Source organism: Danio rerio, chromosome 3 (genome assembly GCF_052040795.2).
Source record: "Danio rerio strain M-AB ecotype USA chromosome 3, GRCz13ab, whole genome shotgun sequence".
Taxonomy (NCBI): domain Eukaryota; kingdom Metazoa; phylum Chordata; class Actinopteri; order Cypriniformes; family Danionidae; genus Danio; species Danio rerio.
The window spans coordinates 40,016,344-40,160,522 of NC_141023.1; the positions used below are offsets into that span (position 1 = coordinate 40,016,344).

A 144,179-nucleotide genomic window follows, 5' to 3' on the forward strand; every position below is an offset into this window, starting at 1 on the left:
GTGCCTGATTGATGACATGAAGCAAAATGAGAGCAAATGAGCAAGACTGATGGAGTCCAGCAACAAAGCAGAAAATTACTGTCATTTGTCCCTCTTCTATAGATCAATAGACACACAATGAATTCTGAAAATGTCATAAGGAGGGTTTTGTTCCACTGCTTGTTTGTCACGGCTTTTGTAACGCAAGTAAATCTTTTTTTGACTGCTTGCAGACAATGAACACTTTTATTGCTTGCTTCTCGTGCATTTTTGGGGGATTCTCTTATAAACAAACTACAAGCATGGATAAATGCAACAAAGCAAAGATTCAAGTCAAATAAGCAGGGCAAGCTTTATGGTTTTGTATATGTAAATGTAAACATTAAACTGCAAAGTCAACTCAGCATCGCATATCTATGCGATGTGACTATTGTGGATGCACACATTACGATATCGATGCTGATACAATATATTGTGCTGCCCTAGTGATAATTATTAGTCAATAGTTTTATTCACTGGCAATATATACCTTTAAATGATCAACAAAGCATGCTCCACCATTCTCAATACCTATAAAGAGGTATTTGGAGATACATAAAAAATTTCTCATGACATTAAATTGCAGATTCATCCCTCAGATGATATTCTGTTTATTTCAAAGCCGTCTGCATGACTTAAACTCCACCATCCATGAGCAGCTGAGATGAACCGTGATGTTTTTCTTCAGAACTGCGTGTGTCTATTTACTGTTCCCATGACTTTTTAATAGCAACTTTTCATCCATCGCTCTCCTCTGAACACAGCGCCAGCTTTGTGCTATTTAAAGACGGTGGGCGTAGCAGTGTGTGTGTACATTCTGATTCTGTGTACTTTTCATCATATTCTCTTTGTACCCAGCAGCTGTTTAAAAGCAACAAGATCTGCACACTTTTTTCCCTCCCATCACCACAGATAAAGCAAATAATTTGCCCATATCACGGAAACACGCGGTCCAGGCGTTCAAAGATCCAATAACATGAAAGAGATTGAAATCAGAAGCACTAGGAACATAAATATGTGCTGATTATATTCTACAATCTCATCTATAATCCACACAGGCAAGCGTGTAATCAGACAGTCTTTCTGTGGAGTTTGTTAAATAAATAAAGAAATGACTTTAAAATGATATTATTCTCAACTCCGAAAGCCCTAAAGAACTGATTCGATATTAAGGTTTAATTGCGGCTTGGATCAGAGAGTTATTTGCATATAACAAAACACAATCTTGCGTAAACAAAGCCATTAAGGCAACAGTACATTTAATCTGACTATTAAACATCACAACACAAGCACACTTGAGGGAAAATGGCTTAAAATGTCAAACTTTCATGATATATTTGTGATCACAGAGCTTAAATCAAAGCACGTCAAGGGACTACGAATGCTTTATTCTGTGTATAGCAGACATGCCCAAACTAGGGCCCGTGGGCCAAAGTTGGCCCTTGGTAACCTTTAATTTGGCCCTGCTATCCAGTCTTAGAAGAGAGGTAGGGTTTTTTTTGGTAGTTTGTTTTATTGTTAAGCCACAAAACAGCAAACTGGAATTAAATGTTTTAACTAATGTTGCAAATTAATCTGATTTTTTTTTTTTTTGAGTAGACCGCCACTGATGGATAGAAGACAATGCAGATAACATTGATCTCCTTTCTGTTAAAAAAGGATTTATGTTTTTATTGTAATAAGTTCATTATAAAATGTAAAAAAAAAAAATCTATAGAATTATTTGATTTGATTAAATCTATATATTAATAAAATGAAATAAATTAAGAAATTACCAATGGCAACTCTAATGTAATAAACACTAAAAAATAGTTTGCTGCTTTTTCAATCTATTTATGCAAAATGAGCTTAAACAACACAAATCTTGAGATTTTTTTGGCACAACTTCATTGTTTTATGTTTAGTCCACTTAAATGTGTTAAATAAATTGATTTGGTTTGGGACTACCTGAATTAATTGTGTGGAACCCTGCATTTTTACAGTGCAGTTTGGTTTTTCATAAAAAAAAAAGGTTTGAGCACTCCTGCTTTAAAGGTTACTGGGGATTGTTTGGGGAGGTTTTACAATACCGGTGCCAAATCAATACCTTTTTAAAATGACGTCTTAACAGTGCCTAAAGCTGATTGTTTTATTAGCATAAAATAATAGAATAAAAAGCCACAAAATTAAAGTGAATGGCCTTATTTGATAATTTGTTATTTATTTTGATTTGTACATTTTTTTTTTACAATTTTGACATTTAGAAAACACAACATATTCATAATAAAATTCATATAATCCCCCCACAAGTAATGCAAAAAAAAAAAAAAAACAACAACAACAGCATAATAAGAGCAAAGTAGTCAGTGTTTTTGCTATGCTAAAAACCAGCTTCAAAATTCAACAATTTGCAGGAAACAAAAATGAGAAATCAAATATGACTGGTAAAATCTTCTCAAAAAGATGCCCTTGTCCTGGTAAATGATTTCTAAACTGTATTGGAAATGCATGTGGAGAGAATTCCTAAAGTGTGTAGGGCATTTGTTCAGAAAGATCATGGAACTTCCATTTCATGTTCAGTACCTACATATTTCAGAGCATCTGCCTAACTGTATCTTTAATCGAAGCCCAACAAGAAGCGAATTTCCAATTTGTTCAAACTTAAATATACTGAAATCTGCATTAATTTTAGTATCCAAAACCAATTGCAAATATGAGTGGTCGTGTCAGTCATGAAGCCAGAAAAGTTGATGCAGACCTCAACCAAATATAAGTAAACCATATATAGGTCAAATATATTTATTATATATTTATTTATTCATTCATTCATTTTCTTTTCGTCTTAGTCTCTTTATTAATCTGGGGTCGACACAGGGGAATGAACTGCCAACATTTGTACGCAGCGGTTGCCCTTCCAGCTGCAATCCATCACTGGGAAATATTAAATATTTATATATCATTATATTTATATATCAATCGTAGATCAAATATATTCATTTGCAGCAGGTGCTCTCATAATCGTACACATAGACTTTGAGATGATGCTTGTAGAGTTCATTGTAAAAATTAATAAGCTTTACTTAAAAAATTGCGTAAACCCAATGCTTTAATAGCGTCTAGTTGACTTTACTTCAAAATGTAACTGTTGGGACTTTAAAGTTGACTTAATCTTTATAATTATGCACACGCTTCATTTACTTCATAATATTAGGTCAAGTACTCATGTAAAAGTACTTGTATAACCTGTCTCATGTGTATAGTTAAGTACTTTATAGGATATGTTAGTTATGCTTAACTCTTATTTCCAGTGTTGTGTTTGTATGATTCATTTATGTAGCACTGTTGTCCTGCGAGACACAACAATTTGTTTCTCAGTATGTCCACACATGTAGGGGAATGACAATAAAGCTTAGCTTGACTTCACTTAGGGTTTACTCACTTTTTTTAATCAACTAATCGTTTTTATACAATGTGGCATTATTAACTCAGGGTGTCCGCGAGGTCTTAAAAAGTCTTACATTTCAAAAACAATAGCTTATAGGCCTTAAAAAGTCTTAAATTCACTTAAATATTGTGTATTGCAGGTCTTTAATCATTTTAAACAGGTCTTTATGTTCCTATGTCTATGTAAAGCTATACTGTAAGACCCAATTGTCAACTTTATCAAATGAAATGAGTGTAGTTAACTCAAAATTTACTTAAAGTTAATTCTACTCATTTGAAAAGAGTTTTGAACTCTGTGTTGAAGGTAATGAGTTAATTAAATACTCATTACTTCAGCTTAAATGGATTAATTTCACAGTACTCATATAGATTAGTTTTTGTTTAACTCAAATGGTTTGTAGCAATCGGTTTCCTCAAACGGTTTGAGTTGCTTTTACTTATTGGGTTTAACAGTACACAGTTGGTTTGAGTTCTCTTCATTTACTGGGTTTTACTGTGCTCAAATTGCTTTGTTTACTCAAATGGAGTAAGTTCACAGTACTTATTCGGATTCATTTTTGATTCCTCAAATGGTTGAGTTACCTTAACCTATTGGGTTTTACAGTGTCCCCAATCAGGCCAGCACCCATCCAATCACCAACAATCCAACTCAGTAAAACTTTTAACAAAACTTGTATTCATTGACTCAATTCGCCAAATATTGTTTAATAATCTTCCTTACAATAACATTTGTTAAAAGTTGTGTTTATAGCTACCGGGTGAGGACATTTAGCTTATTATTGTTTTTCAAATTTGTAAATTTGTTTTTAATAAACTATTTGTGTGTAATGAACTAGAGTTTGCTTGTTTTTACACATTATTTAAAGTATATGTTAAATAAATTAGATTTAGATGGGGTGGATAAAATCCTTAGTATTTAGCCCTGAAGTCTGAAATTTAATTCCTAATGCTCTTAACAAGGTCTTTAAAAAGTCCTAAAGTCTGTGTGAACTATAATTTGCTGAGACTTTTATTTCAGTATGCTGATGTACTTCCAACTGAAACGGAATATTGAGTAGGGGCATTCTTTCGCGCATCATTCCCTTATAGCAAACTAATGGTATAAGAGGTGATATTATTAATATACAGTTGCTATGGAAGTTCTCATGTTGACATTAACAAATGGCCGCTTCAAACACAGAAGAAAATGAACAGACTTTCATTGATGACTACCAAAAAAAGCACATTTTTTGAGTGGATTAACTTGCATGGATTCAATATTCACCTTAAGAATAACAATGTGAGCAAGCAAAATAAACATTGTAAATTCTAATTTCACTCAAACTTTAAATTTGTCTTGGTGAAACCTGCAGAAACCCTTTTGCTGCTTTGCTATAAATGTATAAACATTGGAATGTTCAACCAATACAATCTTTATCTCAGGTATGGATCACAGATCTGAACTTATCCTCCACAATATAAATACTTTTTACGCATTCCATACATGTTTACTATATGCAGATATTTTTCACGGACCAGCAAGCCATTGTCGCCCTGTACAGCCTTGACACATAGTCATGTAAGTCTCAGCCTTTTAAAATAACAAGGGGGGTTGAACATTTTGACCGTAGTGCAGCACGAAGGCTTGATTTCCCCATGCTGAGGATGGAGTGTCATGTGTGCGCGAACTCAGCCAAAGCTCAAGAGGAGAAGATGGACTTAAATTCTGCTCTGGCAACAAAATTGTATTCAGACTGACACTTGATGACCAGAAGTCAGGAGAAGCTGGCAGGAAGAAAGAGCGGGAAGGTCAGGAGGGGTTATTGGGGAAGAGCTCATGATATCTCGGCATGTGCGTCCGTTCGTCCTTTGGAAAGTCTGCATTTCTCCACTGCTGAGGTGCACTGCTGGTTTGTGATGAACCCTGGGCTACTACAAAGCCCGAGTTAATTAAAAATGTCAAACGCTCTCCCACCCGCATTGAGGGCCTGATTTGAACTGCGTTTAATTTTTCATTGAAATAAGTTTAATTTCCTGAAAGCTCTCTCTCTCTTTCTCTCTCCCCTCAGAGTCTGATAGTCGCTTTGTGTTAAGTCCCTGATTGGATTTCACTGGAAATGTTTAAGCCACAACATCATTCTTATTCACAAGGTTTCTTTCCAGAGGAAGATTAAGGTTTTACCAACGGATTTGCTGTAGTTTTTGTATTAAAAAATGAAAAGTAAGAAATGTTTTGAAGAATGACTCTGACCTGCGGATGAATATCTTTTTATTAATATAGACAGTAGGTTATGTATGCTTTTCTTTCTTCTTTCTACGAAGAGGATTCTGTTGTTTAAAGACATGAAAAGTCATGAAAGTGAATGTTGACACTTATTTAACATACAGAAAAGTTTTCTTTTTCTTGCATTAGAGAAGAATTAAAACGTACATTGCTGATGACTTCTCTAATGACATATACTTGCCTTTTTAATCATTAAATTACCATTTAACATGTCAATATGATATTAGTATAATAGCTATTGACAATGACTACACTAATTTAAAAACAGAAACTGTCTATTTTTAAATAGAAATTATATATATAAATGATAAAATACAACAGCCACAAAATTAATCAAAATAAAATGGTGTATTTTCAAAAATACTACAAAATACTTTTAAAAAGGATCATGATGTCATTCCCTTTACCATTAAACTGACTCTTCAATACTCAATATAAATGAGTATGAGTATAAATGAGACATGATTTCTAGGAAACTTTCTGAAAAATTGTCATCTATTTTTGCAAATAATCTCTTCATATACATTGTGAAGCCTAAAAAGTTAGGGTAACTCAAACCATTTGAGGAAACCGATTGCAACAAACCATTTAAGCTGAAAAACTAATCCTAATGAGTACTGTGATCTTAATCCATTTGAGTAAATGAAGCAATTTGAGCACAGCAAAACCCAATAAATGAAGAGAACTCAAAGCAATTGAGTACTGTAAAACCCAATAAATTTAGTCAACTCAAACTGCTACAAACCAGTTAAGTTAAAAATTAATCGATGATTACTGTGAACTCACTTCCTTTAGGCTGAAGTAATGAGATATTTAATTAACTTTTTAAATATGGCCCATCCCTATATATAAATATATATCTAAATAATAATATACATCCTAAAATATCTGGAAAAATAAATTATAAGGAGGAAACTACTGTTTAATTTAAAAAACAGTGCTGTTATTGTTAGTATTCAGGTAAATTGAATCAGCAAATGTAAAATAACACTATAGTCTTTATCATACTAATAATTCTAGCAAATTAGTCTTTATTAATGTTACAAATAAAACAGTTTCTTCTGTCTTAATTCTTTAAGCTCTTTTGAAATTCTCACACACTCACAGTCCTTAACACTCTATATATACAGTTGAAGTCAGAATTATTATATGATTTTTTTCTCTCTTTTAAATATTTCCCAAATGATGTTTAACAGAGCAAGGAAATTCAAGATTTTCTTCTTGAGAAAGTCTTATTTGTTTTATTTCAGCTAGAATAAAAGCAGTTTTGGGCGACGCGGCGACGCTGTCACCTTACAGGAAGAAGGTCTCTGGTTTGAGCCTCGGCTGGGTCAGTTGGCGTTTCTGTGTGGAGTTTATATGTTCTCCCTGTAGGCTAAATTGACTATAGTGTATGAGTGTGAATGAGTGTGTATGGATGTTTCCCAGAGATGAGTTGCAGCTGGAAGGGTATCCGCTGCGTAAAACATATGCTGGAAAAGTTTGCGGTTCATTCCGCTGTGGCGACCCCAGATTAATAAAGGGACTAAGCTGAAAAGAAAATGAATGAATAAATAAAAGCAGTTTTTAATTTAAAAAACATTTTGGGGTCATAATTATTAGCCGCTTTAAGCTATATATATTTTGATTGTCTACAGAACAAAACATCATTATACAATAACTTGCCTAATTACCGTAACCTGCTTAATTAACCTAATTAACCTAGTTAAGCCTTTACATGTCACTTTAAGCTTTATAGAAGTGTCTTGAAAAATATCTAGTCAAATATTATTTACTGTCATCATGGAAGATAAAATAAATCAGTTATTAGAAATTAGTTATTAAAACTATTATATTTGGAATATGCTGAAAAAAATCTTCTCTCCGTTAAAAAGAAAATGGGATAAAAAAATAAACGGGGGCTAATAATTTAGGGGGGCTTATAATTCTGACATTAACTGTATATAACAATTTTTTTTACTAAAATTAACTCTATGCTGCCACTAAAATAAAATACCTAAATATATAAATACATATGATTTCTTTTCATTGTTATTGAGCATAACTGAATTTGATAACACTGTAATCAATTGCAATTTCAACACTTAATCAAACTATTAATTAATAAACTCAATGACACTAAATTTAATACTAAAATAACAGATTACACCACAAAAAAAGCTAAAAAAAATAAAATAAAATAAAGAACGCTCACAAATATTCAAATGTAAAATGATGTTTTCATTCTAATAAATTCACACAATCATGATGTGTACTCCTCTTTTCCTCATGCATTTACATCTACTATGATCAGTCTGGCCAGACGGCCGCTGTCTTGTCACTCACAGACAGTCTAACAAAAGGCGAGCAAACTCATGAATAAAAAAGAGAGCCATGAATATATGTGACGGTGTAAAGTGGGCTGGGACACATCGGCTGGAATGCCAGTATCCCGGGGTACATTTGATCCAGCGCCCATAGCAGACAGTGCATGATGAATGTTGCCCAGAGAGAATTAAAAGCTGTCATAAGAGCGTCCCGCCACACTGAGATTAAGCCCCAGAAAGGCCTCGACATCCTGGGAAGGTCTCTGAGCTCCGTGGCAGGTTGTCTCATTCGCCTGTCAAGCGCTGAGTTGTCACTGCCTATAAGACCGAAAGCACAGGAAAGCAGAAAGCTAAATTCCCGGAGGATTTCTAGGATACCTCAGAAAAGCAAGTCTGTAAAACCCAATAAATTCAGTATCCAAACACATAATATTGCTGTTTAAATGTCTGTGAGATTTTCTGTTGTTTAGGGAAGTGTAGTTTAGGTGGAGATCTTTAAGCTGGTTTTTCAGTTTTGATACATAGAGGTATTTTGCCAGTAAGCAGTTGTGTCTCTCAGTAAACTGCAGATAAAGCAGTAAAGTAGATTACATCTGGCCCTGGGGACCAATGTACGGCATTTGTGTGACTGAAATCGCAGGTATAGTAAAAGCATTGGAATAAAATAGGCAGCGTTGAAGTTGAGGTGGTTTTCTTATTGTGTGTGTCAGTTTAGGTGGTCAAACCACTATAGAATAAATAAAAATGCTCTGGAAATATCAGACTGGCATTTTTCTTGCCCTACCTGTCTGTGCTTAAATGTACAGAATTCACTGTTTAAGATTTCCTGTAGAATCCACCTTAACTTCCTGGCAGCAAATCACAAGTAACTTACTGTAAATCAATTACGACAATAATACTGTATTTACACTACCATTTATCTAGCTGTACATGTATTTACAGTTTTGTGTAGCTTTACTATAAAAAGAATTGTATTTTTTACAGTGCAACTTTAAAATACAGTAACTGTCCTACAGTAAAATACAGTTCATATTACAGTAAAATACTGTGTAAGCAAAATAGGTAAGCAAAATAATCTTACGTCAAAAGAAAAAACAAGATTATTTTGCTTACCCCATTGGCAGATTATTTTGCTTGTTTTAAGGAAAAACTCACTTGATATTGGCATATTATTTCTCAAAACAAGACAATATGTTTTGCTTGTTTAGAAAATGCTTCTTGCTATAAGAAATTTTAGATATTTAGACAAGAAACAAGACAAAAAATCTAAGCAAGAAAAGCATTTTTTGCAGTGTATAGTTAAGCAAGATTGTCAGATCTGTCTAGTATTATAGAACTATAAAAATTAAACTATACTGTATTTACTATAGTACATTTTCATAATCATCATAATAAAATAGTATTCGAAATATTAAATTCTTTTAAAGTGCAGCTCCTGATTTCTGAGGGTACATATACATTTTAAAATGTCATTTAGGAGAAAACGCGACAGATCCATATTGCTGTTTTTAATAAAAACAATCTTCTATCCACACTACAGCAAAAAGGGACCTTTCACACTTACTGGGCATATGCAAATTTTCTGTAATCCAAACTAGCAGTCTGCTAGTAATGGTCATGTGTGGACAAATCGGGGAACGATACAAAATAGTACAGGACACCAGTCAGAGAATAGTTGTGGATTGCCATGCCTCTGTTTTTAAAAGTCTCCATTTCAGTCCATCTATACTGAAATACAGCATTTCCAAACTACAATGGGGTAACTTACTGTTTTTCGGGTCAGAGATGAAGTAGTGTAGACGCCAAGCATAACCGTAACAAAACGAATACATTTTAACACAAAAACGCACTAGAATAAACTGCATCTGAGGATATGAATTAATTTCATAATATTTCTGAAATTATGAATATATTTGGTTAATTTAGAAAAGTAAAAAAATTTTTCAATGTTTGAAAAATGTATGAGTCAATGTTTAAAGTAAAAAAAAAACATTTTTTGAGAGAAATTAAAGAATCAAAGCTATTCTCACACTTAACTTTGAACATGCTAAATTTGTTACCTCATGATCCGCAATGTCTTTTTAAACTAAATTAAATATTATTAAACTAAAGCAAACAACAATAACTTAAAAATATGAAAACATAAAGTATACTGTACATTCCACCTTACTGCATATTTACATTTTTTTTATTAAGCTATGAGGCCACACTATGACATGTTCATCTTTTATTGGTCACTCGACTTTAACATGCTGTAAATACACAGGTTAAACTTTTTAAGCACAATTATGAATTTTGAATTAAAAACATGAATTTTGCTTTTTCACTTTCCTGCATTAATACTGTATGTGTATAAATGAAAGGTGTGACTGATATATACAGGGCTTGCTAGATTACTTAAGAAATTGTGCAAAATGTTTAAACTTGTACTCTATGAATTATATTCAAAAATTATACTTAGTATAATATATATTACTTATTTAAAGTGATGTATTGGGAGTGATTATTTTTGGATTACATTTAGATTACTTTTTATTCAACATATTAAATCTTAGAGGAACTTCAAATAAGTGTTTTTGAACAAGGTGGATTGGCTGACAAAAAATGAACATTTAACACTTAATCATTTTTGATTGGGACAGGATGTAATGAAGAAAATGTTATAGCTATTCTTAAGTTTTTAGCAATTTGCATAACTATTAATTTCATGGTCTAACTGATTGAGAAGTATTTTTATCTCTAAATTAAGAAACATGGATTACAGGTTAATTTACATAACATCCTTGAACATCCCACCCACCTTACTTTTCAGGAGACACAGCAATTCTAAATTGAAAGTGTCAATCAATTACAGCTATTATTAACCATACAAAACTTACACTGATTGATATCACAAAGAGCATTTTCTTGCATATTTAATATTTGAACATATTTATCTTATACACATTATCCCACTCCATTTGGACCATGATGAAATGTATTTTATTTAAATAATTGTTTTAAGTGTATGATTTTTTGTTGTTGTTTGAAATAAAAAATCATATCAAATCAAACATATTAATTTAATACTGAAACATTCTTGGATTTAAAAACAATGTTTCTCATTCTTTAAGGTATTTAAGTAACCAATGAATAAGACGTATCGCACATTTTATGCATTCAAATATAAGGTGGACATTTTGAATCATCAAAGCTACACACACAATACAAAACACAATATTTTTTAGATTGATAATATAGAAAAATGGTGTGAATAATCAATTATGCTGTCATTTGTACCTCACTAAATACACTTTTTTCTTTTCTTTTTCAGAAATATACACATCTTAGAAGAGTTTTGACACTGTAATGAGTGTTTATGTGGCTAAGGTTGTTGCATAGTATTACACAGTTGTGTTTTGCTAAGCAGCCGCAGCTTTATCTTAAATAAAAAAACACATCTCTTGACCAATCAACTTCAGGAACAATGCCCTTTTTAATTAAAGATAAATGATTCAAGGTTGTCACAATACGTCTTCTATGCTACAAGCCATTACTTTGCCCTTGACTGTAAATTATATCTGTTGATAAACAGTAATCTTTATTGCTGATGGAGTAGGAAAGATTGTACTCTTGGCTAACATCCACAACATTGACCTTTTCTGTTCGTGTGCGTTAGTAACGTGAACTTAGTACACAAGTAGGTGCTTTGGTTTCTGTTGCACTTGTCATCGCGGTTTTATGAGAAGCAACCATAACTGAAACAGTGCGTTTTTATTTATTTGTTTGCATTTGCAATGCATTATAAAAATGAGCCTGGCCAGCTGTTAAAATATCAAGGTTAGATACAAGTATGCTGAATTGCGTAGTTTGCTGTGGTCAGCGCTCTTCCCTCCCAAGAAGATCTTGACATCCCTCGAGATGGCGCTGTTTTTCATGACACATTTTTGTTTGCGTTTAATCACGATCTTTAGCTTTCTTATGAAACTACACACTTCATTCTCTGTAACCAGTGTTACTGTAATAATTTAAAGAGACTACATTTATAATTAAATTTAATAAAATGGCAATATACTGCACAGTAAACAAGCCTAAACCTTCACGAGCCGGTGTTGTTTACAACTTCCACAAGCTCATGTTGCTAATCATTGTGGTTTTTGCTAAGCTATTTTAACGATGCTGTATACACACAGTTAGATATACACTTCCATTCTAAAAATAAACCTTTTAAACAAACCCTATTGTTCTCAAACCTAACCATGAGCATTTAAGAGAAAACATGGGCTGAATCTGGTTTGGGTTTGAGATTGCTAGGAAATGAAAGCCACAGCAATCTACATTTTTATCTTTTGGTTCTTTATCTCTGTCTCTGTCTCTCTCTCTCTCTCTCTCTCTCTCTCTCACACACACACACACACACACACACACACACACACACACACACACACACACACACACACACACACACACACACACACTAGTCATCTGATTTTCAAAAACAACAGAGTCTGTGGGAGGTAGATCATATCTTTATTTTATAGAATTGACCTTTTGCTAAACTGGCAGAGATATGCAGCTTTATACTATCATTTCTCAGATTACAATAACTACAGTCTTTTGTTACTTTTGGAAACTCTTTTGGTAAAAAAAAATGTGTCTGCCAGGAACTGTAAGGTTGAAAATTGTAACATTTAGAAATGTCAGAAGTTCACATGCTCTGAAAAATAGTCTACGTGCAAGCATTCCCTCATGATTGTTGCATATTTTCTCAGTGTGCTCAAGACAAAAAAAATTAAATAAATGTTTACCAAACATGCTCTTAGAATCGTGATAATATGCCATGTATATTTTTAACAGACTGGCCTGAAACAATCATTACCTATTCTTTTCATTATCATTAAATTTATACTCTCTGTCTGTACTGCTTTTACTTAGACATTAGGTTATTTTATGTATGTTCATGTTAGTTTTATGTATGAATGTTAGTATGTTCATATCTATCTGCATACTTCTGATTATTAATTTAATAGCACCCTGTACATTTGTTCATCTATTGTAAATCTATGTTCATAGCTAATACAACCTGTATATATTATTTATAGTACATACATCTGTAACTATTTCCCAGTTTTTCTATAATTGCACTTTATAACTTATACCTATATCATGCACTTGCTGCCATTGCACTTTTTTTTTAGACCGTTACGTTGCCTTGTACTTGTACATGTGTAATGATGATAAAGTTGAATCTAATCTAATCTAATTTTAGAGCACCGTTCATTTTTGAGGAACTGAGACTATTATATTTTTAAAGTATGATGCACATTCCTAAATATAAAGGTTCAAAAAAAGAGTTTGGGAGTGATATGTTATGAAATAAAATGTCAGAAAACTGTTCTTTAAATCAACACTTTTTATTCAGTTTGAAGAACACTTTAATAATCTAAAGTCTTTTGTGATAGTTCATGAAACCACTGATACAAACACAAACTGTAAAATAAAACATCAGTAATAAACAATAGAATAAATCAGCTGCCTGATACTAAAACTATATGTTTGCTTGTTTAACATCATTAAGAAATATATGTATGCAAGCATGTAAAGGGGAAAAGTAAGAGACGTAAAAGCCAACGAAACTGTTTCGCATGACAGTTAGTGTCAGTAACAACTGAGTTTCACCCCCCATTATACATTTTCTGTGCATTTGCATTATAATTACAAACATCCACCTTCACTTTTACAAGGGAAGTATTCACAGCAGTGTGTGACTTGCAAATTCTCTTTGGCCATTAGCTTGCTTATTTGCACGTTTCAGGAAAAAAGGCCTGTTACGCAAAGCATGCATGTGCGTGGGGGGTTTTCATGCAGCCCAATTTAATACTTATTTAGACGCTTTCTGGTCCAAATAAAGCAAGATGTGCGTTGTTCATGAAGTCCTACATTGGAGAAAGAAATGTGTACATTGTGTAAAAGGATTTTCTTTTAATGCACACTGATTCAGAAAACTGTACAATGAAACAAGCATAAATCACATCATTTTGCACTTTATTTAAATGAACCTACTTTTGATTGTTGCAGATGTGAAATGTTCAGGAGGCTCTAACATGTTGCTAATTTTTTTGGATCCATAATACTGCATGCTGTAGCATGTACGCACTTAAATGAGTGCATTTGTGGTACATCTTAAACACAAGACATTTATCTTTTTATTTTTGTTTTAATGTTTTGTTTGCATACACTGCACATTATAGCATAAATCCATGTAAACAAAATACAAAAAATATATGCAAAATAGGTAATATATAATAAAAAATTCATGTAGGGGTTTACATGTCTTGATTTCTTAAAACATTATATATATATATATATATATATATATATATATATATATATATATATACATATATACATACATACATACATATATATATATATATATATATATATATACACACACACACACACACACACACACACATTTTCTGTTTATATATTTATATATATATATATATATATATATATATATATATATATATATATATATATATATAAATAAATCTAGTTTCAAACGATATATATGTATCCTTGATAAAAATCAATATAAATATATAGATATGGTTAATGTTTTAATAAATTGCACAACAATATACTCAACAAAATCAAAACTTAGACATTACAATTATTGACAACTCTATATTCTCAAATTACATTTCCGTCGTAAATTCAGTATTTTTAAATATTCAGTAAAGATGTCCGTCCATGCTTAACCAAAATTGAACGCGACGACAAACATTTAAAGAATATTAATCATAAAACTCAAAACTATTAAAGTACTAGTTTTGGTATCGCTAAAATGTTGTTTTCTACGACATTCATTCGACATCAACACCCACCTTAGATAACCGAGAGTTACAGACAGACGGTGACAAAGGACGAGAGAAAGGATCCATAAAGCAACAATCCACGCTGATTTTTAGCCAGTTAAAATTGCCAACGTGATCAAAGCCGATAGCGTCTGCCATTTACCGCCGCTCCGCTGGCCGTTAACAACACACAAGCTCGGAGAGTCATGATGACCGCGCCTCGCTTTCCGCGGCGAATCAGCGCTATTGTTCCCGCGAGTCCATGGGAATAAGGCCTAGTCCCGAAGCTCGGCGTTTTAGCCGCAAGTGTTGTCATTTTAGCAAGAGTTGCAGTTGAGGTCTGCTCTTTCGAATCTGACAATTCACACAGGTCTTTTCCGCCTGTGTGACCCGCTTCCACTACCACCTTCACGAGGACGCCTTGAAACCGCCTCACAGTAGAGGCGCACGACAGGGGTGGTTAGAAACCGCACCAGGTTTTTTTTTCTAATCATCTTTTTTCTCTCCCAATGTGGAAAGGTCTCGTGAACCGATCGATTGATCGTCTAGAGTTTGTAGTTCAAGTTCAGATGAATTCGTGATGTCATGCTTCAATGACTGACTGTGAATGGTTGATTCAGAAAACTGGGAAAACACGCTTGTGTGTGTATTTTTGTTTGATCATGTAAATCATATGAAAGGATTTTAAACAGTTTTGAAAAAGTCTCCAAGCAACAGTGAATTCCTGTAGAGCCCTTTTTATTAATAGGACACAATTCTGTTTCTAAAAGTTTTTCATATTTTATATTCACACTGTACAATATGGGATACAGGGGTGCCCAAACTTTTTCATATGAAGGGCCAAAAATTTCTTGTGTATTGTTCTCTATCTTTGAGTGACAGTATTTACCTTTATAAAAATCTGATTCACGACATTTAATTAAAACGTTTCATTTCAGGTGACTTTTTTGTAGCTCAACAATTAAACAAACAAGCAAACAAAAGGTCACATTAAATAGAACTGACGATCTCTGTTGAATGCATTTGCTGCAACCTTCATTTTTATTTCTTCTCAGATGGGATGGTGGGCCAAATTAAAGATTACTATGGGCCAACTTTGGTCTGCAGGCTCTACTTTGGGCATCTCTGATATAGACCATTTCAAAGTGGTCATGTCACTGGCCCATGAACATTTCCTGCTTGTTATCAAACTATTTCATAACTGTATCAAGAGGCAATTAAATCATAATGTGAAAACAGCTGTCATAACATTACTCATAAATATGTGGCTCTTTTTGGATTCTCAGAAGATAGAAATTGAAAATATGAAACAGGAAATACCTTGGGACCATTGTTTTTGTTTACATCACTCAAAATGGTCTATATAGACAATTTATTTTGAGGGATGTAAAAAAAAAAAAGCAATGGCCCCAGCATATTTCCTGTTTCCCATTTTATATACACACACATAGATTCATGCATACACACATATACTCTAAATGCATGTGGCTAATTTAGATTTTATTCTGTTAAATAAGGCTGTGGTTTAAATAAAAACTAATGCAATCAAACAAATACACAGTTTTAAAGGTTTACATGACAAAAATGCACTTCAAAATGAAAACATTAGAAAAAACGAACGCTTTAAATTATGAGGCCTTTTTCTACATGTTACATGTATTTGATGTAATAACTAACAATGATGCTTAATTATAAGCAAATAATCTATTCCTCATTCTAACCAACTAGCAGGGCCAGATTTAGTGATTCGGGAGTTCTAAGTAATTCGAGCGATAGGATCTCAGAAGTTCTACAGTAATTTGCACACTTGTATTTATTTATTTATTTTTCTTATATCACTCAGTCTTGCTTTTTATATTTTATCTTAACACAATCTCTACTTTTTTTAAAAAAGATTTGTTTGCTTGAAATGAGTTCATAACTATAAATAATGAATTAACCTTTTTGTTTTTTAAAACAAAATTTTCATCTGATTTGACTGCTGGACAGATCCATATTTGGGGGTGGGGGAAACAGATTTTATAGATGTACTAATTAAGGTTAATTTGTATTTATTAGACTCTTGTTCTATAAAATATGATAGAACAATTACATTGTATATAATTTATAGAAACTCTATGGGCTAACAGACTTCCTGGGGTCCTATGCTGGGTCTGAGGTATACCGAGGCCAACCATATAGTAAATAGATTATCAATATTACTCCATATTTAAATCATGCATATATACTCTGTACCAAGGACACTATAAAAATTATTGAGACTAATTTTTGTTTTGTAAAGTTTCACGTACAGACTAAAGCATTCACTGTTCACACGAATCTACACAGATGTTTATAGAAATATTACACACCTGCAAAAACACTCCAAGAGAGTTTCCTTTTTTTTGGTTAATAACTGTTGTGTAAACATAACCTAAAAGATCAAGGACTGGGCATAATTAATATTAGAATTTCCCCCTTGACAGCATCTAAAACCCTTTTTAAACCACAAGCGCCCCCTTGCGGTTCCCGGACCCAATATCAAAAAGCTCTCGTCTTAGCTGCCGTTAGTCCTACAACTCATCCAATAAACGCTTTGGGCTCTTGTAGGGTGTTGCTTCATTGAGTTATAACCAAGTCCGCATCCGTCTTTTAATGAGTCGAGTTTGAGCGGCCTTGAAACTGCCCTCCAAAAATTCTTCGCTTGTTTTGATCATCGAAGTCTTGAAGGAAGGGGAGCTTGAAACAGTTCAACCTCCTTGTTCCATAATTGGTTTTATAGAGCTGGCGACGAGCCAAAGTGTTTACATGGAGTTGATTGACACCTCCATCGACCAATCACACGCTACGCCGTGGAACGTGTCGGGTGAGATTCGCGGAGGCGGAGCTTGTTAAACAATGCTTGTTTCATTGCAGAAGAGTTTACCGAGAGCTACAGTGGTTTGAACACAGGGCCTTCCCCCTGTATGTGCTTTCGCTCTGCGTAACTACGGATGGTTTGTAAATGGAGTCTAAGAAATTTTCCACCACACGTCTCACGGATTTTGCGAAGAAACTGGATTTTATAAACTGAGTCGCCATTTCAAGTAAGCCGTCGCCAGCTATCACTCCGCACATGATCCGTTACACAGTAACATGATGTTTATGAAGCAAAATCGGAAACACTTTGAAAAAGAGTGCGTTTTCGCGAAGTAAACGCGGGGGATAGTCTGACTAACGAGCTTTAGCCCTGCTTCATCTGCAACCTAGAACGTAAACACGGCGTTCGGACGATTAACGTTTGGGCGGAAAAGTTTCGTTGCTGGAAATGGAAACGGGAAAGTTTGAAACGTGGCTGTCGCTCGGGTTGGTGTTGCCATCGTGAAGCATGGCTGTATAACGCGCGCCTATCTCAACTTTGATTCGTCATTATTTATTTCATTCCTGCTCTCAGTTACTTAATCTTGACATTTGCAGTAGCATTCAAGCTAGTAACGTTAAAATTGGCCATGTGAAAAGGTCATTAGAAACAGCCATAATTCAAATAACTGTAATAATAACTTTGTAAAGTAAGGCGTTAACTTCGTATGAAAGGAAGAAGTGCAGTCGCCTGCGATTTATGCTTAAATGATAACTTAGTATAGTATCATTAACCATCTATTTAAATGTAATAACGCACTATATGACGATAAGAACTGTTCAGCGGGCCATAACATGATCCAAACTGCTCATATCTCCATGCAAATCTACATAATACCTTTTTTGCCAAAGTACCGTATTAATGTAAGTTTTTTAGATGTAAAATATACGTGTGTTCGCACGCATTAAGAGCCCGATTGCAGTGTATAAACCGGGCTTGTTTTCATTGAACCGCTCCTGCAGAGGTCAATAACACAGTCCGCTAATAGCATACGAGGGTAGAAAAATGTTAAGAAAACTGTCCTACAATCCTTAACCGGTTTACATCTCCAAATTCGACATCCGACATTCGCCCGTGGTGGTTGTTACCCGCGTCCGTTTTTTAAATATATTTGTGTTTTTTTACGATTTCCTCGTGTTTAAACACATTCTTGAAAGGTTGTTGTGTAAATATGTGCCCGCACAATTATAAATATGTCTGTAATCCGTTTGAATGAACCTATACGGCACTTATTACGCCAATGATCGGCCAAGTCTCCACCGAAAGGCTGGATTTTCGCCCAATTTACTGCCTGCAAGCAGATTAGGAGAGGCATTACCGTGTGTTTATCCTAAAACGGACTTTTCGCGAGTGATATTAAACGTTTTGATGTCTGTTTGCATCCTCACCACTCGCACTTGAGGAGATTACTCTCTTTTTCCAGTGATCTAGTTGAGATTAAAACTGCGTCATTATGTGACAGCACTGCTTGTCCTCATCTCCGTGTAAATTTGGATTTATTTTAGTAGTGATCCGCATCCTCCAAGACTATTTTATTCTTCTGTTTTGTTTTTGTAGGTCGGCAGGATGCCGGATAAGGACACTGATTTGCCTAGGAATCTAGGGACATTATAGCCTTTAAGACTGGCTCATTCGGATTTACCCGATCGGACTGTTTTTTTGATCAAGTTGGGTCATTGTGGATGATGGATGGCCGAGACTTCGGACCCCCCAGATCTGTTCACGTACCGCCGCCCATTCTCTCGGGGCTGCCCATGGAGTCACACCGACTCGGCGCGGCCGCTGCAGCCGGCAGAATACCACCGTCTCCCGGCCATCTGGGCGCGGGGCACCCGGCGGCTCTACACACTGGAAAATATCTTTCATCGGCGATGAACCTACATTCTCACCACAGTAAGTGCAGTTTTAATTTCCTCCCTTTAAAATGCGCTTTTAAAGAAGTGAGAAACACACAAAAAGCAAAGCGCTTTCCTTTTCTTTCAGACTTTTCTCTCCAGTGCTCGCTATTTCATATCGCTGGATATGGCTTTGGGTAAACATGGGAAAGGAAATGATCATGTTTAATAGGGTTAATAATGATGTAATGCGTCGTTTATTTAACTATATAAGGATGATGTTGTGTGTATAAAATCCGTGTAATGTTGGTTCACCTTAAACACTACAAGCAGAACTCGCGTTCATCTTCAGGTCGGCTACAAACGCTTATACTCGTGTAGTTGTAGTGAAACATTTCTGCGAGCAGTTGTTTTTAAAAGCAGTGTAGTTTCACCCCAGATCACCGTACAATCCTCCACTCGCCCGCGAACAGTTCTCAAGGAAAATGCTAAAACTGTGGAAAGTAATGCGTGTTGGCACACGTTAAATAATTCAGCTGCTGGAGTAAAGCACGAGGTGTGTTTTGGCCAAAAGACCTAATGTTTTAACTAGGAACCATTGAAAATCGACAGCATGGATTCATGACTGAAATTGCCCCATTTGTTTTCCATCACTCCCCCTCCACTGACTGGGGCAAACACTACAATTATTGCTCTTCTCGAGTGAACTATTGCTTTCCCTGTCACCTCAGCTCCGACCCTTGTGCTCAGAAATGTTCTTTAAAGTCCAGACTGCGTATTAAAGGAAAGTATGATTGCAGAGATGCAGCTTTAAATGTACGTTTAGATCTGCAAATGTTATGACCCAGTCTGAATACATGTAGTTGATTTTACAGTAACGTGTTGATATGTTCTATTGTCATGCGGTTTAGTCATTTATTTTGTATTTGTTACTTAATTTAAGAAACACAGATCTTTATATTGTGGTCATTATAAGATGACTAATGTGTTGCACAATCTATGTTGAAAAAGTCATACTTAATGAGCCTTTTCAGGAAAAGAATCCACTAATTTGTACTCCATATAGGCGTTGGGCCTTACTTTACTGTTTAATTGGAAGCTAATGAGAACATTGTGTTGTTATTTCTCTTCAAGAATGCAAAAAATGAGTTTAGAGAAAGTGTTATGTCTTTCTGCAGCTAATAGATTGGAGTTTCTGTTACTGTCTGGTGATTATTGTGAAACGGTTGTCTCTGTCATGTGCCATAATTAAAATGAATGTGCTGCTGTTAATATAATGCAGTAGTCACTGATGTTTATTGTTATAGTTGTTTAAAAGTCTAAACTGTAAGTCCTCATTAAACAAACAACTGTCGAACTGTGTTAATGATGCCATATAGAGTAACTGTCTGGTGTCTTGGGGCTGGATACAATGCAAATTATTTCAAACAAACCTCAAGCAAATAACAATCTATGTCAGTTTGTCATGAAACAGAATAATGCTTGAATTGTTTGTTAAATAATTAAAATCTGATGTTTCAATGTTGTCATTTTTAAAGTAATCGTATGGTATTAACAATATTTTGTAGATTTTTTTATGTATAGAGTCACAGACTTTTTTTTAATCCTCTTCAACAGATGCAACACTGCTGATCTCAGGAGAGAAAGCTTTTAGATCTCTGTGAAAAGGAGATTTGACTTTGTTTAGGAGTGTTTAAGATGTCAGCAGTTTACCATTCCTTTTTCTATCTGCCTAAGAGAGCTTTGTATTAGTAGTTGCCGCCCTTACTCTAACCCTCGATTATGACATTTTTACACCGTGTTGTTCGATGTTTTATACTGATAAGATTTGGCTAGTGTAATAAATAAATTGTTACTGCATCTGACAGTACCTTACCCTTATTGGATAATTATCATTCAAAGATGATTGTTTTATTTGTATTGCCTTTAGCTTTGATGAGTCATTCAGTTCTTTGAAGAATAACAAAAAAATACACTGTGTGTGTGTGTGTGTGTGTGTGTGTACACACACACATACATGCATATCTCTATCTTGCCATTTCTTGGGTGCACAATCAATAGAACCAAGACCTTCAAAGGGCATGTGGTGCGTTTGCTCATGAGCTCAAATAAGTGCTGTTGTTTTTTTCTTCTTAAAAATCTGTCAGTGTTAGTGCTAAAACATTGTTTGTGCCACAAACACACCACATAGTGAAGTAATTGTGATTCTGACAACATGATACAAGAGCAGTTATCTTAAAAATGTACTCCTTCCAAAGTGGTTTTGAGATTGCCTTTCTTATTGACATGTTTGTTTGTATTTTATGGCTTTTTTCATAAATGGTCTTCATGCGTAGTTGCAATAAGAAGCGGATGCATCATATGTTTATGGAATGACTCAGTTTCCTGGGAACTGCCTGAACATTCCATTCTTTCCAATAATAACTGTTCAATAGCCAAATTTCCTCTGTTTGAAAGCGAAAACAGATCTCAGACTCTTGTTCAGTCGGCTCACCAGATTCTATGGAATATGTTGTTTTTGTGTTTGTGGTTTTTGGAAGAGCGTCATCTAAGTGTGCTATAAAACAAAATTGTTCATCGTTCCGTGTAGGTGCACAATGTTGGGAAGTGAAGTTTTTAAACGATATTTTCAAGCACTTTGTACACATGCATGCTTAAGTTGTAAAGCAAGGCTGCGTTTGAACGCAAATTTTAGTACCAGGTTACGAGGCAGAGAGGCTTCTGCTTTGCTGGATCTAAACCAAGTCACAAGCGTGAAGACTTGAGGGGCATGTAAGCAAACTTCATGCCTGAAATTTCATGTGGGCTATATTAAAGTGTGCAATTTCAGTCCTAAATATACATGGCCTTGTACATGTTAGGTGGAAAGTAAGCGATTGTTATTTTGTTCCTTATGTGTGCTTTCCTGCTTGATTCAGAACTATTTTGCAGATATTACACTTACTGAACTCTAAGACTTTGTACAATTGTGAGGACGAAGGAATAAAGCAGTTGTTTTTGAGAGGTTGTAACCCTGTAATTGAGTAATTCAGTTTGTAATATTGTTTGTCTCTTACACTTGAGGAAAGTAGATGCTTGAGCAAGCTAAAATAAGTGTAACTGCGGCTCTGTTTTTGGAAAGGGGTGGGTGTACCTTTTGGAGTTTCTGCACCAGCTTGGGAAGCAAACATGTACAACATTGAACACTCGTTCCAAAAATTTCACGCATGAATCCAACTCACCAGATGGCTGTTATTCTTGGATTTCTAAGTGACAACATTCTGTCCCTCAACTTTAATGCTTTACATTACCGTTATGGAAAGCTTTTTACTGAAATGTGGTTGAGGACCATTTCTATAGGAAGTACATATTTTTTTCCACAGGGCTGTAATTCATCTTAATGGCAACCATTTTTTCCTGCAATTTGACAAGGGCTCTATGCTTGCACTTGTTTTATAAACTAAGTCCTCATAATAGATCTACAGTGTTCAAAGTAGAGTTAATATTTCAGTCTGCCTTTTGAGTAATTTTGTGTCATTTTTGTGTTTATTTGTTTTTTTTTTAAATGCACTTAAACATTAAATCTTGTGTTTTATGTTCACTTTTGTTCCCTAGCCAACGTGTGTTTCATCTGAGTGCTGGCTTTCTCATTTTGTACCATTTAGAACTTATTGCATTTATCTACTCATTTGATTTGCTTGTAAGGATCAACTGATTCAGATGTGTTTTGAGCACCTCTTGATATTTACAGTGCAGCAATTGAAAACAAACCTGTAAACACCGCTGAAATGATATGAATCATCACCCAAAGGGCTTCGATTTTTGGCGTCTAGTAGGAAATGCCAGCAGATGTTGAGCTTAAAGAAGTGCTTTGAGAAATGAGTCCAGGAGTGTTTTAAGTATATAAACTTACCCATATGCTTGTCTTAACTTTTAACACGGAGCACTCGCTGAAAGAGGAATTGCATAACAGTACATTTATACATTACATATGAATCTCCTTTGGTTTATAAAAAGCAAAAATTAAATGACTTGGTTAAACATTGGTAAATACATGTTTCATAATACTTACTGAAATCAATTTTTTCCAATTTTAGTGCCTAACGTGTTTATGACAAATCCGTTAGACGACAAATGCTGTAAACGCAGTGTGTACTTGACAGTGGTCACTCATTTTAAATACTTTGGAGACATTTTGTAAATTAAAATTGCGGTTTTCACAAAGTCTTGTAATCTTTCTGACTGGAGAATATTTCATATTAAAGTGGAGATCTACATTGCTCAGCATAATGGAGAACACCATATTTTGAAAATGAATATTTTTTTTATCCATTTCTCAGTGAATATAGGCAATGTATTTCGGTGCATTTAAACAAAACAGATTTATTAAACAGATATATTTATTAAAATAACCTTTTTGTCTCCAAATATTTAGAAATCGAAAGAAAATACAATTAAATTCAAGCTAAATATTGCAAAAAAAAAAAAAAAAAATTACAACCTACAAAATTTCAACAGAATCTTTACATTTTTTTTGTTTCTCTTAATTTTTCCTCTTTTTTTTTTTAAAAACGTGTATTTCATATTTTTCTATAACATAAATTTGGGTGCACTAGTTATCCGACTGTTAACGTAATTTATTTTGTTAGATAAGCTCCAGATTTGACTTTAGTACTGACTAATCTAATGTACACAAATATAATATTGTAAAGCTTCCTTATTTAAATATTAATTTCAAAGATTGATTTCTGAGGGGTGTACTTATATATGCTGAGCTCTGTATAAAGAGATCTTAATACCTAGCAGCCATCTTGAAATAACTGGCCCATGAGCTTCACTCAAAATTAAACGGTTCATAATTTTTTCTGTGTATTAAGAATCCTTTAAAATTGTTGTGGAGGATGTTATTTTCTTGCTCTTTTTCATTATTATTATTATGCATGAAAATTCAGTAAATAATTTGATCTGTCATGTTAAATAATCTATTAGAATTATTTGTTTTTATTCAAAGATTTTCATATATTATCTTGATTTAAATTACAGCATAACACACATGCATTCAGACATAGTCAGACACATTGAGGTGATGAGAATTTCAGTAGAAAATGCAATAAGATAAAATAATATTACTTGGTAGAGAACATTATTGTCTTTATTCTTATGTTTTTATATTACTTAATGACAGTTTTGTATTTAAAATCACAAGTATGTATTAATGCTTTCGTTCTGTGTTACACATCTAATTTAGGCCCTTATTACTGAATTTAATGAATCAGTTAAGATTTTCAGCATCATGGAAAATGCTAGTGCTTTCTGTTAATGTGGTTTATCTGTTGCTGGAAAGCTGGACAAGCTTTATTTGTGTAACTCGATTTGTAGGTAAAGACTGATATATTCAGAGATTAAGGATATTTATCTACCTAAAGATTATATGGCTTTCTGAACATCAGAGAATGATTCACCTGTGTTTTCTGATGGCTGTTTTTTTTGTTTGTCTATTGTTCAGGCTGAACAATCTATTATGTTTTCCGTCCTCATATTAGTAATTGTAATAATAGCCTTACTAGTAGGGAAATAATATTGTTTGGACTAATAAGAAACATGACACTTTACTCCGCAGTTAAACAGGCTTCCTGTGAAACTTTGAATTGCTAAGGCATCATGGGAAAAATGCAAATCTTCGCTTGATACGCCGCCTTTGAAGCGCGCTGCCTTGTGGAATGTACGATTGATCGATTTTCATATGGCGCATCAGAAGATCCCGGGGTTGCAGGCCTGCTGGTGGTTTATGAGCTGTTTTTAATAGAAGACCCTGGTGTTTAGCCTCAAGATAGGAATGACTGCCTCCACATGGTTCACTCCCCTCCAGATTTTGGGGTTTGTTTTATTGATTCCATTTGAGCACCCTCTTTTAGCGAAACCCCCAATTGGAAAGTATTTTCTATTTTTGAAAAACTATCTTCGCATTTTCCTGTTGTTACAGCAGCTTGTGGGTATCCAGAGCTGAGCATGAATGTTCCTGTTGTGGTACTTTTGTTATTACAGCCTTTTCCATTTAATAAGCAATACATTATATGGTCGTTTTGATGACTTCTCCAGAAATGCATGCGCTGCCTTAATCAGGAAGGGCACAAGCCCTCGTTTATACCCTGAAGGCTCTTTTTAGGGGGAAAACCACTTGTTAAAATGGCCTTTGCCGTCCAGGTGTTATCCTTTCCCACTGTGTATGCTGAGGTTTCAAGGTTACAGGAACCGTCCTATGAGGGGGGGAAGGAGCTAAACCAGTGATTTGTTGCCGTTTATTTAGCAACTGGATGCTATGAGAGTTGAGTGAATGTGTGGCTGTCCTCGATGCTGTCTCGTTCCATCACGGCAATGGGACTTACTCTGTGGTCGGCCTGCAGCGTGGGCCAGGAGCGGCCCGTTGTAGACAGTATGAGACCTGTCCCTTTATTGTGATCTACTGTGACAGGCGAGGAGCTTGACTCAAAGGGTGAATGGTAAAATCCAACCCCCTCTCGTCCCGAGTGGTATGGCAGAAGAGAAGGGACGGATGGAAGGAGAGCAAGAGGGGGAGGATGTGTGTAAACGTCCTGCAGCCTTGACTTTCCTCTGAATTAAACATAAAGTGTTTAGTGTCCTGCCACGCAGACCCCATTTGCTCATCCTACATGCGCACATTGGAAATAAAATGCCCCGGCTGTTAGACATGCTCACGTGAATGTGCTTTTATGAGGAGTGCCGAGGTCTCACTGGAGGCTGTTTGCTGCTTTATTTCTTTCTCTTTAAAGTGTTTGCTTGATTCTAAGGTTTCTTACTTGCTTGTTTTCAGTATTTAAAAGCTTTCTTTCTCTAATTTAAAGGGATATTTCACCAGAAAATGAAAATTCTGCCATTAGTTACTACTTGACTTTTTCCGATCCAATTTGAGTTTTTTTTTATTTTTCAGTTGAACACGAAAGAAGATATTTTGAAGAATGTTGGAAACCTTGACATCCTTGGTATCAAATACTATGAAAGCCAATGGCTAGATTTCAAGTTTATATATATATATACACACACACACACACACACACACACACACACACACACACACACACACACATATTGGTATTAAAATATAAAAAGGTTAAAACAAATGGAGATTAAGTAAGTGACAATTTTAATTTTTAGGTGAACTATTCCTTTAGCACTGCTCAAATTAATGGGAGTGCCAGGAACTGATGAGAATTTCCCTTTAGGATGATCCCATTGTACAGCAAGAGTGGGAAATGGGACATTCTTGATTTAACATCTGCAAGAAGTGGCAATTGGGGAAAAATGCTATTAAAATGTAATTTGACTGTAAGTGATTGGAAGGCTGATTAGATCAGGTTTCTGTGTTGCAGAACAACCTCTTGGCCTAGAAAAACTTACAGCATGCCTATTTTGCTGAAGGCCAAAGCAGAAATAGCTTACTGGTTTGTTTGGCATTTGCGATTGCTCACTCTTTAATTATTAGGGTTGTTAAAATTGGTTTGTTTTGCATCATTGTAAGTGCAATAATAGTGCTTTTGTATATTATTATATTGATTAGGCTTGTATATATTATTTTTGCATCCATTTTAAGGAGAAATAACTGCATTTTGAATTATTATTAGTTGATTTTTTATTTATTTTTCTGTAATATAATCCATGTTTTGTTTCTTTATCTGAAATGTTCTGCATTATTGATTATTATTAATATAAATATTGATTGGGTTTCTATATATTATAATTGTATCCATTTTAAGGAGAAATAACTGCATTTGAATCATTATGTTAATTTATTGTGTTTTCTTGAATATAATCCATGTTTCGTTTTTTCATCTGAAACGTTCTGCATTATTGATTATTACTAATGTAAATATTGATTAGGCTTGTATATATATTACGTTTGTATATATTTTATAGAGAAATAACTACATTATGAATCATCATGTTAGTTTATTTATTGTATTTTTTCATCTGAAAAATATATTGCGTTTATTTATTTATATATTCAGGGCTTCTGCATTTCCTAAACATAATTTTAGGAAGATAAATGACTTTCAAATGAATTTTGACAGCGTGTGATTGTAGTCTATTCTTATATTACATCATATTATGCTACATGTTTTTTTCCCCCTTTTTTGTGCAGTTTTGATTTCCTAACCTTTGTCCCAGTAAGTGCTTAGCTGGAAGTACATTTATAATTTGATATCTAGCCTAAAAAATATTTTATAGGCTGATAATGGCCTTTTACAGTACATTGAGTCACTTGCGGTAATAATTAGCGTTCTCATCTGAAGCTGCTGAGACTGCATGAGCGCACTGGTCTGAAACATGGGCCAAAGGGCAATGAGAGGGTGTTGTCAGGACCGTCCTGATTGAGGATGGGCCAGTGTGTGCCGGGGGAAGGGCCACACAGTGTAGCAGTGACCTGACCTAGGATTAGGCCATGCCTCTGAAAAGCTAACAAAGGATGTGAAACGAAAGCCAGCACTGCAGCCCTGTTCTCATATCACTGACTCCAGTTACAGTGACTGCAACAAAGTGCTGAAGATACTCACACTATTTTAGCTTGCCCAGCTGTGGCAACATGTACCAACAGCTTTACTGTTGTCTCCATCTTCCTTCATTTTGTTCTTTTAAATATGTGGATTTACCGTTTACTAATTTGCTTTATATACTTATGTTCTCGAATATTACAAGAGTTCTGAATAGCTACAATACATTTAGTGTAAAGAATCTTAATTGAATTTTGAGAAATTTAATAATGGAAAATGTTGAAGCAAAAACTTGGTTGGACATTTTTTAGTTTAATTTCTTTTAAGGCAAAATGATTAACTATTTATTTGTAGTTATTTATTATTCTGTGTAATAGGGCTCCACAATATATCGTTTCAGCATTGTGATAACAGGATGTGCGCATTTATAATAGTCACATTGCAGGATCTGCAACATTGCATTGTGATTGTATAATTTAGCATTTTATATACAGTTAAAGTCAAAATTATTAGCCCCCTTCAATTTTATTTTCTTCTTTTTTAAAATATTTTCCAAATGATGTTTAACAGAGCACGGAAATTTTCACAGTATGTCTGATAATATTTTTTTCTTCTGGAGAAAGTCTCATTTGTTTTATTTCGGCTAGAATAAAAGGAGTTTTGAAATTTTTTTTTAACCATTTTAAGAGACAAATTTATTAGCCCCTTTAAGCTATATTTTTTTTCTCCATAATCTACAGAACAAACCACTTTTATACAATAACTTGCCTAATTCCCCTAACCTGCTTAGTTAACTTAATTAACCTAGTTAATGTCAGCCTTTAAATGTCACTTTAAGCTGTAAAAAAGTGTCTTGAAAAATATCTAGTAAAATATTATTTACAGTCATGGTAAAGATAAAATAAATCAGTTATTAGAAATGAGTTATTAAAATTGTTATGTTTAGAAGTGTGCTGAAAAAAACTTCTCTACATTAAACAGAAATTGGGGAAAAAATAAACAAGCGGTTTAATAATTTAGGGGGCTAATAATTCTGACTTTGACTGTATATTATTATATAGCCCAAGTTCAAAATGCATGACATTTGTGGAGTTTACTGCAGAGCTGAACTATAATGGAGTAAAAGTTTATTGTTTGCACATGTTTTTAAGTGCTAAGGGCATTCGGATACAAGATTTAGCAGAAAACAATTTTTTTGAACTGCATAAACAGTAAAGTCTTTGCAGTGTTGTTTTAAGTTTGGCTTTTATTCAATTTCTGTACCTAAATATAATTTCACTATACCCAAAAACCATAAAGCAGTTTATTTCACTCTGCTTGTAATTTATTACATTTCATGCCAGATTTGTTCCCCTACAAAATCATGTTATAATGACATTTCGCAACATTAGTAATGATATAAAGAATGGCAATATCATTAATGTATACATATGAACGTATACATATTCAGTCAAGCCTGAATTTATTCATACCCCTGGCAAATTCTAACAAAGATTTTGTTCAAATGTATATGAAAGCTGAGATTTTACTTATTATTTTTCCACAATGATGCCTCTTGTCTTTTCTTTTGTGAAAAGTCTGTTATTCTTGGTCAAACAACAAAAACTTGTTGGTTGAATAAATGTAACAAAGTCAGAATTTGCCAGGGGTATGAATAATTTCAGGCTTGACTAGTTAAGGATTGACACTGAGCCTATCATCGGTGCAGCATAGTGTTATTTTTGCATTCTTTAGTATATAATATTTCAGGATTATTTAATTGCTCATATTTAAATAATTGTTATGAAATATGGATTATATTGTATTGAAAATACTATTCAATATTAATTTGAAAATAGTGATTGATTTGTATGATCAAAGCTTAAAGTAAGTGACATACTGGTGTCAGCCAACAGTTATAAACGCAGTTGAAGTCAGAATTATTATTAATATTATTATTTTTTAATATATTTCACAAATGATGTTTAACAGAGCAAGGAAATTTTTACAGTATGTCTGATAATTTTTTCTTCTAGAGAAAGTCTTATTCGTTTTATTTCAGCTAGAATAAAAACAGTTTTTAATTTTTTTAATGAGCATTTTAATGTCAAAACTATTAGCTCCTTTAAGCTTTATTTTTTACATTGTCTACTTAACAAATCATCAATATACAATGATTTGCCTAATTACCTTAACTGTAGTTAACCTAATTAACCTAGTTATCCCCTTAAATGTCATTTTAAGCTGTATGGAAGTGTCTTGAAAAATATCTAGTAAAATAGTATTTACTGTCATCATGGCAAAAATAAAATAAATCAGTTAATACAAATCAGTTATTAAAACTATTACGTTTAGAAATGTGTTGAAAAATCTTCTCTCCGTTAAACAGAAATTGGGGGGGAAATAATAATTAATAATAATTTTGACTTCAACTGTATATCATTGCCAGCAAAAAAGTAGCATAAAAATGTAATCAGTGCATCCCTATTTCATTTATTTTCCAAATGTGATTCTGATTTGCTACTTTCACATTTGTCTATTTTTTTGTTCATTTATTATTATGATGATTATTAATTATTCATTGCAGTAGCATTCCTCCCCTCTCCTGGGGCGTTTGTCATCATGTGCTAATTTGTCTGAGGAAAGATGAAAGGGTCAGGTGAAATCACAGCTCCCTGTGTAATATATCAGGAATGGTGGGATCTCCCATTTGGACACAAAGCCTTATTTTCCATGTCACTGATGTACAATGTTGTTCTTGTGTAATGAAAAGGTGATGAGCAGCTTTTCCTCGGCGCAGATATTAATGTTAGTAGGGCAGCACGTCACGTCACGCAGCTGTTTGAAGCAGATACGACGAGAAAGCCTCTGCATAAAACTGAGCCTCCTCTGTGTGTTTATTTCATGCTGCGTTTCAAGTAATTGCATAGAAATTGCAACGAGTTTCATCGCACACGCGCGTCGCTACTTAGCCACAAGGTCACGGCTCTGGTCGCTTGGCAGCACCTTAAAAAGACACGCTGTGAACAAATGCTACTTTTGTAACTTCAACAGCGCTCCGTCTTGAAAGGAAGGATTGAATGCTGACGGTCGCAAATGTGCTTGACCTTTCTATTGCTGGCTCATGTTTCTGCCTCTCATGGTAACCAATCAGGCTTTAGGTGGAGCTCAAAGGAAGACAGCAATAGAACAAACACCTTTTTTTTAGGCTATAGATTTACACGAAGCCTTTGTACTTGAAGTCTGCTTAAATAATAAAGGAAATCACCTTTTGTACTGAATCGCATTTAGTTCCCTTGTGCTTATTTTATTCTGCATGCAAAGCTAAACATTCACCATTGTGTACAACAAAGGGCCATGTATAATCCTAGCAGTTTTCCAGGATGAATTGCTGCCCAGACGCATTGTTTAACACAGTTGTAGGTTTGGTTGTTGAATAGGCAGTGACGCCTAAACTTGATGCTCAGAAGCTTGTTTATTAGACAAAGATTACCTCAGTATGTTGGATTCACCGCTATAGCAATTATTTTGTCACTCTTATCTTGTCAAAACATCTGAACAAAAGTTTCAGTTTGAGCCCTGCAGTGTGAAGGAATTCGGTGTATTGTATGAGATCCAGGTTGACTTGTTAGAACTGGTACATCTGACGTGTTTTTGTTTCTTTGCAGGTGATGCATTGAGCTGAGGTAGAATGCCAAATTACTCGTTTTCCATCAGCCCGTATAAACGCACCAAACGTGATGGATAGGAATCCGCACAAAAATAACTCTAAATCACTAAAAGGAGATTTGCCAAATAGAACTTGAGTTTTACGCTTTTCCCAGGTGAATGTTGCTTTGCTCAGTGAGGATGGTGTTTAATGTTTAATTATAGGCTAGTAGACAAGGTTGAACAGCTGTTTCCACTGTAATCATTGAATACCACTAAAAGGAACTGGCATGTAGACATTTTTTTTTTCTCTTTTTAAATAGCATAAGTGAGTACTTTGTAGCAGCCTTGATTTGATCTGTGCAGAAATGTTTGCTCTTCTGTTATGTAATTTGGTTAAAACAACTCCCTGTTGAAGTATACTAGAGTGGAACATCACATAAGATATTTTTTGTAGTGTAGTTAGTTACAAATATTGTGTATATTGGTTGGCAAACGGATGGTCCATCAGTTGAGAGTCAGGCTGCATGATTCTGGCTAATATGACAATCACAATTTTTTTGGCTTAAAGTCAGGATCTCAAAATCTCTCTTGATTCTAGATGTAAAATAAAGGTTCATATGAGTAGGCTATTATTATTGTTATTTTTCAAACATAGTAAGATAAACAATAATAATATTAGACGTATGTGTAGGTCTACCGTTGGTTAAACTGCTAAATTATGAAAAGACTTGGAACAGTGGACTTTAATCGACTTTAAATGTGTCCTAGTTTTCAATGCACAGTAAAGTGATTTAACTATTCATAATTCTAAAGTTGAATGACTATGTTCAGACCTATGCTTGCCATTTGTCATTGACAACATCATTAGGCCATTTTTTTCACTGGTGAAATGAAACATTTGTCATTATCAGGTTCCCTCCTGCATTATATTCAACGTTATGTAGGCTAGAGTAGTTATACAGACACTAAAACATTTATTTTCATGCACAACACTTTGATAACACTATTAAAGAAAAAAACATATCGAATGTTTGTTATAATCACATCTCTAAAATGTGATAAGATCATTTAAATGATGTTCGATTTCACTTTTACTGCCGAGTGCGCTCATGTCATGTCTGCCATCACTTTAAGAGTTAAAAAACACCATGCAAATCATACTTGCCACGCGGCTCCCAAACAATCACTCTGTGCAACAAACTGAACATTATAAATACAGAATGTGACACTTTTAACTCCATATGGAGGTATGTATTTAAAACAATGTGAAGACTTGTGAAACAGCCTTTATTCTTCTCCTGAACTTGAAAATATTATTTATAGAAATTAGTTATTTTTGTGCGGATTCCTATCCATCACCTTTATACGGGCTGATGGGCTGATTTATAGAAATGATGGATTAAGATCGTGTGGCGGTTCGAATCAAGATCGCAATCATTTTCTTTCGAATAATCGCGCAGCCCTAGTGGAGAGACCTTGTTTCTATCTTGGAATAGCCACATAATATCTTTGCGTTTCCCAAATTGCACTTAGGTTTTTTTTCCCCCCAAATTCTGATTCTCATTTTTCTGGACACGTTTTTCCCTTCTCATATTAAAGCAGAAAGTTTTCTAAATGGATTTCAGAGTAATTTATGCAATATTGAAACCTTAACAGTTACCTTTCAAGATTTGTTTTTTAAATTCTCAAATTACATTTAAATCCTGCTATCAGTAAAATATTGTTTTCTTGATTAAACTGTAAAAAAAATAAAATTATTATTAATTATGATTACTTGAATGTCAACCAGAAATTGGTTACTTTAAGATCAGCATTGGGTTTATATTCCTGTCAGAATTTCTTATAGTTGAATCAAACTTTTATTTTACCTGTGGAAAGGCTTCAGTTTCTGTGTACATTCTAAGACTTTTCTCAAATAAAACTGTACATAAATTTTATTAAAGTGATTGTTAGTGCAGCTGTTGTGAAGTTATTGTCCTTATGTAGTAAAACAGATGCTGAAAACACCACAAGTATCACTTGTCCTTAAATATGCGACCCAGATTTTTTTAAAACTATCCTTAGCCTACATTTTTGCAAAACATAAATTATGCTCAGCCAGGTACCTGATAGTGTGGGGTTTGGATGGAACTGGGGGGTTAAGTTGTTAATTGAAAGGGGCAGTTCACCAAAAAAATGTTGTCATTCCACCTATACAGTTGAAACAACTCATTAAAAGCTCTATTCCCAACAAATGGAACACAGCAATGTATTGTTGCACGTTTCAGATAACAAATCCACTAGAGGATGTTGTGTACGTTTTTGCAATCTGAGATGCGTTACTTTGTGTACATATTGTCGTTTCAGAAAGACCTTCCTCTTGGATGTGCAGTTTTTGGTTTGTGTATTTTTTCTCAGATTTTTCATTGCTTTTATTTTTTTGTGGAACAGTGTTTCACCGAATGAATGATCTACAACACTACAAAGTGAGCTACTGAGCAAACTGACCGTGCAGAAGAGCTGCATATAAAAACAGTTGTTTTAAGTTTTTTTGTAGTATTTATTTAGTGTTGTGCAGTCATTTTTGTCCATAAAACATACCTGAAATTATCATTAGAGTGAAAAGGAGCAAAATTTGTTGGCATCATAATGCCCCGTAGCATTAATTTTGTCTAGAAACTGCAGTCAAATGGGGGGTGGCGTACATATTTGCACCAAAATGTAATCTGAGGTGCGTATTTCCAATTTGCCTGTGTTGTTAGAATGTGTATAGTTTAACAAAACCATGCCATTTATTCACAGACTCACAAAACACATTCAAAAGGCTAATTGTATCTGCACATTTAAAATCAGCATGCAATGAAATATGCTATTGACTTCCATATTTCAGCAGTCCAGAGCAAAAGAAACACCTGCAGATGCCTTTTATAAGTAGGGACAATTTAGGTGTTATGTTGACATATGAGAAGTATTTTAAATTTAAATGTGCAATTTAGCAATGAAATGTTTCCTATTCACAATGTTTAGCAATTCCGTCATGGTCCTTGCTTTAAATAACACTAAATCCGGTTTCCCCTTGATGTGTGAATTGGTCGGCTGAGCATGCTTTACGTCTACAGCATTGTAATGTCTATCATAATGTCGTCTATTGTCGTGTGGGAGTGCTCTTTATGTTTTTCAGAGCAGGTGGTGGGCTTTGAAGGACCAGTTAAGAGTGGCTCTGAGTATTTTAATGGTCCCGTTTTTCTTTGCCTCAGTTTAAGACCTTATTCTAATTAGTGTCTCTCTTTTCTCTAATTTACAACAGTTCTTTCTGAATTGTTTTTAAGAGTCTGGCTTTAATTATAAGGGGTGTTGGTTAGGGAATTGCGAAAGCTCACCGCAAGGCTTGTTGGGTTGCAGTTGAGTTGAGCAACATAAGCAATTAGGAAATTCCAGTGTCCTATTCAACTGGTCCCAGACAGTGGCCATTTAGTTTGAAATAGTTCGTTTGAAAGACTGATGCTGAGGAACTGAACTATTTCTGACCTACTGAACTCCTTGTGTTTTTCGTCATGCAACTGAAATGTCGACTGAGCACCATAAAGCTGAGTGATTGGAAACAATTAACATGCCCTGCAAACTCTGGGTTCAGAGGGATTATATGGCACTCGGAAATGTTTGCAGATGGGATATGAATATTTCAGAGATAATGTGAAACAACTGACTTAGTAAATTCCCATCGAGACCTTCTTGGACGTACATCTAGGTAAACGATCTTGCAGCCCTGATCAGGGCAGCAGTTCTGTTGTGTTGTGGTTCTTGCACTGAGCTTGGAAACTGCACGCAGACACGTCTTGGCTTTAAGGTTTTGTTGTATTTATTTGACAGGAGCTGCTTGCTTATGTTACAGGCCACGTCACTGTGATTCTGGAATAAGTGGAGCTTTCACTCTCCAAAATCCTCTGCTTAGCCAAAACTTGATAACTAGCAAGAATGTTGACTCTCTGTGGCCAAAAGTCTGGACAAACTTAATATTCAGTCATTCCAGCCGCACCCAGTGAAGTAAACCCAGAGACAAGCACAAAGTAAAATGGACCATATTGAAAAGCTTTAAGACGTGACGTGGAGCTATCATAGGACACTTCACAGTACTCTTAATACAGATGTCACATGGAAAGGAAATGCAAAAATGTTTTAGACTTATTTACATTGTTTAGACAAAATCATTCTCTGTTTTAATAAGTCAATACATACATACACATCATTGCCAGTGCAGAAATGGTTGGTTCAAATGGGAATTAAATGATGTTATTGATTTATAGAGCATGAAAAAACCTGAAGGAACCTTTTAGATTGAGCTGAATGCCAGCTAGCATGATGGCCCAAAAACAGTACGTTACATTACATTAATGTTATGGAGGCTGAATGAAAACAAATCCCAGTGCAACATCTAATCGAAAACCCATTATACAAAAATGTGGACCAGGCATGTAAAAATGCATTGTGCATTGATCTCATGATATTTATTCTTTACTTTATTATAAAATGTTATACAGGCTTCCTAAATCTTTGATTATTACTATGTAGTTTTATAATGGTTATTGTTTTTATTAATCAAGTAAAATTAGTTCTGTGGGGAGTATAACGTGAAAACTGAACCCAAACATCTTTGGCTATTTACATGCATTTTGAAAAACATTACATCTACCAAATTAATATTTCCGATAAGTGTTTATTAAATTAACATTAAAGTTATTTTAGTTTTAAATTGTTATGAAGCTCTTTAACCCTTAGGGCAGAACCCACATTGAATTATACTAAAGATTTGAAATTATTCCTGTATTTTTATAGTTTATAATATAATATAATATAATATAATATAATATAATATAATATAATATAATATAATATAATATAATATAATATAATATCATATCATAATATGATGTAATGTAATAAATGTTTGTGTTTTGTGCAGGCTTGATAACTTTTTTTCTGGTTCTATAATAATTGCACTTTGAGTCTCTTATTGAATCTCAATAGATCGCTGTAAATGTATAGTCCAGTGTAACCTAATATGTTGTTAATATTCAACTGTAGTGCAAACAGTCTCATCACATTTAGGCCACATTTGCATTACATGGTTTAGGTGACCAATTCATATTTTTCTCATACGTTTTAAACACTGATCGAATGTGGCCCATAATTGTTTTAGCAAGAGAAAAGCACACTGATTCATATATTTTCAGCCAAAGCTTTTCCAAGTCAGATTTGTTTTTACAATATACATGTTGTAAATGCAGTTTTTTAAAGCTGATTATCCAGCCAGTCAAGATTTTTAAGGCTTGCTAAAAACTTCTAGGAGAGTGTTAGAGTTAAACTGCAGCTGTCTTTTTTTTATTATGCATAGTTCCAGTCCAGTCCTAAATCAATATCAAAACGTGTTATTTTAAAATAAGAAATGCGATCAACCTGCCTGCATTAGAAAATCCTTTAAGGTGTATTAACGTAGTGGTTATAGAGTAACCTTATTGAGTTTCTAAATTCAAACTGCATAAGGAGTGAACCATCAACTGGACCATTGCCGAGTTACCCAGTAACCTCTTGAGGGGAGGATGACCCTGTAGTTAAAAAAGAAAACGTCAATCGAGTAGTGCAAGTCTCCTACATGACCCTTCTCTCATTCTTTGCTTTATAGGACAGGACTCAAATGGTCAACATTGCTTTTATATCAGATATAGTGCAGAACATCTGTTTGTATGATAGTTTGTTTGAAGAAAAGACTTCTAATAGATTGAGATCCACAAGCCCAATGGTGTGCAATGTTCAAGTAATACACATCATTTTATTCCTCAAAGCAATGCAAATGCTGTAGATGTAGATCTAGGTGTTGGCTTGTCGCGATACTGCAGCGTAATCTCCCAAGTATGGATCTTCTCCTCTAACTCCTCTGTTTTCACCCCATCCAGAGGTTTAATCAGTCCTGTGGTTAATGTTTAGATGTAGTCCAAAGGGTTCACATCTGCTGTTAGCGATGTGCAATACAATGGCCCAACGGTTCATCAGCAGAGCACAACTGCTTCCCTCCTAGGTTAATCGCATGCTAACCTCAACTACAAAAGGCTCATGTTGCCGTCGATGCCTTGTTGTTCCTCCTCCTCTTGTCATGCTAATGCACTATTTACACATGCAAAAAATGGACCCTTTGTGCCAAGGTGTCTGTGGCACAGGAGGAAGTGATGTGTGTGTGTGTTTGTGTGTGTGTGTATCTGTGAAAGTGTGTTTGAGTCCATCTCTAGTTTGAGTAATAAGTGTGAAGTGCTCCTCCCATGCTGGGTTGAGGAAAAGCATGTGGGAACGAAGCACCGTCGCATCAGAGGAATTGGACAGGGGGAAGGGCTCATTAATTTCTACTGCCGTTCCTGTTTATACGTCATGCTTGAATAGATAGTGTGGGGTTTGGATGGACCTGGGGGTTAAGTTGTTAATTTAAAGAGGCAGTTCACCAAAAAAAATTTCACCTATACACTTGAAACCACTCATTAAAAGCTCTATTCCCAACAAATGGAACACATGATGGGATCAGAGTGCTTGAGTAATAAAGATTTCAGTTTCCAGGCTCAGTAGGAAGAAAATCAAACTATTCTTTCAACCCAGGACATGACGAGTTTATTTATTAAAGATGCTATATTGGACTCGCTCATGGACATGAGTTACTCCAAATGTCAATATCGCAATAGCAACCAAAAAATCAAACATATACTGTTGCAATGCCCTGGTCTTAATGGCTTTAATGTAATCAGGCAACGATTTTTTTTCTCTTGAGACATTAAAGAAATAATTTTTTATGTGAATCCTTCAAAAAGGTAGAATTTTCATAAAAAGTATTCAATTCATGTTTATTTCTATAGCGCTTTTACAATGTAGATTGTGTCAAAGCAGCTTAGAAGTTCTAGTAAATTTAAACTGTGTCCGTCCAGTTTTCAGAGTTAAAGTTCAGTTTAGTTCAGTGTGGTTTAATTTGCACTGCTGAAAATCCAAACACAACAATGAGCAGTTCCACAAGTCCCAAACCGAGCGAGCCAGGGGTGACAGTGGCAAGTAACTTCACCAATTGACGAAAGTGAAGGAAACAATCTTAAGCAAAGTGTTTTAGATCCTATTTTATGTATTATATATTGTTGTTAAGGTCTATTTATTGTTGTAAACCTATTTATTATAGAAAATTATAGAAAAAGTCATTTTTAAAATTTTGAAATATGATCTGTCATGAAATAGCTAGAGAAACTTTACCTCTCACTAAACTCAGAAGACATCAAGTTTTTAATAATATTTATAAATTTATAAATATTATAAATTTGTTAAAAATCAGAGAGTTTTTAGTTCTTTCTTTTGGAAAGTCTGGGTAACCCAAACTTTAAATATCTAAAATAAAAATAATTTAAAGAGATAGAATTACTTCAAATGATGAAGAAATCTTGTGTGGACTTTTGTTAAAACATCAGTTTAACACCTAAATTGATCAAATCTATCAGTTTAGATTCACCAAACCACCAAACTTGCATCAAACATCTTGATTTATGTGGATTTGCTTGGTATGGGCTGCTTTTGTAAGCTTTTCAGAGCTTTAAATCTTAATTTGTGTTTTGAAAATGAACCTGTGTGTTAAGGGTTTGAAAGAACATCACAAAGAGTAAATGATGGCGGTTATAAACAGGGTTCCGCTGCTTCTTGAAAGTACTTGAATTTCAGACATGTGGATTCAAGACCTGAAAAGTGCTTAAAAACAAACACAGGTCCTTGACAGTGATTGAATTAAATTTGAAACAAAATTCGTTTAAACAAATTAATTCTTCAATTTAAATCTTGTACAGTAATACTGATAAATAATGTACATTTTATCAATATGTTAGAAACCACTTCTGAATACTACCAGTATTAAATTCAACAATAGGTATTAAAGTTCTTTTAACATGTTTAAAACAGTATTTTTTTAACTACTCTGTCATTTTTAACATTTAGTACGTACAGTAAGGACTTTTCATGGCGCTACATATGCTGGGGTATTAATTACAGTGGTGCTTGATTTAAAATGAATGCTGCTTTCAGAAATCCTTGAATCTACTGTTCATGAAAGTGTGGGAACCCTGTATAAAAGATCTGCATGTTAAACTAAAGATTTCGCCCCCTATCCATGTGGAATTTTAGTGACTCGTCCAGATTAGTTCTGGACCTGAACAGCATTTGTAAATGTTTTCTGCAGATCTCAGGGGAGAATCAGCATGTGGTATCACTGTCGTTTTTATCTATTCGACTTTAAAAGCTCGGGGGAGGCAGCAGACCAAATACCATGCATGTCTGTGCGTCATCTCTCTCTCCGATGTCAAAAAGAGAAAACATGCTTTTATTTAGACGTTCTCCCTTTTGAAGCTGCACATCTGGTGGCTATTGTAATGACAGTTAACATAACATTTACAACGAGTAATAATTATTCGTGACATTTGTTTACAAGCAAAAGCAATTCGTGTTTGTGGTCTTTCTGTGCTTCTCAGTAAACACACTTCTTTTGAACAGAATTAAAAGGCCGTCCAGCAGGCAGAAACAGGTTTGCGAACTGCGGTTCCCCGAATTTCAAAAGAAACCGCAAAGCTCCACAGACTAATCATTCCACTTTTGCCTAGGCTATTCTCCTGAGTGGAATGTCATCATATCAAATGACGGTGCTTACGGTCTTTTTACGGCCTCATTTTCTTCTGTCACTTCATAAGCAAATGTTTGAACCTCTCTTTCGCAGGTGATGCCTTCCCAGGTGCCTCGAGCCCATTCCTCGGAGGATACGTCAGCGCCTCCAGTGCTCACGGGTCGTCAGATCCGGCCTTCCGAGCCCCCAACCAAGCCAGCCTGCAAATGGCCCAGCTTTGGGCCTCTCACTCTCACGAAGGTAGGAATTGCCGCCTTTTTTTGCACAAGGAAGGGGGAGAAAACGCCAGAGCATGTCAGCTCTTTAAATGAAGCTGGACCTGCATTTGCACGAGGCGGCATGCACGTATTGGGTTTAACGATTAGGTTTGTTGGCAGATCAGTGAACTCAGACAAAGGCAGTAGTCAGAGGTCTTGGTGACTGGCAGGACCGGGTGGACGGGCTAATGGAAAAAACACACCCTCTACTATGCGACCCACAGGGACTTTTAGGCGGCTTTATATTTGAAGTTAATGGAAATCGACTTGGTATTGGGAGTGCGAGCATGTGGCATGGACCGTGCTTGAGCAGATAGAGGTGCAGTATTGTTTTTGATAAGCGAATGTGGCTGGTTAAGGCTGTCGGCCGGTGATGTGTAATATGCAGTCATATCTGATGTTGACGATGGATTACCCTCTCTCTCCCTCTCCCTCTCCCTCTCTCTCTCTCTCTCTCTTTTGAAGTCAATAAACTAGATTTGTGTGAATGGTGTGCAACGACTGTAGAAAAGACAATAAAAAATCAATTTGGTCCCTGAAGTCCTGATGTAGAATAGGCCACATCTGACAGCCGCTCTGCTGCAATGTAATTGTAACCAATTCTTTTCTAGAAATAGCTGGTGTCGGTCAATAGTCAATGTCTAAGAGCTTTGACAGAACTTAAGATAGATATTAGTGAATGCAGTTCTGTGTAAGAACAGTATGTATATGACACTATTGCTGTCTTATAGATGCACCCAGCATTAGCTTGGTTAAAAGTTTCTGGCTGCTTGTAAGTTTAAATTATTAAATTTACGTTTTTTTTTTTTTATTAAAATTTTTAATTTTATTTTTTTTGACCCCTTGATTTATTTCAAGAAAGAAAAAAGTTTTTACTTGCAATTAAAGTTGAATTTCATGCATTTATGCTGCTCAACAAGGGTGCTTTTATTTGATCAAAATAGTTTTTGCCATTTAATATAGTTATTCGCTTATACATTTAAAAATAAAATACTGTATTTTAAAGGAGCAAAATTTTCATCAGTATTTTACCCATCTTTAGTCTAATATAATACTTCAGATCCATTTTAATTTCATTTTTTATGAAATATTTCTGATTTTTATCTGTTTTGCTTAATATTTTGGCATAACCTGTTTTTTTAATTGAATTGAATTTATTTGAAATGCAAGTATCCCGTACATTTTGAAATAAAACTGATAAGGATAAAAACACAAAGCCTTGGGCTTCTTTCCATTATGGTCCTCGCTCTTAAAAAAGAAAGTATGGCTGCAAAATACAGTTAATGCATAAAACTAACGGTACCTCCACATTTGAAAACAGGAACAAAATTATGCACAGTACAATAACATATAAAAACATCATCGTCCACCATGCAAACTAACTATCCTCATCAAACAACCATCTTTTTAAAAACTCTTTAAGCCCTTAAAATACTTGATCGATTTTGGTCATTTGTTCCACATGATTGCACTTGTATACATTTTTTCCCCGCTATACTTCTAAATTTAAATAAACAAATATTAAAATCCCAACCCCTAGTACTATATGAATGCTGTTGCTTCACCTTTAAAAAATAGTTCACCAAATAACCAGGAACCACATTATTTAACATTTTACGTATCGTAAAAAAAAAAAAAATTGTCTTTATTAACAAAAGCTTGCAGGATGCTTTAATGATTTAAATGTTTAAAGGACATCATTTGGAGTAAAATCAAGAAAAACTGTCACTTTGGCTTAATTGAATGTATCCTTTCTGAAAAAGATTGCAAAAGTGCAAAAAAGCAAGTAATACATAGTAATAAAGTCTGGCATTATGCAAGTATAATCTCTGGTGTAATTCTGTGGCTCTGATGAGACATGATTGATCTTTTTTATTTTATTTTACCAATGCTTCCAACCAAGGCTCTCACAAATCTTTCTTGCAGTTTTAATAGATCCTCATCTATAGCTACAGTCTCCATCTACGTAAAAATGCTAATATCTTAAAATCATAAATATAAATCCTACGAGGTAGTTTATGTGCATGCCATCTGAAATGAAAGATGAATGAATCAATCAACTTTTATATAAGTTCCTCCACCACAAACCAGACTTTATGCACTTTCGAGAATATATTCGTCTCTTGTTTTTATCCATCATGTCCTGAAATTACATAAAAAATGCAGATGAAAATCTTGCCACTATGTAACTTTTCCTTATAGATTTTTTGACTATGGTGTTCCTTTAGTTTCTTTTGCCCAGGATTATTGCTGAATCACATACTATTTGTCCTAAATTATATTTGAAAGTAGAGTTGGTATGTCCTAGTTTGTCATTTGTTGTTTGTAATATGTTTTGTCGTAAGTTACCTGGATGTTGGTTGAATATATCCGGTAGAAATTTGAAGTGCATATCCTTGCTTGCTTTAATAGTGCCCAAAATATATTATGCTTTGGATGTGTATTCAATTAGCACAACAAAGCCGAATGAAAAAGTGTTAGACTACAAACATGACAGATGGATGAGATCGACCATCAAGTGTTGAGGCTTTGGTAAAGATGTTTGAATAGCCCACCTGAAAATACATCAACGTAGAATCATGTTCTCCAGTTGTTGTATTTCATCTGCAACAACTATGAGAACTTTTATAAAGATGTATGTAGTCATTCTGGGTGCATAATTCTTCACATGGTCTTTTAAATGGCAAATTAATCCTGGTTGTACTTCTTCAAAATAAATCTGAAAGAAATGTGTAGAGATTATTAACAGGGCACGTAGCAACATAGCGGTCAATGAGGAAGTAGAATTTCCCAAAGCTTGTGTACTCTTCTGTTGAACACTCAGAAGTATTTTTTTTTTCCGCTCCACAAAAAAGTACATAGTTTTAGGAGGCGAATTACTGTAAGTGAAGCAATAGGCTTGAAGCATATTACAACAGGCCATCTTCATTGTTGAGCCCACTACACATTCTTTCCTCATCTCGGTCCAAAAAGTCAAGGCCTTATCTGTGCTTTAACTCGAAGCTTGCACGCTCGACCAAGATGATTCATTTGCCACTGAAGCCTTTCCAGCCCCTGCCATTTTGAAAAGATTGAGATTTTAGCTCTCAAAATGGTTCATGTGTGTACCAAACAAATGGAAAGAAAAGCAGCCTTAGCTCTGTAAAAGGGCGTGGGCGGATTATTAACGAGGTTTGTTGAAGGGCCTTGTACCCATAGGCCTTTGTTTCAAGTCCCCGCAGAGAAAGTACAGATGAATTGTCTAAAACCTTGGCACAGATCATAGCAAGCCTGCCTCGCACTGCCTGCCGTAGAAATGCAGTGAATAGCTGACATTGAAGTGTACTCTGTCTCTGCAGCCTGTGAAAATATTTGAACATGCCTGTTTATTCTGAAGGGTGCACCTGGCTCTTATTAACTGAAGGAAGTCGAAGTAGCAGCTGTGGAATTTGGCTATTTTTACACGAAACGTGTGAAACAATCAGGCACGCCGCAATGCCATCGCTGTTGGGGATTGCAGAAACTCTACAATCAGAGGGATATAACCACTGTCAGATTTAACTTTGAAGTTCAATTAATAAACATGAATCGCAGCCAACTGTGAAATGTTACCGTTTGTTTGGATGTGGAGCATGTATATGTACAGCAGTAACCCCTCGAGCTGTGGTTAACTTTAAAAAGCACAATCTCTGCAGATGCACTACCAGTCAAAGCTTTGCAATCAGGACAGTTTGAACACAATTCTGCTCTCCAAGGCTGCATTTATTGGATCAAAAATACAGTGAAAACAGTCAAATTGTGTAATTTTTAACAAATTCAAATTTTATTTATTCTTGTGATAAAAGATTAATTTTATTCATCATTAATCCAGTCATTAGTGTCTCATGATCCATCAGAAATAATATAATATAATATACGTTATCGTTGGTAGAAAATCGCTAATAATGATTCTTGCATGTAGGGCTGCATGATTTTGGAAAAATCTAACATTGTGCACTTTTTTATTTTATTTTGCTTAATACAGTTGAGGTCAGAATTAGTACCCCCCCTTTTTTTTTTCTTTTTTTTTTCTCTCTTTTTAAAATATTTTTTAAGTTATGTTGATCAGAGCAAGGACATTTTCACAGTATGTCTGATAATATTTTTCTTCAGGAGAAAGTCTTATTTGTTTCATTTCAGTAATTCTATTAATTCTGACTTCATCTGTATATTGTGACAGAATTACCATTTAACCAGATGACTTAATACCTCTATTTGGAAAGAATTTATAATGTTAGATTGATTGGGACGGTTCTGCAGTGGGAGCGCATCACCAAAGAATCTAATAAACAATCTATAAACTTTTTGGGTGCCCTGACATATTTTTTGCTGTGTTATTTGCTGAGCATTTCTATATTTGCAAATGTTTTGAGTATTTTCATACATAGCTAATCTAAAAATACTATAAAAAAAAAAGATACAACAAAAATAAAGTGTTTTATCGTCTCCTGAGTCTAAAAGTATTTAACAGTAAAGTAACTGAATGATAAAAATAATTTAGTAAAAGTAATTGTAGTTAAGGTCACAAATGGTACTTTTTGTAAATACCTGAATGCTTTTAAAATCATTATACTATCACAGGCATCAAATACACATGTGCACGACGTATGTGAAGAAGAGGAGGGGTGTGTGTGACATATTTGAAGACCGGGGGGAGGGGTTTGCGCAACATATTTTAAAAGAGGGGTGAGACGCACGATTTTCGGGAGATTATCATTTGTTTGCAGGCGTCTGGGAATCTCATATGCCGGAGACTCCCAGAACTTCCGGAGGACTTGGGGTGTCTGATAATGTCACCAAAACTAACTAATACATTTTAGCATTCATTTATAAAAAGTTAAAAATAATATATTTTATTGGTGATCTTTTTTTGAACAATGTATTGTGATTAGGGATGTAACGGTATTGTAAATACCGTCATACCGCAATATTAATTTTTTTCGATATTACCGAAGTCGCATGACTCGGTAAAACTATAGGTCTTCTGAGAAAATTTGCTCAGGCGAATGAAGCAAACGGGAGGTAACGAAAACTACAATTGCCATCAGCCCATGCTTGACCATCATCCCTTGCGGTCTGTTGTTGCTACAGATCCAGTAATGCGGAAATGGAGTGTGCTGCTAGAAGCGGGGATGAAAAGAGCTGGAAAACTCTAAAGCAGGTCGCACACCAGAAGCGCCGCTCGGCGCCGCGACACGGCGCGTACATGACAGATTAAAGTATCGCACACCAGACGCGCACATTCGAATGATATTTAACATGAAACTAATCAGATGGCGCTCTGTGGCGCGGCTGAAAAATGAACTGCGTCCTGAGCCGTCGCCGGGCGCCGCCGACAGCCGCCGACTTGCGGCGCCGGTGTGTGTATCCTGATAGAAACCTATGATTAGAATTCTAAAATACGTGGCGCTGCGTGGCGCTGCGCGGCGCGCTGCCGAGCGTCGCTTCTGGTGTGCGACCTGCTTTACACGCACAGTTCAGTCCTGCATTATCTCCGTGTAAGTTCAGACTTCGCAAGTTTGATCAAGGCTGCAGTCTCTTCTTCTCAGTTTGATATGGAAAAGCAGATTATACCGAGGACACGGGTAAATCTTCAAAGGGAACAGTGTACTTTATAACTTCATTCACATCACCCTGGCTTCGTTGTTTCACTTTCTCAACAATAAAATGTAAACATGATTTAAGGAACTGCCTATTATCATTTTAATATTAGCAACTTAGACAGCAGACATGTTGAGGCGTCGTGCTGCATAAGATGAGCGTCATCTTCACTGTGTGGATATTTATAACAAAACGGAGCCGATAACAACTGCCTCCTTTCAATTTCAGTGAAAATACGAAACACAGCCTCTCTTTTGCTGAGTATCAGTTTTAAGAATCAATAATGGCCATTTTAAAAGTATAACATACAATAAGTTTATACATTATAGGAAATAAAGGCAAGCGATCAGTCAATATACAGAATGTAGGCTACGTGGTTACATTAATCATTAACTTATCTTTGCGCTCAGCCAAAACACGTTACCTGAGAACAAGTAATAGATTCCAATGCCCAAAGTCAGGGAATATGTCGTTAGATAAAGACAACAAGATAAATGAAATATCCCGTTTAATAAATATAGTGAGATTAGATCCAGCGGGAGATGCTTGATGAGAAGTCCGACTAGCAGAGCTCTCATCTGGGTAGATGGGCTGTGTGTGATTAAATGTTGAATGTGATGAGTTTTCAACAATACTAAATTGAAACTTTATTTTTTTACATGGTTTAATAATTTTTTGTAATTAAAATTGAAGTTCCTGTTTCAAAGCTTACAGACAGATGGCTAATTTGTATGTCATTGACACTTTTGGCACTTTTTTGGAGTATTTTCATAAGTTTTGTTTTTTCCTGTAAATGATTCAATAAATACCGTACCGTGACATTCATACCGAGGTATTACCGTACCGTGAAATTCTGATACCGTTACATCCCTAATTGTGATGAATAATATTAAATAATATTTTTAGGAGGTTTGAACCTTTAATGGATAGAACAGTGCAGAGAATTGACTGGAAATAGTTGGGAGCAGAGAGAGGGAATGGGTCGACAAAGGACCTCAAGCTGGGAATGAAACTCGGGTCGCTGTGAGCACCATGGTGTTATATGTTGCCCACACTTAACCGCTAGGTTATTGGTACCGACAGTATATTTGAAGGATTATGTGATGATAATCATGCATATATTTCTACTTTAAACTTTAAGTAAATAATTTTTAAACTGCGTTTAATAGCATAACAGTCATTCAATATTGCAATAACTTTTCACAATTTCAAAGTTTTTACTGCAGCATTTGTGAGCAGAATAAGCTTATAATAAAACATTTTTAAAAAATGATACTGATTCCAGATGTTTGCATGGTAGTGTATACTAACAAGATTTTTGCTAGGACGAGGCGTTCCACAACAATGGAACCTTGTGTGGCTTGGGCGAGTGCAGATGAAGCTCATCTCTGTTTATATTAGACAAGAATCAGAGTATCCCTGGAATGTGTCCTCCCTGGTCCTAATTTGGCTTCTGCCAGTCTTTGGTTTGGTTTGGTTTGAGCGTGTGTCAGTCCATTATCTGCAGCAGCATGTGTGTGTGTGAGAGATCAGGTTGGTTTAACTTTGGACTGTGCAAGAGATGACTGAGGCTGGAGGCCGGCACGCTTTGATTGATGGAGCATCCAGTCCTGCTCTTCTGGTCACACGTTGGACTAGGCTCAGAAAGGAATGCCCCTCTTTGACTATGATGATGGATTTGCTGGCGCAGGTAGAGCTTTGATGTTGTGCTGCGCTTCCTGTGGCGTCCCTGGGGTCCAGATGACGGTTTTGAATACTGATGTGTTTGTGAAACTGGAGATGTATAATAAAGATAATGAAAAGAGGGAGAGCGGAGGCGGATGCGTGTTGGCAGAAACTCTGGAAGGTGCCTCTTTGTGGTGCACATGAATCTGGTGCAGCAGCTTCTGACCTTTGCAGCCCCTCTGTGCCTAAATACAGGTCTTGAACCGCCTCCTCTCCTTCAAAGCCATTTCCTATGACTTTTATATAGGCTGAACCTCAGGGAACAGTTTTTCTCTTTTATGTCAGCAAGGTTATGTCGAAGCATCTTTGCTTTTGAATGTTAATGGCCTGCTTTTTTTTTGACCGTTCCTTTCCGAGCTAAATTCCCCTCTCCACACGTAGCCCATTTACACGTAACCTTCCACTGTCCTTAGTAATAGATCCCTAAAGAACGAGCTAGGTTAAACGTTTCCTGTGCTCCAGAAACACACATTTTTCCATTTTACAGGCACTCATAACCAGGTTTTTGGGGGAATCTGCACACTATTGTATTACTATTAAATAATAATAATAATTGTTATCACTTACAAATATCACATAATTTTTAAATAGACTGGATAAAAAAAGAATGCAAGTAATAAAAATATCAAATTCATGATGCTAGTCTTGGGTAAGTTCCTTTAAAAAGTAATGGATTACAAACTACTGACTACTACTGGAAAATTGTAATCTAATTACATTAATAATTACTTCATGTAAAAAGTAATCCAATTACTAATTACTTTGATATGAAGTTACTTTTATAACATATAAAATATCCATATAAAAATATAAAATAAACTGCAGTTCTTTCAGTAATTTCATATGCATTATCATAGAAACGTCACAATGGATTGATCACAGCAGCTTGATATTCAAAAGACTTAGTTCACCCAAAACTTACAATTCTCTCATCATTCACTTTTTCCAAACCTGATTGTCTCTCAAATCTGTTTTTAACACAAAAGAAGACATGAAGAAACTGGATACCCGTAACCATTGTCATCCATAGTATGCAAAACTACAGCAGTGTATGTGTGTTCTGTGTTTTTCTGAGGTAATTAGTTCATCGAAACGTGTACATTCCATACAAAGCATGAAGCGGATTGGTCAGTTACTCTCATTTTCTAGGCGCACCAATTGTGTGCGCAATATGCACTCCCAATTTGTGTGCGCAGGCTGCGTGCCACCATTAAAAATGCATGTGCAAAAGACGCGATATGTGATCCTGCACAAAAATTACATTTAACCTCTTTAGACTGAATTGAACCGCCGTGATTTTGGTGCCTTGGTGAAGAAGATTGTCATTAAATACTTTCTATTCAAGAGCTTGAACAAGTTACTTGTCGAGATCTTTAGAGTCTGGCCATAGACTGCATTTCATATTATTGTTGAATATTTTGAATATCGAGTATTTTTGTTTTTACGCTTAATGAAATGAAAGTAATGTCTGTATTTCCACTTGAAAAAGCAACCACTCTTATCGGCAGCCATTTCAGCCTGTGTTTTCCAGCTATTTAAAAGTGCATGCTTATTAACTGACGTTGTAGTGAAAACTTAAAAGGAAAAACTTAAATTTAAAAGAAGCATTTTTTAACTATGTTTGTAACGCAAGTATTGCAATAGCATTGACTTTATTAACTAATCAAATTACACAAATTTAAAAATGTAATTCTTTACATTACTGCATTCCTCAAATGTAATTATAATACAGTAATGTGTTACACCCAACTCTGATAACATAATCATATAATTGTTATGGAAATTATTATTATTATAATTTTTTTTATCTGTATAATGATAAGTTTACTTGAAGTTTTTCCTAAAACTGCTCATACATTCCCACACCAATGGAAGAAACCTGTAAATGTCATGGAAAAGAACTGATCTTCAGTTTAGGCAGTAGCAAGCATATATATAAATACGATAAAAAAATACAACTCAAATAACAGTGCTTTATGGTTTTCTGGAGTATCTATCAGTATTCAAGTACAGAAATTGAACAATCAATCGTGAAATAACATGGGTACTGTAATTAAAAAAACAATTATATTTTACATTATCTTCATCTTTTAAGCTTTATGTAACCTGCGATCTGACTAAAGCAGATACAGACATTGATATCGATGCTCAAACGATATATTTTTCAGCCCTAATATATATATATATATATATATATATATATATATATATATATATATATATATATGTGTGTGTGTGTGTGTGTGTGTGTGTGTGTGTGTGTGTGTGTGTGTGTGTGTGTGTGTGTGTGTGTGTGTGTGTGTGTGTGTGTGTATGTTTAAATTAATATTTTCTATAGGAAGCTATACAACATTATATTTGTGCATATATATTAGATTAGTTAGTACTGAAGCCAAATCTAGAGCTTATCAAGCACATAACTTATGATAATGGTCCAAAATGAGTACACCCAAATTGGTATGTTAGAGAAAAATATTAAACAAAAATTGAGAGAGCGAAATTCAAGAAAAACAAATGTATAAAATTTTGTAGTTTGTAATTTTGTTTTTAATTGTTGATTAGAACGAAATTATATTATTATTGGCTGCAGTTTTGAGCAGCAGGGTCTTAAGAAAACTTGTATGTGAGCTTGCTATTTCACTGCAATAATTGAAAAGAATCAGATCTGTACACAAATTGATATTCTACCCATCAGCCCTTATAAAATAATTCATTAATTTCCCATGATGTAGAGAGCACAGAGAAGTCATGTAAACTTGAAATGTGTGGGAACCTTGTATCTAGCTTCCTGGCTTCTCAGGAAGTTTCTCTGCATTAGGCACATTGTGGTGCAGAACTGAAGGAAATGGCAGTGGCAATCAAAACTAATTAGTCTACTGATATTGGGTAGGCTGAGACTTTCTCTCTTTTCCACATTAGAGAAAGCGAGATTAACTGAGATTAGATGTGCTGTGCATTGAGAGCACGCTTGCCTTCACCACACCCCTCATGAGGCATGCAGAAGAACACCAAAATAAATGTGCCGCTGCAGTTCTAGCCCTGTTGCTAAGAGTAGGATGCCTTCAATCATCTCTCGGTATGGTGTGGGAATGGAATCAGTGGCATAGCACTACAGTCACTGGAGAAGTACTAAATAAAGTGACAGCCTTTGAACCACCGCTCTTACACGTAGTGCCATGAAGATGCACTTTGTGAGCGTTAGGCAAAGGTTGTATTTTTAGACTGTTTTGTATTTGGACTGTCGATAACACTTAATGTTCTCATGTCACTCTTATCACTAATTATCCAGACTTTGCTTTGACTGTAAGGCTGTGATCGTAGATAAGTGTTGAGTAACCCTGGTGTTTTATCGGCAGTGTTTTGTCTCTGGCGTCCAATTAGAATAAAAACGAACGCTGTCTTACTAGGCCAATGTAGCTTATTTAGACAGAAAGTCAGATGAATGTCTTTGCCATGCAAAAATAAACACCTCAACCACTGGCATTTTGGCATTTGCATGACGAAATACTACCACACTAGCTTTGTGGGCAAAGCCAGTCCTTTATTTAGCCTGCTGTTGACACTATGTGTCTTGGGAAACATCGCCTAGTTTGTCTGAGGAATTTAAGCAATGGCATCCAAAAAGAGAGTTAAAGAGGTAGTTTTGTTTTTTAAATCTTCCAGACTTTCATGTGCCCCCCAATAAGAGCTTCAGAGCTCGGGTTACACTAATTAAAATGGGCCAACCTTTGACCCCTCCCCACCAGGACCCTCTATCTGCTATCTCTCTAAACATTGCATTGGAGAACTGACTGCTCCAAGACGTACCCAAGTCAATCCATAATGGTTGATGTGGCCTGATTTAAATTGCATTGATGCTTAGAACTAATCTATTATACCTAAGACACTCCTGGTGTTGTTCATAAACCAGAGTTGTCGATATCCTTGTGCAGCGGAGGCTGTGTCGTTCACACTGTTTAAATGGCAAATTTGATCGCCAAGAATGAAGAGTTTGCAATGCAAGGGCGGACATACTGCAAATATTCCCTCTTAATCTGTGTTTATTTGGACATTAGTCCTAACCCCTGCCTTCTGTTGTTCTTCATTTGCTGCAGTTTGTTGTGAAACCTTAAAAGGTGCTTCAGCAGGCATGTGCCCCCTTAGCTTGGCTGTAAATCCAATAAAATGGCTTCTTGACCTTTCTCCAGCAAAGCCTCTCTGGTTGTGTTGCTATTTTGCCAGAGGGATGGGAGAAGCGCAAATTCCAGGCTCAATTCACTCCATTCATTTGCCGCAGAAGCTGCTCTTGCTTCATTTTTGCAGATAGCATTTAGCGCAAACACCTTGCTTACTATGCACTCTTTGATTTAGCGGTTACTCATCTCTTTGGGGTGTTCTTATGAGTCATTCCAGCACCACCTGACCTCTCCAAACTGCCAAGCCTGAATGACGCAGTCAGTGGTGTTCTGAGTAATTGCGTGCTTTAAGACGCGGCCGTCTGAAAACAAACATTTCATTTGCCTGTCCTCGTACAGAGTCGCTCATGGATCAGCGTGCACCCAGGGCAAGGGCGGTACGGGCCTGCCAAATCACTCCATAAAGGCAGCAACAGGTCTCGTATTTGCCTCAGGTCTTCTGGTTTTAAATGCAAGCTTGCCACACCTACAGGTTCTAACAGGTTCTGAGTGAAGGATGTGATCCGCCCCATTTGAATGTATTTTCTAAAGCCAGGAATGATAAATGCACTTACATGACCCTGTGTTTCAGAGGATTAGGCTCTAAACATTTTCGTCCTCTCCTTTTAATGTAGATCATTTCTATCTTTAGAGGACCATTTGTTCTTGGCCTTGACAGCCCTTTTGTCTTTCATTAAAGCTTATGTTTTTAAAGGAAGGAATAACGTCATGTGTCAGCACTATATGTGCATGCCTTTGTGCTTTTTGTTTATGACTGTTTGTAGTGTTTGAGGTTATAAATGTGCATTTGAGTGTTTTTGCCCTTGGTGAAATCTTGGAGGAAATTCATGACTTTGCATGTGTGAATGGCCGCTTCCCGGTTACCAGATGTCAGATGTGAGAAATATTCTCTCTCTTTGCTTTGGGTGGTAATACGTCAGTTTTACGATTGGGCTGAGGTAAGCTGTAGAAGCAGATTCATGAACTGATAAGATAAATCGTCAAGTCCATGTGTTTGTAAGTGTGCATGATTTGGCTTTGAATAATGATGCTAAAATTTCAGTTCTGCTGGAGAAAGGTCTTGTGAACCTTGTTCAACTCATTCAATAGAGATTGTACTGATGTTCTCTCTGCCTGAAGATGACCAGATACAGATGCATCATTAAATACTGGATGTAGAACTGACAGTTTCAGCCACTCCCTCTCGAATATAAAGAGCTAACATGTCTGTACTCTCTTTTCCAGGTTTTTCTCACCTGCCAAGTAGTTTGTACCCCAGCCCTTACATTCCCTTGGGCCACCTTGAGCACCCACAGCTCAGCCAACATGCACTCTTTGACTCCCAAAAAGGTCTGTATACTTTAAATTACATGTTTAACCATTATCACTGTGATTCAGTTGTGTGTATGAGGATCAATGAGAATTTCAGTAATTCATTTTATTCTCTTGATTTGATTTTGGGAATTAGTATTACCTGGGAGTTTCTTCATAAAAAAAACTTAATATATGTTTGGCTTTCTGAATGTTTAATGCTTGTTATTTTCTGAAATGCATTATCAGATAGAAATTAGGCATTAGAACTAAAGTGTGTATGGATGAGGGGTTTAATAGATTACTACCTATTATTTTAAACTGATGCTTAGAGCTTTTTTAAACCATGTATAGCCCTGTGGACATTACTGTAAAACATCAATATGTAAAGTGTATTACTTTAGGAAACTTTATTGGAAAGGCAACTTTATTTTTGTTAGCATTTACCAACTAGCACTTGAACTTTTGCAAGTTAAATAGTGCATGGTCAGTCTTTTATATGCATTCTGTACTGTAGGGCCTTTGAGCAGCCTTATCTTTTACACCACATGTCTTAAGCTCAGTTGTGCTAACTCTTTATTTTTTGTTCTCATTTTCTCAGAGGGTTTTTACCTGCCAGGTTCAGTGCACTCCCAGTCTGCAATGGCTAGAAGCCCAGTGGCTCACATGCCTGGCTCCTTCTCCAGGGAAAGGGAGTCCTTACCTCCTCACAAAAGCTCTAAAGAGTCGAGCAGAGATGTGGGAAAAGAAAAGCCCTGTAAGAGTGACCTAGCCCACTCCCTCCCAAGGAAAGAACGAGAAAAACCAAAAGAGGAGTCACGGCCTCACAGTGTGGTGGACCTCACCTTGGATGTCAAGGCGGAAGATGAGCGCAGGGTAGGCAACTTGGAGAGGCCTGCAAAAACTACAGAGCATGCTCGGCCTTTCTTTCACCAGCACTCGCCTGCTCTAAGTAACACGGACACTAAACCCAAACAAACTAACCATAGTTTACTTGGCAACTCCGGGACAAGCAGCGGCACGCCAACCCGACATCAGAGTACAGAACAGGACAGGAGGGACAGGGACGATGAAACCATCCGACCAGGGGGCCACCTTTCTAACGACAAACAGAAAAGATGCGATTCAGTTGCTACATCAGCTGGCACTCTGCATGTTTCGTATGCCAGTCCCTCTTCCCTGCAGCCCAGCCCATCCCATCTCCCGCCCAGGCTGGTGTCCTCTGGCACCTACCCTCCCCCTCACCACATGCCGCCCAGCATGTACCCACTCTACTCTACAACGAAAGAGCCAGGCAAAGAACACAGAGTGATAGCTCCTACTTATGTGCCTTCTGTCGAGGTTTACGATGAGCGAAAAGGGCCAATTCAAATTGCCTCCCAAGCTCGAGATAATAAAAATGACAAGAGCAGGGAGAGGGAATCGCACAGATCAGCCCTGCAGTTGGGAAATGAGAGAACACTTATGGACCATGGTCGATCCTCCGTTAGGAGCGAGTCGCCGCCTCACGGGGATGTCAAAAGAGACATTTTACGAGAGGAAGGCTCGATAATTAGGTCAAATGGTTTGGCCATGAAAAAGCCTTTGCATTTGGAAATGTGCACAAATAAATCTGGAAATAGCCCAGATGCCAGGGACTTGACTAACACTACATCAAAACACATGATCAGAACAGGACTCGAGACTGAATCCCGCAGCCAAGAGCGGGATAGGGTTCAAAGATCTACCCATTCCTTCTCTGGAATGGATCCAAGTTCGCTTCACACTGAGCAGCATTCGTTGAAGACCTTGGGTTCTGCTGAGCCCAAATGGAAGCCTTTCGAGATGGGCAATTATGCTACCAGTCACATGGCTGCATTGGCAGCCCAACACAACCACGGAGCCCGAGGTGAGGAAGAGGGCAAGCAAATGTACCTAGACACTACTAGCTTGCACAGACCAGTAGGCAGCAGTGGAAGTCCTGATGGACATGGGGAGGTTTCAGCTATGCAGAGCCTCATCAAATATAGTGGCAACTTCTCCAGTGAGTCTGGCTCTAGGCACGGATCCGATAGTCGTAGTCCATTTGGAGGTTTGGGCAGTTTAAAACTGGAGGCTGGTTATCCTGGAGTGTCCAGGGTTCAGCACCTTCCACCCCAGCAGCCTGGAAAGCAGCTGAAGAAGGAACCTGAGAGACCAGAGAGTGCTAAATCCTTTGGCAGGGATGGAAGCTCTTCTCAGGGGGAAGCAGAGGTTCGTCATCCTCCAGTAGGAATTGCAGTGGCTGTTGCCCGTCAGAGGGACAACAGCAGCAAACCCAGCTCAGCATCGGACAGAGACAGGCCACTTCTTGGAGGACCCATCAAAGGTGCGTTGCCTCTACTCTATGAATCAATTGTTCTTAAGCCATAGTTCCTTCAATAATGAAAAGTCCTTTATTATATGCTCACCTTCACATTGCTTCGAATCTGTATGACTGATTTTTTTTCTGTGGAACACATTTCCTGTCTGTGTAATTAGATATGCACTGATTGCAATTTTCTTGGCTGGTTTCTATTTTTTTGGTAAGAGTAACCTGTAGATAGTGACTTTTCAGATACTGATTTTCTGTATAAGAACTATAATTGATAGCATATACAAACAAACATTTATAAATGATAAATAAATATGCTCTGCAAGTTTAGTTACCTTCTTAAATAAGAGGCGCAGCATCTGCTTTATCTCCACATTCTCCATCAGGACTTGATGTATTGGATCAGCTTGAATCAAGTGTGTGGGTGTGTAAGGCCATAAGATTAAACATCTCTGCTGGTTATGGCAGAAAATCATAAACAATATAACATTCATTAAGGTGTAATGTTGTTCTGGAGATTGTATGGGCAGTGTTTGTTCTTGTCTTTGGTGTTCTGCAGACAAATGGAGTTACTCTTTGTGCTGTTATAAATAGTACATTTCTGGCCTCCCTTTGTATATGTTTTCACACCTTTAACATACTGCGGAACAACACACTGACCCACTGTTATTTTCTGTGGTTACAGCCCATTTATGTGGGCATGCTTTTCAGCAAGGTCGCTCCTTTCATTTCATTTCTTAAACAGCATGAACTTTGCTATTGCTTTGGCCCGCAGTGTTTCCTGTTAGCATAGAGAGTGTGTTAAACCTTTCACTAAGACACGGCATGCCCGCCTGCTTATAAACATAATTTACAGAGCTCCACTAAAGGTGGAAAACAAGCAGTGCATTCTAATATGACTTTAGGTTTGTTGCTTAGCAATCGAATCAGCTTTCGGAAAGGGACAGAAAGAGAGGTGGGGAGAAAGGCATTAATTTATGTCCTCTTCTGTGCAAGGAAATTGCAGTAATAACATTAGTCCCCACACTCTGAGAGAAGGTTTGAATTTACATTTAAAACAAGTGTTAGGGACAGAGCTTTGCTTGACTAATTTGCCCTCTTTTTGATGCAAACGGATAGCATGTCGGACAGGCTTTCGGTAACCTTGGAAACAGACTGAAACCTTTTCCCTGGAGCATGACAGAGATCTGTGTGCACTTTCGTCCCCCTCCTCGTTTTAGAAGAACACAATCTCTTCCCAGCCGCTGTCTGTCAGTACTGAAAGGTTCAATACACTCCTAACTAAATCCCACTCGGATGTTTTCTGCGCATTTATCTTTTGCAAGGATGTGTTGCTTTGGTATTTTGAACACAAACTTCAAAGTCTCTTTTAGTTTATGCTCCGATTGTGAAATGCTTCTAGTTTTGTCTAATGGTTCTCCAAATGGCTGCTTCTCCAATACCAGCAATTTGAACTGTATATGACGCCACAGTGGTGTTGAAACATTGATAAGTGATTGATGGACCTCGGTGGGTTCTTTTAAATGTGATATGTTACCCTGCATAGGTCCTATGTGTCGTTTTTCTCTATAGTCTGTCTGTAAGCTCATAGATGTGTAAGACACTGCTGATGACTGGTGCTGAGCGTTAGATCTGATAAACACCGTAAGAGTTTGAGCTATTTCTGGAGCGGTGTATTTATAAATGGAAAACTGTAACATTTAAGTCTTGCCACTGGCATACACTACTAAGGCTTGGCTTTGTTTTTAAGTTTTCTAAGAAGTCTCATATTTGGATCAAATTTATGAAGTAGTGGACAATGAGACTTGCAACACTAAGAATTTATCTAATTTAGCAAAAATATATTCAATTGATGTAATGTCCTAACTATCCAGGCCCAATCCATACAGAGGAAGAGCAAGGAGATGAGAGGCCGCGGCACCGTGATGAGCGCCTGCTGTCGGGACGTGTGGAGCGTGAGCAAGAGAAAGTGTTAAGGTAAGAAGAGAGTTTGTTACTGCGAGCGTTAAGAACCTTCAGTGCATGTTAAAGCGAGATCTCAAAAATGAACTAAGGATGTGTCTGTCTAGCTGCTAATTCAATCCTGCTTTTGGGATTTAATAAGAGCATTAGTTCTGCAGATCTGAAAACTGGAACCTTCCACTGTTTTTTAATGTCTCCTTTTATCACAAGGGATTTCTATGGTTCATTTTTATTACATTTTTTCCCTTTTCCACTGGTGTTGTGTGGAAGCTGGTGATATGGGCAGTGAATGGATAGATTTTTCTTTAGTACAGATCAGTGACACTTTGAATGTGTGGATCTTTAAAGAAATTCTCTCTGTTGCCTTAGTTGAAATGGCTTTAAAATCTCAGGAAACATTTTAGAAGAAATACTGAATTGTAATATTATTATAATTATATGTAGAAAATATATTTCTTTGCAATCTGGAGAAAAAAATTATATTGCTTAAATGTATGCCTTTATTGAAACCTTGTAGTAAGGACTAGGCATATCCAGCCAGTTCTTCTTGTTTCTTTGATTTCCCAAACTGGCTAAACGGAGCAACGTTTTGCTTTCATTGGTCACACTCTGTGTGGTTTTCTTTAGAGTGAACAAATTTATGGCAACAGTTCTGGGCAAATATGAGCCTATTTTCAAAGTGTGGCTCTCATTTCGAAGAGCATGAAAAAGTCAGTCTTCCCCACTGGGGAAATTGGTGCTTATAAAAGTGACTGGCTCTCACAGCAGGATTCTGCTCCCAGTGTCTGTCCTTAAGTGTACGGCAGAATAGAAGTCACAGACTGGGGAATTTGTATCTCAGTCATGTCTAAGGCCCCGTTTACACTAGTGCGTTTTAGTTTGAAAACGCATAAGTTTTGCTACGGTTACGCCATCCGTCCACACTACGCCGGAGTTCTCGGGCGCCGAAAACGGAGCGTTTCGAAAACGCTGGAGAGGCCGTTTTCATTCTAAAACGCAGCTACTCCGTCTCAGTGTGGATGGGGAAAGACGGAGACATCTGAAAACGGAGGCGGGGCTGCAAACGTTCGCCTATCTGATTGGGGCTTTTCCTCAATATTAAGTAGCCAACACACAGTTCAGTCTCGCATCCTCTTCTTGTAAGTTAAGACTTCGCAAGTTTGATCAAGGCTGCAGTCTCCCCCTTCTCAGTTTGATATGGAAAACATACCGAGGACACGGGTAAATCTTCAAAGGGAACAGTGTACTTTATAACTTCATTCACATCACCTTGGCTGCGTTGTTTCACTTTCTCAATAATAAAATGTAAACATGATTTAAGGAACTGCCTATTTTCTTTTTAATATTAGAAAACTTAACAGACAGCAGAAATGTTGAGGCGCCGTGCTGCATTTATGAGCGTAATCTTCACTGTGTGGATATTTATAACAAAACGGAGCCGATAACAACTGCCTCCTTTCAATTTCAGTGAAAATACGAAACGCACCCTCTCTTTTGCTGAATATCAGTTTTAATAATCGATAATTATAAAAGTATAACATACAATAAGTTTATACATTGTAGGAAATAAAGGCAAGCGATCGGTCATGGATTAATCATTAACTTATCTTTGCGCTTAACCAACATGTTACCCGTGAACAAGTAACTTAATAGATTCCAATGACCAAAGTCAGGGAATTGGCCTATGTCGTTAGATAAAGACAACAACATGAATGAAATATCACGTTTAGCAAATATAGTGAGATTAGATCCAGCGGGAGATGCTTGATGAGCAGTCCGACAAGCAGAGCTCTCATCTGGGTAGAAATGCTGGAGCGCTTGCCTGAGTGTGTGTGTGTGGTCACGTGATGTGCGTTTTCAGCGTTTTGGTGTGGACGGAGAGCTGTTCAGAAACGCTGGGTAAAACGCAAGTGTGGACGCGGATCGTTTTCATTCTACAACGCCGTTTTAAAACTAAAACGCACTAGTGTAAACGGGGCCTAAATGGCCACCAGTCCTCATGTTAGCCTTGAATAAGCTTGAATTTTGCAATGTAGAAGCACCTATGACAGATTTTTCAGGTCATGAAATGCTGGCCCCTGGATATTGGACATCTAGCAGTCTTATAAAAGAAAACAAAAGTTGAATTTTTAAGGGAATTTCCTGGTGACTAAGGTGAATATGATTTATGCAACAGGAAAACACTTTAAAAGCCCCTTTTATTATTTAAAGCCTTTAGCTCCACAGTGGTGCTTTTTCTCCTTCTCAGAAATCAGTTTTTGAAAACATGTAGTTATATTGTACGCTGAACATTTCAAGGCCAAACATCAAAACAAAATATTCTAGACATTGGCCTGTCATTTAAAAAAATATGTTTAATTTAGTCTTGTTAGGGATAACTAGACCAATTCTAAAATGCAGATCATAACATCGTTAACAGTTTTAAAATATTTAATACTATTTTTATATTTAAATTAGAAACCTAAAATTTAAGACATTAAATTTGTGAATGTTTCATTTTATGAGGAGTTGGCATTACTTGTAACTAGAGAATCTTTAATGGCTCTGTAGAATTTAATGTGCAGTTTGAAAATCAATCCAGGCTTTAGTCGACCGCTAATACTAATCTCATTCACAGAGAGAATAAAGAGCTGGCAGACTACACACAGTTGCATCCACCTATGGTGTCTGCTAGTGGCCTAAACCCTAACCTCATGGTAACTGGTGGACCTACTCTGGCTGGTGCGGGCCGCTGGCCTGCTGACCCCGCCTCCCACCTGGCCTCCCACCCGTGGCTGTCCCGCCCAGGAGCCCCATCCATGTGGCTGTCTGGCTCCCCATATGGTATCAACCTTTTTTTCTTTTTGTTGTGCCTGTGGTGAATGTATTATGTCATGTTACAACAAGCATTTACTATGCATTCATTATTATTTTAATGAGTAATAAATGATTATGGGTCATGGACTTTGGAATGCTGCAGAACTGTGTTGTGAATGGGATTTGGATGCTGAATTATTTCCTCGAGGCAGTCTGTTGCCCTGCCAGACGGCCCCGGCGTTTTGTCTAGGCTGAGTGTTTTAGACATTCTTAGAAACAATCAGTCTCACTCCACAACTTCCATCCAAGAATAACAGCGAACAGCACGGTCAGTTCACAGTTCTCTGACGTTCCAGTTTCTGTCTAGACTTTACTTTAAAAACAAAAAATGTCCCCTAAGAAAATAGCTGCGGTTAAAGTGCTGTGCCTTTTGGCAGGATTTCAAGAGGTCTGTGCTCCATGCACGGGGGTGAGATTATGGTGGGAATGGTGTTTCTCTCGGGAATTAACTCTTGAGTGTTCATGAGGCTGCCAGAAAGCAAGTGCAAATGGACCATCAACTACAAGTGCGGTGAACTCAACCATTTCTCGCCCTCTCTTGTCTCCAGGCCTGGGTCCTCCTTCCCTTCATCAGGCCCTTCCTCCTGGATATCCTCCTGCTCTGACAGGCTCAATTCCCCCACCTTACCAGTTTGCCCGAGATCCACAAACTGGACAGGTGGTGGTTATTCCAACAGAGCATCTGCCACACTATGGTACGTCCCAAGTAATTTTTCACAACATTCATATTTTACTGCATTTCCATTCACACATGCATAAGATGATGTACATTTATATGAGTGGGAGTGATATCCTTGATGTGTGAGGCTCAAGTATTCGTCCTGTTCTTTTAAAAGCTGAGATGTTAGAGCGAGGCCCCCCTCTGTGGTCAGCCATGTACCCACCGGCAGGAAGCTCTCTGCAGCATGCCCACCAGCTACAGCTTCTCTCCCATCAGCAGCTCCTGCGCCAACATGAGCTCTACATGATCCAGCACCAGACCGCACAGGTCATGGAACTGCAGAGGAACGCACAGTTAGTGGTACGAGACTCTTTCTGTCAATGTCATTATAATCGTGTCAAGGCACTGCTGTGTTTTCCATTTTGTAGCCCTTAAGCTCTATTTACACTAAATGTTCAGCATGGAAAAAAGACATAAATTCAAGTGAACTCTGTACATTGAGATTACAAAAAATGAATGGTTTAATGTGCTAAATAATTGTATTATTGTTAATGTCATTGATTTAGCTAATTTGCAAGAACCCTAACTTTTATAGTTGCATTGAAATGAAAAATGATTTGTTTTTTGCTGCAGGAGAGATTAAATGCAAGTCAACCACGGACCGATTTGGAAGAAAAACCAGACAAGAGAGCAGCTGAAGTCCACAAATCCAGTCTCTCCTGCATTCCTACAACAACCCTGCACTCACGCAAGCCTCCACCATGTTCCCCGATCCCCTCGACTTCATATAGCAAAGCTCTGACGCCGCTGCCTGTCCCACCGCTGCCTTCTCCTGTCACTGCACTGAAGTCTGAGGAAAGACCCAAAGTGGAGAAGTCCCTCCCTCAGCAGCCATACTCTCATCCGTCGTCTCCTGCCCCTCATTCAATCAGCCCTGCTTCAGCATCCCCCTCTCCTACCTCCTCAATCCGGACCAAAGAGGAGTCTGTGGAAGTGTCTGAGAAAGAACCTCTCAGTTTACAGAAGCAGCCCTCTACAACCTTCCCATCCATATACCGTGGTAAGTGGGAACATAGGCTTTACCAAATGAAATGCCCAAGATTCATTTGTCACAATCACCTCAACTCTAAATTTGCATTGTCAGATAAAGTAATTCTTGTTTATGTGCATGTTGCACTATACTGTATGAGAGAAACACTAATAAAAAACGGAAGGAAAGCTGTTTAATAATGCACAGCCATTAATCACCATAAAGCTATTTTTACGGAAACGTATTTGGGAGGGGACCGAGTATCCACACAGGACAGCAGTCAAAGGCGGTGTGCTATTCTTCGTGTCAGAATGTGCAGGGTAGTGCAGTCTTAATGAGTAGTCTGCAAATATCGCCACATATGGGATTACCAGCTGCCACTTCACTGGAATAGAGACTTCTTATGACAGCAGCCCTTTTGTACCCGCATCCCCTGGTGGTTTCCCTTTAAAAATGTTCAATGCTCAGAATAAATAGATTTTCTGCTCACGGTGCATTCTGAATGTATGAGCAGGCACGAGCTTGTTGGTCTGTGTGCATATAAGGGCTTTTGGGATGCTTGTGCTGAGGCCATTTGGTTCATGAAAGTTTCATAAAGCCCCTGTGCCATAGAACATGTGGGGTTATTAATCACTTTGTCACTCCGTTGCAGGAATCTAAAGCCCCTGTAGTCTTTGCCTAAGCACTCCAAGCCCCTCAAACAGCTTTCTCTTCTGTTTCTTTGGCAGAAATTCCTCCCGGCTACCCATACCAATCGATAACGGCACCTTTCGGCAGCCATTACCCCTATCTTCTCCAGCCGGCCGCTGCCGCAGATGCCGATGGCCTGGCACCAGATGTGCCATTGCCAGCTGAGACCTCCGAGCACTTGGCGATAGCCGCAGATGTCAAACCCCAGCACTTGTGTTCTCCAGTACTAGTGGAGCCACTTCAGACATCCAGAGAGCCAGAGCCCATGGAGGAGGAGGGCAGCACTGTTTTCAAAAAAGAGCCAAATCTAGAAGACCGTAAAGACGACAGCATAAGGCTTGCACCCATCATCACCCAAGACTCTAGCACCCCAACAGATCCCGAGGCCCATCCCAGAACAATAGCCACACCATCGCCAGAGGAAGACCCCGAACAGGAACATGGGGAGGACATTAAAATCAAACGAACCAGCCTCTACGAGACATCTAGGCTGGATGTTGAAAGAAGCGCCAGCACAGAAATCTCGGATGCCTCGACTGGTCTAGTGGACTACAAATCCTCATCAAGTTACTCTGACACACACCTTGTGGTTTGTGACGTCCAGCCAACAAAACAGCCCTTAGATCTTTCTGATAGCCTGAACCCAGCAGACCTCAGAGATGCTGTCCCTGACTCCTCTACACACCTGGAGTCCAAACTTGACAATCTTTTCCTGCCTAACAGCGGCCCTCCTCACCTTCCGCCCTCTTCCGCAGCGGTGGCCGTCCTGCCTGAAGACCCCATGGCAGGCATGTTCGCCCTGGTCACGGCCAGCGAGCTTCCGCAGGCCGGAGCAATGTCCATCCTGACAGATGCCTGTAGCTCCAGGTCTGAACTCTGCACAGACGTCAGTCCCCTGGAGTCCACTGCTCTAGAAGGCATGGCTCTGCTCAGCCAGATGGCAGAGCTGGAGATGCAGAGGCAACCCAGAGATGACACGCAGGGTGAGTCTCATTTTTAGAGAAAGGAAGTGAAATCTAAAGCAAGCAGGGCTTGAACTAGTGTGCTCCAGCAGTTTCCTGGGAAAGCAGAGTGATTGGGTGGGGGGAGATTTGCTCACTGATGTGTATGTTTGTAAAGTAAAATGCATTGAAACAAGCTCAGGAATTAGTGAATATCTCCAGAGTTTGCTGGCATGATGAACAGTGATGCCTGTTACAGAGTAAAGAGTAAGTGCAGTTGTTGTAAAGAATAGATAAATAAACGCAACTGTCTGGTCTTTTGGATGTATCTGGATGTCAAATCCATTAATGCACTCTGACACAAGAGACACCCATGTGCTGATGTATTGGAGAATGCAGGGTTGCCCTGTGCTCCCTAGAGGTAATTAATGTTGCTATCGATCGTGTGTTTGTGTGTGCAGCTGTAATATTCTGTGGACTGGAGAGTCTGCTGGAAGCTGGCAGGCAGGTCCTCCTGGAGGCCATCGAGTGTCAACCTCAGGTTATCGTCCGCCTCCCCCGAGAGCTCAACCCTAATAAGAAATACAGCTGGAGACAGAAGAAAGATGAACCTGTATGTTTGCCTTTTTATGATTTATTTTCTTCTCCCTTTTGTAGACCCCTGCTCAAGATGTCTGTTTTTGCTTTGAATTAGCAATTTTGGCTAGTTCAGGATCACAGTGTGTAGTTTAAAATGCAAACAGTAGTAACACTTTTAAAGTTTTTTCATGATTACAAATTCAAGCAGTGTTTAAACTTGCATTTCAAGTAGTTTTTGTTAACAGTTTTGAAATGTGAAATGAGTTTATTTAAAGCAGTTTTTAGATATTCCAACAGCACTAAATATATTTTAATAGTTTACAAGTAGTGATCAGTGCTTCCCACACTTAGGCTTTACTAGTTGGCAGGTAGCTCTCTGCAACATGTGAGAACATGGTCACCCACAAACCTAAGCAGGGCTGTGCCTGGTCATTACCTGGATGGGAGACCACATGGAAAAGCTAGGTTGCTACCAGAAGTGGTGTTAGTGAGGCCAGCAGGGGGTGCTCAACCTGCAGTCTGAGTGGGTCCTAACGCCCCAATGTATTTATGGGGACTCTATACTACTCAGTGAGCGCCGTCTTTCGGATAAGATGCTAAACCGAGGTCCAGACTCTCTGTGGTCATTAAAATTCCCAGGATGTCCTTCGAAAAATAGTAGGGGTTTAACCCCAGCATCCTGGCCAAATTTGCTCTCTGGCCTTTGTCTATCATGGCCTCCTAAGCATCCCTATATCATAATTGGCTTCATCACTCTCTCTCCTCTCTACCAATCAGCTGGTTTGTGGTGTGAGGTCTGGCACAGTAAGGCTGCTGTCACGTCATCCAGGTGGATGCTGCATACTGGTTGTGAACCCCCCAAAATGTGTGTAAAGTGCTTTGAGTGTCTAGAAAAGCATTATATAGATGTAAGGAATTATTATAATTCTTATTAATATTATTCTTGGGCGGGCCACCCAGGTATATTAACGGCTGCCCATTTATATTTAGTGACAATTTTTTTACTATTATTATTAACATCCTTTACATTTTTTTTGTATCCACCCAGTATAACTAAACAGCTGCGATCAATTAACTAGTGGAAAATCTTCTCTCATTTACCCGTTTAGTTGTGTGTGCGCAAGACCAGTTAGCACTCCCATAGACAGTCTCGCATGCTAAGACCTACAGATTGGGACTTGGGACAAAATTGTCTGGTCCAGGATTCTAAATTAAAAAAAAATCCGGGATTCAACTTTTACTTTTAATTTCTAAAGCTCGTACGCGTTTTTGCATTCCCTTTTACTTTAAGCCTACTTTCGCTGAGCTTCGCAGCTGACTGCAAGCACACAGTCACGAGAAAAACATTCATTCCTTCAATAATTCATTCTTTAATCGAAACAATTCAGAAAAATGTTACTATATACTCGGAGAACAAAATGACTGGTCTAAACTGGCTGCAAAATATATATAAACCATTAAGAATGGTTAATCAACGCATTTGCCTCATTTAAATAATGTAGACATTTTAAACTTGTAATAATTATATTTTTTAGAGAAATTGTCTGTTTTTATTGCCTTTTCTGTCATTCATTTCTCATTTGCTGATTATTTTATTAACTTGATGATATTAATATATTACATAAGCTATTTTATATACATATCTAAAATGCTTTGGCATTCAAGTTTGCTTTGAACTTGAGAGAGAGAGAGAAAAGCAGATTTTACTCGTCAATGGGTGCACATGGCTGCTGAATAGCATCAAAGAGAAATTGTGGGTGAAAAAATTAAATTAGGTTTTGTTTGTTGCATATAGCTAACTATTTATGTGATGTGGGTAAATGATGTGTTTCAATCCGGCTATCACCACAAGTATATTTCACTCCTGTGGGAAGCACTGAGCGATATTTAAATTACACTGAATCAGTTTATAGTTATACAGTGATATTAGTGTTTGTTTGAACTGTTTTCAGCCAGCAATGCTTACGTTTTTACATTTAAGCAATGTTTAGAAATCCCAGTGGCATTCTGGTTTTTGTTCTGCTTTGTTTATATTTAGTGACATTTGGTGTTTTTACTTCAAAGCTGTGTTTGAAAGTTCCAGTGGTGTTTGTTTTCCCCCGAAAAAAGAACAAAAGAAGTTTCTTCTTTTCAAAAGAAGTTTCTACGAATTAAAATGAGCTTTTTCAATTTCTCTTTTGGAAATGATAGTAGTGTTTTTTTATTTTTCCCTTGGAGTATGTTTGCAGTGATTGACAGTTGAGGTTTTTTCCAAATCAGTATCCACAAATTCCTGGGGCCCATTTTAACACTGTTTACTGCTATTCATGTTTGGCGTGTTTACATTTAAAGCCCACCAATTCCATCTGTGCTTGATTTCCTCACATTTTGTTTATAGCTAGCTAGTGACGTTTGTTTAAGCATTTAAAGCATTTCTACAAGTTCCAGTGGCATTTGAATTTATTTACATTTCAAGCAGTGTTTGACATTATGGAAAGGAAATATGTCTTACACCAAGCTTTTAGCTAATACTATCTTAGATTTCCAGCCTCTTAACGCTTGGGTACCTGGCAGTGGCTGCTCCAGGATTTTTGTTGTTGCTGGTGCTACTTGGGGGGTTTAATATTACAGAGGGGACCTAAAAACAAATTCAAATGAGAGAAAGTAATAAAAGAGTCATCAACATAATATGCAAACTCAGCCACATTTATATGCACAGAAGCTTCAAATTACTTCTGTAACATACCATACTATTATTAATAATATAGCCTAACTTATAATGCCAGCTGTGAAAATAAGATGCTTACAAATGATTTAAATTATTGAACACCAGTTGAAAAGTAATAACATTTTTTTTATTTATCATTTTACATTGTTCACAAATGTTTAACACCATCATGTGTTTGTCACACTCAATACCAATTAACTTGAGAATTTTTGCAAATTTTACTATTTCAGAGTTGCTACTCACCAGATGCATACAGTAGTAAATTTCATCTGATGATTAACAGCAGTTTAGATTTAAGATTCAGTGGTCGAGTTAGGATTCAGAGTCTGTTTGTATTTTCCAGGTAGTTTTCCACACATTTTATGCAAAAGCTGACTAATATGCCAGTAACAACTAGATGTTCCTCTTAAAGGCAGTTCTTCCTCTCCATCATAAATTTCAAACTGAGACAGTCTACTTATTATTATTAATATTATTATTATTATTATTATCATCTGATCTATTATAAAAGTATTGAGTAGTTTACTTCACAATAAAAATAAATGTATTAAATTAAAGCTGTTAATAAACTTCTACCACTGAAAAAGCACAATTCTGTTGAACACAAAAGAAGCTATGCTAAAGAATGTTGGAAACTAACAACCATTGACTTCCGTTGTTTTTGTTTGTCCTACTATGGATGTCAATGGAAGTCAAGAGTGAGTAAGGGTGTGCATGTCTACCGAAGTAGGGTTTTTTTTCTGATAAAATATATTATGTTAGTCACTTTTTCAAGGTTTTCAATATATATAAACTTTAATAAAAGTGACACTGAGAGGAAAATGGGAATATCATCAGGAAATAATTGCTTGAGCAAGTTTACGACTGGGCCAAAACCCCGTCAAATGCATTGTCTAGCACCACCACTGTTTCCCGGTCATTTGATTTCAGCTGGATGCCCATAACCAGTGTTAATAGCTGCTGTTTGGAGTCAAGCTACAGACATTAATCTTGCTTTTTCACTTAGATGTTCTCCAAATCCTCTTTGGAGGGAATGGATGCCGCAGAAGTAGACTACCGCGTGAGACTGGCTGAGCTGCAGCAGCGCTACAAAGAAAAGCAACGAGAGCTGGTCAAACTGCAGAGACGGAGAGACAAAGAGTGAGTCTTTACATTACCTCCCATTGCAGCACTTCATTAACGCCGCTAATTGCAAACTACCTCACTTAATCCCACTAACAGCCAGACAAACGGCAATTTATGATCTCTCTGATTCACAGAGAGAAACGGCAGCAGCAACAACAACATATCCAACAGCAGGAGAGGAACAGAAGTTTAGCCCGCAGGGGCCCAGGACGTCCCCGAAAGAGGAAACATGGCCTGTGTGCGCTGTCTCCACCCTCCAGCAAGTTGGATTCGAGATGTGCAAAGTGAGTATGGAGCTCGGGCACCGTTAAGGCCCAGCTGTGCTCCACACAGCCTGCCCTGCAGCTGAACACACTGTTGTTTTGCAGGTTGAGCAGAAGTGTGCTTTACTCAGAGGACTCGGAAAGCGGGGAGGTGCTGAGAAAGCGCTTTCGGGCCTCTAACAGAGATGAGGAGGAGGAGGAGGAAGACGGCAGCAGCGCGTTGAAATTGAAGAAGAAGAAAAAGAGCTGGGGCGAGCAGGAGGCATGTTCAAGCTTCTCTCATGAGGTTGGTCTCTTTTATACTGGAGTCATACTAAAGCAATTCTGGCTTCGAAACATTCGAGATTTTGTTGAACCAACATGTTGTTTCTAGTTAGAGCCATGGTGCTCCAAACATGAGCTTTGCTGTTCCTACAAGTGATGCAGGTTCAAGTTTTGCCAAGGCTGAATCATTTTCTTTTAGATAGCCCATTCAATACTCATTTGGTGCAATCTCTATTGACAGGTCCCAAAAATGGCTGTGAAGAAGAGCCGAGTAAGCGAGCAGGAGCAGTTGGCATCCAAACTCGACAAGGCCTTGTCCCTCACTAAGCTCAATAAATTCAGCAAGCCTTCTTGTAAGTTCATAGACGGTTCCTCAGGGAAGTCCAGGCCTAGCTCTGGAAGCAGAGTCCCAATGCTCACCGATTTAGATGTAAGAGTTAAGATGGGGAAATCAAGCCTGTCAAAAGATCTCGGCATCTTTCAGAAGACTTCCAAAGGAGGTAAAAGCAAAACGGCTGCCAAAACGAAGCCTTCTGAAGCGTGCCTTAAGGGAAAAGGCCAGAGGAAAGCACCTTATTCTCCAGTGAGGTCAGAAATCAGCAGCTATTCTAACAGTAAGTCTGTTTTGTTATTGTCAGTGTTGGATTTCTGATGTAAACATGTTACCACAAATGTTTTTTCTTCCATCTGTGTTTTGCTTTCTTTCATATTTTCCCTTTTATGATAATATCTGTTATTAAAAAGTGCTGTGGCACTGCATGTGTAACCAGTATTTAGTCAAAATAGGTTTAAATTACACTACCTGACAAAAGTCTTGTCGATGATCCCAGTTGTAACAGCAACAAATAATAACTTGACTTCTTGTTGATCATTTGGAAAAGTGGGAGAAGGTAGATTTTTCAGATGAATCATCTGTTGAACTGCATACCGATCATCACAAATACTGCAGAAGACCTATTGGAACCCGGATGGACCCAAGATTCTCATAGAAATCAGTCAAATTTAGTGAAGGGAAAATCGTGGTTTGGGGTTACATTTTAGTATGGAGGCTTGCGAAAGATCTGCAGAGTAAATGGCAACATCAACAGCCTGAGGTACCAAGACATTTATGCTGCCCATTACATTACAAACCACAGGAGAGGGCAAATTCTTTAGCAAGATAGCGCTCCTTCTCATACTTCAGCCGCCACATCAAAGTTCCTGAAAGCAAAGAAGGTCAAGGAGCTCCAGGATTAGCCGGCCCAGTCACCAGAGATGAACATTATTGAGCATTTCTGGGGTAAGATGGAGGAGGAGGAATTGAAGTTAAATGCAAAGATTCTTGATGAACTCTGGTAGTCCTGCAAAAAGGCCTTCTTTGACACTCTAGATGACTTTATGAATAAGTTATCTGAGTCATTGCAGAGATGTATGGATGCAGTCCTCCAAGCTCATGGGAGTCATACACAATATTAATGCTTTTCCACTGCAGCATGACTTTATATTCTATACTGTACATTATTTCTGTTAAGTGACTAGACTTTTGTCCGACCAAAGTCAGACCTTGCTGTCCTATTTAAATCAAAATCAAGGCATGATCATAGTTTATTTAGGTAAAATAAGCATAATCTAGACGCCTTTGCCTTTCATATAAGCCACTTCTGATACCAAATGATCAACTAGAAGTCAAGCTAATAATAATTAATAATATTATAGCTTTTTATTTAGTTGAACCTAAAAAGACCAATTGAACTAATCGAAAATTCGAAATGTTCAGTATTTGGTGTATAGTTATGTTTAAGCTAAATTTAACTTATTTTGTTGACTACTGATGCCATTTACCTCCATTTCTTTCTGACGGCATATCTATTTTTTTCAGGTATTTGCAAGATAGATTTATTTATCTTTTTTTACTACAATACCAACAATATAGTATTGATTCTGCATAACTGCTTTGAATCGGTTGTTAGTTCATGCTTTTGGATGTCCATCCTTAGTAAAGTTGTTTGTGATTTGCCCCAGACACAGATTCAGAAGAGGAGGATTCCCTGAAGGATGGCTGGCCTTCGAGCTCCATGTTGGGGAGAACAGGGTCACATCCGCAGCTCCCCGGCCTGTGCAGCACTCCATCCAAGAAAAAGCGCTCATCATCCAAGAGAGCCTCTTCGTCTTCATCTTCATCACTCAAGTCCAAGCAGGCGGCCAAAGAGAGGAAACATAAGCACTTTGCTTTATTGCTACAGGAGGCAGGAGTCAGCTCCTCTGAGGACTCATTTGACCAAGGTTAATAAAGCATACCTCACTATGCACAGAATCGAGATGGCAGCTGCTCGGTTTTAGCCTTTCTTTTTTATTTTTGGTCTGTCTTGTAATTTTAACCATGACCATTGGTCATGCTGACATTTTTCCTGAGAAGCCATTTTTAAGATGCTTGCGTCAGAATTTGCTACCTCACATCCTGTATATAATATAATCGGCTCTTGTTAGAGTCCTTTTAAATATGGTTGCTTTTATAGGAATGTCTTGCCATTGTGCATTAAAATGTGTGTGGCTTTGTGGAAAGTGTTCTTTATTGTATTGCAGTTTGGTACCCAAGCTTTATTAAACATGCTGATTTCATTTTTACTGAAAGCAAAGAAACGCAGTGTCCTCTGTCTCTTTCGCTACATCTCCTGCTGTAGAGTGTTAGATTGCAACGCTCCACACTCCTGATTTGCTCTGTTGTTCAAATATCCCTTTCATCAGTGAAGAGCTGTCACAAGGAGATCTCCACATAAATTCAGCGCTCATGATGAGATTCATTAGGCCAAATGACTTTGAGAAGCAAAACTAACTTGTTGCTAGGCTCTCCTGAGAGATTCCATATTTTACAGATGAGAAAGTGTTGAATTGGTTTTAAATGGATGTGGGCTAATGTTTCTCTGCAATTACAATATTGTAAGCCATATATTTTTAATTGGTTGCATAAACCAGTGTTGGTAGAAGATACTAAATAATCCAATACATTATAACAAATTCACTAAGTCCAGGCTTACACAACAACGATTTAGCCAAAATTGGAAAGTATTTTTGAAGTGCGTTTAAAAAAAATAAAAAAAAGAAGCGTGTGTGAGATGCGTCGCTTGTGGTTGTAACGTGAAGTAAATTCACACTTTGCTGATAAAGTGTTACCAAACATTTTAGTAACAACATCATGAAATACTCCGCCATTGTTGTGTGTGTGTTTGGGCTTGCCTTTTAAAGTCTGCATGAAATCAAAAATTACAATGTTTATTCTGCTAGCTCACATTGTTATTCTTAAAGTCCCCAAGACATCAAACTAACCATATTGATTTTGTTAGCTCACATTGCTAGTTTTGTGGTGAACAATTACTCTGCATGTCATTAAGAAAAAATTAAGAAAATTGTTTGCTCTTCTGATATTTAATTGAAATCTGAAAATGCACTTCAAATCTTAGCAAATGGGCGTGGCTAACATTTAACCATGCCTCTCCAACTGTTAGTTTTGACAACAAACAAAAATGGTGAGGAGTCTGTTAGGTTGTAATAACTCTTCTAAAACCCCTTTAACGATCATTTTGAATGAAATGCCTACTTTACTACATCCATTCCACTCCGTTTCTCTAGGAACTGTGTCACAATACGAAGAAAATAACAGTCGCTCCTTCTGGTTCATGCGGACTTAAGATAAATTATCTGTGCAAGTTTTTCCACTGTTTTACTAATCTTATATCAAAGTCTGACCATTTGCTTCTGCCTTTGTAGTGGCACTCGTTCTGTTCTGAAGGCTTCCATAGCAACTGTATAATAATATCCTTAGCCATTCTCCTCTAACTGTTAGTTTGCTATAAGGGAATGATGCACAAAAGAGCCCCGCACCCTTCTTAATATTCTATTTAAGCTGGAAGTACATCAACATACTGAAACAAAAGTGTCAGCAACTTGCGTTTCACCCAGACTTTAATCTAAACCATAGGTCTCAAACTTGATTCCTGGGGGGCCGCAGCTCTGCACAGTTTTGCTCCAATCCTGATCAAACACAGCTGATCCAACTAATCAAGGTGTTCAAGACTACTAGAGACTATTAAGCAGGTGTGATTTGGAGGTGGTAGAAGCTTAACTGTGCAGAGTTGCGGCCCTCGAGGAATTGAGTTTGAGACCATTGATCTACACTGGGGTGACCGACCTTGTTCCTGGAGATTTATCATCCTGCAGATTTCAGCTCCAATCCATTTCAAACAGGGCTGGAGCAGTTTGACCAGAGCTGGAGCTTAACAGGAAGGTAGAGCTCCAGGAACAGGGTTGACCACTTCTGATCTACACCTGTCTACTAGTATCACGCATGACATCATCATTTTAAGACTTCACATCAAGGCTTTAGTTTCCAAGCGTTAATACGGACAGAATGTTGGCGCTTTCAAAAACGTCCACATTTTCAAACTGCACAAAAACGCTATTGTCGTGTAAAAGAACAAGCAAAATGCATAATTTTCCTGTTTTGGCTAAAAACGTTGTTGTATAAACGGCCCCTAAATCAACCTGAATTTGAATAACGTGAAAGTCCTTGCTATCATAATCTTGGACAACTCCACAAATGTGTTTTCCACTATGGTACAAGTGTGAACAGGCAAAGCGTTTTTGGGATATTTGGAAAATAGGGAGTTCCCTTGTTTACTAAAAAAATGAATAACCTAGCTTCTCTAGACTGCTCGCTCTCTCCCTGCAGCTGCTTGGCCACCCCTCCACCTCTGACCCCTTCTCCTACCCATGATGCTTTTGAATGTCTATCGGTCTGTGCATTTGCTTGTCCTGCTGCAACAAAATAAGAAGCAAAGGGCTTGGCTGGGAGTAGGGCAGCCAGCTGTTCAGCGTGAGGTCACTATCCATGTCACCTGAGCCTTGAGCATTGTTCTGTAAGTAGGCCACCACCCTCTTTTGCTGTGACTTCTCAATAATTTCTACTAATTTGTGCTTACACTGTTACAGAACCAAAACACAAACCAAACAAAAAGACTGGATAACAGACGAGGTGTTGAAAATTCCTTTTTAACATGCTCACCTCCTGTTACATGCCTTCAAGCCATGGTTATGTTTGTATTTGGTGGAAAAAAGTAGGTTGTTATCAGTTTTGCTCGGTTCTACAGTGGCCTCTCATCTTCCTTCTCTTTTTACTCCTAATTCTTCTGCTCCACTTTACTTCCTTTGTGTTCTTCTCCTCCTTGTAGTCTTCATCTTGTTATTCTTCTCCATGTTCATGTTCTCCTTCTTTTCCTTGTTCGCCTTCACCTTGCTCTCCTGCTCCTCCTTGTTCTTTACCTCATTCTCCACCTTCTTATTCTTCTTCATCTTCTCCTCTTTTGCTTGTACTTGTTCTCCTCTTCCTTGTTCTTTCAACTCCTCATGTTATTTCAATCCTCATTTTTGTTTTTCTCCTGGTCCTCCTTGTTCTTTTCCTCCTTGTTCTTGCTTCTATGGCTTTATTTATTTGTTCTGCCCATTCTCCTTCTGCTCCACCTTGCTTTCTTCCTCCATGTTCTTCTCTCCCTCCTTGTAGTTTTACTTTATCTTGTTATTCTTCTCCATGTTCTTGTTCTCCTTCTCTTCAGCCTCCTTCTCGTTCTTCACTTCATTCTCCACCTCCTTACTCTTCTTCTTCTTCGTCTTCTCTTTTGCTTGTACTTGTTCTCCTTTACCTTTTTGTTCTTCTTCTATTTCAACTCATCCTCATTTTTGATGTTCTCCAGCTTTCTCTTGTTCTTTTTCTCCTTTGTGTTCTTGCTTTTATGGCTTTATTTTGTTGTTCTCCCCATTCTCTTTCTGCTCCACCTTGCTTTCTTCCTCCATGTTCTTCTCTCCCTCCTTGTAGTTTTCAATCAACCTTATCTTGTTATTCTTCTCCATGTTCTTGTTCTCCTCCTTTTCCTTGTTCTCCTTCACCTTGCTCTCCTCCTTCTCTTAAGCCTCCTCTTGTTCTTCACCTTATTCTCCACATCCTAATTCTTAATCTTAATTATCTTCTCAACCTCTATTGTTTGTACTTGTTCTCCTTTTACTTCTTGTTCTTCTATTTCAACCTGATTTTTGGATCTTCTCCTGCTCCTCCTTGTTCTTCTTGTTCCTGCTTTTATGGCTTTATTTTGTTGTTCTTCCCATTTTTCTTTTCAACCATTTAGATATCTTTGTTCAAACTAATGATTTAAGGTTTGCTTCATTGCTAGATTTCATATGGAACCTTACAATACAGTGTTTATTGTGGTTGTTAAAACTAGAGAAAACCAGATAAGACTTAAATGACTATATATACACACGATTGGTTATTTTAATTTTCTTGTTTATTTTGTCCTGAAACACATAGAAATAGGAATTGAATTTGAAATAGAGCATAACCATGGCTGAAGTGGTTGAAGGTCTGAGTTGTGTGTAGACCAGACCCAGAGTCTCAGGAGCCATGGAGGACTGTCCTCAGAGCCTGCTTTGTGTTTCTTCTTCCTGTACACATCCTTGCTTGCTGTCAGTTCATGTACTACATGCTTTAGGATTTAACGCTGTGGCATCTATAAACTTGTGTTCACATAACCAATCAAAGTCCTTGTCTCCTATAAAGTCCATGCTTTTAACAAACTCACCTCTGGCTTTGGCTACTCACAATCACATTGTTTGTCTGTTTCCATCACCAAATGTGTCAAATATGTTCCTCACCCTCCAGAGAATGGGCGAAAAAAGGGGGTGTTCTTAAAGTGGGTACCTACTGTCGTATTGTTAGTCCTCGTTTTTTTTTTTTTGTCCTTTATCAGTTTAGACAAGCTCCGAGCTGAAGAGACTGTTAATAATTGATGACTTTCTTAGTCAGGGATTCTGCCAGCAACCTTAGCTTTCTGCAGCGCTTGTGGCTTATTTCTTTTCCCATTTTTCCCTCAGTGATTCAGCTCATTCAGCACATTGGGCAAGGCCACTTTCACTGGCTTCTCTTATTTGGTTTGGGCTTTTGCATTCCCAGCCCCTCTCGATTTGGAGCAAGCCAGCGGCCATGCTGATTTTAAATCCTGCCCTAAAGCTCTGAAGGTTTTGAAAGCTGCGCTTGCAGGATCCTGCCTACCCAGCTTAGTATATGCTGCCCGCATGAAACCAGGCTTTGTCCCTCACCAGTAATCTTGTGTAGTAGTGGGTGGGCTGCAGTTTTTGAGCAAGAACACATTAATCTAAAGAAAGTCTGCTTCTGCCGTGCTAGATTACAATGGATACGCGAAAGTGAAAAGACCGCTACAGCTGGCAGAATGATGCATTAGGGCCAGACATCTCGTATTCATAGCTATGCAGATTGAATTCAATGGGTTTATTGTTCTACATGGAGCACTAGCTAGGGAAATGGCCTTTTTATATGTTGGATATTCATTTAATCGCATGGTATTGAGGTTTTGATTTGATGGGACATCATCGATAGGGATAGTTTAAGCCAAAATTAAAATGGTCACGTTTTGCTTGCCCTCACGTTCCAAACTTGCAGGACAGTAAATAATGTTTTTATTCATGCAAACAAATTCAGTGGGGTCTTATCATTGATTGGACCTCATCGACTTCCATTGTATGGACAAAAAAAGAAAGCAATCTGCCAAATATCTTAAGGCTAGAGGGTGGGTAAATGATGACGGTTATAATTTTTGTGTGAACTATACCCTTTAAACATGGGCTCTTTAACTCTAGTGTCAAGTAGACCTTAAAGACAGCCCCAATATCACTAAAATATAAGGGTTCTTGCAAATGATTTACATCCGATTCTGTTGTTCTTTCGCCCTTTGAATTGACTTTCAAACGTTCATTCCTATTATTAAAGTTTCTTTCTGAGTGTAATCTACTCTTTACATATTACAAATTTACAAATAACTCTTCCTTGTAAGCCAGTTCATGTGTTAAAGTCATTTGGACCCTCGTCTACCATGACCAGAATTGCAGAGCTCTTCTTTAAATGATGGGATGTGTGACGGGATTCATCTTCATTGATTTCTGAAGCTCATATGTTTGTCAAGCATCCTAAATGGCTTTCTTCCCATTCTCAACAGAGTACTCCACCGAGCGGGATGATTCCGAGGATGACGACGAGGATGAAGATGGGTATGATTATGAGCTTGATGAAAGTGATGGCCTGTGTTCGTCATCAGTAGAAGAGAGCGGGCTGGGTCTTCTGGCCCGCTTCGCTGCCAGTGCTATCCCAAGCCCCATTATCACCAATCCGCTCTCCCTTGTCCAACTGGAGGCCAAGCAGAAAGCCAAAAAGAAAGAGGAACGGCAGAGTCTTCTGGGTAAGAAAGCGTTTGGTTGTTTTTTTTCCCTGTACTCTTAGGTTCATCTGTAATCTCTCTAATGTTACATCAGCTGCTTTTCGAAGCCTGTGGGACTTGAATTCCCAGGTGACAAGGTGATGCATTGTTATTGGCTGTCTTTTGTAGCGCTCTGTCGTGCTTGTGCGCTGGCGAGTGAGGGAATTGAAAGGTGCTGGCAGATGAAAACACATTGTGCTTGGAGCAGTCACTCAGTAGGGGTGTTATTCAATATAGACACCCATCAGTTGTGCCCCACCTTGAGAATGGAGTGTCATTATCCCCTCGCCGCATATCAGTGTGTGTGTGTGTATGTGTGTTTGCTGCACCGCTTGCGCTTGCTCAGAATGCAATGCTGACAGGCCTTGCTTTGATGAGGTTGAGCTGTGATCCTGAGCGGGTATCCAGCAGAGCACGCGACAAGCCTGCCAGCGGAGACCAATAGCCCCCTTCATTAACTATTCCAAGACCCTGCAACAACATTCAGACTTAATTCTGCCACATCTGGCCCTGGTTATTTCTCAGATGTGCATGTTATATTGTCGTTCTGCATTTGCAAATGAGTTGACCATTTGTAGATGCTTTAAATGATAGCAGATGGCATTGTGTTTGAGTTGACAAATAGGCTTTAAAATGCTTTTTTGTAATACCTTTTTTCAGAACAAAAATTATATTTGTTGTTTGATGTTTGAGAAAAAAAAAGGTCATGTTAATGGTTTACAACATTTGTACTAGGGCTGCTCAATATATCGTTTCAGCATCGATATTGCAATGTACGCATTTGCAATAGTCACATCGCAAAAATATGCAATGTCCAGTCTGATTTATAGTTGACCAGGGGGTTGTTTCATAAAAGTTGCTTAGAAAAGCGGGGATAACAGTCAAATACCTGACTTAAATGAGCCGAACTAAACTTCCACGCTTAAATTGGTTCCAACAGCAAATTGAAGATCATTTGATCTAACTAATCTGAGTTCAGTTTAAATAATCTAGATAACTGCTCGTGCATGTTACTGTCGTGAAACCCTGAAGGTCGAGCATAGGTGCATCGATTATGTTGTATGCTATCATGGCCACTACAAGAACTGAAAGATCTCGGAAATGAGACACAGCTATGTTCACAGTGAGAGAGCAGCGTTTGTTTTTAGAGTTCAATCATATAATAATTTAAACAACGAGAGAGAGAGAGAGAGAATATGCGCTTACAGCCAATTGTGGTTTGCAAGAAAATGTTTGAATGGATTGCAGGCTCACTATATTTATTAAACCATGTTAATAAACATTAATAAACCTCGCTTACCAATATAAACCTGCCTTTTTGTCTTGCTTTATGGAACAGCCTCCTGGAGCTACATAATCATACTTAATTACTGTATTTGCATGGACTTGAAATTTATGTAAAAACATTTCTTACTTGGAATTTTTGTCTTTTTTTTCTAGTCCAAATATCTCAATTTCATTGTGAAAACAAGATTATTTCACTTACACTACTGGCAGATCATTTCCTTAACACAAGCAAAATCTCTTAATTTTCACTTATTTGTTCTGATGGCGATAACCAAACAATATTTTTACTTGCTCTAAGAATGTTTGTGATATTCGGACTAGAAACAAGTCAAAGTAAGAAAACCGTCAAATAGTGCTATTTAAACCATCTTCTGAAACTGTATTATTATTGCAATATTTATTGCAGAAAATTAAAATATAGCAATATCAGATTTTTCCAATATTGTGTTGCCCTAATTTGAACAGAATTTAAGATGATCCATTTTAGACTGCTTGTTACCAAAATATTTCTTAACTGTATTGAGGCAATTCAATCACAACTTAATCATTTATCAATATGTGGCTCTTTTTGGATTCTCGGAAGCTTTAGAAATTAACAATTTAAAATAGGAAATATGTTGGGACCATTGTTTTTGTTGACATCCCTTTAAATGGTTTATAGGGATGGTTTTGATAGGCACTCTATTTCCGTCTTAATAGACTGAAACTTGGGAGACCTAAAACTCGGGCCATGGGAGACATAATTATGTCCTATGGTGTGACATAGCAAAAATGATCAAGTAGCAACCCTTAATATTATCAACATTTTATAAAAGCAATTTATCTTCATTTTTGGACACTTATGAATTTTTTTTCCATGACTTGTCAAAATTGTTGGAGATTTTCAATTAATGAAAAATTAAACATTTTCATAGTGGTTGCAAAAAAATTCTGAGACAACTTAAAAGGTGTACAACCTGGATTTTAGCCATGTGATCTTGGATTGGAAACTTATTGCCCATAGAATTGCCTGATTAAAAATTAGCATATAGTGTCACACCAGAGGACATGGATTTCAGTGACAAATTGTATCAAGTTCCTGTTTTTTTTTTTTTAGAAATGTTTAGATGAAAAAAATATTGACTTTACTAAAATAGCCACGTGTACAGTTATGCCTGAGGTATTTCGTAAACATTTTACTATTTTCTTTTTATTTGCAAGAGATCTAATTGATTTAACCATGCTCGAGACAGTCACACCATAGGACACTTTTGTAAAAGAATGGAATAACAGTTTTTAAGTTAAGAGGTCCATTGGAGACAAAGAAATGTCACATGAAAGCGTATTGCGTGTTTGCTTTAAGTAATAATTAAATGTTATATCTTCTGGATTGTAGGTATGGAGTTTGAGTTTACCGATTCAGAGAGTGATGTCAAGACAAGAAAGAAGTTTCCGTCGCTGTTGCATGGCAAGAGATCCGCTCCCGAGCTTCCTCTCTTGCCTCCCGCGAGCGTGATGCGTGACGACTCCAGCCCCACCAAGCGTGGACGCAAACCCAAGAAACCCAAGTCTCCCCGGGAGTTCAGTTTTGACCTTACAGCGGATGGGAGTGAAGACGAACAGTGGACGCGGCGGAGGAGCGAACGCATCTTCCTCCATGATGCTGCTCAGTCCACCCCCATCTCCCCGTCTAGCAAAACTCCTCTTCCGCTCACTCCCAAACCTGCTCGCGGCCCCAAAACCTCCCCGCAGAGCCCCAAGGAACTGGTCAAAGCCAAGGAGGTGAAAGATCCCAGCAAGGTAAGCCATTGTTTTATTGATATATCTCAAATCTTGCTTGCCAGCCACAACCAAACGGTATGGGCGCTTGATACCACCAGCAGGTGTCCTGCTACATTTGTCGGACAAGGAAGCCTCCCGCTGTGAGTGTCATGTTGTTGGACACAAAAGGATGACTGCAGCTTGCCAAGCTACAATTACTAACCATCACCATTCCTCCCTCCGAGTCCTCCCGTGTTTTTCCTTTCTCTTAAGTGTTCAGTACACGGCTGCCTATTAATGTTTACTTGTCTATCCAGTGTTGTTGAATGGCTGTAATGTCTGGGAGAACTGAGCCCGATTGTGTCAAGCATTTGTATGAGGCTTTTCACTCTTGTTCATGCTGATGGTTTGTCTTTGTATCTGGTGTGAATGTTCCAGAAGAAGAGGATTAAGGAGACCCCCCTGTGTCTGCCCCCACCCCAGCTCTCCAGCACACCCTCAGAAACCAGCGGAGCTCTCCCTGTCAGCCCAGGACGCAAGAACAAGGTCCAAAAGCCCAAAGCCAGAGAGGTAAATATTACCGTGTTCAACAGACATTCAATGCCAAGTAGTATTAATAAGGTTGCATTATCGTGAATTTGTTTTATTTGTTTTGTATTAGTACATTATAATTCAGGAGCTAAGGTACGAATATATTAAAATTTAGTGGGGCTCAGTGGGGGATTTATAATTTTATTGATGGTATAGTTGACCCTTAAATTAACATCCCACCATCATATTTTCTCAGCCACCACATGTTCCAAACCAGTTTCAGTTTTTTTCTTTTGGTAAATGCCAAAAAATTGTAAACATGCTTTAAAATATTCTTTTGTAACCGAAAAAAATAAAGTCTTAAAATAACTTGAGGTGCCAGTAAGGATACTCATACTTTAGACACAAACATTTCTTGTTTTTTCTTAAAATATTAAGCTTTAAACTGATTTAAATCTTTCCATCATAGGAATAAATGACATTTAAAAATGTATTTAAATAGAGAATGATTGTTATAATAAGCTGTCATAGTGATATTATTGTAACAAATGTAAATAAACCAAATTAAACTAACTCCTTAAAAATCCTACTGACTCTTAAACTTTTTGGTATAAAGTATATTATACTCTAAAACACACACATCCCACTGTAGATTGTATTTTGTTGTCTGCTTTCACACTCTTACTCGATAAAATACATGATGCATTGTGTTAGCTCTCATTTTTAGCATGCCAGTAAAGAATTATTTGAAAGCTAGCTTAGAGCAGCCATTTTGTGCTATGCTGAAACACCGAAAGGGATTAGAATAATTTTACCTGGCAGGCCCGAGGCCCACTGGGAGAGAAGCCTTGCATTTAAATGAGCTGCCCCTTCCTGCTCCCCTGTCCTGGTCTGTATGGGCCTGCTCACGGAACCCACCGTGACCAAAGGAGAAGGAGAGAGAAAAGGGAAGAGCGCAGTAGAGCAGCAAGCCTAATTAGACTGCACACTCAGCGGGAAAGCAGCGAAATTAACCAAACGACATCTCGCTCCATTCATTTCTCCGCCCCTTCTGCACAATTTATTTATCTCTGCTCAAGATAAATCTCCACTGCATTTTAAAACTCTCCAGCGCTGCTATTTCTTTGGCCTTATGTATAAATCACATGTTATAATGCACGCGGCAGAAGCTCTGGAACTCCTCTGGGTATTTGCCGCATTCGAAATCAAGAAATCCTTCGTCTCCCGAGCCCAGCTTGTCACTCATCTAAATGGGTTTTACTGAATCAATTCTCCTCTAGTAAGCACATGGGTCTCATCCTTAGAACTGAACCAACAATGTCTCAGTGTTCAATATTTCATATTGTCATAGGAATTGGGGCAAAATGTACTTGAATTCCCCCAGCAGGCTCGAGGGAAGGGCGGCGCTGTCAGTAAACTGATGGAAAGTATGGCTGCTGATGAGGACTTTGAGCCCAACCAGGACAGCAGCTTCTCCGAGGACGAGAATCCCCCTGTGAGCGCTCAGCCCGAAAGACCCTGCACCCCCGGTGAGACTTTTTTTTTTCCACGTTCCCTCTTTTCAGCAAGGCTCTTTCCCTTCATTACACCCCCATTTTTAATTGCAGTTTTACGACTAAATCAGACTTCATTTTCCTGTCCGTGCACTCAATTAAAAGTGAATGTCTTTTGAATGACGTGGGGGAGAGATAATTTCACAGCCTATCTTATCTTAATCCAGCATTAAAAATCAGAAAATTGATTCGGCCTGATTGCATTCATACGTTAATGGGACGAGATGCGAGTTATTGCACGCATTAGGTTCATATCTAAACCCTGTGAGCTGCTTGTTACCTGCTTCATAACGCCATAAAACCTCATAAGTAACCAAATTAGAGCTGTGTTGACAAGTCTGTGCACTGACATGCAGTGCTCCCCATGAGAAAGATGCATTTCTAAAGGATTTGATGTAATCATTTTGCTAGGCCAACAGTGCAATCCTCAAGTATAAGGGGCAACAAATTCCCAAACAATATACTGTTTTTGTTTGTTTGCTAACACTATACAATAAGGTTGTGTTAGTTTGTGTTAGTTGATGTATTTACATGAACAAACAAGGAACAATACATTTATTACAGTATATATTCATCTGTAATTTCTGATTAGTTCTTGGGATCTAATCAGGTCAGCAAGTAAAGTAACAAATTACAAATACTCAAATTACTCTAACTGAGTAGTTTTTCTCAGAAATGTACCATGTAGTTTTAAAAATGTGTACTTTTGCTTTCCCTTGAGTACATTTTAGTGCTGTATTGGTATTTTACTCCACTACGTAAACGTAGAAAAATCAGTTCTGCGATTCCTGTCCAATTAAATTGCACTAATATCATACTGCAAAGACATGCAGCAAACTGTTTGGAAGCATTAAAAGTGTCCAAAATCTTTAAACGCAATGACCAAGAGACTGTTTAAACTGAATGTCACTGATGAGAAGACAGGTTTACTGTATGAGGCCCGAAATGGCCTTAAACAGTAACTAAATGCACTACAGAATGTTACGGTTTTAATGTGTGTTTAAATGAATGCATCAGCTTTTTACAGTGTAATACTCACTGCTCTTGAGTACTTTTAAAAGGGCTACTTTTTACTCATATTTTGAGTAGTATTTACAACAAATACTTTTGTTAGGCAGGTAATGGTACTTTTACTTGAGTATGATTTTTCAGTACTTTCTCTCTGATAATGCTTTAGTGAATGTTGAGCAATAAGTGCTGTAAGTAGGTATTGTCAATTTTTAGTTCCTGTTCTTAAATACATTAACTAATGAAAGCTTATTGTAAAGTATATTCTGTTTGTTTGTTGTAGTTTTTTGTTGCAGAGTGGTATTTACTTTCCTTCTGAGATTTAGTTGATCAAGTATATTTATCGTTGGCATTTAATCTGCCATATTGGATGCTTATATCTTCATTTTGTCGCAGTGCATTCAGGGATGTTTCCCACCATTAATACTTGTGTTGCTGTCTTTGAATTAGTCTAAACTGAGGTATATTTAGAAAGCTGCATGATTGTCACCTTTGGGAACAGTCTTCACATTAAAATGCTGCATCCACTAGCAGTCCCATGGGTTTTGGAGCACAGCTATTTTCTCAAACATTTGCAACTTTCAGGTGGTGTTTAGACTTTATTTAGTAGAGCGAGTTTTGACATGCCTCTCTCTCTCTGTAGCACTACTCATCCCCCCCTTTTGTTCTTCCCCCAGCCCCTCGGAACTGTGTCATTAACAAAGATGAACTGCAGGATGGATTACGGGTCCTCATCCCTATGGATGACAAGCTCCTGTATGCCGGCCACGTCAGCACAGTTCACTCGCCTGACATGTAAGAGACCTCCTGCCTGAGCTGTTTTCATTCTCTTTATAACCTCTGCTGCATCTTCCATATCATTTGCCTAATCAATAGTTGTCATAGGGTGCAAGATCTGGGTTTCTGTATAAAATTATATATATACATTTTCCAAATGTAGTGAAAATAGGTTTGCATAAACTGTATACAGAATTAATGTAGTGTATAAATTGATATCTTGGTATATAACTGGTCTCAAACTCAATTCCTGGAGGGCCACAGTTCTGCAGATTTTTGCTTAAACCACCTCTAAATCACACCTACTTAATAGTCTCTAGTAGTCTTGAACACATTGATTAGTGGAATCAGCTGTGTTTGATTAAGGTTGAAGCAAAACTGTGCGGAGATGCGGCCCTCCAGGAAATTAGGAACTATGGTATATAAGAAATGATAAGCCAAACCAATCAGTTACAAGGTGCATCACATCACAAAGCATTGTATGAAAATCACAAATTGTATGTATTTTAATATTTAAGTATTTTGGCAACATGGCGAACCTGACTTAGTTGGATAATCTGTGGTGCTTCATTGGAGTAGGTGGAGCTAAAGATCTCTCTCGGCACACTTGGCACACTCCAAATATGATTGACTTTTTTGTAAACATCATGGGTCATGTTTTTCTGCATGACTTCTGCTGTTAACCATCATTATTTTAAACATAAGTTGAATTTAGGGATGCACGGATATATCGTTTTTGGCCGATAACGATAACTCTTAAGATTTGGAGGCCGATAACCGATATATGAGCCGATAAATATATAAATACAGTGAACAACTGGTTTTATTTTGAAAAACTTCATAAAAGTTTGAACTGATCTTATAAACTGAATAGCCTACTCAAAACAAAAAATTAAAAATTGCAAGGTGATTATATCGACAGGTAGTATCGTACAATTACATAATCTATCAGCGTAAAGATATCTGCCTTATTTTCATATCAGAACGATAACATAATCGTTATATCAGCTGTGTTTGATTATCAAAGTTATATCAAATCAGCAAATATCAAAGTTGATTTTATATCCCTGTGCAGATAATGAATAGTTTTTACTTCCAGAAACGTACTGTCGTAGTTGTCTTTTCTTAGAGCTTGTTATTAAACTAGCCAGCTAAATTACCTAACTTTATAGTTACTTAAATTTATGATGTTTGAATTAAAGAACAAAATAGAGATGTTTTAGACTAGAAAACAAATCTGAAAGATTGCAAAATTTTGTTAAAAAACATTTCTAGGAAGGGAAAATTGTCTAGTTCCTTTTTAAGTGCTTTAAATCAAGTGTAGTGTGTTGACTTATTTTTGAGTTGGTTAGTTTGGTCCAAGGCTTCAAACCAAGGCCACGAAAAAGTTGGCAGTCATTCCAGCGCTCTATTTAGCTTTAGCTCCCTGGCCACATACAAATTCTTTTTACCGAACTGCTTGCCTGAGCCACTTAGTGTTACGGGGCTGAAATATTTGCCAAGTTTTTCCCATTGTAAGGTTCAGTTCAGAGTTCTCCGTGGAAAAATGTGGAAGTGCAACGTTCTGTTTGGTCAGGAAACAGAAGGGGTGTGAAGTGTCTTGAGGGAGGCGATGACAGAAACGGGCAGTTTTGTTTTGTTTGGACTTTGTATGCTTTCTGCGGTCTCCCATGGCCTATTATCCACTTGGATGAACAAGTTTTAGTCTATTGAGGGGCGAGAGAGTTCCTCTCAAAGTCATCCCTATAAAAGATAATCTCATTTGGTGAAAAATGTCAAACTGGTGCAGCATCTGGTCCGGGATCTTTAATGAGAGGGGCTCTGTACCATTTCTGCCCTCTGCGAAATGTGTTTTCCTCCATTTTAGTTTCATTAGAGCAAGTGTTTAGCATGCAGCACAGAAACACGTCTTCCTCTTATCAGTCCGAGAGCGAGGAGCAGCCATCATTCAAACCCCCATCACAATCCTTCTCCCAAATTCCAGTGAACTGTAAGCCAGAGGTCAGGCAACGCGCTGAAAATCTGGACGCTACTATGTGTGTACTATAGAAACAGTTTTCTCCCTGATGTAAGGGAGCTGAACGGTGGTGCTTTATCTGTTCATTTGCAGCTCATAATGAGATATGTTTGTCATGTTTTGGCAGTGAAATATCTCTCCTCTATTGCTCGATCTGCATGTGTCTCTTGTACTAAAAATAGCCCATTCCAGCCAGGGAAAGGGAAGGTGCCTTTGTGCAGGACTGTTACACCATAGCTCTTCAAAGCGGGTAGTTCAGTGTGACAGTGAAAGCTGGTTGTGAAAGCATTTAATATGACGTGAGCAGGCGCTAGTGCAGAGGGCTTGACTTCAACAGATCGCTTGTTGTCCACCCTGCCTCTCGGGAAATGTAATTTTGTGTCTGCTTGTGCTACACAACACCTTAAACCCATTCAAAGATTGAAAATGCACACCCGGGCACTCAGATGTTTATATGCCTCCACCGTCGCCACTGCTGTTTATAAGCCTCGCCTGTCTTCATTAACAGAGGCCGTTGTGGAGAGCCCAGGCTTCTCCAGGCATGAACATACTTGCAGTCCATGAGAGCAGACTGCTTAATTGTGCAGTCAATAACTCACACAGCCGGTGTTGAATTGGAACTGAAATCTGGGGTAAGGAAAAGTGTCTGTTCTCAGCCTGAGCCTCAGCTTTCATGAAGCCTGGTGTGTTCTGCTCAGAAAAGTCCTTTGGCAAAGGCATTGTCACACTTTCCGACGTGAAGACCATGCTAATGGCACAGGCCCATTATTTATGGGTAATGGCAAACTAATTGAAGCTTTCGCTCTATCCTTCACTGGCTTGCCATTTTTCTCTGTTGTATCTTTAATTATGTTTTAGAGATTTTTCACAGCTAAAATTCCTCCTCCACGTTTCAACACTAATCAAAGATTTCTGAATGTCATCATGTCATCTCAGTAAGAAATGTAATACGGCGAATTGCATATTGTGCCTCAATGCGTAACTACTTTCTCTTCTCTATTGATATGTAAATAACCATCTTATAAGTCTCAGATTTGTGCTCTTCTATTGAAAGTTTTAGGTTTTTATTTATATAAAGTGATATTTGGTTTAGTGTGTAGGTCATCAAGTACAGTTATGCCTAGTTCAGACTGCATGATTTTAACCCCGATTTTGGCCCAATCACGCGATCTGAGAGAATCGCCGATGCCTGTGAGATATTTGGCATGCTAAATATCTGGAGCTGTCGACGATTCAAATCATGCCATGTGAATTGAGTTTTGACTGAAAATAACATCAGCGATCACCTACAGCCAATGAGAGAGCAGCTTTCACTTGTGTGTGCGTGTGTGTATAACTGCTGCAGGCCAGCGGGAGGCTGGGGGAGAAGTTAAAAGTTTATTTGGACCCACGAAATGGAGGAAAAACTAGTGGAGATTTGACAGGACTCAGGAGCAACCGTGTCTGTTTGACGTTTCATACAGAAAGAAGTTAGTTTATTATCAACGTTGAGGAGAAATGGCTAATTCCCTTTAAACCCAGGTGAGCAAACATGTACATGTTCTACCCCATTAAAGGCTTCTTTCTCATTATGTAGTTAATAACAAAAGATATACTACATGTTTTTGGCTGTGAGACGTAGTTTGGACGAAGTTGTCGGCGATTCTCCCTATAGTAAAGTCATGCAATGTGAATGTCCATGTCGCCGAACCATCGTGCAGTGTAAACAAAGCAGCGACGAAACGCTAGCCCAGATAGTCATGCAGTGTGAAAACATCTGTGACACGACTAGTTTGAAAATCATGCAGTCTGAACTCGGCATTAGAAGATATAATAAATAAAATCAAACCAGTTGACCAGGGCGAGTGTAGTCTCAGCCTTTAGATGTTATGGACCGTTTACTGACACTAAATTGAAAACGCTTCAGGAGTTTCATTTTTATCTTCTAACTGGATAAAGGATTCTACAGGATTTCTGGGAGACAGGTTTTGCTTCCTGAAAAAAAAATGATGGAAAAAAGTGTCATCTTTAACTAAAAATTGGATTTTCAAGAGTGTTTATAGTTTACAGTAGTGGTTCCCACACTTTTAACTCATGGCCCAACGTGTATGTTTCTGTGGCCCATTGCCATTTTTAAATGAACCCTCTATTTGTGGCTGGTTGGTAACTTACTTAGAAGCAAGTCGGATAACTGAATAAACTGCTGATGATTTGATTAAACAAAAAATTTACATAACAAGCTACCAAGCTCAGAGAGACTCAGGCTGACATGGTTTAAGGAAACAAAAGAACCAAAATTCAGGCAAATTCCATAAGCACAGGACAATTTTTTTTGCAATATTTAGGTTTTGCTCAACTCCCACAGAACATCTAGGTTGGATTTGAGCACGTACAAATTTGTGAATTGTAGCTATGTAACAACATTGCAATTATTTCACCACAATCTAGACATATGCACATAAAAACAAGCACTCATGTGCTGCGATTCCATCTCTTGCTGCTTCCTGAGGGCCTTTAAATGCAGCCTTGTCCTGTCAGTTGAATAAATACCAGTTTATTTGCCTTTTAATTAATTCTTTCATTTATTCATTTTGTGGGAGACCCGCAGATAATTTTCTGCACCGGCACTCTGCACAAACATGAGTATCTTAACGCTTACACCAGCATTAGCAAATATTGTCCTGGTTGCATTGGGTTTTACGAGTGCAGCTCTCTAGGTCAAACAAGCAGTCAAAACCGGCATAGAACTGGAGCACTGGATTCGTTAAGAGCCATATTCATTCATTCATTCATTCATTCATTCATTTTCCTTCGGCTTAGTGTCTATTTCAGAGGTCGACACAGCAGAATGAACCAACTATACCAGCATATGTTTTACTCAGCAGATGCCCTTCCAGCCACAACGAGCACAGGGAAACACCCATACAATATTTTTAACATGCACTCATACACTGACCATTTTAGTTTATATAATTCACCTCAACAATTCACCTATAAATCATTCAGCAATGTTATTTCTAGAAATAACAACTGTCCGCCCCTCTGCAATACAATAACAGCCCACTGGGGGGCCACGACTCACAGGTTGAAAACCACTGTTAGTTTATAGCATAGAATCTTTAAAAAGCATTCAAGAATTTTTTACACAGCATTCTTATTATAGGGGCATGAGTGTTGCATTTTTAGGCACTGGATATGAACATTATTCTGATATTATTATGACTATATATATTTAGGAAACCAGTTTCTTTGTTTTCATTTTTTACGATTTATAAAAATGTTTAAAGAATAAAAGTTTCCCAAAGGGCTTTATTACAATTACAAATGACTTCACAGTGACCTTTAGTACGAAATACATTCCCCTCCACTTACAAACAAAAACATTTAAGTATGACCCTTCCCATGTCCCAAGCCCACATCAGGCGATCCATCCACATGACAGATATTTAACCCTGCTCGTCCGGTCAATCTTTCTACCCCCCTCCCCAAGGCAGCTGGTGTGAATTTATCCCTGGCTTTGCAGACAGAACCAATCAGCTTTGGCCAGCAGAGTCCTCCCCCTCAGGCCAGATCCAGGAGGAGGCTGTCCCACATCACCTCCCAGGTCCATGTCACAGTAATAAGGCTGCCACTCAGTGATGGACACCTCTGAAGCCTGGCTCTAAGTCCATGCTTGAACTGCAGGCACCCTCATGAATCCAAATGAAAAAGGCCAAACATCCAACTGTCAGTACTTTTTTTTTAAAAGCAGAAGCCCAATCTTGGACGTCATGCATGTAGCCGCGTGTACGCCCATGCTGATTTATAAGGCACATGCTAATAATAGAGAGTGACCTGCACTTTAAAAAGCTGGTCATTGTTATTCTTCTGTTTTTCCAACAAGCAATAAATCTCTGAAAGCTTCCTTTTTATTTCACGTCGTCAATGCATGTGCTAATTATTCTTGAGCTGAATGTAGGCGTTTTTTTCCCCCCGAGGTGAAACACTGCCATCTTCCAGAAATAATATTCCAATAATATTCCAGATCTGGAAGAAAAAAGCCTGTTTGGATTGTGCTCTGCCTACACACTGACTTAGCCTGGTCTGCCTCTCTTTATTCCTTTTTTTCCATTTGCGTCAGAGCCGATTTTGGCTCTCGCATGTGATATGTCAAGAAACTGACTTCTCTTGCCTTTCCCCACTGCTCTGACTTCTTGACAGTAAAGACAATAAAAGTGCCACAAAAGGATAAATTTATAGAGTAAGGAATTCTTTTTTTAAAAAAAAAGGCAAAGAACCTCCGAATTTCGTCCCTGAGGTTGAGCTTGAATAAGAAGGGGAGTGTAGTTGGAGGCAAAGCCAGTCCCTTTGGGCATAGTGAATAAAAGCCAGTTCAAAGCTCAGTGTGTTTCTCAATAGAGCCCTGTCTTCGTGCTCTTGGGCTGCTGAGACTTTCAGTTTTGCCCCTTTGCCCCCCTTGCATCTCCCCCTACAGCCTAATACTATGTATTTTTAGACTATCCATTATGTTCCGTATTACTAGTGAATGCTTACAGCAAATAACAGTGGTCTATTGAAGGTTTCATTGCATTGGTATTAGTTAATGTTAGCCAAAAACGGCAGCAAATGCAACAACTCCTCAAACTGTTATTGTGGTTTATACCCTTAAAATTTGCATTAAATAAAACAAATCTGTTTCTAGATGCATATTGCGAGTGATTTATCCATGTATTTTGGTATTACTTAATGTTTTCAAATGCATTGTTTAAAGTTGATTTCCTGTGTAATTTTTGGGTGACGTACTGCATACCAGACTGTTCATTTAGTCCTTTTAAACCTCTTTCTTACAGTCAACTGCAAGCTTGCATTTAGATCTGCCTTCAGTTACAAGCAGTGGACTGAACCAAATCCACACTCTATACCAGGGGTGTCCAAGCTCGGTCCTATAACGGAAGGCCGGTGTCCTGCATATTTTAGTTCCAACCCCAATTAAACACACCTGAACCAGCTAATCTAGGTATACTAGAAACCTCCAGGCAGGCGTGTAGTAGAAAGTTGAAGCGAAACCGTGGAGGACACCAGCCCTACAGGACCAAGTTTGGACTCCCCTGCCCTAGACATCAAAGTATAAAGGAAAATCCTATAATGCCATAAAAAGAAAAGGTCCTATAATGCTGTAATTTAATGCAGAATTGCATATAAAAATGCGGGCCCTGTTTGAGAACAATCATTTTCACCATATAATTTCCAAAGAATATGTCTAGATTCATTCTAAAGTCACCTCTGAAGTAAAATGAGTTACAAAACATGATGTCCAGGATTTTGATCTCATGACTTTGTCGTGTCTTACAGATACAGCGTTGTGGTGGAGGGCGAAAGGGGGAACAGGCCACATATCTACTGCCTGGAACAGCTGCTACAGGAGGCGGTCAGTATGTCACGCTGCCCTACACCGATCACTGACCCACATACACGTTACGGCTCACCACAACAGGCCTGTGTGTTTTTCTCCGGGCACACTCCACGGTTTCCTCTCTCCGCTAGCAGGCCCGGGGCATGCTGTAATATAGAAGCTGTTTAGCACCTTCCCCTGCTATTAAGCTAAGGGCATGTTTTGCTCCAGTACCTCTGTCTGTTGGTTTAGGCACACACGCTTTTGTGGCTACCGCCTTTCCTTCCTAATGTACCGTTGTAAGCAGACCACTGCCAAGAGCAACCTTAGCCATTACTGCTCCTCCAAGATGGATTGTATAAACAAAATATACATTTCCTCGGCCGAAAATCATTCATTAGCTATTCAGCTAGGAAGAACAATGACTGCGAAGTGTATGAATGCACAAAGGTGTTGATTTAATAATCCTCTGTGATCCACCCTGCCTCTGTCCTACAGATTATTGATGTGAAACCGCCCTCCGTCAGATACCTTCCCCAGGGGACCCGGATTGCAGCCTACTGGAGCCAGCAATACCGTTGCCTCTACCCTGGCACGGTCGTCAGAGGTACGGTTTCGCTGTTCCAGTTAATTGAGCACCTATCACTGGCTATTACGGACTATTAACCAATGCGTTTTACTGCTCGAATGGAAAAATATTCACAAATGTCCACTGTCCTCTGTACAGAGGCGCAGTATGAAAACCTTTCAGGGTTGTTTCATTTCCTTTAATCTAAATCTTTTAGCCAAGCCCATAAGCACTGCCAGATAAACCGAGCTAGGGAATGAGGGATGGTGTGGTTAGCTACATGCAGAGCGCTGCTCTATTATTATTTATTTTCCCTCCTGCTGAGAAAGGAGGGAGCTGGAGACTTGTCAAGAAACTCTTAAAGGGAGGTCTCTGCTACTGCTACTGTCAGCCAATGAGAATGAAAAGGCCCTGTATGAATCGTTGCTGCTGCTTCTACACCGCTGAGAAATATGTGGTCACTCTTTTTGCACAGCCGTATTTGCTGTTTCACTCAGTGGAAATGTAAATTGAGGTGATGCGTGTTCTTTTGCATCAGTCGCCAACCCTGTTACTTGTCCACAGGGAGCCCGGACATGGAAGACGTGGACGATTTGATTACAGTGGAGTTTGATGATGGAGACACCGGACGAATCCCACTCTCTCATATTCGATTGCTACCAGCAGACTACAAGATTCAGTGTGAGTATTCATCGAAGCAGAGGGTACAAGCTGAGGCTTTAAAGAGTGCATAAAATGCTACCTGAATGTCCAAGTTAGGTAAACAAGCCCATATGCACTCTGTTTGATTTGGAGTCCATGTGGCCAATGATTTTTGTTTGGTTTTGCTCTTGAAGCTTGATGATGGATTCAGTAAGATGTTTATCCACTAGTTGCCAGGGGGTTGCATGTGATTGAGGGTGAGACTGAGAGGTTTGAAGGTTTGTGTGTAATATTTAAGAGCACTGGGTAAATATTAATGAGTGTGTGTATGTGTTGGACTGTGGAAATGTTTATGTATGAACATTTTCAAAATATATGAAGCAGAGAAGCACTTGGAAATGTGCCAGCATTTCAGTATTTATTATGTTTGTATCAGTGTAGGGTCTTGTGCTGGTTTTCTAAACTGGATTTATCTGAACAGGTGCAGAACCATCCCCTGCCCTTCTTGTGGCCAGCACCAAAAGGCGAGGAAGGAAGTGCAGTAAGGATGTACCTGATGGCAAAGAGACACCACCTAAAATCACGGAAGAGTCTTCTCCAAAAAGCAAGGGAAGGGGAAGAAAACCCAAACCCAAGCCTGGTAATTTCCAAACGCTGACATTTTGGCTAGTACAGACGAGGCATATTTATCTAAAAGTGGTTATTGCTTTGGTTCAAGTTAAACATTAAGCAGTCACAAGTGGTGTTTCTGAAATGAGAAATGCAGTGATCTTACAAAAGTGGACCGGATTGGTGGTTTCATAGATAGTAAATCACCTTCTTGTGCTTGGAAAGAGCTTACTGTCAGAACAAGGAACAGCTTTTAGCCTCCCAGCATTTTTATAGCGGTAAGTGTGTTTTTGGTCTGGCATATTAAAACCTTCCCTCCTGTGCTGCTTTCCAGAGCCTGAAGCCACTCCAAAAGAGCATGAAAAGCCCGACACACCAACCCCAACGCAAGTCCCAGAGAGGCCCCTGTCCAGCCAGAAAAGCAGCCCACGGCCAGGTAGAAAAATTAAGCAAGTCGGTACAGCCAGCGTCTCCATCCCCGCATCTAATGAAAACCAGAAGAAAACCACAGGGATCAAGCCTCCAGCCAAAGTGCGTTCCCAGCCCCAGTCTGTCTACTCTCAGCCACTCTATGGAAAAGTTTTGTCTGTGGATCTCTATAATGAGCCCTCCACTTCTCTGGCCTCCTTTATATCCAACAATGAGACTGCTAGTCCCACGGGGAAAGGAAAGACAGTCAAACGCTTGCAAAAGCCCGAGGATGAGGCATCTGGATTTGGTGTGAAAACGCAACGCAAGCAACCTCAGACTGAGATTCTCATCAAGCTGGACCATGAGGGAGTCATGTCACCTAAAACCAAGAAGACCAAAGCCCTAATGATGATGGAGGGCCAGAACCTATCCAAAAGAGAGAATAAGTCTGTGATGGGTGTCAGCTACACTACTATATCCACTACTGAGAAAACGATAAAGGCTAAAAGCAAGCCGGTAGAAGCAGAGCCTCCAACAGCAGAAAGCGTGTCTACCTATAGTGTTCGTAAGCTTGGGAGCAGCAGTGAGGGTTTGACGAAGGTCAGCAATTCAGGCGAGAAGGAAAAGAAAGATCTGGAGTGCTCCAGCAGCAGTAGCAGCAGCAGCTCGGAGTCAGATGGAGAAGAGGAGCAAGGGGCCACGCAGGAGAAGAAGCCCAAACAAGACTCTGCCAGCTCTATCAGCTCACGGGCATCAAGTCCCACCTCTTCCAGCTCATCTACAAGCAGTTCTTCATCTGGTTCCCACTCCTCCTCCTCCTCATCATCCTCCACAACCAGCGACGAAGAATCTTCTTGTAGCTCAGACGAAGAGCAGGTCGCTGATTCTCAACCATCCCCTGCCGCAGAGCATGTAGCATCTCCAGAGGAGGAAGATGTAAAGGCAAAATCGGGGTCTGCGCCCAACATCCATAAGCTCCAGAAACAATCATCTACAACACAGCAACGGCACCAGCAGAAGACGCCCCAGAGGCAGCAGAAGGTGAAGCAGGGTGTCGGTCGCCCCAAAAGACGAGAGGGAATCCATCTTCCAACTACAAAGGAGCTGGCAAAAAGACAGAGACTACCCTCTGTTGAGAACAGACCCAAGATCTCAGCTTTCCTTCCTGCCAGACAGCTGTGGAAGTGGTTCGGAAAGCCTACTCAGGTGAGTTCATGGATTCAAGTTATTGTGTTTCCGACAGTTATGCTAGTGTCAATGGGCTATATGCAAAGCTAGTGTTTTTCAGCCAATGCTTCCAGTGAACGGTTTATGTGATTATTTTCAATTTTATAAGGTTGCTTTTACAGCATCAATGTTGTAAAGGAATTTAAATATGATTAATTAAATAAGCTTAAGTGTCTATTTGGTTGTTAAAGCATAAAAAGAGACAAGCGGTCATTTAATTGCAGGCGCCATCATTAGCAGCAAGCTAGCAGAGAAATTCTATTGACAATATTGGGGTAAATTTAATTTTCATATTTTAAAGACATAGCGCAGAAAAATAGAATGTAATGCAGTGCTTCTTGTTTGGTCTGATACCCAAGGCAAGGCAAGTTTATTTATTTAGAATTTCTAGTTTATATGATCCTAAAGATCTGAGTGATCTGTTAGGTTTGTAGTTTGTATTTAGTGATTTATAGACAAGTAATAGTCCTTTAAAATCTATTCTGAATATAACTGGGAGCCAGTATAAAGACCTGAGGACAGGTGTGATGTGCTCTGATTTCCTGGTTCTGATCCGAATCCTGGCCGCAGCATTCTGGATGAGCTGCAACTGTCTGACTTTCTTTTTAGGAAGGCCTGTTAGGAGATTGTTACAGTAATCCACCCTGCTGCTGATAAAAGCCTTAACAAGTTTCTCTAAATCTTCACTGAAAACAAGCATCTAATTCTTGCAATGTTTTTGAGGTGATAGTATGCTGATTTATTAACTGCTTTGACATGACTATTGAAACTCAGATCTGACTCCAGAGTCGCACCAAGATGACCTTATTTTTTGTTGTTTGACTCTTAGTGCCGAGGTATACTTTATATCGTATCTCAGCCAGGCAGTAAAGATCTTAAAAGCTGCGATTTTGTATGGGATGACAATTCACTGGAAGCCCTGGGGCTGGCTGACTAAAATTAAAAGTCCATGTGCATATAACCCACTGGAACTAAATCTCATATTCTGTCTGAAGACTTGCAGAAACTGAAGTCCTGCGCCACATTGCTTACATGCCAAATACATCCATAGTCATGCTGGTTGAATTGTGTAGACCATGTGCTTAGATCGTTAAAATAGAGCCCAGAACGTTTTATCCTTGACCAGTATTTGAGCTATTTTATTTCCTTTTACAGAATTATAAATATGATTTATAAAAACAATGTTTTTGTTTTAATTTATCTAGACAAAACCCATCATCAACTCTGGGTTCTATTGCTGTGTATTCAGTAGTTTTTTGTTATCCAGTCTCAGTATTTGTTAATGAATATGAAACTGCAGGGCTAGACCAATGGGCAAACTAATTAGTCCTAAAAAATACAAGTCTGTCAGCTAAGCATTGATATATTTTATTTCTTTTGAACGAATTCTCAACTTTATTAATTGCGTAAATGTTCAGAAATCACACCATGTGAGATCATAACGTATAAATATATTTTTTTCAATTAATAAAATGATTAATTCTTATTTCAGTCTTGTTATGTATGCGACTGTTACTTAATGTTTGTTTGTTTATTGATTGGTTGATTTATTGGATTACTTTAAAATATATATACCTTCATATAACAAAAGTGAAACGTTTCCATGAAAATTAACCTTTAGGACATAAAATGCCAGAAGAAACAACCATTTGCTTTTTCCTTAACTTTTGACAGAGACGGGGAATGAAAGGGAAGGCGAAGAAGCTTTTCTACAAAGCCATTATGCGTGGGAAGGAAATGATCCGTATTGGAGACTGTGCTGTATTCCTGTCCGCTGGCCGACCCAACCTCCCCTTCATCGGACACATCCAGAGCATGTGGGAGTCCTGGGGAAACAACATGGTGGTCCGTGTAAAATGGTTCTATCATCCTGAGGAAACCAACCCTGGAAAGAAACTTCATGACAAAAAGGTTACTTTCATCTCGCTTTGCTAAACAAGAATAATGGTTTGAGGGCATTTCAATGTGACGTTATTGCTGGAATTGCGCTTGAATTCGTCCCAGTCATTCCTCTCTATCTGGGTTTGTAACTAATCCAATTTTGTTTGCAGAACTGGGATCAAATGTCCGGCCAAAGTCTTCCCGCTGTTCTGCAAGCTTCAAACCAGAGGAAAGACTTCATGGAGGTAAGAAAACCAATCCAGTGAATGGTTTGATCATATTGGCCACGGTGGAAACAGACTGATAGATCTCTCTCTGCTTTCTCTTTTCAGCGGGCCCTGTACCAGTCCTCTCACATTGATGAGAACGACGTCCAAACCATTTCCCATAAATGTCTGGTGGTCAGCCTTGAGCAATATGAACAGATGATTAAAACGAAGAAGTATCAGGACAGCGAAGACCTCTACTACCTGGCTGGCACCTATGAACCCACCACTGGAATGATCTTTAACACTGATGGGGTTCCTGTAATCTGCTGAGGATCATCAAATGACACTTGTGAAATGTAACGGATGAGATACAAGGGCTAGACAAACGCATTGGCTTTACCAAATGTCCAACTGTAGAAAGCGTCCAGACAAAGACACAAGCATCATTGAGATTAGAGTCTACGTCAACAGATGTCATTTCTGCGCTTCATTTCAAACATGAAGTTGGTGTAGTAGATTTGTGCTAGCACAGATTCGAAGTCAAGTCTGTTATTGGAGCACCTTGTTTCGAACCAGTGATGTGATTGTGGATGATGTTCAGGAATCTGCAGTCAAATGTTTTAAAGATAGTGAAAACCTGACATAAACGTCTGAAAGGTCAGCTCCGTTTGTCTCTGCAATCACCAGTGGGGATGAAATGGAGGTGACACCACTTCTGCAGGACTTGTTCTCCGGGTGAAAAGGCCTGCTTGAAAGCAGCTTTCTTGGCTGTGGGACCAACAACGGAAAGAGTAATTAAAGCTGGCAGGCCATGTCACACTTCTGCCCAGAGAGCCGTCTTCACCACGCACTCCGCTGTCCAGTTACTACTGGTAAAACCCTGCCAGAACTTCAAGGGCTGGCTAATGAAATCGGACGGGTAAAATGATACCAGACGTGAAGCTGCAGCCCATGTGAGAAGCACTTAAAAGAAGGGACAGACCTGTGGTCTGCGAGCCTGCAAGGACTGTTTATTAATAGGAAAGTGTGAGTCACTTTTCCACTGAGCGGCCTAGAAGATCTATCAGAATATTTATATATGATCCTCGGCAAGAAGGTTTCTTTTTATGAGTCAAGGCCTCTACTGAGATGAAGACAGACGCAGATGACGCCCGTTTGTAAATACATGCATACAAGCTATATATATATATGATATGGACAAATATTTTATTTTCGTGTACCATAGATTTATGTGACAGTAATTTTTTTAAAGCAGCAAAAGATAAAAAAAAAAAGCTTTAATAAACTGTGAATAAAGTTTAAATGTTAACAGATATCAGGAACTAGTTTTAGAGTACAGGTCTTGTTAGTTGTTACTGGAATCTCAGATGCCCACTACATTGACGACGTAATGTAATCTTGATATCAAAACTACTATTACAGGACAGACGGTTTGTGGGATTTGACAGTGTTCGAAGCCAGTTGTCCCATAATGCAGTTTTACAACAGAAAGCACTTAAATTCTGCCCATGGTCTTACACGGGACAGACTTCCCTTGACAATCCCCTTTTGCAGGTGGACGTGAAAACTGTTCTAGTTCTCTCATTGCTTCTCAGGGTCAGTGAGAGATGGAGAACGACGGTTTAAAAGCACCATATAATCAAGCGGCGCTTGCTTATCATGTCTATTTTACTTGCTTTCCCTTTTTCTTGAATTATCCCCCACTGAAAGCAATTACATCTCATGCATGAAAGCACTTTCTTCGCGTAAACAAACAAGCAACGGCCCAGGTGACGTTATCTGTTAGCCCTGAAAGTTGAAAGCAGAGTTGTTTTCTGCCTTTCTCGCATCTACGTTTTTTTTTTTATTCTCCATCTCGCCTTTTTGCTCGCCGTTATTCCAAGCCGTTTTCTGGTTTGTTCTTAATAGCCTTAACCTTGCCTCCCTAAAAGCTGCCGTGTACCGGCAGAATCAAAGCCTGAATGTTGTCTTTGAAAATAGGTCCTACTGATTGATATTGTGCTGCGGAGAAAGTGCCATCCGTCATCAGAGGCTGTTAGGACCAGGCTATGTATTCGCTGCTTCTCTAATCAAGACCAGTCAAATGTATTTGATTTATGGCTTCCTCGCATGGATGAAGAGATTAGCGAACACCTTATTTGCTTAATTGTAATTACGGTTCTTATTTGTGCCTCATTTTTACGGTTCATAGAGGGAGATATGAATGTTGTTTTTCTTTCTTTTTAGAGTGAACACGTGCAGCATGTGTACTGTTCGATGCTGGAAGGAACAGTTTTGTTGAACGATCTGTATATCGTTTTAGTTTTTTTAATATCGAATCAAATACGACTCGTTGATCTGTGCTTTTCTTTTTGTACTCGTTACCAAGATATTTAGAAAGCATAAGAGGGTTAGAGGCTACTTTTTCCAGCAGGTGCCCTGCCAAACCTTTTTTTTTATTTTTTTTTTTTACTGTAATTCGTTCTACCTCCCACCTTGGTTTAACGTTTCATGTTTTGTCTTTGTTTTTTAACACTTGTTAAAGAAATCTCACTGCATGTGGGCTTTTAAAATATTGCCTGTTTTTAAATCAGTTTGCCATGATGTCTCCGTGAACGATGCTGATTTGATCCTTTGTATCATTGATTAATTTTCCCCAGTTTTTTGAGGGAGGACAGTGAGCTCAAGAAGGGTATGGACACTAGACACTTCCAATCTTTTGGATTGGAAAATATTTGGCCTACTCAGTATTTCTGAAATGTCTTTATATTATAGAAATGTTGACACTATTACGGTCTGAAATATATATATATATTTTTTGTCATGTATGTTTCATATTGCATTGCCCAGTCTCTCTTAAAGAGATATTATCTTGTTGATATTCAATAGGTTGTATTTCTTAACATGTTTTGTCATTGTATGTGTGCTCTTGAGGCTTAAAACAGATATTCAGCCTATTTCCGGACTCTCTTTTTTTCTTTTTCTTTCTCCAAGTCACCTAATTTGGTCGATGATTTTACACACACCCAAAGCTAATTCAAATGCCAAATGATCTTCGAATGCACAGTGAATCTGAAGCAACATTAAGCAAGCTCGTTTGCATTTGACACAGTCTTTGTAAATGCAGATCTGTGTTGAAGTGATATCTTTGCCTGTTTAGTGAGTTGTACAATTTAAGTGCCCCTCAATACAAAACGTTTACACGGAGCTTGAGTCAAACTGTAAAGCACTTTTTAGAGTATTTTTGTCTGCATGTATTAGAAATCGCATATATATGCTTCTAGGAATACTATTAGAGCAATCAAAAGTATATTTTGCTTATTGTGATGTAGTGTAACGTGAATAGAGGTCGAAGTCCATCCCTGTATTGGACAGTGGCCTCTGCTGGTAGCAGTAATATGGGATAAATCTGCTACTCGTCCAGGGTCCGTTTGAGTGTATCTTTTATGATGTATAAGGTTTAACTGGCGTATTAGAAAACAGTGTATAGCTGAGTAGACGCGTAATACAGTTCACTGTTTGCATGATTCTGTTTTTTGTTTTTTTTTCCTTTCTTTATGACATTCCCCCTCTCGGAACAATCGTCCTCCATGCTTAATGTGCAATACTGCTGAATTTGGATTTTGTGAGGTAGCTGCTAGTGAGGGAAGGAACGTGTTCATGAATGTGGGAGATGAGAGAAAGTTAGTGTGGACTGGAGGCTGGTCCTTCACTGGTCTTCATCTGCTGTTCCTTCAGCATTGGTATGGTCCTGTTACAAAAAAATAAACTAATAATAATAATAATGATGAAATCTAAAAAGCTATAGTTTTGAAGTTATTGTTTGAAATTTTAAAGCATCAAGGTTTTGTAAATGATCCTTTATGAGAGGGGGAGATGAGTATGGATATACTTTGTACACATTTAATCTTGTACAAAAAAAAACGAAACAAAATGATGAAATAAATTTTTTTTAGAAAACTGAAACCATTATTAAAGATTGCTGTTGACTTGTGTGTATTGGAACTTAATGGAATTGGATTTGTTTCTGTTTTGCTTGTTTTTTTACAGATGCAACCAGCATTATCAGTGTTTTTCAATTCTTTTAGTATCAGTATTTTCTAGTTCATCAATAAACGTCATGAAATGGAACTGAGTTTGTCGCAATCTTTTATCGGTGGCGCTGAAGTGCAGCTACAGCCCTGTTTATACTTGATGGATTGGATCACAAGTAAACAAGCGGGCTACATTATTACTTATCCTGCATGAAATTAGATGTCTGAAATTGTGATGAATTCAAGGAATGAAACACATGATGCTGAACGTAATGTTTATATACGGTTGAAGTCTGAATTATTAGCCCCCGTTTATATTTTCCCCATTTTCTGTTTAACGGAGGGATTATCTCAACACATTTTAAAACATAATAGTTTTATTAACTCATTTCTAATAACTGTTTTATTTTATCTTTGCCATGATGACAGTAAATAATATTTGACTACATATTTTTCAAGACACTTCTATACAGCTTAAAGTGACATTTAAAGGCTTAACTAGGTTAATTAGGCAGGTCATTGTGTAACGATGGTTTGTTCTGTAGACTATCGGGGAAAAAATAGCTTAAAGGGGCTCATAATTGACCATAAAATGGTGTTTAAAAATTTTTAAACTGCTTCAATTCTAGCCGAAATGAAACAAATAAGACTTTCTCCAGAAGAAAACATTTTTATTAGACACGTATAAATTTCCTTGCTTTGTTAAACATCATTTGAGAAATATTTGCAAAAAGAAAAAGGGGGCTTATAATTTTGACCTCAACTGTACATAAGGTTTCCCTTCAGACTCTAAAAAATTAAACTTGCTTTCATTACTAAAATGAACTTTGGACCAGTTCTATGTCCAACACGCTCTTCAGCAAAGATCTCAGTCTAGTGATTTGATTCTTTCCGCAGATGAAGGTTTGGTCACTGCAGACCTTTCAGTCCAAATGAAAGATCTTTACACTGTTCAGCTCTGCACTAAAGATCAATTCCAGCTGCAGTGTTGAACCAATTGGCCATTGAACTTCCCCACAGTTTTCTGTCCTCTCTTGTTTTTGTCTTTCCTTTCAATTTTTTGGAAATCACAGGTGTGTAATGATCAGCTTCTCTTGATGTGGCTCAAATGTTCTCTGGTCTTCATCTGGCCATTCTGTCAAAGGGTTTCAGTCACTTTGGAAAAGATCACCGCTCTGTGAAAGCTGGAAAAATTTGGCTGCCACTTAGAGTTTATCAAATAATATGGAAATTACTACCAGGTGTTGAGTAACACCAAAAACGATCTGAATGAGTTCTCCTACTTTGATTAGAGCCTTTTTTTAAACGTTAAACTGTTACAAGGTTTTATCATTTTCTTCAGAATTTATGTAACTCATGGCATGCTTAAACTGCTCCTTTACTGGTGTTAAGATCAAATAGTACCAAGGATAGGGAAAAAGCAGAGCATTCTCAGCGCCTCACTAGACTGCTGCCACTTAAAAACTGTGAAGCTTCCATTCACTACAACAGAAAAGAAATTCTGTTTCGGGGAAAATACTACAGTGGACACATGCTAACCTCAGTTTGATTAACCGTATTATTCTGATGACAGTATATAGGCCTATTCTGGTCTTATGATCTAATATTGCAAAATTAACTAGCAGTACATATTGGGACGAATAAGGACATTGAAAAATTAATACAGAGCAGCAGCTTTCATTTCGAGTGGGGTCTGGATGCAGACCTAGTGCAGTGCAATCGGAGCTGCATCCAATGCTTTTTAAAGCGCTTACCTAACCCTACCCGTCACAATAACGTCACTCACTCCATTGAGTGCACTGTGTTCGACATTGCATCGCTGAGTGATGCAATCTCAGCCCGCAAAATCTAGGTTACATCCAGATACTATTGTTCATTTCTGCTATATAGCCAGTCTGAAGACGATCAGGAGGCTGTAACCTTTGCATTTAATAAAACTCTAAGCAAGTATCGATAATGTGCAGAACAGTACAGAACATGGTGATTTTTCTCCCTACACGCATATCGTCTCTTCAGGTCTGCCAAGTTTGAACTGATTAATTCTGTGTGTGATTTTTCTTAAATTGTGAATTGGGGTTTTTTGTTTTGTTTTTTGTTTTTTCCAAACCAAACAAAGTCATCAAAAGCAGACAAGCTCAAAACACTTAAACTACATTTAGACCTGTATTTATGGTCATCCACTTTGCATCCAAATCGCATGTTAGGTGTAAACACACCCTATAATTCACATTGTGTCTGAGAGGCTTTTTTCAGTTTATTCATGACATTTTCCATTTGTAAAATGTTTTTATTATTATTATTATTATTGGTAGTATTTATTAAATGCATTTTTATATTCGTTTGAATAAAAGCAAGTTAAGATTTGTCCACCTGTCAGGTTTTGGAGACGTATGCATCACCATATGGGGCATAAGAATAGGACGTGTGTTTGGATATACTGTAACTCAGTAGTTTGACCACACTTAGGACTGAATTTAGAAATAGTTTTGAAACAAATCTTTGAGCTTAACAGACAAAATAAAATGTGTAGGCTAATGGATGTCTGTAGTGGAGTGTAAAACGCCGTCTCCTTATCCACGTCAGTAAAGTAGTAAAGTGTAAAAGTAAAGAGGTCAAATGGAGGAGGCTCGTTCTTTATCCTCGCGCTGCAGATGGTCTGTTTAACTGTTTTCTCGCTAGTGAAGCGTTCAGTTATTTTTAAAAATAGCAAATGCCACTGACTCTAAAAGGGAATGGGAGCTAAGACTCTGATTAGTTTAATGCATGCTATGCTCAAAACACACCGATAACTCATTAAGAGAATAAGCACAACCCTGTTTCACCATGCGCTATAACATATTTTTCAGTCTTTAAAATAGCAAAAGTGCCTAGATTATTAAAATAGAGCCCTAAATCTGTATTACTTCAGATCAGTGGATCCAAATTCTTTTTGTAGAACTGATATTACGACCTGATGAGCTCTTTACTGCTCTTGTCATTTACTGCAAATGTGCTTTTTAAGAGGCCTGTAAAGGATGAGCAATCTTCCAACATACTGAAATTTCAGTCAATTGACGACGAGCTTCATCTTCCAACATGTCAGCCACTGACGTCCACATTGAGGAAAAATTAATGTTGATGCTGTGAAAACATTGTGGTACTCTATATTGAATGAGTGTTGTTTGTGTTATGGTAGTCCTTGAGCCATTTAACTGGCATTGGAATGTTCCCCCCCCCCCCCCCCCCCCCCCCCTCACACTGCGCCATTCACAGTGGTGCAATAGATTCAAAAGGTCACCAGGGTGTTTTGTTAGGCAAGAGGTGGTTTCTGAGTCTCCCTCGTGAGCAATCACATTCATCAGGATACCATTTTAAAGCTTCCTGGAACAATTTTCAATTTATAGCAGCTGTTGTTCCATTGAGATCATTTTGCTAATGCTAGTGCAACAACTTGAGCGAATTCGCCAACAAACTAAACTTGCTTTGAGGAAGGGGGAAAAAAAATTTGAATTCCCGAGCAATTAAATTTACCAAGGGAATGGTGTTTGCAGCGTTGACCATTCATAAATAATTTCTTCAAGTGGAAATGAGCTGTCTCTCTGCCAAAACAGCAAAACATGTTTGTGTATACGCTGATCTTTAGTCTACCAGAGCGAAATGGAGCTAAAGTGCTCTCTTTGGAGGAAACTCTTATTATTAGTGGGCTGGTTTGACTGATCTCGCTGTATGAAAGCATCTGAGCTGCTGCTAAATAAGGAAGAGATTGCATTTTAAGTGCTTGTGAAATCAGAAAGAAAGCGTACGTTGTTTTGTCACAAATCATGCTGAATTCCAACCCCTTTGGCTTGTTTCTTTATCCATCAAAAAGCACAACGTCTCAATTTTCATTAACGCTGCAGATGAGATTTGAAAATGCACGTCTTTGCTTTTGCTTGTAGTGGCATAAAATTAGCATAATGCAATCTAATGGAAGTGCTCCTTAAATTTTATTACTGACAGAATGGTTCTTGCATATTGAGGCGTACATCATGAATTCTCGTATTTCTTTAACGTTTTACATACAAAAAAGTATGTGTGATATTTTTAGACAACATTATGCCTTGTGTTATTTCCAAGGAAAAGAAATCTGAGTGAAAACATGAAAAAAATCTAAAACTTCAACGACAATACTGGTAGGAAGGAACATTTAGATTAAAAAGCCCCTATTAAGCATTATAAAACGTCATATTTTGGTTTTGGGGTCTCCAACAACAGTCTGATATGGATATTGATGTAATGTGCACTTGTTGTTCTGTGAATATTGAAAGAGTTACTCATCTGTTTTGGCACTGCCTCTTTGTCTAACGTTTCTGGTCTGACATTTGTAATTTTATTGCAGAAAAAAATTGAGAAAGATTTTAAGTTATTTTATAAGGATGTTGTTTTTGGCCTTTATGACCTCAGCAGAATGAAAACTATGCCTAATGAAACTTTCACTATTAATCTCCTTCTTTTGGCAAAATTTTACATTCGTAAATGTAAATTTGTGCATTCTAAAACATATTGTATTGCTTTAACAAAGAGGTCAAGCAATATGTCAACTCGATTAAGCATTATTTTAATCAAAAGGCAACAAAAACTCTGGATGTTTGTAAACACTTTGATATCTTTTTGTAAATCCATGCTTCCCCAGGCAAAATGTGATGATGTGTGTCTTTTCAGTCACAAACTGAAAAAAATGCATGCAAGGTCGAAAAACACTTTGATTGTCTTATAAAATGCATTTATTTTTACCTAATTATTTCCAACAACTCCCATATGATGCGTTCAGTGATTCATTTTCTCCCAAACTCCTCATTTGCATGAGGTTAATCTGCGCTGATTGGTCCGATGACCTAGTCTGTTGTGATTGGTTGACTGGGTTCAGTGCTAGACAGAGAAACGCCCACCATGGCTATGAAGTTGCACAGAGTATGTGAGAGCCCATTGCAGGAATGTAATAAAGCACTGCAGTTAAACACCAGCATACTGCTCTACTCTTAACCCTAACCCAAGTGATAACAACAAACATTCAGTATTAATCCACTGTGGCAAAATTGAACTATTTTGAAAATTGAACGCGCCGCACGTGTGAATAACAGCTGATGGTGGCCATAGCAAAGATAAATGGCAGAGAATTGAGTTCAGAAACGCATTTAAATTGGTAAAGAAAGAAGCACGCGTCATGTTTTTAACGTAATTTTGGACGCAATATGTGTACAGCCCCAAAAAGATTTAACCTGAGAGATACAGAACAAGCACTGATCTATAATAGATATGTGATTACAAGCCACGTGAAGCGATTACAAGTTACAACACACTATTAAAAATACACTATTTGCAAACTACACAAAACGAGGAAACTATTTTATTACACCTACATGTTACGATTCGGAGGAAGAGGAAAATGGTCCATGTGAACTGCAGCAGTTACTGACAAAGTCTGACAAAGTGTCATACATAATAGTCTCTGCTGCTTTTTCCTTTAATAGCAAACAGTCTGCAAATCTCGATTTGCAGCGTAGATTACTGCATCAAAAATCTGAAACAATGACAGCAGCAAAACCTCCCACAGCCGAACCTCCATCAGTTAGTGATCGTCATCTTCGCGTCATGATCAGTCCCGTGATCCCCCGCGCTTCGATAGTGTCTAAAGGGAAAGGCGCGTTCACGTTTTACTGGATATTGCACTACTTATTCGGTGATGTACTGTATAGACGTCAACACGTTCAGACAAACTCAACACAATTAATTCATTCGACTCTGAGTCAAATATTTCGTTAAAGAATAAATAGATTTAAACAGTGCACTTTCAGATTTAAACCTCAGCTGGATGTTTCCATTTACTTAGTGCTGTGTTACGCACTGCATTAAAGCTCATTTTCAAAAACCCATGATAGAGGCTCTTTAAACTAAATAAATATAAATGATATACAGTATATTGGTGGATTATTGTATAGTGGTTATCTTTTAATATAAGAAAAAGAATACAGTTTTATTCTGAGGTGTTGCTAATATCTGTTCTACACTAAATAACATCTAATAGTTGATTTCTTTCCTATTAATTAAATGTTATTTTGTTTTCTCATAACACATTCACAGGGGTGTACTCATTTATCATGATTTTGCCTTTAGTAAAACAGATTTGCACATATGTCATTGTATAGAACACTATGGAAAGTATAAAATTAGTGTTTGGGGCATAAACTTGTTTACGCTGAGCATTAAATAGATATATTTGAATGATGGCAGGAAAAAAAATTCGCACTGAACTATCCCTTTAACTCCAAGAGTATTTCAGCCGGTTTTCACAATCCATGATGGATCACTTTCATAAGACAAGGGGAAACAAATCCCTCCATATCTCCAGAGTCGAGACATTCGCAAGTGTGGTGTACGAGGTGCTGAGATCCACTCAAACTAAAGATATGTTTGAACCTGCTGCTTTGATGTCAAGTCAACACATCAGAATGCAGGCAGTTTTCCTGTCAATCACACGAGGAAAAAAAAGTTGTTTCGAGACCTCTGCTTCTTCTCTGTTTTAAGCACATGATAGCTTGCAACAAAGCACAGAGTAGCACTTGCGCCCTGTGACATGTCGTTATGTTCTTTGTGTTTTTTTGTGTGGGTGCTGAATCCAGTCCTGCGAGAAATTACAGAATAATGACTTTCCCTGCGCTCTTTTTGCTTGTGCTTTTAGCGCGAGAGATTTCGCATGCGATTCAGAATTATTCAAAGGTGTATCACCTCTGAATTATCATTGAATTTCATTTAAATAAATGAGAGAAAAGGAGCTCTGGGGCGAAGGCAGCTACAGCTCAATAATGTGCCCTGAGTAATCATCGACTCCCGCTGGGTGAGAAAACGACAATAGCCAAAGTGATGTGCTTGCTCAAAGGGAACGCTGGTATATTTATGCTATCTGCCTATACATGCATTATGATGCAAAACAAAACAAAATGTATTTTTAAGAGCAGCGCCGTGGCCTTGCGGGAGCCGACCGCTGCTGTCAAAGCTCATAAAAGCAATTAAACCCTCCAATAAACCCACCAAAGGCCACCTTCGTCTCTCTCTTGACTAGCGACGATCCTCTGTCAGAAGGGGCCACAGTGCAATGCAAAGAATCATTATGCTAATAAGAGCAAAAAAGCAGCCATGCAATATTCATACACTCCATCATGATAAACTATTCAGGAGTCATTTAGCTGGAATGCTCATTTAACGAACTGAGGCGTGGAACAATTAAAGTGCGCCAAACGATGGAAGCGTACTGTGATGGAGAGGACTTCGGCAGCTCGATCTCTCACCGGGGATGCCATTTGAAGTTCTCCGCACTAATGGTCGACTTTTCCTCCACGCTTCCCCCTGAATAGCCAGGGTCCATTTTGTGCCTTCCTTCACCGAGGCCACCATAAAATGGCCTCCGAATGGAAGCGTGGCTGATTTTCCGCGCTCAACGTTTTGACTGCAGATATGATTGAGTATTTGTTTTAGGACTGCATTAAACATTAAGGTCCTCGGAGCAAGGGTCGTCCATATTGAGGGAGCATATCACCATTTATGACCCATTAAAATGATTGCCATATAAAAACAACATTTACCTGCGGTCTCAGTCCATCAGTATAAAAGGGAAAGTGGAATAATTCAGGAGTGCTTGCCAAGAAGAAAATGGCTTCATTTCAGTGGAGCGCAGCTTTGACCCTCTGGGGACCGTGGATGGAAGGGAGTCTCAGTCCAGAGCCTCTGACTTCCTTCATTACAGCAAACAAGCCAAGCGGCATTGCTCAGGGCCACAAGGCCTTTGTCACGGCTTCGGGGCCCAGAAACTGGTCCTGTCATGGCCCATATCGCTCTGCCAACCAGATTGCGTCTCCCTCAACAGGAACAGGATTTATGGCAGCACGAAGTGCAGAGATGCATGTCTGACCGCGCTCACGGCTCTACAAACTGCTTCAGGGAGGGCCCTGTTCATATTGTAATCTCCAGGGCATAGCAATCACCGCCTCAGCATTAAGACAAAATGAGAGAACAACACTCGCGTGTGTGTGCACCTGTTAGAAATAAACCAAGAAAATGTGTGCAATGGAGCCCGGCGCCTCACAGGAGAGCCATTTGCCTTGTTGTTCCAATATCCTGCTGTGTGGATACATTAGTGACCGACTCCCCCAATCGACTGTCACTGAATCCCAGGACTCCCATTGTGTGGAAGAGACAGACACCCAGAGCCTTGGTAATAACACACTGTCGTTTTGCTTTAAATGGTAATCTTATACAGGAAAAAAAAAAGATGAGATGTTTTTGTGAAGGAAAGCAATAAATGACCAGTTGCATTGTGTTTTTGTACATTATAAGCCGCCTTGGAAGGGGTTGGCTGAAATTGCGCATGGCTTTTATAGTGAAATTACACAGGGAAAATTGCATGATGGAAGTGAATCACAGTATCTGTGGGTTATTCAGCCCACAGAGTACTGAACTTATTACCAGACTTCATAATGAAATCTGCAGTCAAGCACTTCCAATTTGTTTCGCAGTACTTCATTGGAGAGGGGCGTTTGTTTAGCCGCGCTGACGTGTGGAGATGTATTTACTGTGATAGCGCCTTTGAGCGCGAGTTGGCTATCTAGTGGAGGCACATGCTCCGTGGCAATTTAAGGGCGAATGTAAAATGCAGTTCACAAGCATTCCCACTTGGGTTTCTATTGACCAATCTGTTGCGGAGTCGCATATTGTATGATGAACGTCGCATGTGACTCGAGTCAGTGATTTCCCCAAGCTTCGCTACTGATTGCAACAACATCATCATCAACAACTGCATCAGCATTGCCGGCAGTGCCAAAGTTGACTTATGGAGGTGAAAGTCAAACTCCAACTCAGCATTTTCTTTCAAGGCCAGCGCGGGTGAGTGAAAACCAGACAACCGGAAATCAAAGTGAGCAAAAGGCAGTTTAGAGGAGAGGGAGGTGATTGCAGAGGTTGGATCAAGAGCCATTATGTTCGACAAAATGGGGCCTTCAAACCCTGCAGAGCACTTTTCCCAAAGATTGCCAAAGTACACGGTCTGAGCGGAGGCTGGGTGGGAAAATACAGATCTATCACAGGGAGGATTGCTTTTCCTGCTGCCTTCCTATCAAGTCGCCATTAGCAAATTACTGCCAATCTATTCGGGAATTAGCAGTTGGGTCTCTGAAAGTGAAGGGTTGATAGATGGAAGTTTTAATAAAGGCTGCACATGGCAGTGGTTGTGGAGGTAGGCGAACAATATGCAGCAATAAGTCGCCCACAACATTCTTGAATTGAGCTGCCATGGGATCCCCACACACCTGGGAGGCCTGTCTTTTGAAAAGGGCTATTTAACTGTAATTCTGGCTCTGTGTTGCAGAGAATGGTTTGACATTGGCTTGGGTTGTCTGTGACACCCCTTTGGTTTGCTATAGAGCAGGAGGAGGAATTCGGCTGGAGGAGAATTGTCGCCTCAATAGAGTCCAAAAACCATGCATTCAAGGGCTGGTTTCTCAAGGCATCCATCAAAGCTTGGCCCACAATTAAGTGTTTTTACATGGGGAATCACTTCAAATGAAGTTATCTCCAATCATCCCAATGAACATTCTGGCGTTTTGACTATCTCTGGTTTAAAAGATGGGACAGAGTGAAGCTCAGCTCAGTTGCCAGTATACATTGGCTGTTGTCCTGAAGGATAACTCTCAAAAGCTAGGCTAGAATGCTATTAGTTTCTAAGGGTAGTGCCAGGTTTCATTTAGCATCCATTTGAATGTGGGTTCAATCTGTAGGTAACTAACTTTTAAACCTTATTTTGAAAACGCAGATTAAAATGAGCTTTTACTGGAAACAGGATTAGGATTAACATGTGACGCACTTTATCACTGTTATGACCCCAGAAACTCATTTGAAATTGTATACACTGAAATGCAATTTATTTTAGTAAATACAAAATATAGAAATATAGAAAAATAAAATGCATTTATAATACAATGCATGTCATTTGCATTATATATATATATATATATATATATATATATATATATATATATATATATATATATATATATATATATATATATATTTTTTTTTTTTTTTTTTTTTTTTGGTATGGTTTTGTAAATTTATTTCTTGATATAAAACAAATAACAATCAAAAGTCAGTGTTGAGATGTGCCACATTGTGACTTGTCACTAATTTTGATAAATTTTGAGATTCACATACAGAATGTCCACACTGAAAGTGAAAATGCTATGTGGCACAACATAATCAGAATATTCAGAATATAAAATCGTGTGAATTAGGACATTTAAATTTTACAGTGGAATGGGCTTTTAACCATGATGGCTAAAAAACAGAAACCCAGTGTTCTGCAGAATATCCAATCTCATGGCAGATTGTATATTACATTGGTTTATTTTTTGTGTGTTGTTACAAGACTGTGTTGACCACGTCTTGAATGTGGGGATGGTGAGGGAAATTCTAGGTGGAATTCTAGCTGCACAGTAATTATTTTAAAACATTTGCTAATAATATTTTAGAACGCTTTGATTCATTCTCTTGGTATGTCAACTTGGTATGATTCTTGCCTCATCAAACCAAATGATAAATTATGTGACTCACACATGAATTATAAAAACAATTTATTTTTATAAGGTTGATTCTGTAAAGTTGGTATGCAGCAGAGCACTGCAAGAATTACAAATATTGCACAAAAGAACTTGGCCATTGGTGGGTTTTTTTGGCATACCTGACAACCCTTCCGTTTCTTTTTTTCCTGGGATTCTCTCGTATATTACCATTATATTCCGCTATTATCCCCATATTTCTCCCATATTTTTAATCTTTCTATGAAAAGTGGCAGTACAATCTATACAGAGCCGATCCTCCATATGCACATAGTTCCTCTGAACCACCAGGGGCCCACTTGCCCTGAAAAACAATGAAATCACTGATTGATTTAACTGAATGTGGTGTTGTTTACATAAATAACAAATAAATTGATTGGGTTGTTGTCTATGTTAATATGCCATCAGTTTGTAATCATATTTGATCTTTTGATGTGCACAAAGCATAAATATGTAATTTCCTGCTGTTTGAAGATACTATTCATCTACACTCACCGGCCACTTTATTAGGTACACCTGTCCAACTACTCATTGACACAAACTTCTGATCAGCCAATCACATGGGAGCAACTCAATGCATTTAGGCATGTAGAGATGGTCAGGACGATCTGCTGCAGTTCACACCGAGCATCAGAATGGGGAAGGAAGTTAATTTAAGTAACTTTGGTTGTTGGTGCTAGACGGGCTGGTCTGCATATTTCAGAAACTGCTGATCCATTGGGATTTTCACGCACAACCATCTCTTGGGTTTATAGATAATGGTCCGAAAAAGAGAAAATATCCAGTGAGTGGCAGTTCTGTGGGCACAAATGCCTTGTTGATGCCAGAGGTCAGAGGTGAATGGCCAGACTGGCTCCAGCTAACAGAAAGGTAACAGTAACTCAAATAATCACTTGTTACAGCCGAGGTATGCAGAAGAGCATCTCTGAACGCACAACACGTCCAACCTTGAAGCAAATGGGCTACAGCAGACGACCACACCAAGTGCCACTCCTGTGACCTGTCAGCTAAGAAAACTCAAGCTACAATTTGCACAGGATCACCAAAATTGGACAATAGAAAATTGACTAAATAGTCGAGTTTTTAGTCATTTCTTGAAGACAGCGAGTGACTCTGCCGTTCTGATGCAGTTAGGGAGTTCATTCCACCAACTGGGCAGATTAAATGCGAGCGTTCGGGAAAGTGATTTCTTCCCTCTTTGGGATGGAACCACGAGGCGACGTTCATTCACAGAACGCAAGTTTCTGGAGGGCACATAAATCTGCAGAAGTGAGAGCAGATAAGAAGGAGCAAAGCCAGAAGTCTCTTTGTAAGCAAACATCAGAGCTTTGAATTTGATGCGAGCAGCAACTGGCAGCCAGTGCAAACGGATGAGTAGCGGAGTGACATATGCTCTTTTAGGTTCATTAAAGAGCACCTATGGTAAAAAATCTACTTTTCAAGCTGGTTGGACAGATCTGTGTGTTGGTATAGTGTATAGACCGTCATACTGGGGTGATATGAACACACCCAGTCCTTTTTTTTTCAATTTAACTACAAAAAAAAGGGTCGGCCAATTGGAGCTGTTTTCAAATCGATCGCACCATTACGTAGGTGTGCGATTTCCCCCCGCCCACCGAATTGATTGACAGCTGCGCGCATTAACATGTTCCGGTAGTCGCGTGTATATGTCAACAAGACCAGACAGACATACGCAAAGCAACCGGGAATAAAAGGTCTGTTCTGTTCGCTAGGATCAGCAATCATCATCAAATGTGATTAAGAGTAAGTTTCACATGTTAAAAGTGTTTTAAAACAGAGTATGTGTGTAATTAATTACAGCGTTTTACTTCAGCTTTACTTCATCAGCACAGCCGCGTGTCAGAACAATTATAAAAGAAGACGCTTCAATCCCGGTTTGTGGAAGTTAAATCAGGTTTATTTTGTACATTAGCATAACAGATATCCACACAGTACTTGAGGTTAGCCTTAACTAAGCTAAGCGCGCTCTGTCTGTCTGCCTGCCTGCCTGCGTGTGTATCTGTGTGTGTGTGTGTGTGTGTGTGTGTGTGTGTGTGTGTGTGTGTGTGTGTGTGTGTGTGTGTGTGTGTGTGTGTGTGTGTGTGTGTGTGTGTGTGTGTGTATGTGTGTGTGCGCACGCGTTAACTTTGTAACGATATTGTGTGTGACTCATCAATGCAACTTTACAATACTGATTAGTAAAGGTTCGTTCTTACTGTAGTATCTCACAAACGCTACGTGAGACCTTCTTCCTTTAAGTCTGTCAGTTGTCTGACGCAGCTGAGGGAGGAGGCATGTAGTGGGCGAGAAAGTAGGCGGGAAAGAATCGTCGTAAAGGCGCAGTACGACAAAACCACCCTCTGCTGGAAATCAGTATAAAACAGCATCTTGTAAAAGGTATAATGAAAAATCTGATGGGTATTTTGATCTGAAACTTTATATACACATTCTAGAGACGCAAAAGACTTGTATTAAATCTGAAAAAAGGGGTAACCTAGGTGCCCTTTAAAGACCACTCGTGCTGCTGGGTTCTGAAGCAGCTGTAGAGGTTTGATAGAGTTAGTTGCAATAGTCCAGACTGGAGAGAACAAGAGCTTGAACAAGGAGTTGAGCTGCATGTTCAGATAGGAAGGGTCGGTGTGGGGGATATTTTCTTGGCATGCTTTGGGCCTATTAGTACCAATTGAGCATCGTGTCAACCACAGCCTTCCTTAGTATTGTTGCTGACCATGTCCATCCCTTTATGACCACAGTGTACCCAAATTTTATTGTCTACTTCCAGCAGGATAACGCACCATGTCATAAAACACGAAGCATCTCAGAGTTCACTGTACTCAAATGGCCTCCACAGTCACCAGATCTCAATCCAATAGAGCACCTTTGGGATGTGGTGGAACAGGAGCTATACATCATGGATGTGAAGCCAACAAATCTGTAGCAACTGTGTGATGCTGTCATCATGTCAATACAGGCCAAAGTCTCATGAATATTTCCAGTACCTTGTTGAATCTATGCCACAAAGGATTAAGGCAGTTCTGAAGGCAAAAGGGGGTCCAACCCAGTACTAGTAAAGTGTACCCAATAAAGTGGCCGGTGAGTGTAAATACTGCTATTTTCTTTGTCCTAAAAAACAGACTTGAAATGTAACTGATGGCTCCTGATTACAGTGACAGACAGCAACATAAAGATGAAGCTCTGTTTTTAGTGTAATATATAATTTTGCCAATTCTAAATCACTGCACATGTTCAGTACAGTACTTTACAGTCTCAATTTTTAATCTGACCAAGCGTTTAAATGTGCTCAGGTTCAGACTGCTTAATCTCTACCCCCTACAATTTAATCTAAATTTAGTTTGAATTGAGTTCGTGTGAGGACATGTTTATGCATATCAGTTCAACTATGTCATCAATTTAATATTTATAGCTACTTTCTGAGCAAAATGCATGCTAGTCCACTAATGGCTGCTTGAAAAAAAAAATCACTATATTATAGTTAGTATTAGGTTTTTAGGAGTTTCATCAAAGGTCTCCTAACTGCAAAATATACTTTTATCATGTCTGTATTATTATATTTCTATTTTACAGTGATGTAATTTTTGATTATACTTTTTAGTTTAGCTTTAAAATAAGCCTGCGTGTTTAGTTCATGACATAATGGATTCTTTGAACGGCAAATGCTTAAAACTCCTTCCATCTTTTTTTTCCATCTGAAGACTTTCGTTTTTGCTGTTCCTCATTTCTATTATGTGCCTTTTCAAATGTTTTGATTGTGCCAGACATTTTCTTTTTACTACTTCACAATAAAGAAGCGGATAGAAGGCTGCTGTGTTCTCAAATGGCTCGCTATCTGCTTATTAATCTGACAAAAGCATCTCCACCAAGATCAACTGAAAGTACTCGCAGTGCAGCTCCTTTGCCAGTAATAACAAAGCACGCTTTTTTAATATGCAGACCCAGAGTGCGAGTGCATAAGCAGTTCGCACTCAGGAAAGTGCCAAGACGGTTTTGAATTTTAATCAAATCTCGACTAATGCTTCTTTGCGTATAAAGACTGCATGTGAAGTGAATGCTCTGAAACGACACACTGAGGTTCTGAGTGCTCTCGCTGCATGCTAACATACGATGCATTCATCTGCTCAAAGAGAGGCAGAGGAGGCTATTGATCCACGTAGCCTGGAGGGGTAAGGGTCTCCGTTCCTGTGGGATCCGTTGGGCTTGCCTCAAAAATTCTGACAGCAGTCTCAGATGGAGGGCCCACCACTGAGCTCTCCCATCCTGCTGCCGCTGAGCCCCGAAACAGAACAAACAGTGAAGAAGGAGCTGTCAACACCCAAACTGCCTGGAGGTTCTTCGCCTTCTTGCATTGGATGGTCCAGTCCACTGTAAACACACCTGAAGCACTGAGCTTTATCCTGTAAACCGTGTGTTGAAAGCAGAGTTCACTCACCGACGACTGATGCCAGGATGTAAAAAAGTAAACCTCCTACCTCTTTCGTTTTCAGCTGCCCTGCGGTGCTAGGCCTGCTGACAGAGTTGGGTGGAAACTGTCTTTCTGCTCCCTGCAGGCAGGTAGACGGCCACTGTGATGTTCAGTCAGGCCCTGCACAGCTCTGCACTTTCTAACTCCAAAACAATCTAATCCGTCAAAGTCAGCCTGGCGTTTTTAGTTTCACACAGCTTTCTCACAGGCACTACACTGAATGTATAACCCTCTACCTGAGGTACTGAAGTGCTTTTTCCGTGCATGTGACGAACTTCACCATCCACAATAACTTCGTCCCTGATTCAACCTTGAGTGAATGAAGGGAGAGTGGCAGAGAGGCCACGAAGTTCAGTTTTCCCTCCGAGCTTATTAGTTTCATTCTACACTCAATGTCCTTACAGATTGATTGATGACCTTCGTCTGCAGATCCAGCATCTGCAGAGCAGCAGGACGGGCTCCATTAAGTGAAGAGTCCAGCTGCTTTCTGTCCCTGGCTTTGGAGTGGCTGACCACTGGCGAGGGGGATTTTCTCCAGTGGCGGGAACATTTCTGACAGATTTCCACAGCTTGAGTCACGTAAACAAGCGGCAGTCTATGCGTCGAGGCGTCCATTAGCATAAAAGCTAGCTTAACAAATAAAGTTCATTTACTCACCATCATGTCGCTTCAAACTCCCTCTCATCTTCCTTCTGTAGACGAACTGCGTCCGCGTCGATCCCACGCTGAATCTTTTTACGCCGCGATTTCTTTAAACCTCAGTTGTAGCTACAGTAGGTTGAGTACTCGGTCTAAACTAAGTAAAATACGGTGATAATGGAAATAAATGTCTTAGGTCTACTGACTTGCAGTCAAAATACAGTAAGTTAATTTTTACGGGTTACTCTTTATCCTTAAACAGCACAGAATAAGTCTAGAATTTCGAACCGGTTCTTTAAATGACGTTGAAGATGTGTTGGAATCAGTCTGACTCAGGCCCGTAGTCAGTCTAATCAAAGGGGGCGTTGTAATTTTTCAAAAAGTGGACCTTTTTTGGGGGTTATTCGCCTCATTTTCTTTTTAATTTTGAGATTTAAATACAGCATTTTGTCACATTTTAAGCACTATTTTAGCTGGATTAGCTTGCCGAATGGTCATCATAACCACATGTTTTGATGTACCAAATCATTTCCTAAAGAGAAATATGAATAAATACTTATTTTTAAAATACAAATTTATCATATTACATCATTAGAAAAAAAAGTTAATCTGATTAAGTTTTAAATTAAAAACTGTGGCCTATTGTCATTTATTATGCAAATAACAAACTGGCCAGAACTGTCCTCGGTCAGAATTTGCACATTTGAATAATATTAAATAAAACATAATAATAATAATAATGATAATAATAATAATAATAATAATAATTATTATTATTATTATTATTATTATTATTATGTAGAGCTTCGCGATTTTTCTAGCCTATATTTAAAAAGTACACTTGATTATTCTTGGATAACAGCATTAGCAAAAATAGTATTCAAATTTATTTTAATATTCACTTTAATACCTTTTTATCGGTCCTTTCTGTTTCCGGAAGATTTAGACTAAAAGTTACTTGTAAAATGTTTTTTCTGTTTAAAAACAGTACAGCACAGAAAGATGACCTCATTTACGTCAGATTGTAGGTTTTCTTGCACAGCTGGATGTTGGACTCATGAAAAATAAATGTTTGCATTTATCAAAGCTGGTTAGCTGAGGTCACACTAAAGTGACAGCAAAGCATTCCACTTGGCCTTAAAGCCTTTTTCAATGGGTTATTTTCACAATTTATGATGGAATAGCAGTCAAAATAAGACAAATGAGCTCATGTATGGGACAAATTTTGGAAATCTTTTGAACCCCCTGGCTACGGGCCTGTGACGAATCCTTAATTGGTTCAATTTGTTCTTAGTATTGAAATAGAAAAGTGTTGAGTTTGTTGAAAACAATAAATTTTAGTCTAAATGCCATACAATTTAAAGATTTAAACAAATAGGTTAATTTATCTGTAAATAACTCTCTTCAGACCAAGATGTTATTTTTCTTTAGAGCACAATATTGAAACTGGACCACAAAACTAGTCATGTCAAGTTTTTAAAATTAAGATGTAGCCTAGCTTTTCATCTAAAAGCTTAATAAATAAGCTTTCTATTGATGTTGGGATAGGACATTTGGACTATTTGAAAATCTGGAATCTGAGAGTTAAAAAACCTAAATACTGAGAAAATTGCCATTAACTCTCCTGTCTTGTTCACCTCCCGCTCCTTACTTTAGTGTTTCTGGTCAAAATTGACCAGTGGGTTTAACTCCTATTAAATTAGCACAAAAAACAATTTTCAAAACCAAATTCAACATTCAACATTCTTTAGCTGTGAACAATGTCTCAAAGTAGTGTTCAACATGAATTTATTGAATTAGCCATAAAATGACTGCAGTGAAATTACAAATAAAGATTGAGTGAGTTGGGGTGATGTATAATATATGGGGATGTTTTCTGTGTGATGGATGAATATACAGTATTCTGGATACCCATTCCTATAGTGGTCCCTTTTGACCTGGAACGCCATATGTGTAACACGGTTGACTAAAACATTCAGAATTCAATAAAAAAGGTGATCATAATTTTATATTTTCAAATGCATGTGGAGCATATCATAAGGCCTTGAGGCAATCAGATGTAAAAGCACAACTTTTAAGAGTGTTTTAAGTTGTAAATCGGTCAGATTTGACCCGAACACAACAGGAAGGTTAAAGCTGCCCAAATGAAGTGCAATCCATATCACTAATCAAATATTGCATTTTGATAGGCTATATTTACAGTAGGAAATTTACAAAATGGTTTCATGGAACAAAATTCATGAACAAGATAATGATTTTTGGAATAACAGAAAAATCTGTAAATTTGACTCATACAATGTATTTTTTTGTTACTTTTGCCCAAAATAATGCAACATAATGTGATAATGTGACATCAACACCATTTAGTGCGCTCCAGGGTCAGAAATAAGATTTTTTGCTAAAACTGAGGTCCTTGGTGATTCGTAAAATGGTTGTCGTCACTAGCTTGCTTATTTTGGGACTTGTGGAGCTTCGCAACGGTGGATTTGCTCTTCAGTGTTCTGACTTCCAGCAGTGACATTTAAACCACACTGAACTGAACTAAACTAAACTTCAACTCTGAAAACTGGACTGACACAGTTTCAATTTACTAGAACTTCTATCCTATCTGCTTTGACACAATCTACATTGTAAAATCGCTATAGAAATAAAGATGAATTGAATTGTCAGAGTCTAGTTGCACTTTGAGAGTGAACAAAAAAAACAAAAAAGCAACAACAACAACATGTACATCTTACTCCTGACCAGCAAAACAACTGATCTGTGCATACACACATTCAAGTAATTGAACAATTTGGTTGATGCTGTCTGTTTACAATATTGCATTTTTATTTTTATTCTACAGCTTACACTCCTGCCATATACATGCTCCTGAAATATTGCTGTGGATTAAAGGTAATAATATTGTTAATAATGTTCAGTTTCTTGCACAGATATATTATAATGCTGTTTGAGACCTCAGTGTATCATAACATGTATTGATTTTGTGTTGCCTGCATACCATAGATTGGCATTTTTTTCGACTATAATTTCAGCATAAAATCTTCCTCAATGTTCTACTTAGGAAGAAAAAAGTCACTATATCTTGGATGGTCTGAGGGTGAGTAAATTAAAATAAAATGTTTATACTTTGGGGAAGGGCATCACAATTGCACCGTGGGAAGCATGATCACCTCACAGCAAGAAGGTTGCTGGTTTGAGCCTCGGCTGGGTCAGTTGGCATTTCTGTGTGGAGTCTGCATGTACTTCCCGTGTTCGCGTGGGTTTCCTCCGGCCACAGTGTGTGTGTGTGTGTGTGTGTGTGTGTGTGTGAGTGTATGGGTGTTTCCTAGAGTTGGGTTGCGGCTGGAAGTGCATTCACTGCGTAAAACATATGCTTGATAAGTTGACGGTTCATTCTGCCGTGGCGACCCCTGAATAATAAAGGCAAAAAGAAAATGAATGAATGAATGAATGAATATTTTGAGTGAACTATACCTTTAAGGACTAAAATGGCAGCCTATTTCTCACAAGTATTGGCCTCTTAAGCAACATGTACTATTACAGGTTTTATTAATATTCTGAATTAACAATTTAAGTAGTTCATATATTACCAGTTATTGCTATTACTTAAACTTAAGAAATAAATATTTGTCGGCGTGATAGCCCAGTGGTTAATGCGACACCCAACATATGATGCAGCAGTGCTATGGGCGTCTCGAGTACAAATCCCGGCTGATTCGAAAAAAGCCAAAAATAAACTCTTTAAAAAAGATATTTTTTCCCTCTAATATTTACTTCATTTAATTTTATTCCAGCGTAATTCCAAATAACATTATTTTTAATATATAATTTCATAACCTAATAACAATGCTTAGGGCAATTTCTCACACAAGCTAATACAATATATATATTCAAGAATATGCTATATAGTACAAGTCATGAATCACTAAGAGAGTGCATTTACTGCAGTGCATTTACAGACTGCAATATCCTTTCAGAAGCTTGAAGCTTCAGTCCCAGTTTGTTTCTGTATGAAGAATAGTGAAAGAGTCGAGCAGTTCTGCAGGTGTCACCGTCTGTGACGCACTTCAGTGTCCATCTTGCATCCAGACCATAATGTGTTTGCTAGCTGTGATGCTTTCCACCTCAATGCAAGACACCATTATTTGTCTGATAGCTTCTGTTCTGTCATTTTGCCTGTAAATGTCATGCAGCAAGGGAGTGACTGCTATCGCAAGAAATAGTGCAGGTTTTTTGGGGGCAGGCTGCCATTTCCTGAAAATTCAACCTTCGTGTCTCTTGACTGCACTGTAAATGTCTTGGATGCTGCAGGGATTTCACCTCCAGCTGCGTGAGCCAGAACACAGGGGGAGATGTATAGATTCAGGGATGAAGTATTTTTTGACAGGTACATACTAACCATGAAACCAGAGTGGGACTCTGCACCTGCTCTGCCATCTGGGCACTGTCTCATATAGACCCATGTTAAAACATATGCTGTGAAAAATCCCTAAAAACAAAAATTAATTGACATAATGCTAGAGTACAAATATATAAATGTCTTTGCAAACTGATTATATTTACCATGTGGTGGAAAACTGTAAATGGTTTAACATTGCAAGAGATGTAATATCAAAGTAAATTAAATAGTAGTAGTAAATATTAAATTTAATTCATCTTTATCTCTATAGCGTTTTTACAATGTGTCAAAGCAGCTTAACATATAAGTTTTAGTACACTGAAACTGTGTCAGTACACTTTTCAGTGTTAAAGTTCAGTTTAGTTCAATGTGGTTTAATCTTCACTGGTGGAAGTTCAATCACTGAGGAGAAAAAAACCTGAAGAGAAAACCAGGCTCAGTAGGGAATGATCATTTCTCCCCTGTCTAAACTTCTTATGCAGAGCTGCAGTCTAGGCCCTGAAAAACACTGGATGTCCATAGTAGAAAACCTGCAGGTGTGAGTAGGTCACTGGCGGGTGTTCAGGCTGGCCCACGAGATCAGTGCGCCTGACTCGTCTGTCGCTGGGTCTTTCAGGAATCAGTGTCATGCTCTCTACTTATCCATGACGGCCACATCTGCTCAGGATACAGCCATGTCCAAGATTATGGCTACCTCTACAAGTCCTCTATGGTTGGCATCATCTCATCAAAGGACTTAGATCACATCAATGGCGCTGCACAATCTCTGGAGACCTCGGGATAAGTATTTCCATGTGGAAATATAGAACAAAGAAAACAATTGGCGTAGCAATCAGTGTACAATTAGTGTATTTGCACAAGAGATTTTACATATCAACGCAAAAAGACATGCTATAAATAAAAATAGCAGTTATTTAAACAAACATGTAAAGCATATGAGTGTTTCTAATCAAATGTCTGACGCATTAAGACAGAAGGAGTGTGTCCTACAGGTGGTTTGGCAAGCCTACTCACCTGCATGAAGCACACTCATAAATAAATGCACATTTACTACTAAAGTTGTGAAGTAAATCAATACAGTAAATACAATACAGATTGTGAATTAACATCCATTAACATTGCCATTTAAGTTATTTATTTTCATATAAACAGTTTACAATTGCATTATCAATAAGGAACATTCCCAGAATCACATATGAATATGTTCAGGCTTTTTTGTACTGTTTTTACAGATATAAAGGAAGATTTGTGCTCTCTCTCTCTCTCTCTCTCTCCCTCTCCCTCTCCCTCTCTCTCTCTCTCTCTCTCTCTCTCTATATATATATATATATATATATATGTATACATATATATATATAGCTCAGTATATAGCTCATTATTTTATCTGTGCATATACATTAGATTAGTCAGTACTGAAGCTAAATCTGAAACTTATCTAACAAAATAACAAAATAACAAATTTAAATGATATAGAAAAATTTTAGATACAAACAATTGTTTTTTTAAAAATCAAGAGAAATAAAAAATAAAAATAAAACTTTTTTATTTTATCTTTAAATTTCTAAAAATGTTTGGTGACTAAAATATTATTTTAATAAATGTTTAATAAATCTGTTTTGTTTAAATGCACCAAAATACATAGCTTATATTTACTGAGAAATAGATACAAATATTATTTTCAAAAGGGGGTGTACTCAATTATGCTGAGCACTGTTTATTTCTTATATAATATATATTTTTGAATACATATTAAAACTGTATTAACATCCTGTTCTTTTATTTTACCATGAAATATATCATTTAAAATAATAAAATATAGAGGCATCCTGTAAAACTGTTAACACAATTGTTGTGTTTTTTGTTGCAGTAAATACATTTCAGACAACCACAACTTTCTGTTATTTTCTAAAGATTCTAGAATAGATGTTTGTAGATTGTACAGTTATTATATTATGACTGCTCTACATTTTTTTAATTCATTCATTAATTTTCCTTTGGCTTCGTCCCTTTATTCATCAGATTCGCCAATTTAGTTGAATCAATTCACCTAGCGCATGTGTTTGAGCTGTGGTGGAAACCGGAGCACCCAGAGGAAACCCACACAAACACAGGCAGAACATGCAAACTTCACACAGAAATGCCAACTGACCCAGCTAGGGCATGAACCAGCGACCTTCTTTCTGTGAGACAATCATGCTACGCACTGTGCCACCGTGACACCCTTTGCTCATTTCAGCTTTAGTATATTTATTTGAAGTAAGCAACTAACATAAAACCAAAAGTAACTGTTACCTTGGCGAATAACTGAAATATGAAAAACGTTAAACTATTCAAGCTTTGTTTCAGTCAGCAAAATTATTATTATGCTCCCACACAGCTATTCTATCTTCTTTGTGAATTTGTAATACATTTGACAAATCGTGGATGATGTACTTTTCTGCTGAAAGCATCACTGAACACTAGTGTAAGTGTAGCTGTTTAGAGCTGGAGCGTGGAGTAAATCCCTCCTGACAGCACATGCAAACAGAGCACAGGAGAGATGCTGTTACTCACTTGTTTGTGCATTACAACTAACACAACGCTGTGCTTAAATGAAGACAGCAGGTCAATGGACTGTGAAGAGATGAGTCAGTGGATTAGGGAGAGCCTGCAGAGAGTCTTCCCATAAGAACATTCAGGTGTCATTATAACAAAAATGTTATAATAAGACCGTCATTAGTGGAGAAATATTCATTTGCCTTAAGGACTTGATGATTGCATGCCTTTGTGTACCATATCAAGGTGTCTCGATAAAACAATCAACCGTTTAATAGAAAGGTTACCCCAGATATATAAATGTTCTCATCATTTATGTTGTTTGAAAAGAAGGTTAAATTGTTTTTTTTTTAAAAAAATAATTTTTAAAGGCTTAAATTAAATTATATTTATGGGGTGTCAAAAATGCCAAAAAGAGTAGAAATGAGTGTTACAGATATATAAAATATATTCGCAGCTGCTTAATTTATTAAACAAATACAAAGAAGGTAATCAAACAAATACATAAATGCAGGCGCACGAAAGTAAAGAACTGATTTACAAACATAGAAGGAAAAAATACATATAACAGCGAACAAACACAATGGCAAGTAACTAAACCGAACACAGGTGAACTCATCATTGAAGCAATGATTAAAAAAAATAAATAAATTAGAAACAGGATTAGCATTGGCAAAGCAAAGATTTACTAAACGTGCAAAAGGTTTGTGTCTGTTGGAGACATTTTATAGCTTAGTATGAAAACAATATGATGGTGAAACAAGAATTACAGAATTTTAAGTATAATTTATTGTTAACTTTTCTTTTATGTTTGTGCAAAATGACATTTTAGGTTATGTTTGAAATGGTAAACATTAATTTAATTGCTTTTATAACATCCAGGGGTACGAATCCCAAGATCATTGTTAGCCAACTAAGATTACAAGTACATTATAAAACATTTAAGCCAGTACAACAACAACAACAACAACAAAACATAATCCTTATTTCCTTTTGCATTTTCTTGTTCAACTTTGAAAACATCAGCTGCACTGACCTAAAATTATTTGTCAGTAATACAAAAAAAAAAACATTTAGTTGGGTTAACATAAGATTATTAATTTTCTAGGGAGGTGAACGACTCTGTAAGAAAACTTTTTAAGTTGTTTAACTGTCTGCAGAACTGGAATGCCTGAAGTCGATTGAACAAAAAACAAAAAATTCATAATTCTTATTTTCTTTCATTTATTTCTTGTTTACTCAATTTTTGAAAACAACAGCTGCACTGACCTAAAATGTCTGAAGGTGAGTGAACAAAAACCTAAAAAATATATTATGGAAATTGGTACTAAGAAATAATACATTATCAGAACAAACAAACATATTTGAATTAAAAAAAAGAGCCAAATGTTAACTAAATATTTATTAGACGCATAATTAAAAACAGAACAGAAGGCAAAACAACGATAATGGTAAACAAGACAAGGATCAAAACATGGCAGGACAAACAGGGTAAAATGCTTTAATAATATAGTAATTTAATTTAGTAATTTCTAATTTAAACATGTAAATCCAATTCATATTTTTAAAATACAAGTTAATGTTTAGATTTTGGGGCGAAGCAGTGCCGCAGTAGGTAGTGCGGTCGCCTCACAGCAAAAAGGTCGCTGGGTCGCTGGTTCGAACCTCGGCTCAGTTGGCGTTTCTGTGTGGACTTTGCATGTTCTCCCTGCCTTCATGTGGGTTTCCTCCGGGTGCTCCGGTTTCCCTCACAGTCCAAAGACATGCAGTACAGGTGAATTGGGTAGGCTAAATTGTCTGTAGTGTATGAGTATGTGTGTGAATGTGTGTGGATGTTTCCCAGAGATGGGTTGTTGCTGGAAGGAGGGCATCCGCTGCGTAAAAATGTGCAGGATATGTTGGCGGTTCATTCCGCTGTGGTGACCCCGGAAAGGGACTAAGCCGACAAGAAAATGAATGAATGCATGTTTAGATTTCAAAGATACATAAATAAGTCAAATATACATGCAACATATTTATATATCAATATGATGACATGTAGCCTATATTTATAAGGTCCAAGGAGCATTTCTAGGTTTTGATGAATAGGCTACTTTATGATAATACTTTACATCATTTATTCATACATCACTATTGATATTTCACAGAAGGGCTAAACATTTTGTCCTTAACAAAATAAATACATGCATCCCATCAGTCTGTCCCATATTCCACGATAAATATGGCCATCCATCCTACTTTAATTGTTGTTTTCTCCTCAAATCTCTCAAGCGTTAAGCAGTAAACACAATGAACACAAATCTGGTGTATATCTCATAATCAGAGTTAATCTGAATTCACTTCCACCCCCAGCACACACACACACACACACACACACACACAAACACACACACACACACACACACACGCACACACACACACGCACACACACACATACATACCCAGCTTAAAAAGATAGTTTTTCAAAAATTGTTACACTGTAAAAAGAAGTTTGTTAGGTTAACTTAACTGAATTATGCAAACTTGTTGCCTTAATTCAATTAAGTAATTGTAACTTTACCCATAAGTACTATTTACTAATATAGAAAATGTCATTGTTTCTCATATTGAGTCACATTCACTTAGGTCAGTTGAGTTATGTTAACTCACCTGAAACTGTATTCTGAGGAATGATGCTTGTAAAGTTTACTTAAACTACAGTCTTAATTATGCATAATTCAATTGGATGGTAACATGGTAGTAAAAACCACAGCTGTTGGTAATTTCTTTGGAAGTGCAAATATTCAGAGTTCAAGTATTGGCTTGTATATCAGGTAATGAAATGTAAATCAGGTACCTAAATTCCTCTCGTAATGTTGAAAAGACTGGTACCATCCTTCAGCACACAGATAAATAAAGAAGCCTCGAGCCTTGAGTCTGACTAAAGTGGCGTGACAGTGTTTGTTGCAGAAGTCAAAGCAGCGCTGTGTTGATTACAGCACCTTGACTTTGTGTATGTAACAGTGTAAAGCGACTTCCTCCACATCACTGAGAGGAATGCCGAGGCTGTGCCGAGCTGTAATGAAAGCCATGATGAATGTGACATCCAGTGAATAGGGACATTGTATAGAATCCCTCTGACGGCTCAGAAAGCCTCTAATCCACAAGCAAATTGAACTTGGAATTAAGCATCTATTTATTTGCATGATTTGATTTAATATTCCTAGACTGGGAGATGAAAGATGAAATATTGTTTGTTAGAATAGCTGAAGATTCGACATCCAGATGGTCTCTCTCTCTTTCTGTCTTTCTGTTTTAAATATATAGTTGAAGTCAGAATTATTTACCCCCCTGAATTATTTGCCCCGCTGTTTATTTTTTCCCCCAATTTCTGTTTAACAGAGAGAAGATGCTTTTAACCAATTTCTAAACATAATAGTTTTTAAAACTCATTTCTAAAAACTGATTTTTTTTATTTTTTATGATGACAGTAAATAATATTTGACTAGATATTTTTCAAGACACTTCTATACAACTTAAAGTGACATTTAAAGGCTTAACTAGGTTAATTAGGTTAACTACACAGGTTAGGGTAATTATACAATAAGTTATTGTATAACGATGGTTTGTTCTGTAGACTATCGAAAAAAAAAATAGCTCAAAGGGGCTAATAATTAGTCTCGTTGTCATTTTCATTAGCCACAATTTTGTTGTTGGGAAAATATATTTTATATGCATAAATTTGACTTTAGCATGCTAAAATTACTTGCAGTTGTACCTGATTTAAATTATGGGTTATGTCCACATGACTCTCTTTTGTGTGTTGTGACCTTGCTCAATGAGGATGAGTAAACGGGTTGTGCTTCCATAGTGTCACATTGAAATATTTCACATGACTTTTCAGGGCTCAACACTATTCACCCTTTTTTCTCTGGCCATACCATAATATTTTTTCCTTGCCACACATTTTTAAATAATGTGTAAAAAGAAGCAAACTATAGCTGTATACACACACTTTTTATTCAACAAAAATGAAAAAATCAACAGTTGACATTTTTTAAATTATTCTCATATATCTAAAACTGTACACAGCAGTCTGTCCTAGCTAAGGTCCCAGATCAGCAGTTAACTACACATAAATCAAGAATTAATCTTTTATTAGACCAATGTTATTGTAAGGATGGGTCTCAAACTCAATTCCTGAAGGGCCGCAGCTCTGCACAGTTTTACTCCAATCCCAATCAAACAGCTTTCAATAATATATATATATATATATATATATATATATATATATATATATATATATATATATATATATATATATATATATATATATATATATATATATATATATTGTTTGTGTATACACATAAGGCAACTTTAGACAACATAGTTCTCAATTTCTTTTACTGTGGCATATTAAGCAGCTTTTTAATTATTTAGTTAGCTGACATAGATTTGATTTGTTAGAAAATGTTTATATATGATTTCAGAGGCAAAACCTTCAACTCATCTATTTATCATACAAATAATATAGTACTTTTATTCTTTTATTATCAGCATGCGTTGGTTATATGTTGAACCCTATGTGCTTTCAGAATTCTGTGTATTGCCTTGGTCATATGGATCAAAGATAACCCACAATCTCTAAACTCTAAAACAAAACAGAGAATCATATTTTTGTCTTTAAATCTATTGTGCATGCCTAGTTTTTTTGGTCTAACTATGTTGTTTGTTTTAGCTGGTTAGTAAAAATTCGACTTGTAAGATAATCATTGTATATCCATATGTGTACAGCCTTTATGATAATATAAAAGTATTCATTTTTTCTAATGTTGGGGTTCTTTTAGGAAAATTAATCAAACGTCAATATTAAAAAAAAACATCATTTAGGAGCTTAAAGTGATGCTTTATGGCATTACTATGAAAACTCCTATAGTGGAACCTTTATTTTAAGAGAGTAAACTTCATTTGGTCTGCAATAAAGAAGTAGAGCGCAAAAAGGAAACCGAAGCATGTAAGCTTCTTCTGGTAAGTACATCTTGCAGAAGTGTCTCCTAATGATGAGGTACCTGCCATTATAACTGTCCCCTGGGCTCTGCAGGAAATGGGTCCTGTACTAAAAGTGGAAGACGCTCTTTTTCAAATGAAACTTTACAAGGACACTGTAACCGATCAATTATACTTCAGAGGATGATGAAAACATTTACTTCTTGAAAAGCCTAGATCTTTACAGATACTGAGCATCTACAGACTAGATCTATATTCACTGGGAAATCAGATCATTTCTCCTTTCAGTTTCAGGTGGAGGATCACTGTAGATACAGAGTTATAAATCAAAATAAGCTGCGGCATAACAAAATACACATCTCTTGTCTTATAATTTTAAAAGGAGATTTCCTCTGTCAGACAGTTTACCATTGTTTTATATTCCAAAATATTTTGTCAGGAATATTTAAAACAGGAAATGTTTGAAGAAATAATTAAAAACTGCACTCTCAGAAATAATGGTAAACAAAACATGTCACTGGGATGGTACCTTTTCAAAGGATACAATTTTTTTCTTAAAAGATTCTTACAGGTACATTTTAATACCTAAAAAGTACAAATGTGTACCTCAAAGTCCCTTAAAGGTACAAAATTACAAAAGCATTTTCAGTCCATAATATTGTAGTATTATTAATGTAAACTACTTAGTAATGCCCATCATTTCACTAAGTAATAAATGTCTTCAAAAGCTGAAAGAGCACACTTACCTGTAGAGGCAGGACAATCAACAGGAACTGTGAGCGCGTCAGATGAGTGGCAAATCCGGATTTCACCATTTCCAGATGTAAAAAGCTCTCAGGTAAACATGTTTTTTACAAACATATTTTTGTTGCGTGTTAGCAGACCTCTGAAATCATAACGTGTGGTTTCACACGCATATGCTTTCATCGCGAGGAAAGAGAAACAAAACCTTCGTTGCAGCACGTCTCTGAACAATTCTTCTTCTTCCGCTTTTTTAAACTACACTGTAAAAAAAATTGTAATTTTACGGTTTATTTCTGGCAGCTGGAGTGCCGGAAAAAAAAAAGTTAAATAAATTACTTAAAATTGAATTACAGAAATGTACTGTAAACACTACTAGCTTAATAAACTACTAATGGTCTATATGCACAGAGACTTTAATTTTTTAGCCAGCCAGCTACAGGACTTCCTGTCTTTCCATTATAAAATTGCCACGTTTAAGGTCTGATTTCTTTACGAATCAGTGATCTTCAGTACCTGAAAGATAAATTATATAAAGTGGGTCTCAGGTGTCTCAGACTGGACAAAAAAGTACTGCAATCATTTCCATTTTCACCTGCCATGTATTTAAAATATGACAGTTTTTTTTACCCCAATACTTTGAATTGAGTTTCTGCACTCACCTGCACTGTAAAACCCAATTGTCAACTTTATCAAATGAAATGAATGTAGTTAACTCAAAATTTATTGAAAGTTAACTCTACTAATTTGAAAAGAGTTTTGAACTCAGTGTTAGAGGTAATATGTTGATTAAATACCTCATTACTTCAACCTAAATGGAGTAAGTTCACAGTTCTTATATAGATTACTATTATTTATTTATTTATTTTTTTACCTCGAATGGTTTGTAGTGATCGGTTTCCTCAAACAGTTTGAGTTCCCTTAACTTATTGGGTTTTACAGTACTCAGTTGGTTTGAGTTCTCTTCATTTATCAGGTTTTACTGTGCTCAAATTGCTTCATTTACTCAAATGGATTACATTTACAGCACTCGTTAGTATTAGTTTTTACAAACTTAAATGGTTTGTTGCAATCGGTTTCAAACGGTTTGGGTTACAAAACTTATTGGGTTTTTGGGTGTAATAAACAATGCATATCTTAATAATAAGCAGGCAGCAGCATGAGTTATGACCTAAACTAAAGTATTACCAGTATTATTTAGTATATGATTTGTTTGTATATTTCAGTAGGTCAGAATAAGCACGTTTTTCCACCATATTTGGATTTTTTTATGTTACTTAAACATTAGGCACTTGACATGCATCTACATAAAAATCCTTGCAAATTGTACACTGTAAAACAGACACCAAAACTGGACGTCTCATCTTTGACCCTATATAGTTTCTCAATAATACTATAATACCAGCGGTCACGCAGAGCCACATGTCTCGGAGCTGACACATGCAGAGCTCAGGATCCTCCTACACGCTCGGTCGGACACGGCGAGCCTCCACAAAATTGCTCTGAGACCTTCAGTGCTCATTTGACCGCATCTCTATAGGAGCCCGAAGACAATGCATCTGATAGAGTTCATCCAACACCTCCTGCAGAAACCCTTCTTTCTCTTCATTACAAAATCACAACAAAATTAAAACATCGGCGAGCGTGTTTTGCATTAGGCAATCAATCATAAACTAAATGAGTCTCTGCAATGATTGTGCAATCAATGAGGAATCGCGTCCTGAATGCTGATTTCTCTGTCGCCCACTATACTCTCTTATTAGTGGCTTGTTCCTCTGTGTAATTATTTCATCATGAATGGAGTCGTGCGTGGCCTGCGTGAAAACAGCGCAGCACAATCAGGAGACGCGGGCGTGAGATGGATGGATGTATGTGGGAGGCCGAGCTGAAGGAAGAATGACGTGTGTGTGTGTGTGTGTGTGTGTGTGTGTGTGTGTGTGTGTGTGTGTGTGTGTGTGTGTGTGTGTGTGTGTGCTGGGGGTGTGTGTGTGTGCTGGGGGTGGAAGTGAATTCAGATTAACTCTGATTATGAGATATACACCAGATTTGTGTTCATTGTGTTTACTGCTTAACGCTTGAGAGATTTGAGGAGAAAACAACAATTAAAGTAGGATGGATGGCCATATTTATCGTGGAATATGGGACAGACTGATGGGATGCATGTATTTATTTTGTTAAGGACAAAATATTTAGCCCTCCTGTGAAATATGAATAGTTTTTCAAATAGGTGATGAATAGCAGAGCAAGGAAAATTTTCACACACTGTAAAAATGTTGAGTTCCACACAGTCAATTTGTATTGGGACAACATGAAGGGATAAGATTAATTTATTTTTTCTTAAGTGGCTTGAACATAAAACAATTAAGTTGATCCACAAAAAAACTTATAGATTGTGTTGTTTTATCTCTTTTTATGAGCAGTTTGAACAAACAGCAAGCAATTTTTGAGTGTAGTAATTCCTATTATGTTTTTTTTTCTGAAGAACATCTTATTTGTTAGTTTGGTTGGGAAGATATTTTTTAATAATTTTTTTAAAGATAAATAAAAGCTGCTATGCTCAATATTATTAGCCCTCTTAAGAAGTTTTCCCCCAATTTCTTTATTGAACAAACCACTGTTGTCTAATAAATTTCCTAATTGACATAACCTTAACCTGAATAACCCAGTTAAGCCTTTAAATTGCATTTTAAGCTGCAGCGTCTTGCTAAATAACTTTTTAAGTATGTTTTGTTCGATAAAGGTTAAAGTACACTGTAAAAACATTGTTATTTTATGTCATTTTTCCAGCAGCTGCAGTGCCAGAAAAAAAAACAATAACGTAAAATTACAGCCGTTAATTTACAGAAATTTATAGTAAATTAACAGACTTTAAATTACAGAAATTTACTGTAAATTAACAGACTGTAAATTACATAAATTTACGGTAAATTAACGGACTTTAAATTACAGAAATTTACCGTAAATTAACAGACTTTTACTAAAATTACCTGTAAATTTCTGCATGTATGCATCATGATGTGTTTAAAAAATCTTTCTGTTAAAAAGTACATAAAAGATATTTGAAAACAAATTTGTTTATTCATTCATTGTCCTTAGGCTTCATCCTTTATTTATCAGCAGTTGCCACAGTGGAATGGACCACCAACTATTCTGGCATACATTAAAAAAATATATTTTTTTTACTTTTTTCAAACTACTTAATTAAAATAGACTGAAACAACAGAATTCTTGAGATTTCATTTGGACTACCCGTTTTTTTATGTTCAAACCACATAAACCACATAAAAAAACACATAAATTTGTTGAAAGTGTTAAGTTAACGTAATCGATTTGTGTTGGGATAACATGAATGAATTGTGTGGAACCCTGCATTTTTTACAGTGTATGTTTCTGTAAAAAATGCAGGGTTGCACAGTCTGAAAAAAAAAATTATTCAAAGTTGATTTGCTGGATTTACTAAATTATTTAAGGTAAGTGTTTAAAAAATAGTTTATTTGGGCTGAATTTAAACAAACAAATTAAGTTGAACATTACTAAATTTAGTTTGTTTGTTTGTTTAAATTTAACACATTTAAATTTTTTGTAATGGTTTTGCAGAAATAATTTTTTTCAGTGCACAGGTCTTTTATGTCACACAAATCCATTAAGGTTACATTAACTTTAGTTAAGTTTCCCTAAACAAATCTCCAAAATTGTTTTGTTTCAGCTCATTTTAAATAAGAAATTTGAACAAGCAACATAATTCATTCACTGTAAAAATGTTGGGTTCAACACTATTGATTTGTGTTAAGACAACACGAAGGAATAAAGTTACTGTAGCTTATTAGTTTATTATAGTTTATTAGTTCAGTCCACTTATGAGTTATTAGTTGATTGAAAATAAAACAAATAAGTTGTCTCAACAAAATCTCAAGAATGGTGTTGTTTCAGCTCATTTTGAATAAGCAGTTTGAATAAGCAACAAAAAATTGTTTTGAGTATTGTGTATGGAGTTACCAAAACAAAATAAGAGACCTCTTGAAAATTATTGATTTCTCTAAAATCTAAATGTACTGAATATGTTGCTAAATGTTTTATAATATAAATATCTGATAACATTTTGTCAGTGGAAATAGTCCACTAATAATTGATGTATAAAAATCAATAGAAATGTCCAAAATCATAGCATCGTTTTTGTTAGTTGACCAATTGTATAAACAGCGCGATTGCATGACAACATTTATATTTTCAATTAAGAATGCAATGACGTCAGTAGTTTGCAAAGGCAAACAAAAACGAGGTTTTACTAAAATACAAATCTATACATTTTAAATACAGAGGATTTGAGGATATCCAAATTGGTCACTTGACTAGGAGTTCTTAATAACAGATGGCAGGTTTATTCATATATCTGAAATGTGTTTCACTAGACAAGCTGCAAGGATGCTGAAGAAAAAGCACAATATCATCAAGGGGAATAAAATGTTTGCCCTCAATTTACTGCCAAAGACTTGAAGATGACCTGATACGAGGAAAGACATTTTAAAGCAGAGCATAAAGGAACACTAAAGTGTGGCCTTCATGAACAACTCTTGAACAACTATATAGAACAATAAAGGCAGATTGAATATGCTAAATGGACTTGGAAAATAGTGTTTAAAAAATTAATAATGGCTTTTATTCTAGCCGAAATAAAACAAATAAGACTTTCTCCATAATAAAAAAATATATGCAGACATACTGTGCAAATTTCCTTAATATGTTAAACATAATTTGGGAAATATTTAAAAAAGAAAAACAAATTCAAAGGGGGGCTAATCATTCTGACTTTAACTGTAAGAACATCTTTGTAATTCCAATGGGTGAAACAGTATAAATGAAATCTGTCATTTCTGTCAATATTTTGAAATGTTGCATATTTGACTTCAAATATAAACTTGTACGTCATATATGTAATTTGCACGTTTCCTTGTATCAGATTTCTACATGAGGGTTCAGCAAACACCGCAAGACTGTGTGTACTGCACACTATATTTATGCAAGTGCATTAAAATAGTCTCTTTGATAATTACATTAACATATGCTTTTGTTATGCTGCTGCTGAACTGAGTGTTAATGAGAGACACCTGTGTGCCAAACCACTCATCACCCATGTTGTTAAATACAAAAATAACAGTGCAATGTAAAAGTGATCTAACTTATGAAATTTTTTGAGTACTGATCATGTTTTACAGTTAAGTAATATATTACAATCTCAAGTCACATAAGAAAGGGAACTAAATGTGTTACTTAATTCTTATTGAAAACAATGTGAAAGTATATGATGTTATTTTTATTTTTTAAGAGTAAGATAGGCTTCATATTGTAATATTTAACTTTTTTTTTTATCCAACTCATAGACTGAATCTTGAAAATCTGTGTGCTTCACATCTGTATAATCAGCCCGATGAAAACATCCAAATGCACTGAAGCTTGGTCCATTATAAAAAAATTTATTACAGAATCATTCTACTCAGTAAAAATAAAATATATAATTTTGCTAGGGTGCCAGAAAAAAAAACGTAAAATAACGGCTGTTAAATTACAGAAATTTACCATAAAATAACGGGTGCTAATTTACAGAAATTTACCGTAAATAATGCCCGTTATATTACAAAAAATTACCGTAAAATAACAGCTGTTAAATACAGAAATTTACCATAAAATAATGGCCGTTAAATTACAGAAATTTACTGTAAAATAATGGATGTTATTAAATTGCAGAAATTTAATGTAAAATAACGGCTGTTCAATCGCAGAAATTTATTGTTAAATAATGGACGTTATTAAACTGCAGAAATTTAACGTAAAATAACGGCCATTCAATTGCAGAAAATTTATTGTTAAATAATGGACGTTATTAAATTGCAGAAATTTACCATAAAATAACGACCATTAAACTACAGAAATTTACTGTAAAATAATGGACGTTTTTAAATTGCAAAAAATTTATCGTTAAATAATGGACGTTAGGTTGCAGAAATTTACCGTAAAAAAACGGCCGTTAAATTACAGAAATTTATCATAAAATAACTGCCATTAAATTGCAAAAATGTTCTGTAAAAATAACGGACGTTAATTTACATAAATTTACCATAAACTAATGGCCATTAAATTATTGAAATTCACCATAAAATAACAGACGTTAAAATTTAAACATTTTAATTTCTTGTAATTTAAAGTGTTATTTTACGGCAAACTTCTGCTATTAAAATGTCCGTTATTTTAAGTTTTTCTTCGGGCACCCAGCTATACAGTGTAGAAGGAGTTTCCAGTGGCCTGTTCTAAATCATGTTTAAACCTCATGAAAAATATTTGGTGGAACTTGGTAGAGCCAGGCAGTAGCGACATGAAAACCAAAAATTATTAATGATATATATATATATTCTGAAAGATTTTGAATAGAGGTGTCAGGTGGCGGAAGCACGGAAAGACAAACTTTAAAGAATGAGGGATTTAAAAAATGAAGATCTTGGGAAAATGCAACTTTTGAGGGTTGAATAAATTTGCACAAAACATTTAATCATAATCTGATGCTTTCTTTTTTCATCTACTCAACAGAATCACATTTTATATTTAATAGTTTACTAATTATTTTCGTTTATCATGTCCTGAGTTTTTAATCATGGCAGGTTTTTTTTCATTACAAATTGGGATTATATTTGTATCTCATGCTAATTTTATGAAGTTATCTGGATGTCACATTTATTTGATTATAGATAAAATTTTCTTTACAAATGTGAAGGTCTGATTTTTGGAATTTCAATATGAGCTGTTCACACATTCGCAGAACAAAAGACAGTCTATTAAAACATGAACATTGTTGCACAGCCCCTTTTAAGAGTCGGTGGTAATACAAGATGCATAATTATTATAGTGTTTTGAATGTTGTTAAATTCGACTGAAGCTATCTCGGCTATTAATAAAGTAGTGTCTGTGTTATGCTCTACATGCGCACAGATGTACACAGCAGGAAAAGCTCTTGATCATTTTTCATCAAGTGCTGTCAGACAGGGAGCAGCTTGCAGTAAATCACATGCAACTAGGGCACCCATATTTATAAGTATCTACTACATCAACATACAAAGTTCAAGCACACTTACAAGCGGCAGCCTCTTATTAGTATTTTGTTAAAACACATTGGATATGCGCGACGCTTTGTTGTTCGTTTTCACGTCAGTTTTATTTACAAATATTTTTTCTGGATTTTATCCCAGAGGACGATGTTATTCTCGCAGCTTGGTTGAGTTACCGTTGGGCAGTTTTCAGAGGCGGGTTTCTTAAAAGGAAAGGAGGAATTTATTTTCCTGTGAGTTTAGCGCCATCTGCTGTACAGTTGTGTGCAGCACAGATGAACACGCAGAAACACGTCTGACCATGCGCGGACATGATAGGAAACGTTCTGAGATCAGTTCTTGTTTATAAGTGCTCAGATGAATTTTTGAAGCCATTATAACTTGGATTCACATTAATTTATTTAGCAGTAGATAGCTATATTGTGTGAAACGCAAGGTTATATGGACAAGAATTTATATCAGTCATGGTGGTTTGACTTTTAAACTGGCTCTTCCTTCCTGTTAAAGCCTTTATGTAGCTCAACTTAAGATGGAAAGTTAAGGCCGTTTGCAGTTAGCTACCTTCATATGAGGGAACACTTGGTGTATTACTTGAAGTTTGTTTCACCATTAAGCAGTTAAATAAATGAATCATGTTTCGAATTTATGCTTTTAAACATTAAGTTTCCTCCAATGAAATGGTTTGATAACCTCAAATTAGCTTGAAGAAAAAAAAAAAAAAAAGGTCAAACTTCGATAAATTCAAATTAGTCAAAAACCTGGTGTGAAAGTGCTGAAATGTAATTAACATGGTGCAACTTCACAAAAGCCATTTTTATTGAAGCCACTCAGAGCCAAGACAGGAAATGAGACAGGGGTAGGATGTCTTACATGTGCACTTTTATTGGAATTGAATTAGTCAGTGTACAGGTTGGCCCCACCAAATGTCTGGCACCGCCACGTTCCACACAGCTTTTACAATATGCCCAGGGGGAATGGAAACCTTTACATCTTGAATGGTAAAGCTTCGTTTTTTTGGAACAAAGAAAAAAAAATAAACCCAAGATTTTAAGGCTGAAAAGTACAAAAACCCAGACATTGTTTTGTTACATAATTTACATACAATACTACAATGTTAAGTATGCTCCCAATTACTGGGCAGCCTTCATAGAGGCAAATAAGTTTCGGAACAATGCATTTAACAAACATTTGGAATGACTAAAGAAAACAAAACATGGAGTCCTCAGATGCATTGTAGAACTTCGGGGATGCTTATTTGCCAAAAAACATTGCCGTCACCTTCACCGTTCCAGTTTTTAGATCCTGAGTCAAGCGCCAAAAATAACAAAAGCCATGCCAATGTTGTCGTTTGAAGTTTCTCTGCGCAGTTTGAGTCGGCGTGAAGTGGTAACAGTCCGTTTAGAAGCATTTGCGGTGGACGATGGATGGTCCAGACTCATCGTACTCCTGCTTGCTAATCCACATCTGCTGGAAGGTGGACAGGGAGGCCAGGATGGAGCCTCCGATCCAGACAGAGTATTTACGCTCAGGTGGGGCAATGATCTGTGGAGAGACGGATGATTAGCATGAGCTGCCACATGTGGTTTAACTATGAGATAAGTCAAAGCTTAGACTGCAGCTTACCTTGATCTTCATTGTGCTAGGGGCCAGGGATGTGATCTCCTTCTGCATCCTGTCAGCAATGCCAGGGTACATGGTGGTACCACCAGACAATACAGTGTTGGCATACAGGTCCTTACGGATGTCGACGTCACACTTCATGATGGAGTTGAAAGTGGTCTCGTGGATACCGCAAGATTCCATACCTGCAGAGGAGGAGCAAACATTAGCCAAAGCTCTTCAAAACGACTACACACAGAGAGATATAATGTTTGTGAGGAAACCTACCCAAGAAGGATGGCTGGAACAGGGCCTCTGGGCACCTGAACCTCTCATTGCCAATGGTGATGACCTGTCCGTCAGGCAGCTCGTAGCTCTTCTCCAGGGAGGAGGAGGAAGCAGCGGTGCCCATCTCCTGCTCAAAGTCAAGGGCCACATAGCAGAGCTTCTCCTTGATGTCACGGACAATTTCCCTCTCAGCTGTGGTGGTGAAGCTGTAGCCTCTCTCGGTCAGGATCTTCATGAGGTAGTCAGTCAGGTCACGGCCAGCCAAGTCCAGACGGAGGATGGCGTGGGGCAGGGCGTAACCCTCGTAGATGGGCACAGTGTGGGTGACACCATCACCAGAGTCCATCACGATACCAGTGGTACGACCAGAGGCATACAGGGACAGCACAGCCTGGATGGCAACGTACATGGCGGGGGTGTTGAAGGTCTCAAACATGATCTGCAAAGAGAGGATGGAGACGTTAACTGGATGTTCAAGTGTCTGCAGCACACAATCCACACTTCCATGCAGGGGTTAGTCGGAAATCCAGAGTAAAGGAACAAAAAGTGCAGAAGGAACTGCAAAACAGGCAGGCAAAGTTTAGATAACCTGCTGAGAAGAGGAGAAACTCAGGAGCTCAGAGGACACAAAGCCTGGAGGAAGTGAACCAATGAACAGGAGAACTTAAAATGAGGAAACGGGACAGACGAGAGGCTTCAGAGAACGGTCTGCAAGACAAAAACCAACCTGTGTCATCTTTTCCCTGTTGGCCTTGGGGTTCAGGGGGGCCTCTGTGAGCAGGACGGGGTGCTCCTCTGGGGCAACACGCAGCTCGTTGTAGAAGGTGTGATGCCAGATCTTCTCCATATCATCCCAGTTGGTGACAATACCGTGCTCGATGGGGTACTTCAGGGTCAGGATACCTCTCTTGCTCTGAGCCTCATCACCAACGTAGCTGTCTTTCTGTCCCATACCAACCATGACACCCTGTAATGCAAGGACACAAGAGTTACATTTTGTGAACTACTTGAGAAAGTTCTCAGTTTGGGTCAGAATCAAACTAATCGGTCTTCTCACCTGATGTCTGGGGCGACCCACGATGGATGGGAAGACAGCTCGGGGAGCATCATCTCCAGCGAATCCGGCTTTGCACATACCAGATCCGTTGTCAACAACCAGTGCGGCAATTTCATCATCCATGGCTGAACTGTAAAAGAAAGGGAAACTGTTAGAATTGCACTGCTGCCAGCGAGAGGCGTTTCAGCAAGCATGTGACCATCTGGAGTCAACTTCCTGTTTTGCTCTGCATTCTACAGTCTGATCGCTGGTGGGCGCTAGTGACAGCGCGCGCCTCAGATATGCCAGACAAAGGAAGTCCCTCTGCATTCTCTCATTATTACCATAAAAGGCAATGGTTTGAGCCGCTTTGCGGCTGCCGGCGGTGTGGCACTCAGCCAGAGTCGTAGGGCTCAGTAAAAAGGAACAGATTTCGACATTCATCACACCAGGACCACTCCCTAAATTTTACACAAATGAAGTTTCACATCCTCTTCCACCCTCGCCTGCGATCAATTACACAACCGCATTTCAACGGGTGTCTGCCGCCGGGTGTTACTGCGTCACAGATCTGCAGTCAGTCCACGGACTCCTCGTGAGCGGAGACTTCACACTAAAGCATTTCTGGACGGTCACTCTCAGTCGGTTCAGTTCATAGTCTAGCCTCAAAAATCACCGAGATCCTGAAAAACTGACGGGCTCTGCTTCGACAGTCACAGCGGCTGAAGTGCAGCCAGAGAACTCCGCAGCCGTTATTAAAGTGGACCACACCTCTAAAATTCAAATCTTTCATAGCGGATACAATACTTCACTAACGTTAATCTTCAGCTTCATTAAAGACAGAGGGGGCTGCAGGCTACATTTAAATAGAACACATAACAAAAAGAAAATTAACTAAGTTAACTAAATGCCAATACCCGTTACTAATAACAAGATCTTCGATCTTATAAAGCACGAATGAGCCGATGTTAGATTGATGGGGTTTACGTTACATCAGATGAGAGCTGGTTAGCCGGCTAGCTAAAGTAGGTCACACCCTGCTGCAGCACTGCCTGCACAAAGAACTTCCCATGCCGGCTATCCATCAAGTGTGCAACATGCTCACCAGCACCCTCAAAACTGTAGTTAAAAATCACATTTATGGCTGTTGAAGAGAGATTAGCCAGAACACAACTTTATATTAAGACTTAACACCCATTTCACACCGGCCCATTCAATGTTCAATGTCGTGCCTACGACTGGTCACGTTAAATTACCGACATTCTCACCTGCCACATCCACTAACGCTACAAAAAAAGTTAAGATACAGCCAATATTTATTAAATGTAACAGATATTATCAAAAGAACCACCATTTATAAATCAAACCTAGTAGATAACTACAAAGAGACCGTTATGAACTGTCTAAAGACTTCATCAAATCATATTTATCCATTTACACATTTTACTTAACATTAATAGATAGAAACTATAATTAAACGCTTAAAAACTGCAAAACCAACTCACCTTGGGTTTGGGGGGTTGTCGACTTAAGAGAATGGGTTACAAGCAGATGATATTCCGCACTAGCTGCGTGTGGAGGAGCTCAAAGTGAGGCTGAAAAGCTGGGCGCGCTCTTTTATATGACGGCACATACCCGGCTCTAGCCATAAAAGGTAAACTTTCGGAGCTCTGTGCTCTGATTGGTCCAGCGTCACACACCCGGCTGTCGCGTGCACATTGCTACACTTGCTTCTTGCAACTTGAGAGTGAAAGAAGGGGAAGCTTAACTGGTTAAAGAACAAGGCCTTGGCGATTTCCTATAAAACTGGAATTTTTATTTGCAAATTTTAACACAGAATTTTTCGTATTTTTCTGCGACAACGCCAAGACTCAATTCAACGTTTCAAAAAGTCTGTGCAGAGTTACAAGTGGCAGAATGCGTCATAATGATGGATGCCTCCATGATCCTGTGTTGTGTTTTCAATCTAACACAACAGCAGCTCTGTAGGTCATTTACCTCTTGTGTTCACGAAATACCGTAATACAAACAATGGGGGATCTAATGAGTACTTTTCCATGTATAAAATGGACATTTTTTTATCCAAATTAGGATGACACTACTTGTAGTATGTTGTAGGAGCAACTAGCTGGTCTTAGCTCAGTAGTAATGCACTTTAAGAAAGTGCTTTAATAACTTTGAATGAATGGGACCTGCATTCCATGCCACATTGCTTCACTATTTTTGTGTGTACAAGTTACACAATGATGTATAAAGTGAGTGATAGCAGTTACATTTTTGCAAGTGGGCCTACCTCAGGTTTAATGTTCATTAGAAATGTTATATGTCAAGTCTTGGTCTTAAATAGTTAAATTTTCTGTTCATAATTTCATGTCGTGTCTATGCAGACATAACATTTCTTTTTAAAGAGGTTTATAAGGATAAATCCTAAGAACATAATTCTCATTAAAAGTAGAAAAAAAAAACACTGAAAGTGTTGGTGATCAGCTACAATAAATAATATTTTGCACACATTTCAGATGTTACCACACTGAATAACAGATAAAGCTGTGCTTGAGCAGCAGTGATCATGATAAACTACATGTGACTTTTTACTGTGTAACTTGGGAGTAATGCACATGGCCTTCAGTGGGAGTTATAAACAAAAACAGCTGATTGTGTTAAAAGTGCTTGCTGATACCAAGGACAATGAGGTGATGTGACTTTTATTTTGTTTTCGACAAATTCCAAGTATTTTGACAAGACTTTTTACAATTCTGAGCATTTTGCCTCTAAAATATGGAAGTTTCTCAGAGTAAACGTTGAGTATAGGTAATGCCTAGGCCCTGACTGCGCGCACAGAAATCTGCAGATTTCCCCAGATCTTTAGCCCATCATTGAGTTTATTTATTGACTTGTGTATTTGGATTTGCTCTTTAGTGTTTGGACTCTCAGCAGTAAAAATTAACCCACACTGAACTAAACTGAACTGAACTTAAACTCTTAAAAATGGACTGACACAGTTTCAATTTACTATACTAATCTTCTAAGTTAAGCTGCTTTGACGCAATCTACATTGTAAAAGCACTCTAGAAATAAAGACAAAGGTGTAAATATATATTTATTCAGTTTTTAAATACATTTCCGTAATATTATTGACTAATATGAAAGTGTTAATTTAATTACAATATGGTCTGAAAGTAATGTTTTCTGTCTTTTAGAAGATATATTATGTGAGAGACTTGCTTTGTCGACCAAATAAGTGGATATAGGTGGACTTGCCTTGTAAATATTCATTAAAAGTTAAAAAGGTATTATTTTTTTATTTCATATTGTAAGTTTTTAGTTACGATACTCCCGAAAAAATCCCACATAAATCACAGATTGTTTACAAAATTCTCTGCAGAAAAAGCAAAAAATGTCAGCAGATTCTGTCTGGCCCTAGCTATGACCTAACAGAGCAAACAGAATAAATACAACGAAATTTAATGTACAGCATCAGATATAAAAGTGAATGTTTTATAGCTGTTTGTGTATAGAAAAAAAGAGAAAAAACAGACATAAACAGCATCATAGTATGAATGTCTAAATACTTGTTATCTGCAAACTGGATACTCATCAATAAGGTCTCCTCCTTCCATCCCCCAACATCTTTTCAAAGAATGCCAAGCATCCATCCACACCCCCCTTTATAAACACACAGGTTTTTATAAGATAAGCAAATATTTAGCACCAATCTGTGGTTAATGTGATGTAACACACATCAAACAATGCATTCAGCATATCCAGTCAATTCTATTTTTTAACCAACCATGCTTCTCTTTGTAACTTTTGTAGATTGCACAGGGGATCTTGTTACAGCAGATGTGCTTTTGTGAGTCCATAGTTCCCCCGAGGACCACCACCCTTCCCTGATAGCAGCCCACTACAGCCTTCCCATTCATCTCTAAATAAGGTACTGTCCTAATGAACCTCAGCTTTGCCCCATGACATAAGATTTCCAGAGCAATAAAGTGTTGTTGACTGTCAGTGTGATAATGTCATTGTCCTTTAGAATGCCAAAGTCTCTTATCTCAATTCTGATACCAAAGCTCTCCCAGTACACCATTCATGCATAATGATAAGAAACATATTTATGAAGTTGTTCTCAAAGGAACACTTTTTGGGCGTGTCATGCTGCATTTCATAGTTTGTTGTTTGGCACCCACATAAATAAAACAAGTGTGTTTTTGATAATAATAATAATAATAAGGGATGCACCGATACCAGTATCAGGTTTTGGGTCGATACTTGGTTAAAATATTCTTACTCGTATTGCACATGAAATGCTGAAACCACGCACCAATACCACTCAACAAGATTTCATTACATGGATGTGATTTGTTGTCCTACCTGACATCGATGTCTTGATGTATTAATGAATGTCTGATATATTAATAGCTTAGTCTTTATAAACCGTTTATAAAATACACTTTTAACAAATCTATAGGCTTCTGAAGAATAAACCGAATATTCAATATGATCTTTGATCATGTAATGTGTAAAGTTGTGATGGCGCAAGGATAACTTATCCTTTAAATGTCCACGTTTAATCGGTAATCGATACAGGGTTGTCAACAATGTGCGTATATTCTTAGCTTAAAATATCCTTCTGGTAAAGATTTTTGTGTTCATCCTTGCGACAGGCAAGAAATAAAACCTTCTTTCAAATTATTGCATTGAAACCAAATCCAAGAAGTATCAGAATCGGTACTCAGTATTGTCGAGTAACAGAAACTATTATACTTGTTCTCATATCGGTTTGTAAAAAAGTGGTATCGGTTCATCTCTAATCATTTA

At 37.6% G+C, this 144,179-nt stretch overlaps 2 protein-coding genes and 1 long non-coding RNA gene across 10 annotated transcripts; 1 reads left to right on the forward strand and 2 right to left on the reverse strand.

The window, feature by feature from the left end:
* Positions 1-7,903: 7,903 nt before the first annotated feature.
* Positions 7,904-15,253, reverse strand: LOC147845976 (uncharacterized). Its single transcript, XR_015481085.1, has 2 exons — positions 14,883-15,253; positions 7,904-8,328 (listed from the first exon to the last, which is right to left on the reverse strand). It is a non-coding gene; the product is annotated as an uncharacterized LOC147845976 (long non-coding RNA).
* A 2,512-nt stretch (positions 15,254-17,765) lies between these two features.
* On the forward strand, positions 17,766-101,033 carry tnrc18 (trinucleotide repeat containing 18). 8 transcript variants are annotated; one of them, XM_087244875.1, is made up of 30 exons: positions 17,766-17,917; positions 19,288-19,623; positions 40,437-40,583; positions 53,344-53,448; positions 54,011-55,756; positions 57,616-57,718; positions 60,321-60,526; positions 61,108-61,254; positions 61,396-61,580; positions 61,854-62,280; positions 62,979-63,923; positions 64,343-64,494; positions 68,174-68,307; positions 68,427-68,576; positions 68,661-68,841; positions 69,061-69,433; positions 70,821-71,081; positions 76,856-77,095; positions 79,776-80,179; positions 80,579-80,710; positions 82,023-82,200; positions 83,910-84,027; positions 91,337-91,412; positions 91,875-91,983; positions 92,509-92,625; positions 93,068-93,226; positions 93,530-94,812; positions 96,508-96,744; positions 96,885-96,959; positions 97,047-101,033. In XM_087244875.1, the coding sequence occupies exons 2-30, from the start codon at positions 19,413-19,415 to the stop codon at positions 97,251-97,253; spliced, it is 8,808 nt and encodes a 2,935-aa protein (XP_087101001.1). In that variant the 5' UTR covers positions 17,766-17,917; positions 19,288-19,412; the 3' UTR covers positions 97,254-101,033. The 8 variants fall into 8 exon arrangements, with proteins under 8 accessions (XP_087101001.1, XP_087101004.1, XP_087101005.1 ...); XM_087244878.1 differs by having other exon boundaries at positions 82,056-82,200; XM_087244879.1 differs by having other exon boundaries at positions 82,059-82,200.
* A 36,198-nt stretch (positions 101,034-137,231) lies between these two features.
* actb2 (actin, beta 2) lies at positions 137,232-140,956 on the reverse strand (the record flags this gene model as incomplete). The annotated part of the gene is given in 6 exon segments (NM_181601.5): positions 137,232-137,980; positions 138,062-138,243; positions 138,326-138,764; positions 139,053-139,292; positions 139,383-139,512; positions 140,867-140,956. Coding segments are annotated over 5 exon segments (1,128 nt in total). The 3' UTR covers positions 137,232-137,836.
* Between the last annotated feature and the right edge of the window lie 3,223 nt (positions 140,957-144,179).

Coding starts and splice junctions, on each gene's coding strand:
- tnrc18 (XM_087244875.1), top strand. CDS start 19,413: ATGATGGATGGCCGAGACTTCGGACCCCCCAGATCTGTTCACGTACCG. Junction 19,624..40,436: donor GAACCTACATTCTCACCACA/GTAAGTGCAGTT, acceptor TCTCTTTCGCAG/GTGATGCCTTCCCAGGTGCC. Junction 55,757..57,615: donor TCTTGGAGGACCCATCAAAG/GTGCGTTGCCTC, acceptor CTAACTATCCAG/GCCCAATCCATACAGAGGAA.